This window comes from Crocuta crocuta, unplaced genomic scaffold, assembly GCF_008692635.1.
Source record: "Crocuta crocuta isolate KB4526 unplaced genomic scaffold, BGI_CrCroc_1.0 scaffold62, whole genome shotgun sequence".
Classification (NCBI taxonomy): domain Eukaryota; kingdom Metazoa; phylum Chordata; class Mammalia; order Carnivora; family Hyaenidae; genus Crocuta; species Crocuta crocuta.
This window is the reverse complement of record NW_027529173.1, coordinates 2078490-2217532: the sequence shown is the minus strand read 5'-3', so window position 1 is coordinate 2217532 and position 139043 is coordinate 2078490. Positions and strand designations below refer to the sequence as shown.

The window sequence follows — 139043 nt, the reverse complement described above, 5'->3', positions numbered from 1 at the left end:
CAGTTATCAAGGATGGAAAATGTGTGTTTTGTGTAAAGAACACTTACTAACTTTACACTATACTACAGGTAAATGTGATTTAGATAAAAGAATTCTCCACAATGTCAAAATTTATGGTACATAAATGTTATTAAGAATGTTGAATATTAAATATTTTAATTCTAAATTGTAAGAAAATATAAATTTGCACATAATATAGAAATTGAGTTTGTGTATATTTAATATGACTTTAAAGACTATTTTAAAGAACTATTTTACATTTACCAGCTACTACTTCATTAAATTTTTTAAACCTCTGCAAAAAAAAATTAGAAATATTTTTAAATTATCAGTAATAAAACCTTATGTTTCATTTAACAAATCCCACCTTTGTAAAAAATAATATAGAGTGTATTTTTAAATTAAAATGTTTGAATATAAAATAGCTCTTAAGAAAAACAAATTCTCATTAAACAAATTTCTTATTATTTCTGGCTTTATACATAAAGTTAAATTGCCTTAAATGACACAAAATTGGGGAATATGATAATTTCATAAAATATACTATGAAACTGTACATGTAATTCTGATTGACTACTAACTTCTGTTTTATGTATTTATTAAAGAGCTGACACTGTAGTTTGTTGTGAGATGTTTATTTTTCTAACAGAGCTTATAACAGTTATGACAAGGCATTTAATTAATGCATCATTCTGTTTAATATAGATATTAATCAATATGAAATTTTATGTTTTAAAATAAAAATGTAAAGATCTAAGAATGCACATAATGCTTCTTTGTTTACCATTGTGTGTTACCTAACCCTCAGAGTTGCCAGACAAAAGCACATCCTCACATGAAGAAATGTAGTAACATTCATACATTGTCACTGGTAGAGGACATTGTGTAATTCCAAAAAGCTACTTCTAGAAAGTTGTAGAGCCAATGATACTGAAAGATCTATGGCCATCCAAATTTCTCTATTCTCTATTGATAGCTGTCTAACCAACAGTGGGAGCAGAAAGAATATTCAAATTACAAAGAACTGAAAAATTAGCTAAAAGATATCTGCAGGCTTTCTTTACTAGCCAGAGACTTCCACTGCCACCTTAATACAAATGTAACATGTTTATAAACTTCAATTATACATTCTTTTTAAGAAAATTTTTTATACTTTATTTTTGAGACAGAGACAGAACATGTGTGGGGGAGGGGCACAGAAAGAGGGAGACAGAGAATCTGAAACAGGCTCCGGGCTCTGAGCTGCCAGCACAGAACCCGATGCGGGGCTCGAACCCACGAGTGGTGAGATCGTGATCTGAGTTCAGACACTTAACCGACTGAGCCACGCAGGTGCTCTTCAATTATACATTCTTGAGAGCCATATTTAACAACTGAAATTTATGGAATACCCTTGTGTTGTGATTTTCCTCTGTTTAACTGAAGGGCTAGAGTAAAGCACATGAAGGAACAAGTTAAAAGTTAAATAAGATTGTAGACAGATTGTTTGTCATTAAGAAATTTTAATAGTTTGAGGGAAAATGTATGTGTATCACATCTCTAAGTAGAAATTGCGCTGGAAGAATCAGATGGAAGCTATGAGGAAGTCTCACAAGGACTTTATTTTTGAGAATTCATCCCAGTTGGATTTGGACTAGGCTTTCAGTCTCAGAATCATGATTTTGTTGTGTTGTTTGGCCTCATTTTTTCCCTTCCATCTTCAATAATAGGACCTGAGTTTCAGTAGAGCACACAGCTAAGACTTAACTACGTAGACAGACTCCTTTGTAGCTAAATGTGACTACAGGACTAAATGTTGCCAGTGAAATGTGCAACCTTGGATCTCACTTCTTCTTCCCCTCTTTTTATTGTCTGGAACAACTAGAGCAGCTGTCTTGGCAAAGGAAGCCCTATTTCTCTGACAGGAAACTTTCAGCCATCAACTGCTCACCTCAAGACTGACACCTGGTGGGGAAACAATCTGTATAGCTAAACCACTGCATTTGATGTTATGGCAGATAATCTGCACTCTAACAATGTATTCTTTATATAATTGTTTCACTGCGTCTTCAGCAATACTAATACCACTTCCCTCAATTTTTCAAACAAGAAAAACAAGGCATAGAGATATTAAGGACCTTGTATAAATACACACAGCCAGCAACTTACCAAGGCAGAATTCATACCCTCATCTGTTTTACCCTCCATAAATAATTGATCATATGTTTTGTGAGGATAGATTTTACTAGTTTAACTAGTTTTACTAATTTAACTATGTCTCCATACCCCCCCCCCCAAAATGTACAATAAATTAAGCTGGAGAGTTAATGTAGGTGCAAAAGTACTACACAGGGAGGAGTGAATGGACTTTAAAAATGAAAAAAAAAAAATTGCTAATGCACTCAGATGCTGGAGTTATACCAGAGACCAGAGCAGGTCCAAAGAGGAGAACATTTGGCATAGATTTTGAAGGAAAGGTGAGTGTGGACATGCAGAAAAGCAATGTTGGGAGAGTCAGGGGAATGGTAAAGCAGACAAGAGTGGGAATTCCATGTAAGAACATTGAAATCTTGTTGAGATACAGCATTAGATAATGAAAGGCAGTAACCTACATGTCCTAAGTTATGGAGAAATTGATTCCCAGGGTTAGAAGTTTGAATTTTGGCTAGGAAAAAGCCAAGCTCTAAAGCTTTAGAAAAGTGATGTTATTGAAATTATATATAGTTTGTCACATGCTTATATAAAATAAATATACTTTTAAAATTAAACATTAATATCATACTCTTTAATACTAAATTTCAATATTCAATTCTATTAAGGTTGAATCACTATGTTGTACACCTGAAACTAATGTAACATGTGTCAACTATACTCAGTTAAAAGTTTCTTTTTAAGTATTAAGTATTAATGCTATTAAATGCCTTTTATACCAAATTTAAATATTATTTATTACTAATTTAAAAAATGGAAGTATACAAAAGCAGAAAAAAAGTCAAAATCTAACTTCCTAATATCAATCACTTTCACATCTAGGCATATTTTTATTTTATGTTTCTCTGTACTTTATCACTCTTATTGTGCAGATAATGGATATTTATTAGAAAACATCCAAAAATACCTAGACACTACAACTTAAATAAATATTTCTCTAGTCTAACCACCCAGCATTAACCATTGCCATATATTTTCTAGACAGATATACCTGTTTATACCTAAGCTAGAAATATACTATGAATAGTCTAGTATAAAAATATTTTTATCAAAAACATTTCAAACATTTTCCAGGTCAAGACTGAAACAATCAATTTAATAGGTATATGTTATCCCATCCATATATGTGCCATTATCTCTTATAGTCACTGAATAAAGAATGAACAGGATATAATACTAAGTGTAAAATATTGGTTAACAACATCAGTATTCAACAAGAGGAGATTGGTTAAATAGGTTGCTTTTGAATAGGAGAGATCGGCATATTTATAATGGCAGAGAAGAAGAAACAAATGTAGAGAGAAATATTTATGTTGGGAAGGTTTGGATTGGTCTAGGGTATAATAGGGAAGCATTTCAAACTGTGACAAAGAGGAGTCAGTGAAATGAGCTTAAAATTTTTTAAGAAGTAAAAATCTAGACAAAAGTCCAAAGGAAGCTGAATATGAGCTACTATTGCAAAGAATATTTGAGAGAATTTGGAGACTGGCTAGATAATCAGTGATAAGAAAAGAAGTTAGTGGAAGAGAAGTCCAATGCCAACTCTGAAAGTCACTACAGATTTCTATCCAAATTGGATAAACCTTCCAATCTGGTCTCACAGACCACATTGTTCTTGCCAATCCATGACTTTTAGACTAAATTCTAACTTCATCAAAATATTTGGCCAGACAAAACTAAAGCTGTGAATTTTTAAACCATGTCAATGATCATGCTTTCAAAATGATCAAAATAGTCCTAACTGCAAGATAGGCAGGATCTCCTTTAAGCAGTTATTTATATATGAAAAATTTGATCAGAATTAGAAGTAATGGTAGGCTGCACAAGAAAAATAAATGATACCTTGGCTTTCAACTTGGCAGTCCTTTAGCTCTTATTTGGACTGTGGATTATTTAGTGCTTAGGACTGGTACTGTTTAGATTTCTCCCAGTGAATTGCTTTAAGCTTTAAACACTCCTCAGACTATAGTAGCGAAAGGAAAACTCTTTATTAGGCTTTTTCATATTCTGTGCTGTTTTTTCCATTGTTATGACTACAAACTACATTCTAACCATCATTAAGGTCATGAAAGATGATTATCCACATGAGAAAACCTTAATTTGACATTAGAAACAATTATTTTTTACATTTTCCTCTATTAAATTATAATCTATAGGTCCACGGTTCTCAAAGGGCAGTCACCAGACAAGCAGCATCAATGTCACACGAAAACTTAATAGAAACTCAGATTGTTGGTTTCCACCCTAAATATTCTGAACCAGAAACATGGAATGGGGCCCAATGATCTGTGTTTTAACATACTCTCTAAGTAATTCTAATGTGTGCCAAAGTTTGAGAACCATTTCCATAAAGAGTGAAAACTAGCATCAAGAGACCATAAGCTATGGGTTATGCTTACTAATCAGTACCTGATAATCAATACTTAGTACAGACACTCAGTAAATAAGTGCTGAGAGAGTCAATGATGTTCTGTTTTCTCTGAGCTCTTGAGACATGTCCCTGAGAAAAACCTGTGCTCAAAATTCCCTGTCATTTGTTATAGTTAAAAATCAAAGTAATAAAACGATGGTCTGGGGGCGCCTGGGTGGCTTAGTCGGTTAAGCGTCCGACTTTCGCTTAGGTCATGATCTCGCAGTTCGTGGGTTCGAGCCCCGCGTCGGGCTCTGTGCTGACTGCCAGCTCAGAGCCTGGAGCCTGTTTCAGTCTGTGACTCCCTCTCTCTCTGACCCTCCCCTGCTCACGCTGTCTCTCTCTCTCTCCTAAAAATAAATAAAACATTAAAAAAAAATTTAAAAAAAAAAAAACAAAAAACGATGGTCTGGCATGTTATTTTTAAAAATAAGGTTGACTTCAATTACTTTTTATAGGAAGTCTAACATATCCAGTGCTTGTAGAGGCCCACATTAAATATTTTTATTATCTATAGCCAGTTTTCATTTTTCTGACACTGAAAACCTCTCCGTTTTTTCCAAAAGCTAAATGCATTTATATTTGTGCACATGCTAAACAGTGGAGGATCTCCATCATTACCCAAATTAATAGGGAAAATTCCTACGATGGCCTTCGGAATTCCATTTTGGTCAGAGAACTAACTCAAATCTTCCCTTCATACCTTCATCCCCACCAAAGTATACAACATATCTCATTCTTCTCTGTTTAGTGACAGTAGTATCCAGGTCTGTTTGTTGTCTTCAAATATACAAGGAGGGCAGCCACACCAAAGACAGCTGGGCACAGCATCCCTTCCGTTCCACTCCCTGGTCACTGGAGTAGAAAATGCTTATGTTCCCTCTTAACTTCTCTCAGGTCTAACTCAGCCTATCCCTAGACATAGTGTAGCAGGATTCTCACACAGAGTCATGACACTGAGGCTTTTCTTTCCAGTAAGCTACTTTATTTATGTGGCACTGCTCAACTGGGTTTGTATCCCCCCAAAAAATGAGCCTGGAATGTCACGTGGCATATTTTTTATACATTTTCTATGTCATTATTTCCCATATATGGTAACACACTAACATGCAGTCTGATTAAGTGGTCTCATCATGAGGGATGTTGTCAAGTACACATATAGCCAGGTTGCCTTGAGTTTTTTTTAATTTTGTTTTGTTTTGTTTCTCTCCTTAGGGAGGGGACCCTACCACATTAGGTTTATATAGTCCTGGAAAAAAAAAAAGTAGATCTACAGACATATATCCACATTTGTCTCTAGTCCACTAAACTTTGCACTTGTTTTGGTAGTATTTCTGCTTTTGTGTAGGCTTGCACACGAGGGGAAAACAAGGCTTATATTGCCAATGAATAGTAAAACAGAAAGGAAATATAGATGTATGTGTATTTAACAGGCAGACCCCAAGAATAAAAAAATGGTACTGAGAACTGGTTCTGGGACTCTGGATCCTGTGGGCCAAAGAGAGGGCAGAGATGGTAGAGAAAAAAAGATTGTTTAAAACAATTTTTTATAGATCTCTGCTTTGAGTCTCTATTTCACCTCCCTCCAGGGATAGGGTGAAAAATATTCCCTCTAACTGCCAGCCTAGTGGGACTTCAAGGGACCCACTAGAGGCTCTGAAATGTGTTTCTACATCTGGGAGACAGAGAGGTATGATGTCTGCCTGGTTCATGACAGCAAACAAGGCTTCATCAGGGACACCAGGGTGGCTCAGTCAGTTCAGAATCTGACTTTTGATTTCAGGTCACATCATGTCTCACAGTTCTTGAATTTGAGCCCCGTGTCAGAGCAGAGCTTGCTTGGGATTCTGTCTCCTCTGTCTCTGCCTCTCCCTCTCTCCCCCTCCTCTCAAAATAAATAAATATTTTAAAATTAAAAAAAAAAGAGGCTTCATCATAGATCGGTGCTGATAACATATTAGGCTATGTTCTGCATCCTATCTTCTTCTAGGATGAATGGCTAGCACTGGGTATGTCTACCCTTATTTTAACTGTCTATTCTTAATCTACAGGTTAGAATATAATTTGAAACAGAATAAGAAGTGCCATTTTCCTTCCTTTCAAATATCAAAACAAAATGTCAGACTCTTCTCAAGAATGATTTTAGATATAATTTATCACCCCCTCTCCTCTGACCACAGAATCTGAAAACAACAAATAACATGTATTGAAAATTTTTCCAAAAACACTGTTTATTATGTTTTTTAAAAGGAATTAGAGGAGGGGGTCCAAGATGTCAGCACAGAAAGATCCTGAACCCGCCTCCTCCCACAGACACATCAAATCTACAACTACAAATGGATCAATTCCCTCTGAAAAAGATCTGAAAACTAGATGAACTTCTCTGTACAACAAAGAACAAAAGGAACACATTGAGAGGGGTAGGAGAGGCAAACACACAGTCTCATAAAAACAAAAAAACAAAAAACAAAAACCACCTACCCCTGGTAGAGGGACACACCATAAAAAGGGACCTCACCCAAGGGGCAGTTCTCTTAGAGGAGCAAGGGGTTGATGCCCTACACTGGGATCCCTACTCCTGGGATCTGCACCAGAAAGACAGGCCCTGGATATCTGGCCTAGAAAATGAATAGGGCTGATATCTGGAAGGGCCAAAGTGCTGTAGGAAATTGAATTCCCCCTTGTGGATGGCTTATATTCAGTCTTGCTCATTCTGAGTCAGTGAAAAAATAACAGTTTGAAAAGCACTTAGACTACATGAGAAAGAGATTCACTTCCTGAATTGATGGCATCAGCTAAAGGGGCTGAATCAGTTGAGACAGTTCCAGGAGGGGGAAGCTCTGCTGGATGCCATTGCTGCCGTCTCCACACAGCCTCCTAGCACAGGTGGGTGAACTTGGATGGAGCACCATCCTACTGCTTTGTTGGAATAGATGAGACAAGCAATCATATTTGCTGAGACCAGAGAGTGTGGGTGGTTGCAGCACTCCCCTACTCCTAACTAGGGCAGGTCAGAGAGTTCTTCTGCTCCCCAGCTGAAGTCTGCAGGTGCAGCCAACTGCAACACTACCTCTCCCTTGGCTGGGGCTGGCCAATATGAGAGCTCACAGATTCTCTTGCTCTCCACCTAAAGCTGGTGCATGTACAATCAAGGAACTTCCCTGCTGCACTGCTGAAGCCCATGGAAGGGTGCATTCAAGACATTATTCCCCTGCCTTTCAGAAGCCAGCAAGCATGCCCCACCCCATACACTCTCCAGCTGCCTTGCTAAAGCCAGCAGGCACATGCAGTCCACACAAGGGATATTCCTTGATTGCCTGGCCCTGGTGGCAAAGAGGGCCAGCATTCCAGAGCTCCATGGGACTGTAACAATTGGAAAGACAGTTCTTGGCAGGCCACCACACCCAGGGCACTGCACAGACAGCAGACTGAAACACAAGCCCAGTCTTCCTGTAAAAAAGGCCTATTTACTTAGCGTGGAGTTTCAGTCTGAGGGATAGGCTTCAGATTTTCCACACATCTAGAGACTAAGGAGGCACTCCCAGGGAACATAAGTGGGAAAAAGCCATCTTTGCACACCCATTAACCTCACTACAGCTCAAGGACACTTCCCAGAAAGTAGCTTATACACAACTGCCATACAGAGGAGGCCTCCAGATCTAGCCGGCAGGCCGGCAGAGATTACAATTGTTGCCATACAGAATTGTATATGTGTGCATACTTTAAAAGCTGCTGCGTGGCTTCCGATCAGTAATGAAAATAGGTGCTAAATGGGATTCTTTCTTTCGGATCACTAACAAGTGTTGGCACACCCTCAACAATGGGGACATATCAGGAATAAATCAGGTGGTTCAGACAAATACAAAGGTTCCTAAGACAACCAAGAGCTAGAGCAAGGTTAAAGAAGGATCATCACCTACAACAGGCCACTCTTTCAAGACTGAGAGACGTAGCTGTTTCACCTAATACATAAAAACAAATATAGAGAATCAAATAAAATGAGGACCTGGAGAAATATGTTCCAAATGAAAGAATAAGATAAATTCTCAGAAAAGGACCTTAATGATATGGAGAGAAGTACTCTACCTGATAAAGAATTCAAAGTAATACTTATAAAGGTGGTTGCTAAACTCAGGAAAATAATAGATGAACATAGGAGAACATTAACAAAGAGACAGCAAACATAAGTACTAAATAGAAGTCACAAAGCTGAAGAATACAAAGCACTGAATGAAAAATATACTAGAGAGAATCAATAGACTGGATGAAGTAAAAAAAAAGAAAAGAAAAGAAAGGATCAGTGAGCTATAAGATAAAGCACTGGAATTCACCCAGACAAAGCAGAAAACAAAAAGAATTTTTTAAAGATAATTTAAGGGATATCTAGGCTATCAAGTAGAATAATATTCACATTACTGGGGTCCCAGAAGGTGAAGAGAGAGAGAAGAGGGGCAGAAAACTTACTTAAAGAAATAATGGCTGAAAATTTCCCCAATCTAGGAGGGAAAAAAAAGCAAATATCCAAGTCCAGGAATCCAGAAGAGTTTTAAATAAGATGAACCCAAAGAGAGCTACATTAAGATACATTATAATTAAAATGTAAAAAGTTATGTTCATCTGTTTAGTTTCTTAAATTTCACATATGAATGAAATCATATGGTATTTGTCTTTCACTGACTGACTTATTTTGCTTAGCGTAATATTCTCCAACTCTATCGTTGCAAATGGCAAGATTTCATTCTTTTTTATTGTTGAGTAATATTCCATGTTTTCTTTATGCATTCATCAGTTGATGGGCATTTGGGTTCTTCCCATAATTTAGCTATTGTTGATAATACTGTTATAAACACTGGGGTTCATATATCTCTTCCAATCAGGACTTTTGTATCCTTTTGCTAAATACCTAGTACTGCAATTGCTGAATCACAGGTGAACATGGGGGATAGGGGGAGAGAGGCAAAGCAGGAAACATATTATTAACTATAGAGAAAAAAGCTGAGGGTTACTGGATGGGAAGTGGGCAGGGGTACGGGTTAAATAGGTGATGGGTTTTAAGAAGGACATTTGTTGTGATGAGCACTGGGTTTTGTATGTGGTTGATGAGTCACTAAATTCTACCCCTAGAGCTAATATTATGCTGTATGTTAACTAACTGGAATTTAAATTTAAAAACTTAGGAAAATAAAAAAAAGCATGTCAAAAGTTAAAGATAAACAGAATCTTTTTTTTCCCTTCTCGCTTTTTTTTTTTTTTACAAATAGTTTATTGTCAAATTAGTTTCCACATAACACCCAGTGCTCATCCCCACAAGTGTCCTCCTCCATGCCTATCCCTCCCTCCCCCCCACATCCATCAGTCCTCAGTTTTTATCAGCATTCAAGAGTCTCTCATGGTTTGCCACAGAGAATCTTAATTTTAAGAGAGAGAGAGAGAGAGAGAGAGAGAATCATAAGCAGGCTCCAAACCCACAATGGAGCCTGACACAGGGCTTGACACAGGACTCAACCTCAGGAACCATGAGATCATGACCTGAGTCGAAATCAGGAGTCAGACACTTAACCAACTGAACCACCCAGGTGCCCCTAAAGAGAGAATCTTAAAAGCAACAAGAGAAAAACAAACTGTTATGTACAAGGTAAACCCAATGAGGCTATTAGCAGATTTCTCAGCAGAAATTTGGCAAGCCAGAAGAGAATGGCATGACATATTCAAAGTGCTAAAAAGAAAAAATTTCCAAACAAGAATACTCTACATGATAAGGATATCATTCAGATTTGAAGAAGAGATAAAATTACCAGATAAGCAAAAGCTAAAGGTGTTCACCACTACTAAACTAGCCATATAGTCAATATTATAGGGACCTCTTTAACCTGAAAAGAAAAGGCACTATTAATAACAAGAAGATACACAAAGGTAAAAATCTCACTGGAAAAGGTAAATATTTGGTAAAGGCAGTGGGTTAATCACTTATAAAGCTACTAAGAACACTAAAAGTCAAAGGTAGTAAAATTAACTAAATATACAGCAATTAGCTAAGGGATACACAAAATAGAAAAATGTAAAAAGTGATAGCAAAAACAGAATGTGGTAGGGGAGTAAAAATGTAGAGTTTTGGAAAGTGTTCAAATTTAAGTTGTTATCAACTTAAAATATACCGTTATATTCACAGGATCATACATGTGAACTGCATGATAACCACAGAACAAAAAATTATAGTAAATATATAAAAAGAAAATAAGGAATCTAAACATAATAGTAAAGAAAGTCATCAAATCAGAAAGGAAGAGAGAAAAGAAAAAAAAAAGAATAGAGAGTGACTACAAAAACAGCCAGAAAACAATTAACAACATGGCAGTAAGTATATACCTATCAATAATTACTTTAAATATAAATGTGCTAGGGCGCCTGGGTGGCTCAGTTGGTTAAGCGTCCAACTTCAGCTCAGGTCATGATCTCAGCTTGTGGGTTTGAGCCCCGCATCGGGCTCTGTGCTGACAGCTAGCTCACAGCCTGGAGCTTGCTTCGGATTCTATGTCTCCCTCTCTCTCTCTGCCCTTCCCCCGCTCATACTCTATCTCTCTCTGTCTCAAAAATAAATAGAAAACGTTAAAAATTTTTGAAAAAAATAAATAAATATAAATGTGCTAAATTTTCTCATCAAAAGACATAGAGCGTTTAACTATGTTAAAAGCCAAAACCAAAAACAAACACACAAACAAAAAAACAAGACACATGTATATACTGACTACAAGAGACATATTTTAAAAAACTTTTTTTTTTTTTTCTTTGAGAAAGACAGACAGCGTGAGCAGGGGAGGGTCAGAGAGAGGGAGACACAGAATCAAAGGCAGGCTCCAGGCTCTGGAGCTAGGTGTCAGCACAGAGCCCGACGTGGGGCTTGACCCTCGAACCGTGAGATCATGACCTGAGCTGATGTCAGATGCTTAACCAACTGAGCCACCCACGTGCCCCTATAAGAGATACATTTTATAAGACTCACAGACACTGAAAGTGAAGAGATGGAAAAACATATTCCATGCAAATTGAAATAAAAAGAAACCTGGTATATTTATACTCAGACAAAATAGACTTTAAAACAAAGAATGCAATAAAAGACAAAGGGAGCACTACATAATGATAACCCAGGAACACCAAAATATATAAAGCAAATATTAGCAGATCTAAGGGGAGAAAGTGACAGCAGTACAATAATAGTCAGAGATTTTAACACCCATCTTATATCAACAGATAGATCATCCAGATAGAAAACAAATAAGGAAACACTGACCTTAAGCAACATATTAGACCAAATAAACTTATAGATATATACAGAATATTTTATACAAAATCAGCAAAACAAACATGCTTCTCTAGCAGCATATGGAACATTGTCCAAGAGAGATCACATATTACACCACAAAAGAAATTTCAATAAGTTCAAGAAAACTGAAATCATCTCAAACATCTTTTCTAACCACAGTAATCTAAAATTGAAAAAATTAATTTTTTATTAATTTAAAAATTTTTTTAAAATTAATGTTTTATTTATTTCTGAGAGATAGAGAGAGAGAGACAGCATGAGGAGGGGAGAGTCAGAGAGAGAGGGAGACACAGAACCCGAAACAGACTTCAGACTCTGAGCTAGCTGTCGGCACAGAGCCCAGCACAGCACACAGCATTAATGTGTTAATATTTAATAAAACATTTAAAAAAATTTTTAAAAGAACATCCTACTAAAGAATGAATGGGTTAACTAGGAAACTAAAGAAGAAATAAAAGAAAATAATGGAAGTCAATGAAAATGAAAATATGACAGCTCAAACCCTTTGGGATGAAGCAAAGTCAGTCCTAAGAGGGAAGTATACTGCAATTCAGACCTACCTCAAGAATCAAGAAAGGTCCCAAATATGCAATCTAACCTTATACCTAAAAATGAAAGATAAAAATGATATGGTCATCTCAGTAGATACATAAAAAGCATTTGACAAAACTCAATATCCAATTATGATAAAAACTCTCAACAAAGTGAATATAGAAAGAATATAGATCAACCTAATAAAAGCCATATATAACAAACCCACAGAAAATCTTACTCAACAGAGAAAACCTGCAAGCTTTTACTCTAAGATTAGGAAAAAGGCAAGGATGGCCTCTATTCCCAGTTTTGTTCAACATAGTATTGGAAGTTCTAGCCACAGCCATTAGGTAAGATAAAGAAATAAAAGACATACAAATTGAAAAGAGAGTAAAACTGTTGCTATTTGCAGATGACATGATAAAACCCTCAGTATTACACACATGCACGCGCGCACACACACACACACACACACACACACACAATCTGTTAGAACAAGTAAATTCAAGGAAGTTATAGGATATAAAATTAATATACAGAAATCTGTGGCATTTCTATACATTCATAATTGACTATCAGAAAGATAAATCAAGAAAACAATCTCATGTACATTCACACCATAAAGAGTAATATACCTAGGAATAAATTTAACCAAAGACATTAAAGACCTGTACACTGAAAACTATGAGACATTAATGAATGACACTGAAGACACAAATAAATAGAAAGAAAGTCTATGCTGATGGAATGGAAAAACACATATTGTCTATATTATACAAAGCAATTTACAGAAATAATGCAATCTTTATCAAGCTTCCAATGACATTTTTCACAGAACTAAAAGAAATAATTCTAAAATTTGTATGGAACCACCTAAGACCCTGGAAAGCCAAAACAATCTTGAGAAAGAGGTAATACACTCCCTGGTTTCAAACTATAATACAAAGCTATGTTATGTTATTAACNAAAAAAAAAAAAAAAATGAAAAAAAAAAAAAAAAAAAAGAATGAATGGGCCAATCAGGCAATGAGAGATGAAATTAAAAAATATATGGAAGCAGACACACAAATCAATGGTACAGAACACAAAGCCCAATAAACAATGGCTATATGGTTAATTAATTTATAGCAAAGAAGACAAGAACATATAATGGAGAAACAAAAGTCTCTTCATTAAAAGCTGTTGGGAAAAATGGACAGCTGCAAAAAGAATGAAACTGGACCACTGTCTTACACCCTACACAAAGATTATCTCAAAATGTATTAAGAACATTAGCGTAAGACCCAAACCATAAACCTCATAAAGAAAACGTAGATGGTAAGCTTCTTGACGTTCATCTTAACAATGATTTGGGATTAGATGCCAATGAAAGACAAAAGCAAAAATCAGTAAATGAGACTGCATCAAATTAAGAAGCAAAGGAAGTCATCAACAAAACAAAAAGGCAACCTACTGGAGAAGGTATATGCAAGATAAGGAATTAATATCCAAATTATATAAATAACTCACATGCCTCAATAACAAAAAGGCAAGAATCAATCTGAATAAAAAATGGGCAGAAGATCTAAGTAGACATTTTCCCAACAAAGACTTATACATGGCCAACAGGCACATGAAAAGGTGCTCAATCTCACTAATTATTAGGGAAATGCAAATTGAAATGACAATGAGATATCACCTTATGCCTGTCAAAATGGCTATTATCAAAACACAGGAAAAAACAAATGCTGGTGAGGATGTGGAGAAAAGAGAAAGAACCCTCATGTACTGTTGATGAGAACATAAGTCACTATGGAAATTTCTATGGAAGTTCCTCAAAAATTTTTAAAAAGTGGTACCATATGATCCAGCAATTCCACTACTGGGTATCAAACTGAAGAAAACAAAAACACAAATTGAAAAAGATATATGCAACCCCATATTCACTGCAGCATTATTTACAATAGCCAAGATATGGAAAAAAAACTAAGCATGAATGCATGGATAAAATGAATGGATGGGTTAAAAAGAATGCATGGGTTAAATATATATATCAGTGCAATGACAGGAATGCACCTTGACAATACCATGCTAAGTGAAATAATTCACAAAGAGGAAGACAAGTATCTCATGATTTCACGTGCATGTAGAAACTAAAAATCAAAACAAACAAAACAAAACAAAATGTGGATTCATAGACACAGAGAACAGATTGGTGATAGCCAGAGGAGAGGGAAGTTGAGGGCAAGAAATAGGTGAAGAGGATTGAGAAGTATAAAGTTCCAGTTATAAAATACGTACTTATATGGGGATGCAAGGTACAGCATGGGGAATAAGGCCAATATTTTATTAATAGTTGTAGGGTAACAAATGGCAACCAGACTTAGTGTGGTAGCTGTTTCATAATGTATATAAATGTCAAATAATGATGTTGTACATCTGGAACTAATATAATACTGCATGTCAATTACAACTCAATAAATTAAAAAATTAATTAAAGTTTATATTTCAATGCATTAGAATATATGAGATTAATTTGCATTAAAATATTAACTTTAATCTGCATATTGATTTTGCAAATATTGGTAACTTTTCATTAGGCAATTTCCTAGCTTCCTGTTATTTGACCCCTTTATCCTTGGATAAATTGTGAAAAGACCAATTATTAAACTTCAAGGTTTCATTTCATTGTCTCATGATTACATGGAGTCTATTTGGGTTAAAAATATATATATATAGAGAGAGAGAGAGAGAAAGAGAGAGAAGTCTTTGAGTCACAATTGGATTACTAGAATGGTAACTATATGTATCATTTAAATTTCCTCTATTAATAAAAGATAAGTATGCAATTTAAGTTTCTTCCCAGCTCCTTAGTCATTCAGTAAGAATAAACATACACCTTAACTCTATTCTGGTAATGGATAGATAATGGCCTAATTACTCAGTAATCATTTGAAAACAGGAGCAGAATAGAAGAAGAAACCTACACACTTCCAAAGAATTAGGGATAAAGTAAATGCATTCTTAAAAATAATAGTGAGTGATGGTGTCAGTTGAGTGTTTATGATGAGTGTGGGTGGCTCAAAAATAAAGGAGAGAAATGAAGAAAGAAATGTCACATCAGGGACAATTTCTATCACTTATCTGCCAGCACCCCTCGCCAATGCATACACATTCTCATATACACACATACACACTCATATACATATACCTTGTATGAGTATTAACAGTCACGACACAGTTGCCCAAGGGCCCTTTTGGATGTTTTCCTCCTTTTTTTTTTTTAACAACTTTAATTTTTTTTGGTATGTTTTATTTATTTCTGAGAGAGAAAGAGAGAGAGAGAGAGAGCAGGGGAGGGTCAGAGAGAGGGGGAGACACAGAATCTGTAGCAGGCTCCAGGCTCTGAGCTAGCTGTCAGCACAGAGCCCGATGCAGGGCTCGAACCCACAAACTATGAGATCATGACCTGAGCCGAAATTCGACGCTTAACCGACTGAGCCACCCAGGTGCCCTATGTATAATTACATATAATATAATGCATGGATCTTAAGTTTACAACTTGATGAGTTTCGACAAATGTATACATCTATGGAACCACCAACCCAATTAAGATACAGAACATTTCTCACTTCAGAAAGTCCTTTATTCCTTTTCCCAGTCAATCAGTCTCTCCTGTGATGGTTAATTTTAAGTGTCAACTTGACTGGGATAAAGTGTCCAGATATTTGGTCAAACATTATTCTGGATATTTCTGTAAGGGTGTTTTGGGGTGAAATTTACATTTAAATTAGTGGACTTTGAGTAAAGTAGATTGTCCTCCATAATGTGACTGGGCCTCATTCAATTAGCTGAAGTTGAAGTTGAATCAGTTTGTTCTATCACTGAATAGAACCAAGGACTGACCTCCCTCAAGCACGAGAGTTTTCTCCAGCAGACTGCCTTTGGAGCAAAATCAGAACTTCAGACTTCATCTGCAAATCACCTCTTCCTGGTTCTCCAGAAGACTGCATTCAGACTCCAACTGCAGCTCCTTCTGGAGACTCTGGCTTGCTGGCCTCCTCCATTAGAGTTTACATGAGCCAATTCCAATAAACAAACAATGAAATAAATGTAAACATAAAATATATATTCATCCTATTGGATTTTTTAAATTATTATTATTGTTTACAAATAGTTTATTGTCAAGTTGGTTTCCATATAATACCCAGTGCTCATCCCCACAAGTGCCCTCCTCCATGCCCATCTCCCCCTGCCCCCAACACCCATCAGTCCTCAGTTTGTTCTCAGTATTCAAGAGTCTTTCATAGTTTGCCTCTCTCCCTCTCCCCCACTATTTCCCCCCTTCTTCTCCCCCTTGTTCCTCCGTCAAGTTCCTCCTAATCCTCCTATACGTGCAAACATATGATATTTGTCCTTCTCTACCTGACTTAGTTTGCTCAGCATAACTTCCTCAAGGTCCATCCATGTTGCTACACATGGCGAGATTTCATTTTTGTGGTATTTCCATCCTATTGTTTCTGTTCCTATGGAGAATCCAGTACATCCCTTTCATGCAATAACCAATTTCTCTTATAACCAAACAACATTCTTACTTATAATTTTCCTCAGTATTAATAGCTTCTCTCCTGACATTTACCCAAACACAATCTTCTCATAGCAATACTAAAGAATGGAAGTTAGCATACTATTTAAATAAATTATTTTTTGCTTTTTTAAAAGTTAGGTTCATTATAGTATAATTTCCCTATAGGAAAATTCACTCTTTTCAGATGGATCTTGATAAATACATGCATATAGATGTATAACCACTATAACAATCAAGATACAGGGTATTTCCATCATGCCCCAAAGTTTCTAATGCTCCTTAATAGTCAATTCTCTCTTCCTATCCCCAGGTGCCAACAACCACTAATCTAATTCCTATCCCTATAGTCTTCTTTTTCCAGAATGTCATACAAACGAAATTATACCATATAATAGCCTTTTGTGTATTTTTTTTCACTTAGCATAATTCAACCATGTTGACCTGTGTGAGTAATTTCTTTTTATTGCTGAATTCCACTGTGTGGATGTACCACAACTTGATGATCCATTCATTGGTTTGTGAGCATTTGGACTATTTCTAGTTTTTAGTGATTATAAAACTGCCGTATGCATTCTCACAAAGGCCTTCATACAAATACATATTTTTATTTCTTGTTTAAATACCTAGGCATAGAATTTCTAGGTCAAATGGCAAATGTGTGGTTAACTTTGTCAGAAACTACCAAACTATTCTGCAAAGTCGCTGTACCATTTTACATTCCCAGCTGCAATACACAAGTGTTCTGGCTGCTCTGCATCCTTGCTGGGACTTTGCAGTGTCAGGTTTCTAAGAGCCATTGTAATAGGTGTGTACTGCTCACTGCTCTATCTTTGTGGTTTTAATTTGCACTTCCTTAATAACTAAAGATGTGGAGCATCTTTTCATGTGTTTCTTTGCTATCTGTAGTAGCTAGCATCTATGATTTCCCCTCCCACCCCTACCATATGATCCGGAGATACTGGTATTCACATCTCTATGTCGTACTCTCCCAAATTTAATAGACCTGTGTAACAAGTAGTATATTCTGGAACTGATAGTGTGTAACTTCTAATGCTACATCATAATAGCCTCACTTTGAGGTAAGCCAGCTGCCATGTAATAAGGGAATTCAAAAATACCTATGGAGAGATCCACATAGTGAAGAACTCGGGTATCCTGATAATAGCCAACACCAACTTGCCACCCATGGGACTCAATCATATTGAAGGCAGATCTGCTAGCCCTCAGGTAAGGCTTCAGATGAATGCAGCCCCAGCCAACATCTTGGCTACAACTTCAACGAAAACCACAACTCTAGCTAAGCTGCTTCTGATTTTTTGACCTACAAACACTGTAAGATAAATGTTTATTTTTTAAGCCAGTAAGTTGTTTAGTAAATTGTTAAGCAGTAATAATTAACACACCATCAATATATTTTCTTCGGTACTTTCCAAACCTTTAGTCTATTTTTAAAAATGGGTTGTCTTCCTATTGAGTTAAAAGAGTTCTTCATATACTTTGGTATAAATTGTTTATAAGGTGTTCTTCAAATATTTTCTTCCAGATTTTGTTTAATTTTCTTAACAGAATCTTTCAAGAGAATAAATTTTATATTTTGATGAGGTATAATTTGTGTGAGTGTGAGACAGAGAGAGACAGAGAGGGAAAGTTTCATGCTTTTAGTGTTATAGCTAAGAAATCTTGGCCTAATGTAAACTCACACGTGTTTTTATTTCCATGTTTCCTTTTAGAAGTTTTATAAATTTAGATTTTACTTTTAGATGTGTAATTCATTTTTGATTTTTTTAAATATATGATGTGAATTCATTTTTTGAAAGTCTAATTTTTCCAGCACCATTTCTTAGAAAGACCTTTCTTTCTCTATATATATGCTAGGAAGCTTTGTAAAAACAAATCAATTGATTAATACTCTATTGTATATATAAATCAATTTAGAGAGAATTGACATTTTAACAGTTTTGATTCCACTGGTGCATGAACATGATATATCTCCCCATATATTGAAATGTTCTTTGAATTCTCTTATTAACAATTTATAACTTTCAACATAAAAATTTTACACATATTTTATTAGATTTATTCTTATGCATTTTATATTTTGGTGCAATATTAGTGGCAGTGTTTATTAATTTCAAATTTTAATTTTCCATTGTCAATGTAGACAAATGCAGTTGAGTTTTATGTTTTGACCTTTTATCTTGTGACCTTAATAAAGTCACTTATAAGTTTTAGTAGCTTGGGTGCCTGGGTAGCTCTGACTTTGTTCAGGTTACGACCTTGTTGTTTTGTAGGTTCAAGACCTGCCTCAGGCTCTGTGCTGACAGCTCAGGCCATGGAGCCTGTCTTGGATTCTGTGTGCATGTCTCTCTGCCTCTCTCTCAAAAATAAACAAACATTAAAAAAAATTTTAATATATGTTTTAGTAGCTTTTGTTGTAGATTTTTGGGCATTTTCTATTTAGATAATTATGTCACCTATAAATAAAAATAATATTTCTTCCTTTCTAATCTATGTGGCATTTATTTCTCTTTTTTAGTTAAAATTTTTTTAATGTTTCCTTATTTTGAGATAGAGAGTGTGAGTGGGGAAGGGGCAGAGAGAGTGGGAGACACAAAATCCAAAGCAGGATCCAGGCTCTGAGCTATCAGCACAGAGCCTGACCTGGGGCTACAACTGTAAGAACACGACCTGAGCCAAAGTTGGACGCTTAACGGACTGAGCCACCCAGGCACACCTGTATGGCATTTATTTCTTTATCTTACCCTATTGTATCAGCTAGGACTGCCAGTACAATGTTATATAGGAATGATGAGAGCAGACACTTTCGAACTCTTGGGTGAAGATATTCAGTCTTTTAACATTAGGTAAACTACAAGCAGTAGACTTTTATATTTATACCCATTATGAAGGTGAGGAAATCTCTTTCTGTTTCTCATTTGCTGAGAGTTCTTTAATGATGGATGTTAAATTTTTCCAAATGTTTTTACTGCATCTACTAAATGATCAAGTTTTTTTCTTTGTTGATATTGTAATTTACATTTATTTTTTTCAATGCTGAACTAATCCAGCTGCTTTTAAACACCCTACACAGTATAACCTCACATATTCTACCATATTTTGCACAAGGTGCAATCATAAACCCTAATCTGTGGTACCTCACTATCCTTCTTAACTGATGCACATCCTTTGACCCACATTGCTCTTTTTCCTTTACCTATCTGGATACCTGTTTTCCTTCAAGGTCAAGTCTAATTTCACCTCCTCCATGATTCTGTCTCTAGTTATCTAAATTCCTTTCCAGGGGCCAATCATTGGATGTGAGCACTCTTCCAATTCATTTTTCATTAGCAGAAGCCATGTCCAGAAGAGGAAGAAACTGCTAGGGATGAGGGGATAGAGATTAGAGTCAGTGGAAGAAAGTAGTGATGAGGCAAGGTGGCATAATATTTGAGTATCACAATTGGTATTTTTCTCCTAGTACAATAATACAGGGAATTTCTTGTTCTAGTTCTGGGGAGATTCCAGTAATGTTATGCTCATAGATAATCCTCCTCCCACCCTTACTGCTCTTGGAACAATTCTGGAAGACTGTGCTCCTTTATTTCTGGTGGAAATGCAAAGATAAAAAGAACCTCCTGTTTCTCTGAAAATCCTTTGTAAAAATATGTATAAATGAGTAAGATAAAATGTTAGATTTATTCACTCAGTAAATGCTCAGCAGTACCTTGTGTGAAACAGTGTGTTAAGCTTTGTAGGAGATATAAAAATAAACTCTATTTGACATATCTAAATTTAAATTACATATAAAATCTGTATATACTTATACTTTCTAGTATTGATATCTCTATTTCTTTGTAGTCCACCACCTCACACACTCTCAGCTTCCTTCTACCCATGGAAAACGTGCTATCCAATATACAAATATTAAAATATATGGTCACATAGATATTATTAACATCAATTTAACAGTATTTTGAATAGTTTTACCCAACTAGTTCCATTATCAAACAACTGAGAAATATAATCTTTAATTTGTAAAAGTAATTTTGAATATTTTCTCATAATTTCTGAATAGAAAAGCCATTTGAAATGTAGCCAACTGGAGTTCATTAAAAATTAAAAATGAAAAGCATCTTGGTTAAAGCTGGCTTTTTGAATTAAAACCATATGGGAGCTCTGAACAGTGCAACTTTTGGCACTGTCAAGATTTCTTGTGATGAAACTGGCACCTGTTTTCATGGAAGTATTTTGCCACCTATGCATTTGGACATTATCAGCTTCAGCCTTAATAACAGTCTCCAGATGATTATTAAATTATGTAGGTAAGGAACTTCAAGTTGTTAAATATTCCTTTTTAAAATGTATTTGTCTTAGGATGGCAGGCATAGTACAGTGTAATTGCCTGGGAAAACAGAAATCACCAAATATTGGACTATTACCACCCCCACTAAGATCAGAATCTTAAGAGACAACAGTAAAACTTTGGTGATTTCCATGCTCCAAGATGAAAAACAAAGAAGATAGTCTTATACTGTAAATGATAGTGGGGATTTTTCTCCCTTATATTAGAACTCAACTGATCAAAATAAAGCTGGAATTTATAGTACTCTATGGTCAAAATAAAATGTATGCCTTGAACTACAAACACAAGTTGAATGCAATAGGAATTATAGAGTAGAATACTTGATGAATCCCAGTTTTATGTTACTCACAATCAAATTCTGTGTGCAAGTCTTAATTTTATCTTGAATAATTTAGGAGCCATCTGCATGAGAATGCCTGTGTATTCCCCTTTCTTCTATCCTCTGATACTCTGGGTTTTGGTATGTTTTTCTAGTTAAGCCTTGTCAGCATTAAGTAAACAATTTATTAGTTTTAGTAAAGATGTGATGGTAGAAGAATAAACAGCATAAAACACTTTATGAAAGGAATGTTTTCAAAGTATACTGCTATATGAAGACTTTTCTTCAGTGCCTGTTTATAAATCATCCATGAAAAAGTACACTACTGCCCCCTCCTTACCCACAGGTCATGAAGACCCCAAGTAGGTGCCTGTAACAGGAGATAGATAGTACTGAACCTGTGCATACATTGTTTTCCCTATACATCTATACATACATACATATCTACGATAAAGTTTAATTTATAAATTCTAGCACAGTAATGAATTAACCACCATTATTAATAATAAAATATAAGAATATATTCTAATAATAACAATATATTCTAATATGTGAATGTGGTATCTCTCTTTCTCTCTCTCAAAATCTCTTATTGTACTGTGCCCACTCTTCTTCTTGTGATGTCGCCATAAAATAAAATACCTACATGATGAGATGAAGTGAAATGAATGATGTAGGCATTGTGATGTAGCTTTAGGTCCTACTGACATTCTGAGAAGTCAGAAGGAGGGTCATCTGCTTCCAGACTGTGGCTGACCACGGGTGACGGAAAGTACGGAAAGCAAAACCAGATAAGGGAGGACTCCTGTATAAACAGTCCAGAGTACTGGAGCTAAAAGGGAATGCAGGAAATACCCAGACAGAAGAAGAGTATCTTGTTCACCTTTTGCCAGGTCCCACAGACTATACCAAGGAACTGCCTCTATAGACACACAGAAGTCTTTCCTCTGTATAACCCCTGATCCTTCTTTGTCCCTCTTCATACAAAGACATTGCAAGATGTGTTTGCTGTCTATTTTGAGAATATTCATATCTCCTATAGAAGACAGGAAAAGCAAATGGAATCAATAAAACTCAAGAGAAACATTAAACATAGTAAGTATAAGAGTAGCTTGTGAGACACAAGAAAAACTCATATGTTAAGCATAGACACTAAGTTGATAACACGTGAAATTTGGTAAACATAAATAAAAAAAGACCACTAGTGACAAACATGGGTGGAGATGGAAAGATCAAAGACATCAAATACTGGTGTGGCACATGAGATACCAAATCTTAATGTTCTACTAATGTTTTACATATGTCCATAAGATTTTTAATTACCCTCCATCTCTTGGTGACACCAATTCTGGCTCATGTGTCTTCTGCCTGAGAACATGCAGATAAGAGTCTACAACTACTTAGGCAAGCCAGTGGACAAGCTATAGCTGTGGTCAGAGATATTTGTCCCTGTGTCTCCCATACACAAGCATTTACTGACTTCAAGAACTTTCCATTTGCTGAGTTCCTTGCTCAGTCCCAATACTGGTCCTTTTAATCACACTAACAGTGGGAAAGCTGACAAGGTAGAGAGAAGGATAAGACAGAAGGATAAGATAGAAATCACATCTTGTGGTCCTTCTAACCCTCTACCCCTTCCTATGTTAACCTATCCCATCTTTTTTCCCTGCTTCTTATTCTTTGCTTTATGTTGATTCAATAAATGATGAGCTTTGATAATTTTAGTTTAGTCTCTAAGTATTTCTGTTCTGTGGCCTTTAGGAGAGCTTCTCTGATTGTATACATGTAGACTTCTATTAAATCAAAGCAATTTTCCAAGTGACACCCCATTCCCAATCACCTCCAAGTTTGACTCTCAACTTTGCTGTACTGGCAGGTATTCAAGGATATCAGAAGTCTCTCAATGCTTTTGAGCTCCCCAGACTAAAACCTTTTGCTGTCTTCTACACCTAAACAAGTGCTTCCCTATACTTGAGACATCTGTGAGTAGATTAATTTTCATTACATAAACTCTCATTTTTGTCTGACCTTCAGGTTGTCATTTTTCTCTTTTATTTCATCAGGAATAATTTCTCTAGGCTATTACTTGAAAATTTTGTATTGTAATTGAGAGTGTTCCTCCACCTCCTGTCCCAGTCACCCAGTTCTCTCTTCCACAGACATCAGATATTTTCAGCTTTTTTAGTAGGAGAAAGTAGACAAAATAGATTGACTCAAGTCACTCAGCCAAATTTAATTTTTACACTGCACAAGTCTGGTGAGGACAAAAGGAAATAACCAATTTCCATTGAAAAATATTTAATATATTATTAAGAATAAAGTAATTATAAAAATAGTTAAAAGTTGTTTGGAACTCTGAATTAGGTAATTTTCAAACTATGTTTTGTTGATAATCACTGAAACTCCTTGAGAAATAAATATCATACTAGATGTGTGGCCACTGACAAGTTCCTCAACCCCTCTGTGCCTTAGTTTCCTCATCTCATAAAAATAAAAAATAACAAAAGTGCCTATCTCATAGGGTTGTTGTAAAGTATTAAAACAACAAACACGTGAAAAGTGCTTGGAATAAATCCCTACCTAGCACTTAACCATTTCAATCTCTATATTGTAAATTGTGCATATCTTTTTATTTATTTCTGTCATGTTCATCTTTAGAAAAGAATAAATAGCACTGTACATATTCACTATTTATAAAAAATGTAGACCAGTTTTAAAGACAATAATACTTAGTATTAGACTTCATTGAACTCTTGTTATATTTCAGGCATTCTACAAAGTACTTTATCTAGATAATCTCTTTTAATGCTCAAAACAACCTTATGTTGTTGTGATACATTATTATGATATATTTGATATACTATTATCTCCTTTTAGCAGATAAGAACATAGAGACTTATCATGATTAATTAGTTTGCCCAAGGTCACACAGTTAGCAAATATAGCCAAGACTTACACTAGTGAGTTTATACATTTGTCTCTCTGGATTCCACAGTGTTAATATTGGATTTTAGCACCCTGTGCCAAACTTCTTAAAATATGTCCCCACTCTATAATTTGCCTCTTAGTTTCATTTATATAACTTGCAACACAGAAATATTTCATTTTTATGTAGCAATATCTAACAATGTTTTACAGTTTCCTTCACTGTTTTTATGGTTAGAAAAGTCATTCCCCACCCCCAAGATAACATAGTCTGCAGTGCTTTCTAGTTGTTTTAGAGTATTTCTTTATTTACATATTTAACTTATTGATGAACTTGGTATTTCTTTCTTTTGTTTTAAGTTTATTTATTTATTTTGAGAGAGCATATGCACACACAAATGTACACAGGAGCAGAGGAAGAGCATAGAGAGGGTGAGAGAAAACCCCAAGCTAGCTCTGGACTATCAGTGCCACTATTTTTGTTTTTATTATTAGGTTAGGAATAACTTGTTTTTATCCCCATTAAATTAACTAATTGTCCTTTCTATTACAATATGTGAATTCATCATAATCACACAAATTGAAGATGTATTTTTTGCTTATAAATTTAAATTACAGCAATTTAAAAACATACTCTACTATGATAATGTTATTAAAGCATCATTTTTGTACAGAAAATTTTATATCTGCGCTTTAAATTAAAAATCTCTCAAGAATATGTTAATTCCAAGGAGCTCCTGGGTAGCTCAGTTGGCTGGGCATCTGATTCTTGATTTTGTATCAAGTCATTATCTTGAGGTTTGTGATTATCAAGCCCTGTATAAGGTTCTGCAATAACTACATGAACCCGGCTTGGGATTCTCTCTATCCCTCTCACTCTGCCCTTCTACCCCCAAATAAACAAACAAACAAACATTAAAAAAGAATATGCTAATTCCCAAAAAAAGGTAAGAAAAATAATAAACCATCCATGTCCCTGTGTTATGCAATATGATGGTGGCACCTACAGCATAGTACTATGTATTCTAGAAAAATATACCCTTGGTCTGTGCAGCTCTGGTCTGTGAGGCTCTATAAGAAGCTGTAACCTTTGCTGATGGGACAATTTGGACTCTTGCAGAAGCTGCCTCCTCCATCTCTGAAGATTCAAGTAGACATAGTTTATTTGGGAGGTGATCTGAAAAAATAAACACTGATAGGGAAATGGGGAAGAGAAAAAGAAATGGTAAATGACCAATAAAGAATGTCCTGTCAAACTCTTTACCACTGTGGGCAAGTGGAATTAAGTCTGAATCAGTGTAGACCTCATTCCTCTAAGGTGTCCACACTAGGGAGAAGAGAACTGGAGGTTTTAGGCAGCAACTCCAGTCAGTCTACAGTTGAAAGGTACTAGCTGTGGGGCTAATTCTCTAGCATTTCCAGAACCCTCAGGAGGCAGGCCTGGCTTCAGCAGCCAGAGGAGGGGCACAGGTTTGGGTGGGGGTATTGCAATAGGGAGGCCCAGAGGATTAGGATGGAGACTGATGACTTCTAGTTGGTAAATAAATGCTTTTAGTCAGGGTTCATCTTGAATAAGTTGCTGAATTAAGGGAACTCTTGGGGCATCTGTGTGGCTCAGTTGGTTAAGCATCTGATTTCCCTCAGGTCATGATCTCACAATTCATGGATTCAAGCCCCACATCAGGCTCTGCTTCGGTTTCTGTGTCCTCCCTCTCTCTCTGCCCCTCTCCTACTCAGGCTCTGTCTTTCTCTCTCTCTCAAAAATAAATAAACATTAAAAGAAATTAAGAAAAGGGGAAATATTCAGGCATGACTCCTTTTTGATCACTGTGAATAAATTGTGAATAGTTATTGGGATTTCTATCCATCTATCTATTCTGATCTTTTACTGCAATGTTTTAATCACAATAGTTATGTATTTCAAAGAAAATCCCTCCTTTTAATATTTTACATCAGAACATTTTTAGCTAATCTCATTGGTCCAAATGAAATATAGAATTTTGCATCAAGTCCCATATCCACCCAAGAAAAATAAATCCTATTAGTAATTATATTATGATTTCAAAAAATAATTTAGTAAAACTGACCTCTTTATAAAGACAATGTGATATATATACATGTATATGTATGCATATCATTTACATATATATGTACACATATACACATGTATGTGTGTGTATATATGCACACACACACATGCATACATGCACACAATGGAATATTAGTCAGCCATTAAAAAGAATGAAAATTTGGCATTTGGGACAATGTGGATGGACCTAGAGGGTATTATGTTAAGTGAAATAAGTCAGACAGAGAAAGGGAAATATCATACGATTTTACTTACAAGTGAAATCTAAAAAACAAAACAAATAAAACAAACAGAACAAAATAGAAAAAGACTAATAAGTACAAGGAACAAACCAGTGGTTGCCAGAGAAGAGAGGAGCATCGGGAAGGGTAAAGTAGATGAGGGAAATTAAGAGGCACAAACTTCTAGTTATATAGTAAATAAGTCACAGGGGTGATAAACATAGCACAGGGAATATAGTCAATAGGATAATAATAACTTTGTATGATAACAGATGGTAATGATACTTATTAGGGTAAACATTTCCTAATGTATATAATTGTTGAATCACTAGATTCTGGATTTCAGTTCAGGTCATGACCTCATGGTTTATGGGTTTGAGTCTCACATTAGGCTCTGCACTGACAACAGAGAGCCTGCTTGGTATTCTCTCTCTCTCTGCTCCTCCCCAACTCTCTCCCCGCCCCCTCTCTCTCAAAATAAATAAAATAAACTTGAAAAAATTTTTTTTAAATTGACCTCTTTAGAAACAAAAACAGTATTCCTATATAAAACTATAAATTCAACTCTTCTTTTACATTTTTCAATACATTATTATAGTTTTATTCATAAGCTACACAAATGTTTTAGAGAGTTATTCCTTGATATGTTATAAGGCTTTCTTTTTGGTTATTCAATAAAGAATATCCCATATTCTTTCTTCATTATATATTTTAGATAGATGTAAGTTTCATATAAGAAAGTTACTGACTTTTATAAATTTCTCTTATTATATGCCATCTATTTTTCTTAATTCTAAGCACTTTTCATAATTTTCTTGTGTAAGTTAGGTTATACCTAAATTATCTGCAAAAATTATCATGATCTCTTAAGACTTCATAAAATTCTATCATTAAACACTTGTTCCTTTGAACCAAAGCATCATCTCGAAGGTGCAATATCCTTCTAAGAGACTAAGAACATACTTGGCTGTTAGCAATTAATTTATCAGTGTTAATTCACTAATCAGATCCTGTATACTTAATTGAGATAATGTTATTAACAGAGAAAAAGAGAACATACTGGTAGAAAGAAAAGGCTTGGGATTGTTTCTAGACCTGGGGAGGTAGGGGGGGTAGGGGAGGTAGGATACGAACAAAGTTATTAATCCTGGCTGGGGAAATACGAAAGAAGGCTGCTCTGTCTTCAGCAATGATGCTTAGAGAAGGCCTGATCTCCAGTGGCCTTCCCACTTATCAGCCTGGCCCTTTTCCAGGTCTCATTATAGCTACTGCTTCCACTCTACTTGATGACAACAAAGAAAAGAGTGAGAAATGCTTTCACAAGAAGTTTGGCTCAATACCCACACATTTTCTGAATTGTCTAGGGCTGCATGCTTGGGATATGAGCAGTAGAATATTCTGGACTTGATTATTAAACGGATGGATTATGAAATATTTTGCTAAGTTTCCAGAAGTATGTTACCATCCACACAAAAATAAAGAGCTTTATTACCTTTTACTCTAGGATTCTAAGATATTAATGATTTTTTTTCCAAAAAATACCTTAATTTAATATTTTAAGGAGACAACCTTGGGTAAAATCTTAAAAGCATTTTAAATATGCTAAAAAGGAAGAAAGTCTCAATCTGCAAATTCTAAATTTCTCTCTCCACAAGCACCATATGATTGAAAATTCTAGGGAAGAAAGAAAAGGAGGCTGGGGAGGAGGGAAGAAGAACAAGTGGAAGAAACTTTTATGCAGCTAGAAATTCAAGCAATTTGTCCAATGAAAGAATCAGATCAAACTGTCATTTCTGCATTTTATTTTTTTTTTAATTAGTAGGCCTTTCTACAAACCGTCTTCCTGAATATTTTTGAGAAAATTATTTTGGGGGTTCTCCAGATGGAAGTACCTTTCTGAAAATTAGAAAACCCTAAGAAAATTACCGTTAGAAAATATAAAACCTTTGGATGTGAAATGACTGATTTTCAAAACTTGTTTTTAGATCCAATGAGCTAAGACTTTACAAAATTACCTAGGAATAGCTTTCCTTATTATACCTCTGGTAAATAGAATAAGATTAATATAGTCCAATGGTTTGGAAATTATTAAGTAGAAAATGAAAAATCCTTAAATGTGAAGCTAGAAGCACATATTTGTTCATCAGAACCAAGTGAATACCATCTGTTCTTTTCTTATCCAGCAACGTCAAACCCTTAAAATATCATCTTTTATAGGATGGGGTTATTAGAAAAAATAAATTAATTGGCATTGCACAAATATTTAATTAAAATATTTAAATACAAAATTCAGCGAATAAATATCATTAAGTCTTATTCATAAGTTTGAATATATTAGCTTTTGAGTAATTTTCCTAGAACTGTGGTTCTTTATTTTGTTTTTAACTTTTTATTAAAGTAGCTTCTACACCCACCGTGGGGCTCAAACTCACAACCCTGAGATCAAGAGTCACATGCTCTTCCAACTAAGTCAGCCAGGCATCCTGAACCATGATTTTTATGAAAAATGTTAACTAACACAAAATACATCAGAATTTTAATCTTGACTTGCTTTGAAAAAGTCAGATTAGGGGCACCTGGGTAGCTCAGTCAGTTAAGTGTCTGACTTTGGCTGAAGTCTTGATCTCATGACTCATGAGTTCAAGCCATGCATCGGGCTCTGTGTTGGCAGCTCAGAGCCTAGACCCTGCTTCAGGTTCTATGTCTCCCGCTCTCTCATAGCCCCCTCCCGATCTTTCTCTCTCTCTCTCTCTCTCTCAAAACATATATAAACCTAAAAAAGATTGTAAGTCAGATTAGCTTACAAAATAAGGCGTATTGTAAATAAAAATGAAAGCCTTTTGTATATTTTAACAAAACATTGCCATATTCTCTTTCACATAAAATCATCTGACACCTTCAATATTTTGGGCTGCCCCAGTAATTCATGTTACTTTTTGCATACTGAAAATGGACATTGGATAGTTAAAATTTACAGAGCTCTTAAAAATGCTTTTTGCTACCATTAAGTACAATAAATACCTGGCAATACCTTCACCTTGTAGCTGGTCTCATTAAGCACAAATAGCATTTGTGCTGCAGAAGAGATGTAATAGCAATTACACAAATAATCCCAAAATTCAATTTTATCTTCTTGCCTTTATAATTACTCTTCTATAATATTTTGGTTCCCTTTTGTTTAATAATGAATTTGTCTGGTATTCTCTAAGCCCTTGTTATTTCCAGAGTGATAAATGTGTCTTTGCTAGGAACCACACTTGATTTTATACTAACTTCGTGACTGAAATAAGACGAACACCATAGGCCCTTTGAAGATTTATGCTAACAAGATAATTCAGGATGGTGGCTAGCCATGCCTAAAAGACCAAGAACGTGATTAGACAGTTAGGGCTTTGAGCAAGATGGGAACAGCTCAACTTCTGAGGAGGAGAGGACTGGAGATTGAGTTTAATTACATGGACAATGCATCAATCATGCCCACATAACAAAACCCCATGGAAAACTCTGGACATTGAAACTAGGATAAACTCCCAGATTAACAACACATATACCATCATACACTGATGTGCTGGTAAGGTAATCCATCCTGATTCTATGGGGAGGGGACAACTGAAGCTGTGTGTTTGGAACCCTCCAGACCGCGCCCGTGTGTCTCTCCCTTTGACTGGATGTGATTTGTATCTTTGGCTATATTAAAACTATAATCGGGGCGCCTGGGTGGCTTAGTCAGTTAAGCGTCCGACTTTCGCTTAGGTCATGATCTCGCGGTTCGTGGGTTCGAGCCCCGCGTCGGGCTCTGTGCTGACTGCCAGCTCAGAGCCTGGAGCCAATTTCAGAGTCTGTATCTCCCCCTCTCTCTCTGACCCTCCCCTGCTCACGCTGTCTCTCTCTTTCCTAGAAATAAATAAAAAATTTTAAAAAAAAACTATAATCATGAGTCATTTTCGCGAGTTCTGTGAGTCATCATAGCAAATTATCACACCTGATGAGGTAATGGGACTTCCTAAATTGGTAGCTAACTGGTCAGAATTGAGGGTGGCTGAGGGTCTCCTGGCAGTTGATTCTGAAATGAGGGCAGTCTTCTGGATGCCTGTGCTCCTAATCTCTGAAGTCAGGCCTAGTTGGGGTCAGAATCTACTGCATTCCTTTTTTTAACTGAAGTCACACCACATCCTAATGACATTCTTCTAAGTTTTTCTAATCTTTTCTTTTTTGCTTTCCATCCTCTATTACTGAGTCCACTTAGTGATTTTATAGCCAAACTGTGAGACTGAGATAGTGGTGTTTTAAGTATAAATAGGTTAAGGAGATCACAACTTTTACTGTCACTTTTTTCCTGTTATCTTCCTGGGGGGTGGGATGATGTTCTTACATCAGAATTCATTTCTTCAAGCCATGTTTCTGAACATCATTTTAACTTTGCTAAGTAACTGTCTTAATCTCCCAAAAGTTTATTTCTTTTTCATAACTCCTTGACTTCTAAGAGAAGCCACATTTATTAGGATGATTATCAGAATAAACTATTAGGCAACTGATAGATGGGAAAAGATAGTTGCAAATGACATATCAGATAAAGGGTTAGTATCCAAAATCTATAAGGAACTCACCAAACTCCACACCTGAAAAACTAATAATTCAGTGAAGAAATGGGCAGAAGACATGAACAGACAGTTCTCTAAAGAGGACATCCAGATGGCCAACAGACACAGGAAATGATGCTCAGCGTTCCTCCTCATCAGGGAAATACAAATCAAAACCACACTGATATACATCCTCATGCCAGTCAGAGTAGCTAAAATGAACAAATTAGGAGACTTTAGATGCTGGCGAGGATGTGGAGAAACAGGCACCCTCCTACACTGTTGGTGGGAATATAAATTGGTGCAGCCCCTATGGAACACAGTGTGGAGGTTCCTCATAAAATTAACAATAGAACTCCCCTATGACCCAGCAGTAGCACTGCTAGGAGTTTACCCAAGGAATACAGGAGTGCTGATGCATAGGAGCACATGTACCCTAATGTTCACAGCAGCACTCTCAACAATAGCCAAATCATAGAAAGAGCCTAAGTGTCCATCAGCTGATGAATGGATAAAGAAGATGTGGTATATTTATACAATGGAATACTACATGGCAATGAGAAAGAATGAAATCGCCCATGTGTAGCAACATGGATGGACCTTGAGGATGTTATGCTTAGCGAAATAAGTCAGGCAGAGGACAGCTACCATATGTTTGCACATAGAGGTGGATTAGGAGGAACTTAACGGAGGACCATGAGGGAGAAGAAGGGGAAAAATAGTTGGGGAGAGGGAGGGAGGCAAACCATGAGAGACTCTTGAATGCTGAGAACAAACTGAGGGCTGACGGGGGTGGGGGATAGGGGAAGGAGATTGATGGGGCATGGGGGAGGGCACTTGTAGGGATGAGCACTGGGTGTTATATGGAAACCAACTTGACAATAGACTATTTAAGGGAAAAAATAAAATAAAATTGCAAAGAAAAAAAACAGAATAAACTGATTTGAAAAGCAGATTTTTCTTATGACTTAGCACTCTTTTGCTAACTTATTACATCAGTTCTATTTTAAAGGAAGAATCATTCTTTAGCTGCCTGACAGTTTTCACTATATTTTTAGTTACATTTTCTATTACTTTTATAAGCAGATCTCAATTGGAATTCACAATATAGTATAAACAAACAAGTTAGCAAATAGTCCAACAAACCTTGAGAATTTACTCCATCTCATTCGTCTGCTAGGACACTCAGATATTACCAAGGTTAGTAATCAAGTTACAATGGGCTCTGAGATCTATATTAAACATCATATATAGACTCCTGACTGTATGAAGTAATTTGCCCTTAATGGGAAATGCCTTAGATTCAATGTTCCTTAGGTTATGTAAAGTGTTTCTTTATCAAGGGATGCAGTGTTCTCAAGGAGGACCTTGAAGATAAAAAAGAGAGCCTTGCATTTCCCCTGCTGTTATCAAGGAAGCTCATGTTTCTGATTTTGTTTTTTGAGATAAGTTTCAAATAAGGAAATAAAATCAGAAAAATTTATTTGGAAATAGGATCAGAAAAGGTAAATGTCTTTGATATGGGTACAAGGAGTAGTCTTTCAGGAATGTTAGCAAAGCACCACAGTTTACTCACCCAAGCCAAAACACAAGGCCAAAACTTTGCTTTCTACTCTCTAAAAACAATGAATCTATGAGATTCAAGTAAATGAATTGAATGACTCTATCAGGAAGTGTTTCTGTTATTTAATTCTCATGCTATTTCTGTGTTTGGTAACTTTGGTTACAAAAGTTAGAAAAATGAGGAACTGAGAAGCAGAGTCATACCCACTTTATAGGAGAGATTTAACATTGCACGTTGTTTAATCTCCCAGGAGATAAATGGCTGGGAGTTGTGCAGAATCAAGACATCATGATAAAGGTTATTTAAGGACAACTGTCTAAAAGGAGAAAACTGCAGAAGATTGACTGAACCAGGGGCTATTTAATGACTGACTTCCCTCCCCATTTTGTTTTCTCCCAGTTTGCTTCTTAGGCAGAAACTAAATTTTAAGGAAAAGGCAAGTATATTCACACCTCCTTTTTCCTTCCAGCTAATTTTTACTTCAAATGGTTATAACTGTATCCTAATGGAAGAACACTGACAGGAAAACAATCAAGATGTCCAATATTTGGGCATATCTATCTCCGCTTAGTTCAAGAAATTCAACTTGTCCCAGGTAAACCTAAATCTCTGTGCTTAGTGTTTACTTTATCTCCTCAAAAGACTATTATTCCTATATATTTGGTTTGTTATTCATTGAAATCCTGCCTTATTTGCCACTTTAAAGTTGGGACACTTTAGGGTCATCTGGGTGTTTCAGTTGGTTAGCATCCAACTCTTGATTTAGACTCTGGTCACAATTTTGTTGTTAATGGAATTAAGCCCCAGGTAGGCTCTGTGCTGATAGCCCAGAGCCAGCTTGGGAGTCTCTCTCCCTCTCTCTCTCTGCCCTTCCCCTGCTCACTGCACAGATACACACATGCCTTCTCTTTCTCTCTCTTTCTATCTCTCTCTCTCTCAAAATAAATAACCATTTAAAAAATACATAAAATAGGAAACTTTAAAATCAGAGTAGCATATAATAAAAATAATTATATAATATGAATAAAAAGAGACAGTGTACAGACAGGCATGCAAATAGACAACATAGGCCAAATCTGTTAATTTGTAGATTATATAAGAACTTTAGCTATTTTAGTTGGGTTTCTGAGTCTCCAAAGGTTAAGTAAAATCACTCAGTTCTCCTTGTGGAGAAAGAGAAGGTCATGAGTTAGGTTTCTAGAAAGGAGACTTCTAGGAAGATTCATATTCAGGAAGTTTATTGGGGAGGGCTCTTGAGATTAGCACTTGGTATTAAGGAAAATCCAATGGGAAGAGAGGGTAGTTGAACTATGAAGCCATCAAACAAAGTTTCCCCTTTGAGGAGAACTGAAACTGAGGCAGCTCTGCAGAGTTGTTCCAGTTGGATAATATAGCACTTATACCTCTCAGCCCCTGGGAGGTAGAGTAATGTTGGGACAGGTGGCTCTCTTCAGCAGAGGGCATTTGAGGGTGAATGGGAAAGGCCTTAGCTGCAAGTCATCAGCTGTCAATTCTCCCAGGAGCTTTATTATGTGTGCTGCAATCCTGAAGGTCATGCATTTAAGCTGCACCCCTACTGTTCACTTATAAAAGAAAGAAAACAGATTACTTACTCTCTCTGGGAAAGCAAAGTTATTCCAAAAACAGGATGAAAAATAAATTATTTTCATATTTGGTTTATAAAAAACTGAGTAATAGGATGGAAAAAAATCCTCACCAATGGCCCTATAGGAAATAGAGTTAACAGATTTCATGGAGCTTTTTTCAACCGTATCCTTGATAAGAAGTTAATATTAATACACCTCTCCATGAGAATGATTCTGTAAGGGGTTATCACAAACAACCTGGGACCCAGTTTCCTTGTAGTCCAATTTCCCTCATTCATCCATTCCCTTATTCTACAAATATATACTGAATGCCTACTGTGTGCCAGGCATTATGCTAGGCATAAGTATTTATTATGACAAGGGTTTCTGGGTGGCTCAGTCAGCTAAGCATCTGACTCTTGGTTTAAGCTCAGGTCATGATCTTACAGTTCATGAGTTTGAGCCCTGCATCAGGCTCTGTGCTAACAGTGTGGAGCCTGCTTGGGATTCTCTCTCCCTCTCCCTCTGCCCCTCCCTCACTCATTCTCTCTCTGCCTCAAAATAAACTTTAAAAAAAAAAAAAGGAAAAATTATGACATGACAGGACAGACCTCACAGAAATTGCATATTTTAATCAAAGAATCACATAAACAAAGGCAAAATCACACTTTTGATCATTGCACATCAGAAGCTCACTCTTAATAGTAAAATTGACCTCATTATAGAGGTAAGAGGTGCTTCTTGAGGAGCAATTATTTTTCTGAGGGCTGAAGGGAGAGTAGGAGCTGGCCAACTGAAGGAGACAGGAGCAACGGAACTGGTGTTAAAAGGGACCATCTGAAGCCAAGAAGGCCAGTGTGGCTAGAGTTAGGCAAAACTTGGGATGAGGCCATAGTGTTAAGGATAGCCAGCCCAGGCAAGGCCTTATAGAATACTTTAAGAAACACGGTCTTCATCTTAAGACAAATAGGAAAATTATTCAAGTGTTTTACACAAGACTCTGAGTGAGTAAGTACCGCTGTTGAGATTTACTTGGAGGATGTATGAGTTCTCTAGGGCTGAAATAACAAATTACTACAAATTTAGTAACTTAAACCAGGCAAATTTATTATCTTAAAGTCCTGTTGTTCTGAAGTCTATACTGGGTCTCACTGCGGTAAAAACAATTGCTCACAGTTGCTGATGAGGGTACATTCCTTTCTGAATGTATCTAGGAAACAGACAGAATCTGTTTCCTTGCCTTTTCCAGCCTAGAAGCCTGTAGAAAAGCTACCCACTCTCTTTGGCTCATGGCCCCCTTCCATCTTCAAAGCTATCAAAACAAGTCTTTCTCAAATCACAACCTTCTGGGGGTGCCTGGGTGGCTCAGTTGGTTAAAGCATCCAGCTTCGGCTCAGGTCATGATCTCACGATTCATGGGTTCGAGCCCCACATCAGGCTCTGTACTGACAGCTAGCTCAGAGCCTGGAGCCTGCTTCTGATTCTGTGTCTCTCCCTCTCTGACCCTCCCCTGCTCATGCTGTCTCTCTCTCTCTCTCTGAGAAATAAATAAAAAAACATTAAATAGTAATCACAACCCTCTGATACTGACTCTTGTGTAACCCTCTTCCACACTTAAAGATCTTTTGATTAAAGTGGGCCCACCCCGATCATCCAGGATCCTTGAGTCTCCTTTATCTCAAGGTCAGCTAATGAGCCACCATAATTCCTTTTTTATTTTTATTTTTTTGCATTCCCCCCCACCAAGATTTTATTTAAATTCAAGTTAGTTAACATATAGTGTAGATTCATTTCAGGAATTGAGTTTAGTAGTGACTCATCATTTACATATAACATAATAATTGCCCTCCTTAAGGTCCATCACCAACTTAGCACATTCCCCTCCACCGGCTTCTCCTTTAGCAACCCACAGTTTGTTCTCTGTATTTATTTTTTTAAATTTGCATGTTTTAATACATCTAGCAATTTTATTTTTACTTTTTTAAATATAATTTATTGTCAAACTGGTTAACATACAGTGTGTACAGTGTGCTCTTGGTTTTGGGGGAGGATTTCCGTGGTTCATCTCTTACATACAACATCCAGTGCTCAACCTAACAAGTGCCCTCCTCAATTCTAATCACACATTTTCCCCTCTCCCCTACCACCCCATCAACCCTCATTTTGTGCTCTGTATTTAAAAGTCTCATGGTTTGCCTCCTTCCCTCTCTGTTTTTAACTATTTTTCCCCTTTCCTTACCCATGGTCTTCTGTTAAGTTTCTCAATATCCATATGAGTGAAAACATATATCTATCTTTCTCTGACTGACTTATTTCACTCAGCATTAATACCTTCTAGTTTCATCCATGTTGCTGCAAATGGCATGATTTCATTCTTTCTCACTGTCAAGTAGTATTCCATTGTATGTATAAACCACATCTTCTTTAGCAATTTATCAGTTGAACATTTAGACTCTTTCCATAATTGGGCTGAAAGTGCTGCCTTAAAAATTGGGGTACAGGTGCCCCTATGAATCAGCACTCTGGTATTCTTTGGATAAATTCCTAGTAGTGCTACTGCTGGGTCATTGGGTAGTTTTATTTTTAGTTTTCTGAGGAACCTCCACACTTTTCCAGAGCGGCTATACCAGTTTGCATTCCCACCAACAGTGCAAGAGGATTCCTGTTTCTCCACATTCTCGCCAGCATCTGTTGCTTCCTGAGTTGTTAATTTTAGCCATTCTGATCCCTGTGAGATGGTATCTCAATGTGGTTTCGATTTATATTTCCCTGATGATGAGTGACGGTGAGCATCTTTTCATGTGTCTGTTCTCTAGTTGTCTTTGGAAAAGTGCCTATGCATGTCTTCTGCCCATTTTTTCCACTAGATTATTTATTTTTTGGATGTTGAGTTTAGTAAGTTCTTTATAGATTTTGGTACTAACCCTCTATCCGATATGACATTTGCAAATATCTTTTCCCATTCTGTCAGTTGTCTTTTACTTTTGTTGATTGTTTCCTTTGCAGTGCAGAAGATTTTTTATCTCAATGAGGTCCCAATAGTTCATTTTTGCTTTTAATTCCCTTGCCTTTGAAGATGTGTTGAGCAAGAGACTGCTGCACCTGAGGTCATAGAGGTTGTTGCCTGCTTTCTCCTCTAGGGTTTTGATGGTTTCCTTTCTCACATTTGGGTCTTTCGTCCATTTTGAGTTCATTTTTGTGTATGGCGTAAGGAAGTGGTCTAGTGGTCTTCATTCTTCTGCATGTTGCTGTCCAATTCTCCCAGCATCATTTGCTAAAGTGATTTTCCCCCCACAGGATACTCTTTCTTGCTTTGTCCAAGATTAGTTGGTCATACATTTGTGGGTCCAATTCTGGGTTCTCTCTTCTATTCCATTCGTCTATGTGTCTGTTTTTTGCCAATACCATTCTGTCCTAATGATTACAGCTCTGAAGTAGAGGCCTCCTGCTCTGGTTTTCTTCTTAAATACTACTTTGGTTGTTCAGAGTCTTTTGTGATTCCATACAAATTTTAGGATTGTTTGTTCTAGCTTTGAGAAGAATTCAGGTGCAATTTTGATTGAGATTACATTGAATGTGTAGGTTGCTTTGGATAGTATTGACATTTTAACTATATTTATTTCTCCAATCCATGAGCATGGAATGTTTTTCCATTTCTTTGTGTCTTCTTCAATTTCCTTCATAAGTTTTCCATAGTTTTCAGCATACAGGTCTTTTACATCTTTGGTTAGGTTTATTCCTAGGTATTTCATGGTTCTTGCTGCAATTGTAAGACAACAATCATGTCGTCTGCAAAAAGTGAAAGTTTGACTTCTTTGCCAATTTTGATGCCTTTTATTTCATTTTGTTGTCTGACTGCTGATGCTAGGACTTCCACCACTATGTTCAACAACAGTGGTGAGAGTGAACATCCTGACCTGATCTCAGGGGAAAAGCTCTCAGTTTTTCCCCAATGAGGATGATATTAGCTGTGGGATTTTCATATATTGCTTTTATGTTGTTTAGGTATGTACCTTCTATCCCAACTTTCTTGAGGGTTTTTGTTAAGAAAGGATGCTGTATTTTGTCAAATGCTTTTTCTTCATCTATTGACAAGATCATATGGTTCTTATCCTTTCTTTTATTAATGTGAGGTATCACATTGATTGATTTTTGAATACTGAACCAGACCTGTGGCCAAGAATGAATCACATTTGATCATGAATCTTTTTATATGCTGTTGAATTCATTCGGTAGTATCTGTTGAGAATTTTTGCATCCATGTTCATCAGGGATCTTTGCCTGTAATTCTGCTTTTTTGTGGGGTCTATGTCTGGTTTAGGAATAAAAATAATGCTGGTTTCATGGGATGTGTCCAGAAGTTTTCCTTCCATTTCTATTTTTTGGAACAGCTTGAGAAAGACAGGTATTAACTCTGCTTTAAATGTCTGGCAGAATTCCGCTGGGAAGCTATCTGGCCCAAGACTCTTATTTGTTGAGAGATTTCTGATAACTAATTCAGATCCTTCACTAGTTATGGGTCTATTCAAATTTTCGGTTTCTTCACATTTGAGTTTTGATAGTGTGTTGGTGTCTAGGAATTTGTCCGTTTCTTCCAGGTTGTCCAGTTTATTGGCATATAATTTTTCATAGTATTCCCTGATAATTTCTTATATTTATGAGGGATTGATTGTAATAAATCCATTTTCATTTGTGATTTTAACTATTTGGGTCCTCTCTCTTTTATTTTTGAGAAGTCTGGTTAGGGGTTTATCAATTTTGTTTATTTTTTCAAAAAACCAGCTCTTAGCTTCATTGATCTGTTCTACTGTTTGTTTGTTAATTCTATATTGTTTATTTCTGCTCTGATATTTATTGTTTCTCTTCTTCTCTTGGCCTTGGAGTTTCTTTGTTGTTCTGCTTCTAGGTTCCTTTAGGTGTGCTATTAGATTTTGTATTTGGGATTTTTCTTGTTTCGTGAGACAGGCCTGGGTTGCAATGTATTTTCCTCTTAGGACTGCCTTTGTTGAATCCCAAAGGGTTTGGACTGTTGTGTTTTCATTTTCACTTGTTTCCATATATTTTTAAATTTATTCTTTAATTGCCTGGTTGACCCATTCATTCTTCAGTAGGATGTTCTTTAACCTCCACACATTTGGAGGTTTTCCAAACTTTTTTCCTGTAGCAACCATAATTTCTTCTGAAGTCTTAATTCTCCTTTGCCTTTGCCTATAACCTAATATAGTCACAAGTTACAGAACTTAGGACATAGACATCTTTGGGCTCTGGCTACCACAGTGGGAAGCAGAATAAAGGCAAAAGCACATAAGTAGGCTATTGAAGTTGGCAGTTGTCAATATGAAGAGCTGTGGACAGATTTGAGAGTCACTTAGGAACTAAAACTGAAAAGACTAGATCATAGTTGTTCTGGGAGTGATATCTATACAGGGAGCTATATAGGACCCTTGAATGTATTCATTTATTCACTATTTCTTAATGTTCAGATACTATATGAAACTAGAACTGTGATAGACAGTCTTAAATATTTGTCCCTTTACATAATCGGAGCAGCGTTCTCTTCTGGAATCTTGCAACTAGTGAGGAATCTATAAGAATGGTTGTCCATGCATATGTAAAGAGCAATACAGATGCTGTTCAAATCCCATACCTGCTTCACCTTAAAAGTTATCAATGTACCATGAAGTACAGAGAGGCATGGGTAGGATGAGACTGTGGTATGGGAAGAACCAATATTTTCATAAGAATGGGAAAAATCCTTTCCATGGAGGAAAGAGAAGAGGGAGGAATTAAAGAAGATTTTATATATGACTGCATTATAGCAGCACTATTCACAATAGCCAAGAGGAAGAAGCAACCCAAGTGTCTATCAATAGATGAACAGATAAGCAAAATGTGGTATATACAAAGAATGGATATCATTCAGTCTACAAATGGAAATTCTGTCATATGCTTACAACATTGATGAACCTTGAAGATATTATGCTAAGGAAAATAAGTCTGTTACAAAAACACAAATATTGTAAGATTCCACATATATTAAGTATCTACAGTAGTCTAATTCATAGAAACAGAAAGTAAAATTGTTGTTGCCAGAGAAAAGGGGGAGTAGAAAATGAGAAGTTATTTAATGGGTATAGAATTTTAGTTTTGTAAGATGAAAAAGTCCTGGAGATTGTTGTTTCATAGCACTGTGAATATACTTATCACTGCTGAACTGTACACTCAGAAATGATTAATACAATAAATTTCATGTTAAGTGATTTTTACCACAATTTCCAAAGAGTAGGATTTAAAGAGAAAGATCATTTTAACTGAACAATAACATGAATGATGCATGACCAATAAGTTGGCAGGTGTTGGGGACATTATTAGGAAATCTTAAACCAAGAGAAAACCTTAGGAAAAGGGAGAGATGCAGAATAGTCACAGATCAGCAACTAGTTCGGGATGGGTCATACACCACTGAGTCATAGGCCACACAATGAGGCTGGGAATACAGATTTGAGCGTAGAGTGGACATATATTTGCCTGCACAATACCAATTCCCAACTGCAAATGACTTTCCCCCACTTTTCCATTTAATCTTCCTCAATCCATATGGTTTGGGTAGAATTAACTCCAGATTTCAATAATCAAAGCATCCCCTCTGCTAAACATATATACATATACAGGAATAGGATAGTTAGATTCCTCTCTAGCAATTTGATGGTACTATCAGAGAAAGAAACTCTCTCTTCCATTGACATTTAAGGTTGAAGGACCATGTAGACCTGGAGATGCCTCTGTACATCTTCTCCCACGTGGAGAATCCTACTGAAAATACAAAGGAAATTAGCATTGAAATAGAAGAAAAAAAAAAGAAACAGAAGAGGGGAAAGAAATAAAGACAGGAAGGGAAAGAGAAAGAGACAGAAGAGAAAGGAAGAGAGGGAGGGAAGAAGGAAGAAAGAGAGGGAGACAGGAAAGGAGGAAGAGGGAGGGAAGAAATTTTGTTACCGGATAATATAGTTTAAACATTTGAGTCCAACTACACCTAAAATCAAAACAACCCTAGACTGCTTTGTTAACCCCCAAAATTCCCTTTTCTGGCATAAGCTGGTTTAAGATGAGTTTTTGTCACGTGAAATCACAAGAGCTCTGACTAATCCAGGGCTAGATTGTGGGGACCCTAGAATTAGGTAATTGGAAAATATTTTATGAGTATTCACTTTGTCAGACACTGTGCTAAATTATTTAGCTATTGCAAGGAACAAAAAAAACCTTTGGTTCCTGCCCTTGTGGGAGTAACAATTTCTTAGGCCCCTAACAGATACTTGGGCCTAATTTCCAGTTACAGACACCTCTTTGTTTTTTTAACAAGCCCTATTGTGAGAGAAAGCAGAGCCAATTTAGTAGCTACTGATCTAGAACAGTATATCCAAACTTTCCTGATGATAACTGACCTGGGTTGCTTATTTAAAAAAAGCTTAGGTTATCCTCCAGAGCTGTCTAATTAGAATCTCTAAGGGTGGAGCCTGAAAGCATTTTTAAACATTAGCCGCCTACATGATTCTTAAAATCAGATAAGTTTGTGAAGTGCTGATGTTGCTATCCACTGTGGATCCTGGACCAGTTCTAGTAACATCATCTGGGAACTTACTTAAAATGTAGCATCCCAACCCCCTCCCCAGATTCAACAAATCAGGATCTCCCTATAATATTTTAATATGAATAACTTGTATTTTATGGAATCCTAATCTGAAAATCAAAAGCAAGGAGAAAAAAATCTAAGAGTTCAATCAGAAGGGCTTTCCAACAAAATCCTTTTATTTCAAAGTCAAGACAGCATTAACTAAAAATTATATATTACTTACATTGTTTTGTCTTCTTTAAGCCCACTGTTAGTGAGGCCCCTCTATGTGGACTGCCTCAAAGTTCACACAACTATATCTCACACCACTCTAGAAGAGACCATTCATATTGTATGCATGTCAATGGCACCTTCAAGAATTATATAATACAGCAACCTTGAATCCAAGCACAACTGGAGATTCATTCAGAGTCAAGCTCTGAAAACTCAACCTAGTGACTGCCTTGAAGTCATAAAGAGACTCACCTCCATATTTGATAATCAGGATAACTGACAGTGATGAGATCCAAACATAACTTTTCCTTGTTTCTTTGAGAAGCACTACTTTTAGTCACTAACAGAGGTATTACAAATGGCAACCATATAATAATATAATACAAAATATAAAGGTGATAGAAAAGTTTCTACTTTTATCCCAAACCCTTGCTTTTACAGTTAGTTTACCTTATAGGAATAGAAGGACCCTATGATTTGTTTTTCAAGGCTCTCATGGTGACAATTTGCCACATTTACACACTTGCAGATGAAGAAGCACCACCATATGGCAACTCTTTAGAAACCCCAATTCTGCGGGATTGTTGACCACATGGTGCAGTTGGTAGATATTTGAACTCCCAAAGTACCTAGTTTCAGCTGCTATAAAGTAATGGTATACGGTAGTAATTAAGAGCCTGGACACTGGAGCTTATCTGCCAGGTTTCACATTCAATTTCACCGACTACCAGCTACATAAACTCAAGCCAACTGCTTAACCTCTCCTCTTCCCTCATCTATATAATGGGAATAATAATGCAGTTTTATCAAGAAATGTAAAAAGTCTGAGATCTTACCTTACTTACAGCTAACAACTTAACTTGCCACAGTTTCATGTATACTGACAAAAGACATAAGATTTCTGGGTCAGAGAAAAAAGACTTTATTACTCACAGTAAAGGCAGTAGCCAGAGTGTCAGCACTGTTGGATCAGTTGCCTGAATCCAAGTCCCCAGTGACTGCAGATTTGCCTAGATGGATGCCTGCACACACAGTGTATTGTGTTACAGAAGAGAAATGCTGGCCTGGGGGAGTTGTTGCTTTATGTAAGGTTGTATAAACAAGCCTATTCTTTGTCCCAGAGCAAGATATTACCTCATTCCCAAGGCTGTCACAGCAAACACAATCCTGAAAAGTGACCCAGGTAAAGAGCTGTCAGGGGCTTGCATTCTTGGCATTCCCAGCAAGATGGGTAGCAGTACAGAGACCCATGGAGGACTGTCTTCAACAGATTGTTGATTTAACACTTCAAGATGCTAACAAAAGTAATAACTCTGTGTAAGTGTTAGTAGTAGTAGTAATATGTGGATGTGAGCTGCCTGTTTGTTTAAAGTACATATATGTATATCTCAGAATACATATGTTGGACAGAATACAGTAAATATATAATATATATTAGGAAATTTGGAAATGAAAATAAAGAAATTTCCAGTAATACCACCATCAAGTATTATCCACTTTTTGCTTTGATTTTTTTTGTTTTTCTATGTATATAAATTGATATCCAAGTCCATACACTATTTGTGTTTTATTTTTTCCACATTTTATTTCATCATGAGCATTTCTACTTAGTAAATATTCATCTAAAACTAATCAGTTTTAATAATATTCCATCATAGGCAAGCATCATAAATTATCATAAATGTTACTTGTCTCTTTTTAGCCTCTACATATTGGGAAACATTTATTAACATTGGAGAGACAACTAAGGAGAAAGAGAAGATCTATGAAAAGCAGACCTGAGTTCTAAAACCCTAATCATGATGAAGGAGTCAAAGGCAAGCTGAGGGCAAAGCACAAACTAACACCCCATAGACCACAGACCCTACCAACCCCTCCTTACCCCTTCCCCTTGCCCCCAGGTAGGATATGTGTGACATTCCTCAGGCACTCCTGGGTACCCAAGAAGATAGGAAAGGAAAAAACAAATGGTTAACAGAGAGATCACAGTCATGCAGGACAGGAGTCTCTATCAGTTTACAAAAGTCTTAGTGAATTACATGAGAAAGGCCATTTAATCAATAGCTTAACCTCCAGAAACCCACAGACATAGACATCACCCTCCCCTCCATAGTGATATGAGAAACAAAGACAAGAAGAAAATGTAGATAAAATTAAAATTACATTTCTTTATAACCTGCAGCCCATTGACAAATACTTGAGCTAGGCAAAGTAAAACATTCTTCCAAGAAACTCTCAACTGTCTTGTCTTAATGTTAATGCTTTACTAGAGGGAAAAATAATTCTAGCTCAACAATAACAAGGCCTCCAGTAGCCTATGAATCCTCTTTAGCATATGAAAGTCCTTTTGGAAACCTCCCTTTCTCCTTACCCATCTCCAACTCCATAGTATATAATCAGTCACCCCTCACATTTCTAACACAGCTCTTTCTGTCCACAGATCTTGTCCCTGTGCTTTGATAAAAATCACCTTTTTGCACCAAACATGTCTCAAGAATTCTTTCTTGGGGCCATTGGCTCAGGATCCCCACTCTCACTCCAAAACCTCATCAGTGGCTACCCTAGAGTATGATCTAAAGAGAAACTCAGGTTCATAAATATTCCCTTGAGTTATCAAGAAAACAGTTCATTGAAGTTTACACTGTGAAAGAGATGAATTTAAGATATATTTAACAAATATTCTGAATAATGTGCTTAAAATAGCTCTCTTCATTTTTTGAAGAATGTATTTATGTGAAACCAACTGTTTCCTGACATTAAATATGAGGAACTGTTAGTTATTCGTTTGCTAAATAGGCCACATATGTCATTCTTTTCCATTTTGCTTTCATTTCATCTCATGATTAGTTTCCTTCACTGGAATTTTTACCATAAAGGGAAGACACAGTGTTAGCTAATCAAATAAAATTTAAAAAAAAAACAAAAAACAAAAAACAAGGAAGAATGAAAACATAGATCACAAATGATATTCTAACCAGAGGATGCAGAAATGGAAAAAGTGTGTGCTATGAGATATTAACGTACATTTCTTTTGTTTATAAGCCAGATAGGATTGAGCTAGCCTTCCAGGATTTTTGGAAAGAAAATCAAAATAATGGAATTTTGTTTATCTGATTAGTGTCTTGTTTTTTGGTGCTTTCTCTTCTGCTTTATCACAGTTTACATTGGTGCTTCAAGAATTATGTTTGTGTAAGTTCCCTGTGCATGTAAAAAAGCCAGTTAATTCAACTTTATTGTGATCCAAATGTGTTAAGACAAAAGAAGCTTAACCTTCTTTGGGTTCTATTAAACTTTTGTTTATCCAGTTCTTCCTAAAAAAGGTAATTAATTTAAGTCAAACAAGTTTGTAACAGGGATCAAAGCAGAACAGCAGCTGTGAAGGGCATGACACAATGACCAAACTGTGATACAAAACCTGAGCAGGGCTTAGAGGAGGTGAGGAGAGTATAAATTCCTTCCAAAGAAGAGTAACTTTTCTTTCCTCAAGTCTTAAAACTGTAGCAAGATGAAGAGGACAGCAAGTGTGCTGACTAGTGTACAAAATCTCTAGGAGCCCCCACAGTTAGGAGAGGGAAGGCAGAAAAAGGATGCTGTTGATGACGAATCAACCAAACCTTTTTGTGAGGAGACTCCAGGGATCACCCTCCCATGGAAGGTCCTGAGGAACTATGGAGAGGGCAAAGGAACAGTAGCGATGATAGGCTCAGGCTGGCCTCCAAAAACCACTTAAATTCTAATGGATCTAAATGCTATAATTTTTCCAGTTAAAAGAAATCTTCATCATAAACACCAATTTGCAAAGAGAAGGTACAAATACCAAAACATGTACTCATCTGTTCTAATATAAAGAACCCTCTATTATACAATTACTTATCAGGGGAAAGTCCTTAGTTTTGATAAATAACACCTCACTCAACAAAGAGTAGCCTAATGGATTCTTTTAGCATACTATTTTAATGTTTAGCCAAGAAAAACAACAAAACAAAACACAAAAGCAAAAAAACAAATACTCTGAGAATCCTTGGTTTAGTTTTACGGTATATCAATATGTTTGTTTAATATAATTGCTCAGTTCTGTGGTTACATATATAACTAAAAAGATGCAGAAATCATAGATGCCTTAAGGAGAAAAAAAAAACAAACTATGACTGTGCCCATTTGTGTCAGGCACTTTGTAAAGGAGATCTCATTTGATTTTCACAACAAATCAGCAAAACTGGGCAACTTAGCACTTGCCCAGCTTGATATAGCTTACAGGAAGAGAAGCTAGGATCTGATTTTAAAATGGTATGGCTTCAGAATCTATGTTCTGTCCATTATACTACACTACCTTCTATCACTTCCTCATATAGGAAAGTGAAGGACTGACTCTTCAATGGGTAAAGTCATGAACCATAGATTATTTTCCCAGTTGAGCCAAAAAACGCATTGTCATGCTACAGAGATATTAGGAAGTGCTTTAAAGGAAGTGAGAAAAGGCCCTATCCACTGGAAAACTTTCTTGATATTCTAAATATTTCCAAAATCCTGGGGATTCCTCTGCCAGTCAGCAGGGACCAGCCACCAAAGAATTGATTGTACATATGACTGGGGATTCCCCAGTCATCACCTTTATTTTCCCCATCACAGCATGAAGAAATATTACACCATAGAAGAGATACTTGCTACCTCCTGCATTAGCCATCCCCAACACAATCTTTAAAATGTGTACATATAGAATAATTAAAGCCTACAAAATGTGTGTAAAATAATACAACATATAGCCTAGGTACCTGCATACCAACTTGTGAAATACCTTACTAGTCACATCAGATTTTAAGACATAAATATAACGAGGTGAAAAGAAAAACTCAAAAGGAAAAGAATTTCTTAATAAGTGTTATTACATATAGTGTAAGGGGAACCCATTAGAAAGCCAGATACATTTTTTGTCCCAAAACACATTAAATAATTTATATGGAATGCTTAACATGTCTAAAAAACATACCTCTAACAGAAAATATACAACAAAAGAAAAGAGATGCTTCTGTGTAGAACTGAGTAGTATCAGAGATACAACCATGAAACTCTGGGCTGTGAACTCTCAAAGTAGACAGCAGGCACAATGACATGTTAAATTGCCTACATAATGTATAGTTTAATAAACCCCCTTGTGGGTAGAACACACTTGGCATCAATCAAGAGCCATGAACAGATTCCTTTATTTTCTCAATATTCATCTAATAAATTGAAACTTCAATTAACCTTGGACAGCAACTTTAGTAGCAAGAGACAACTGTTGATACCTTCTAGGATACACAGTCATTAAACATAATAAACACACATCATGAATTTTTTCATTTGAAATTAGAATTGTTATGCTTAACAACTATTTGCATAAAATATGCTGAAGACACTGGGATGCGTAACGTTTGGCATTTATCTGAAGTCTAGATTTGCCATGCTATATTATAAAGTGCTAATATCATATTCATGGAAAAAAAGAAATAGCATATTACCAAAACTTTAGAATCCTCTAAGAACTGATCTCTGATCACACATCCCACGCTCCCTCATAGCCTAACTACTACTCTGAATTGTATGCTTATTCCCATATATGTTTTATACTTTTACTCCATCTGTATGTATACAACATATATCATAGTCTCTTTATGTTTGCAAAACTAAAGATAAATAATTTTACACAGTATGCACACTTCTGCAACTTGCTTTTTCTTTCTCTCTCTCCTTTTTTTCATGATCATTATATTTGTAAGATTCACCCATGTTGATATAGAAGGCTAATAACATTTGCATAATTCTTTTGTATCATTATACAACCATGTAGCCATTTTCCTATTGACAAACAGAATTGCTTCAACATTACAAGTAATATTTTTCAAAATGTTTTTATACCTGTGCTAACACATGAGAATTTCCCTAGACAACATTTAGAAGCAAAACTTCTGGAATAAAAGGTATATACATCTTCAACTAAACTAGATATTGAAAAATTGTTGTGAAATAGGTCAGACAAATTCACAACCCCTCTGACCTTTCAACTCTTTAAACAGATATTGCCAAACAGAAATTTCAACTCCAAGCATGCTTTGAATCTGGATGGATCCTCATTCCAACAGGTATTTTATTTATTTATTTTATTTTTTTAATTTTTTTTCATTTTTGAGAAAGACAGAAGGCAAGCATGGGAGGGGCAGAGAGAGATGGAGACACAGAATATGAAGCAGGCTCCAGGCTCTGAACTGTCAGTACAGAGCCCGATGTGGGGCTGGAACTCATGAACTGTGTGAGATCATGACCTGGGCCAAAGTCAGACAATTAACTGACTGAGCCACCCAGATGCCCTCTAGCAAACATTTAAAAAAGTTTGTTTGTTTATTCACAATAAGTTCTACCTCCTCAATCCGTGTAATTTATAAGGTAATCAGATCACAGTCTAAACTGATTGTCAGTAATTAAATGTGGCTTTTCTCATGTTCAGTATACCCATTCTGAAAAATAAAGATATCTCACCTCTTCTTGAGAACTATTTGGCAAAATCTATCAATGGCCTTAAAAACAGACTAGTCTTTGAATCAGAGTATCTAGGAATTTACTCTAAGAACATATTCAGAGGTATACATGAAAAGTTGTATATCAAGATATTTGCCTTAGTGTTAAATGTGATGTCCATTGCAATATTGTCCATTATAGACAAGCAAAAAGTCTATCAAGTAGGAACTGAATAAATGATTGTATATTCACATAATTGAATATTAAGTGGAAGTGGAAAAAGATGAGGTGGATGAAAATGAACTGACATATTATTTCAGTTATTGATTGCTACCTAAAAACCACTCAAATACAAAGTTTTTACTTATTATTTTTCAATATGCTGTGGATTGACTGGAAGTATTCTCCTGTTTCTTCTGGTGTTAGCTGGCCCCATTTAGTGGGTCTATTGAATGTCTGCTCCATTCAGCTGGCAAGAAGACCTCCCTCACACATCTGTCATTTGCTGCTGGTTGGCACCAATTCCCTTCCATAAAGCTTGTTTGTTCATAAGGCCAGACCATCTTCCTTACAACATGGCTGCTGGGTTCCAGGAGGGAGTAATCTAAGAGGTCAAGCCCCACTGTGGAAGTTCTTAGTAAGTCTCTGCTTGTTTCAGGCTTGCTAATGTCTCATTGGCCAAAGCCAGACACATGGCCAAGCCAAGACACAGTGTGTGAGAGACAAAGGTGTGGATTCCAGAAAGCATGGTTCATTGGGGGTTACCAACGTAACAGTCTGCCACAATTATTACGTAAACAAATGAAAAACAGAAGAGCAGAATAGAGAAACCATTGTTTTTAAAAGGTTTGCATAGGGGCGCCTGGGTGGCTCAGTCATTTGAGTGTTTGACTTCAGCTCAGGTCATGATCTCACTGTTTGTGGATTCAAGCCCCATTGGCCCTTGTTGCTGACAGCACGGAGCTAGCTTTGGATTCTCTATCTCCATCTCTTTCTGCCCCTCTCCTGCTCACACACACACACACACACACACACACACACACACACACCCTCTCTCTCTCTCTCTTAAAAATGAGTAAACATTACAAAAAATTTTTAATTAAAAAAATAAAAAGGTTTGCATAGAATGTATCTGGAAGTATATACTAACACTGTCTCAAACAGTGTTTGAAACAGTGGAATGAAAGTTACACGGGAAGTGGTAGTCAAGAGCAGACTTTTTTTTTTTTTTTGNNNNGAGAGATAGGGAGGGCACAAGTGAGCGAGGAGCAGAGAGTGAGAGAGAGAATCCCAGGAAGGGAAGAGGAGACAGAGAGAGAAGCAGGGCTCAAGTTCACCTAAAGCAGGGCTCAAACTCACAAACCATGAGATTATGACCTGAGCCAAAGCCAGATGCTTAAACAACTGAGCCAATCAGGCATCTATGAACAGATTTTTTTAAATATTTATTTTTGAGAGACAGAGAGAGAGAGCATGAGCGGGGTAAGGGCAGAGAGAGAGCCAGACACTGAATCTGAAGCAGGATCCAGGCTCTGAGCTGTCAGCACAGAGCCTGATGCAAGGCTTGAACCCACGAGCTGTGGGATCATGACCTGAGTCAAAGTTGGACACTTAACCGACTGAGCCACCCAGGCACCCCTAAGAACAGACTTTTTAATGCAAGTATGTGTGTGTTGTGAATTTTTTATAATAATCGTATATTTTATAATTTTAAAATTATGATAGAAGATGAGGTTATACAAGAATAATTACATAAGTAAATGCTCGTAATATGTCAACTGAAAAAAATGTTAATGGTGATTATTTCAGAATGAAAGAATTGTGGCAATTTATTTACTCTTCATGGTTTTCCATGTCTGCTACATTTTGTATGAGAAATATACACACAAGATTTTTAAATTTAAAAAAATGAAGAGGAAACAATGAACTCAAACCATTTGCTGTCTTTTTTTTTTTTAGTGTTTATTTTTGAGAGAAAGAGAGTGTGTGCACGTTGGGGAGGGGCAGAGAGAGAGGGAGATAGAGGACCCAAAGCAGGCTCCACACTGTCGATGCAGAGTCCAATGCTGGGCTGGAACTCATGAACCGTGAGACCATGACCTGAGCTAAAGTGGGAAGCCCTGTTTTCTAGTCTTTCTTATTCTGCATACAAGTATTTCTAAATTATTGCAGCATGACTTTATCTGCATTTTACATTACAAAAATGCTCATATATCTAATAGTAATAAAATTTTCCTAGTGGCAAAGTAGACTACGTGTTACTCTACTCTGTTTCATGCTTTGCAGTCTAATAAGATCATGAAGCAACTGTAAAGTGCTCCAGAATGATAGGTTTTTCCAAATATGCATTTTGGATTTCTCAAACCTAAATCCATATTGCTGTCTTACAAGGAAGTTTCTTATGAAGCACTTTCCCAATTGTTTAGAGCGGTCTTCAGGTCTTAATCATTTCATCAGTTCTTTGACAGCAAGGAAAAGCATACTTCTTTACTGTTGTTTAAGAATCGATTTTCCCCTTGCATTCAATTATTTTTAAATATACAAATAAATATAATATTGGATGTGATTTAATTTGTTTCAAAAATGGGCATTGTTACTATTTTCTTGTCCCATTTAACTGAAGCAACAACATTCTATATGATGAAAAAATCAAGACTATTCTGCTTCTTTTAATAAGAAGAACACTTTTTAATTAAACCTATGCTTTAAAAATATATTAATTATAATTCACGGAGATCTCATTAAATTTAACCCCATTTAAGATACAAAACAGATATTATTTATTAGAATACATAACACCCATAATGAAAATAATAAACATGCCTATTCACAGCATTTTGGGGATAGTGACTCTTGCTGGGACTGAGGGAATGGAAAGGGTTTAAGGAGGAGGTTTCCTTAGGTGTATCTATAATTTTTTCATCAAAAAAGAGGACAGACTGAAAGAACTGTTATACCTGGGTGCTGGAAAAATAATCATCTATTATATCGTCTTCTGTAATTGTAATTAAAATATTTTTAATTAGAAAAATAAAAACTAATTACGTGCAGCTGGTGCCATCATCAAGCTGGCTAAGACACAGCCACAGACAGCTGATGAGGTGATTCCTGAAAGAAACCAGGCCCAGAAAGGAATCAGATGCTCCATAACCCAGTCATGCCAGGGTTATTTTTAGGCCAAGAATGTGTTCCAAGACATATATGCAACAGGACTGCACTTTCTTAATTCAATGTCTCTGGGCAAAAAATAAAGCCCTGGTTTTGGCAGTGTGTGCCTGCTTTTTAGGCTTTTGTCTGGCTCTCTCCTGCTTTAGGAACTAGAACCTGAGGAGAGGTGAGACTCATTAGAATACACATAAATTTCCAGTATATGGAATTTGCTTGACAAAGAGAAGGTATCAAGGGGTACAAACTTTTCTTCCTTTGGCCAGAGTTGACCTTTCTCAAAGCTAGGGAAGAAATACCAACTGGAGACTTAAAGGAAAAATCTTTAAGAACTTACATTCTAGCAAATGCAGAAATGTGCAATTTACATAATATCACAATCTCTGGAATTCCTACGCGGTACTATATGTAAGATTTTCCAGGGCCTTCAGTGAAAAAAGGACACTTACTTCCACTATAGCTCCTGTGAATATGGTCTAGGGAATACAGACAAGATTCTGTACTTGGGCAAGCAATTGTAATTATAACTGAAATATGGGTCATGATGGGTAAAGCAGTACAATTATGGAGAGATGGGATATCAAGCGGGCATATCTTCCCATGCCTTATAGATTACTACAGAGAACATGGTCACCATCCCTCTAAACAAGTTGTCTAAATTCCCAATCAATTGATCTTTCTACTGAATTAGAGTTCAAATCCGATAGATGATTAAGCTTTCTAGTCACTTTTGTAATGTAACAGATTCCCTGCCTCCCTCCTAACCTGACCCCAGTTCTAATGCTCCCTTTTGAAATTTCAGCAGTATGGGTGGCCCCTGTATAGGGGAGAAGGGGAGATGGAGTGGAGTAGGAGTGGTATGTGTGTGTCTTTGTGTATACATCTGTGTGTGGGGTGTGCATATGGTATATGCTGTGTGCATGCTTGTAAGTTCCCAAGTGGATCTGAAACATTCTCTCCTTGGAGCTTGGATTAGACATACTTTACTTGGGCTTAATTACATACCTATGACACAATTCAGAGATTTACCTCAAACATTCTTCATTATTAATGTATCAATGCACCATTTTCTTTTCCTAGAGATGGTACCTGGACCTGAGCAGAGGACTTAAGAAATTGCTGTTAAGAGGATAGTAAGTAGCTTCGGCATTTTGGAGTAGAAACTGGTCTTGATTCTTGGGGGAACTCTCTCACTTGTCTATAAGGAATTACTGTGTTCAGACTTTTAATTGTAAGAATGCGAGTTCTGCGAAAACAGGAGCTGTATCTATTATTTACCACTGTATCCCAAATACTTGGTAAAGTGTTTGGCACATGGTACAAACTCAGTAAATATTTGTTCAGGGCAAAGGACAATAAATGCAGAGGTAAACTTTGTTCTCAGAAAGCCCAGTAGCAATGAAGCACATAAATGCAGATGGTCAAGACTAAATCCATAATCCATCTGTGTCATGATATAAATAAAAGGCAGTCATCTTTGAGGCCTAAGGGCCTGAGGATAACTGTGAGGTTGTTTGTTATAGTGTGTTTGGCTATTCGTGTTAATGTTTTCCTTCCTTCAGATTAGGCTTTCAATAGAAAGTTTTGGAGCTCTGATGTGGCCCACAGAAAAAGGGAAAGAAAAGGAAATCTGAAGGGGAAGTCTAGGGAAAAGAAGCTGCCCCCAGCCTTGCTCCTCACCACCGCTGCCACCTCCCCACCCTACAGCCCTCTTTCCCTCCAAGCAACCTACAGGGCCTCAGGGGAAGTGTGGCCAGTAAGGAACACTCTCTAAGAAGCCTGACCTAGAATAGTGACTACTGAGGTAGTGTTAAGTTCTTGTCTACATTGTAATTCCTTAGGTGTCCTAAGCCTTAGTGAAAGCTGAGTTTGGGATTCAGAATTAGGTCTTACATGAACAGATATTTCTTCAAAGAAGACATACAGATGGCCAGCAGATACATGAAAAGATGTTCATCATCACTTACCATCAGGGAAATGCAAATCAAAACTACAATGAGATATCACTTCACACTGTCAGAATGGCCAAAATCAACAACACAAGAAACAACAGGTGTTAGCAAAGATGTGGAGAAAAAGGAGCACTCATGCACTGTTGGTAGGAATGCAAACTGATGCAGAAACTGTGGAAAACAGTACAGATATTCCTCAAAAAATTAAAATAGAATTACCCTACAACTTAGCAATCATGCTACTGGCTATTTACCCAAAGAATACAAAAATACTAAATCACAGGGATATATGCACCCCTATGTTTACAGCAGCATTATCTACAATAGCAAAATTATAGAAGCACCCCAAGTGCCCACCAACTAATGAATGGATAAGAAGAGGTGATATATAATGGAATGTTATTCAGCCATTAAAAAAGAATAAAATCTGCCATTTTCAATGACATGGATGGAGCTAGAGAGTATTATGCAAAGTGAAATAAGTCAGTCAGAAAAGACAAATACCATATGATTTCATTCATATATGGAATTTAAGAAATAAAACAATCAAATAGCAAAAAAAAAAAAAGAAAAGAAAAACAAAGAAAAGAAAAGAAATAAAGAGGTAAACCAAGAAACAGACTCTTAACTATAGAGAACTGATGGTTACCAAAGGGAAGGTGGATGGGAAGATGGGTTAAATAAGTGATGGGGATTAAGGAGTACCCTTGTGATGTGCTGCTGTTATATTGAAGTTTTGAATCACTACAATACACACCTGAAACTAATATAACACTGTACGTTAACAAACTGGAATTAAAATAAAAGCTTTTACAAAAGAAAACTGAAGGCTGAGAATGGGGAGCCACAGAAGCATGTAGGGGTTATATTCAGAGGCAGCAGAATAAAGAAAGCAAACAAAGGAGTCTAAAGCCATCACTAGAAATGGCCCTGCTAAACACCAATCTCAATGGATTCAAAAAATGAGCAACTTCTTCCTAAAGTACTTAATGAACACTAGCAGAGAGAAGAAAACTAAAATAACAGCTTTGAGCAGGAATTTGGAAAGAGGCCTTGGAATAAATATTTAGGGTCTTAAAGGAAAAGGTGTTATTTGGCAGTCTGAACAACTTGAAATTTGGAGTGAGCCCAATGATTGATATGAGGATCTGAGCCTATTCTCCTTCTTAGGTGAAGACTCTAAGCTATTAATTTAGTGTTTAATCATTCCATTAGCATTCAAGTATTTGCTAGTAGCAAAGCAGTGTATTGACTGAAAAGGGATAAAGATATATGTGCATATGCATATTTCTCTGTGTACATACGCACCTATCCTAGACAGGTACTAAATGTATTTACACAGACACACACACACACACACACACACATATATATACATATACATAGTAAACATCATTTTATAACTATGATTCACCCTTATTAATGACTATATATTATGTCATAGTAATGTTTTCTTATTCATTCAGCCAATTTATGAATACGTATTGAATGCCTATAAATCAGTAAGAATGCATTCAGCTACAAGTAATAGAAAAGCTCAGTACAAAATGAGGCTTGCCTAAAAATGACTGAGAGCTCACTCTAAACAACAAGGTATCTGAGACTCGGGACCTCCTTTCTCTCAGTGGAAGGAGCTATACCCCCACCTTGGACCCCACAGGACTCATGGTTTGCTCCATCTCATAGACCTTAAGGCAGCTCTGTTCCCAGAAGACTCCTGTGACACCTGATAACCCCAAAGCTAAACAGCCTATGTATTATTATCCCATTGACAAGGCTGTTATCAGTGATTGCACTCTGAGGAGAGGAAGAATGGAGACACACAGTGCATGTTGCAAAGAGTGCCAAGCCCCTGCATGTTTGCCAGCATGATGGGAAGATGGGGACGAGTCCTTCGCTTCTTTTACCAAGTTTGGGTGTGTGGGTGTGGCTTCTGACAATGGTTCAGTGACGAGACTACACCAGGGCAAATGTTTCTGCTATTTTCTTGGCCTTTTCCTCATCCCTGTTGCCCTGTGATTACAAGACACCTGTTACTTGCTATTTTGATTTGTAATTTTTTAAATGTAGATATAGTGCATAGGCTGCAAATAGTACTCTTGTTGTGGAGACTGCAAAGGTTAAGTGCAAGCCCCTTTTTCCCTCCACTTGAAACAATTCATCAAGCCAACCAATGATTTTCACATTGCTGAATCAAATAATTCACAGTCCTCATTCCCGCTGACCACCAACATTTGACAGTTGATCTCACTCTGCTTTTTGAAACATTTTTTTTTTCATTTGGTATCTAGGATAAAACTCTTCCTTGATTCTTCTCCTTCCTCATTGACTACTTCTTCCCAATCTCCTTTAGGGGCCCCTCCTAATCATTCCAGCTTCTGAATGCTGGAGGGCCCAAAGACCCAATCCTAGAACTTTTCTCATTCTTTGGGTGATCTCATTCAGTTTCATAGCTTATTTCACTGACAGTTTTAAATTTCTCTCTCAAGTTCTTGAAACCCAGATTTATTTATCCATTTACCTTTTAACTTCCTAGTTAATACTTTAATAACAATCTCAAATTAATATGAATAAAACTGAACTCCTTATTCCTCAAACCTTACCTTTAAAACACTGCTCCTCCACAGACTTCCCCATAATAGTGGCAACATCCTTTGTAGAGTTATTCAAAGAAGAAATCTGTAGTTACTCTTGATTTTTCTTTTAATCTCTTCTATTCACTCTATCAAGAATCCTACTGGGTCTAGCTTTTGTTTATTATTATTACTCAAGTATGATTAACATGCAGTGCTATATTAATTTCAGATGTATAATATAATGATTCAACAATTCTTTATATTTCTCAGTGCTTATCAAGAAACGTATATTCTTAATCCCTATTTTCTATTTCACCCACCCCACTACCCACTGCCCTTCTGGTGACCACCAGTTTTTTCTCCATATTTAAGAGTTTTATTTTTTATTTGTCTTTATTTATTTGCTTTATTTCTTAAATTCCACATATGAGTGATATCATATGGTATTTGTCTTTCTCTAACTGATTTATTTCATTATACCCTTAGCATTTTACCCTCTAGGTCCATCCATGTTGTTGCAAATGGCAAAATTTCATGCTTTTTTATGGCTAAGTAACACTCCATTGTGTGTGTGTATATATATATATATATATATATATATATATATATATATATACCACATCTTCTTTATCCATTCATCTATTGATGGACACTTAGGTTGCTTCCACATCTTAGTTATTATAAATAGTGCTGCAATAAATATAGGGGTGCATATGTCTTTTAAAAACTAGTGTTCTAGTTTTCCTTGGGTAAATAAATACCCAGTAGTGGAATTACTAGATCATATGGTGATTCTACCTTCAATTTTTTGANTCTTAAATTCCACATATGAGTGATATCATATGGTATTTGTCTTTCTCTAACTGATTTATTTCATTATACCCTTAGCATTTTACCCTCTAGGTCCATCCATGTTGTTGCAAATGGCAAAATTTCATGCTTTTTTATGGCTANTTTTTTGAGGAACCTCTATACTGTTTTCCACAGTGGCTATACCAATTTGCATTCCCACAAACAGTGCAAAACAATTCCATTTTCTCCACATCCTCACCAACATTTGTTATTTTTTATTATTGATTTTAGCCATTCTGACAGATATAAATTAATATCTGCATTTCTGTGATGATTGGTGATTTGAGTATCTCTTCATGTTCTTTTGGGCACCTACTGGCTCTATTTCAACATAAATTCAGGATCTTTTACAACCTCAAATGCCACTACCCTGGTCTAAGGACTTATCATGCTCACCTGATTATTATAAGAGCCTCCTAACTATATTGCCAACTTCAGTTCTTGCTTCCTATATTCTATTCTCAACAGTGCCCAAAATGACTATTTTAAAATGTGTCAGATTATGAGCAAAAGATAAAGCCATCAAAATAGCTTAAAACTGCTACATGCTCTTATCTGCCCTCCTTGCCGTTCCTTCTAAAACAGAAGATTTTAAAGAGCTAGAAACCATCTATGACAACAGTTCAAGTTCAGTGGTTCTCAATATATGATACACATTTCACTAATGGTAACAATTTACCCTATATTCCTAACCAAATATATCAGATGTACCTCCTTCCCTCTGGCCTACTCTCTTATCTGCATGTGCAGAATTTTAAGTATCAGGTCACTGGCAAAGTTCCCAATTCCAAAAGTGGTTCTCCAATTCCAGAAATGGGTTACTATTATTGCTATAAATATTTAACGATCTTCTACTGCCAATAAAAACAAGCTTTTAAGGTTTGAATATAAACAGCTTGGTCTATTCAATATTGATGTAAGGTCCATGTAATTTATTCCTCCTAACTACTTAAAAGGAATATACCTATTGATATGCCTATATTCTAATGCATATTGAAAAGCATAGTATGGCCAAATTAAGGTAAAAACCTCTCCAACTGGATGCATAGTTCTGTCTTTCTAATTCTATATGAATATTGTTCTTAATTTCTAAGGCTTCTTACTGTTGTTTCATTGCTAGAAGTTATGGCTTTAATCTAGGAACTATAACATCAGTTTACTATATTCAGGCATAACTAACCGCTGATCCGAATACTCATCTACTCTTTATAGCACTTAACTCCATATTTTAAAGTTTGCTGATGATTTCCACCATATTTCTACAGCCTTTAAGTCATGTGGTCCTGTATTCAAATTACTAATTAAATAATACTAACCTACACTTGACATAATGTATCTAATTCTAATTCATAGTCACTTTTCTCTGGTACTGCATAGGAAGCATGGTTCCAGTAGTATTCCACCCCAAAAGACTCCCTCACCTATTTATTGAACTACAAGGATGGTGCCATTTAGAAACTCACCTTCTCATTTCTTTTTCATACATCCTTTCTGAAAGTTCTCATATCTTAAGAAAACTGTCCATTTTGAGCACTTATAAGCTAACATGACAGTAAAGCAATCTTTCAGGTTCTTTGTAAACTGTTATCCAGCTTCTGCAGAGCTAAGAAAGAAGAAAGAAGTTTCCTTAAAGGGTCAGTGAGAGGGCACCAAAGACAAAGTTCTCTTACATCACAATTTTGCTTCACTTCCCCTTTACCCAGTAGCCTTTAAAATGGATCTCAATTGTGGTGTCGTGATCTGTTTACCCTCCATCATGGCTTTACTCTTGAATAAAGAGCAATTCAACTTCAACCAAATTAGGTTGCCTAACAGCATATGATTCTGAATCATTTTCCCATCTCTGACACTGAAATAATCTGGCTTTATTGCTTTTTCTCAAAACTTTGCAATGAAAAGTCATTTAACCACGGGGTATTTACTACCCAACAACCACACCCTAGGCCATACCATAAGCAGCTTCAAGGGGATCCTGGGGCTTCCCAAGAGGGGGCTGAGGGGGTGGATGGCCACCGTGGTATAACAAAGATCACTGGCTTGGAAGTCAAAAAACCCTTAGCTTGAATCACAGCTCTGCCATTTACCATCTCTCTGAATCAGGGCAACTCACTTAACCTCTCTGAACTTCAGTTGTTCCATCTAAAACCTGGACATAATATAGTCCATCTCACCAAACTTTTTCCAAGAATGACATGTGAGAATACTTAGCAGAAGGAACACTAATAAAGGGAAGGCACTCCATAAAATTGTTTATTTTTAAGTTAGACACAGCCTGTTTTTCCTCTTTGGTGGTAGGATAAAGAGCCTTGAATAATTTAGAGTAATCTCTTTTCCTTATGACCCAAGATTTTCCCAAGATTCTGGAGCCTAAACCCCAGGTTTACATGTGCATGCTTCTGAGGCTACAGCACTCAAACACCAAATGCTTAATTTCAAGAAAACAAAGCAATTTCTACTTCTAAAACCACCTCCAATAACAACTCAAATTCTAAAATTCCACAATTTGAAATTAATTTTTTAATTATTTATTTTGGTGCTACCTATGGACAGCATAAATGTTCCTGATGGAAATAACAACTTAATTTTATCTGTCATTTACATTTCAGTAGGAATGACTTCATGTGATAATATTTTATGAGACCAAATATATCCAAGAAAAAAAGAGCCATGCAAATACAGTCTCTGCATGGCTCCTACAAGAAAAAAAGTCACGTAGAGAGGGAATCTGTTGGTTCTCTAAGCGCTCACTCCCTGTGTGGAGGAAGCAAAACTCCCAAACAGGAATAGGATGCTGAACTTGGAGATGAGTTTCCAGATCAGACAAAGCCCTCCTAGTCCTAAATAGGAAATGGCTTTACACTAGGGTTACCAGCTTCAGCAAATAAAAAGGCCAGACACTCAGTGACATTTGAATTTCAGATAAATGACCAATATTTTTTTATTTAAATGAAATATAACTATACTTCCTAGTATACTTATTCATTGTTTTTCTGAAAACCCAGTTATACTAGGTATCCTGTATTTTAAGGCAACCCTACTTTATTCCCTTGAAAGGTCATCGGACAGTAGAATCTTCAGATTTTCCAGAACTCGGCTATTAAATAACACACAGAAAGATGTGATAGCTGACACTGTCACTGTGAAAGAAAGGTTGTAAAATGAGATTTACTATCCATAGAGAACAGGCACTTTTTGGGCCCTTCCTTCTCAGAGACAGACAGTACACTGAAGCTGTGTTTCTTTATTCATTCATGTATTCAGTTATGGCAGATTGTATACTTACTGGGAAGCCAACATACACCAGCATTGTGCTTGTCCTGGAAATAAGTGATGAACTAGTTAAACACCATGCATGCCCCAACAAAGCTTCCAGTCTACTGGAGGGCTTAGGCACTAAGGAGTAATCCTCAAATTTAATAACAATAATTATAACTGTTACTAGTGCTATGAGCTAAGACCTGAGAAAGAAAATGCATGACTTCAGCTTATTCATTCATCTCATTTGTATGTGGTTCTGTACCAGGTAATGTCAGACACATAAAGATGAGGAAATAGTATGCCTTACTTTAAAGATCTAGTAGGGAAGACTTACACAGACATAATATTAAATATGGCCAATTATGGTAGGCTATAATATAGACACTCCTGTGTCTGTAGCAAGAAATGTAGCTGCTTCTTTATACCAGAGTACTTTATTTGCCCCTTGGGAGGAAAATGGAAGTTCACATTCCTTTTAGTATTTATTCAACAGGTATCAAAAACACTCTTCAAACAAGATTAATATTTGCACTACTGATAATTCCATTATTTAAATGTCTATGTCAAAAGCAATTTCTAAAAACTGAGGTTATGTCATTGCTTCCTTCCTATTTGACAACCTTGCAGTCTTAGCTTGGGCTGCTATAACAAACATACTATAGACTGAGTAGCTTCAACAAAAGACATTTATTTCTCACAATTTGGGAACTGACACCAGAGTGTCAGGATGGTTGGGTTCTCACTGAAGAAGTCCCTCTTACTGGTTTACAGATGGTCATCTTTTCATTGTATCCCCTCGCATGGTGGAGTGAGTGAGAAAATGGGGGAAAAAACATTGCTCTCTCTTCTTTTAAGGTCACTATTCCCATTCATGACCTAATTACCTCCCAAAGGCCCCACTTCCTAATACCATCATACTGCGGATTAGGATTTCAACATATGAATTCTGAGGGACACAAATACTTAGTCTATAGAACTGACCAATAGACAATTATTTCATTATTTTCTCTTAATTTTTATCTTTGTCCCCTCTTTGGAGGAGTTTCCATATAAATTTAGTTTGGAGGGAAGCTGCACAAAAGCTTTGGATTCATTTTGAATTTTGTTTGTTATGTCATGTGGTCAAGGATAATCTATTAATCTGTTATAAGCCATTTCTATGAATTTTGCTGCCAATAAAAGGATGAAATATCCTTCTCTGTATCTAAAATAAATGACTACAACTATGTAACAACTAATATTAATTAGATAAAATTTCTGGGGAAAAATTAACATATTTGGCAAAGACTTTTTCCCCCCACTCATTTACGACCTAATATGGTAACTATAACTCAGAAAAACACACAGGTCTTTCTCACATACAAAATATATGATAGTAACTCTAGAATGAATATATAGCTCCTAAGAATAAAGGCTACTTTATGAAAATCCAATCTTTTCTTTAAAATAATTTTTTTCATCCATCATGCAAAATAAACAGGATGACAAAACACAGTTCTGTGGACAGCTGCCTTTTATACAAGTGCGTAAAAGTTAACAAAAGCAAACTTTGTCTTCTCCCTAGGCCCCTCTGTTTCCATTTTTTCTCCTCTTAGTATTAGTCTCCCCATTCCTTTCTACTTATCGTTGTACCCTTTCTAGCCCTGTTGTTTTCCAACAACACAAAACAAAACATGAAAAAGATCTGATGAACATTTACAGTTACCTACTGATTAGTAATTACTCTTTAATTAAAAATACATTCAAACTAATAAGCTATCTCATTGAGAACTCAAGTTTTTCAAGTTCTAAAGGAAAAAACATATGTTCTCTTTAAATCTGGCCTTTCAACATTGATATCAAAATAAGTAGTAATTAAATTTTGCCCTCATCTAAGATAGCCAAAGACTTTCCCATCCTGATGCAGTTCTGAATTTCCTTGTTTTCAAGTTTTGCCTTTTAGCTAATGGCACCACATAGGCAGCCCATCATTTATGTGAGTGATCCAGAAATCATTCTTGAGTGGTAACTATCTCTTATTCTTATTGTTTCTGTTATCTACTCTTGTGTAAAAAAACTTCCCAAAAGGGGGTGCTTAGGTGGCTCAGTTAGTTAAGCTCAGGTTTTGGCTCTTGGTTTTGGCTCAGGTCATTATCTGACAATTTGTGAGTTTGAGCCCCACATCAGGCTCTGTGCTGACAGTGGAGAACCTGCTTAGGATTCTCTCTCTCTCCCTCTTTCTGCCCCTCCCCTTCTCATCCTCTCTAAATAAATAAATAAATACCTCCCCAAAAGTTAGTTGCTAGAAGTAACAAAGATCTGTAATTTCTCATGACTCCATGGGTAAGTTGGGCAGTTCCTCTAGTGATTTCTTCAGAGTTCACTGTTGAGACAGCTTCCAGTGGAAAGTTTCAGATAGAATGTTCCTTAATCCAATGGATAATGCTGGCTATCAGCGGGGTGCCCAGAATCTCCTTTTCCTCTGATCCTCCTATCTGCTAGACTGACTTCTTTACCTGGCCATCTCAGAAAGCCTTCCATAGGCCAAAAGCAGAAGCTTCAAGCTCAGAAGTCACATAACATCACTTCCAAAATGTGCTTTGTTTATTTTTCATAGCACTTAATATCACATTATGTAATTTAGAGATGTACATTTGCAGACTTATGTATTTCTGTCTCTTTGACTAGAATGCAACTTTGTGAGAACAGAATCCCAAGCATCTACAACACTGTCTGGCACAAAATAGGAGCTCTATGATTAATTACTGAATAAATATAAGAATGTATCTTCTTCCTTTGTCACCAGGTCCTGCCAATTCAGTATGCTAAGAGACAATTACCAGATTTCCATTCATTCACTCTCACAGGGATACTATAATGGCCTTCTAAACCATCTTCCCTGCTCAGGCAGTCTACCCTCCATGTAAATAGGAGGGTTAAATCTGAATAAGAGGTCTGATCATAGTATTTCTCTGCTTCACAACTTCAGTGGCTCCCTCACTGTTAATAGAATAACATCTCAAATGCTCACCATGAAATTCAGAGCCTATGTGACATGATCTGAATCTCCCTTTCCTGCCCCCATTCCTCAGCAACAACCCCCTCCAACCCACAAATCTTGCTTCCAATGTGCATTGATCTAATCCGTGTTTTCTCTTCGCTAAATTCTCCAGGTTTTTAAAATATAATTTGCACCTTACCTTTTCTGGCTGACAAACTCTTGCCCATCTTCAAGATGTAGCATTTTCATTACTTCTCCACTGGAAACTTATTCAACATTCCATTTACCCTACGTTTTCTAAAAATTCTGACCCAACCTAAATAAATTATTTTATTATAATTGTTTCTTTATATATCTGTCCCTCTCCCTCAAGAAACCATTATCTCCTGTGTCTTTTCTTTCTCAAAATGTCTATACTATATTCTAGGCATTGCTTAGCACAAAGCATGTGTTAAATAAATGTTGGTTGAATGAATAGTCCCAAAAATAGATTGGAAGGTAGCTTTAGAGCAGGATTAATGACTCGATGAAGCTCACTACATCCCAGGGTAACTTCAGACCCAAAACCAGACTAGACACAAGCATTATGAACAAAGAGGGCTGGAGAGATAACATATCCTAGGCTTCTGACATTTGGTTTGAAGCTTTAGGCTTCCTCTTTTTAGGCAGCCTCATTAGAAGGCCAGTTCACAAACACTAACTGCTAAGATGTGATTTGCTATAAACACAATCAAATAAGAAATTGCAGGAAAATCTGAAAGGTTTTGTTCCAGATGTGACAAGGTAATGAACTTGAAATGTCTGAAGGTGGGAACTGTAGCCAATGATTAACTGATCCTGCATCTGTTCACATTAAATTGTCTCTAGAACTGTTGGAAACAGGAGATTCCTGAAGTAAATAAACAATTCTCACCCAGAAAAATTTTTCCTAGCTAAGGACAATCAAATACCTGAAGAAGCAGTGTATATATTTTTTTGTTCAATGAAATACTGAAGTTTTTCTTCTTATACACTGATACTGAGAACATTTTTAGAAACATTAACATTAGTTCCCACCACACAATAACTTTTCTTATAACCCCCTATCTTGACATTTTTACTAGGGAGTGAGTCAAATATCCTGACCACCTAATCCATGATATTTCCACCATAGAGGTAGAAGCTTGCACTACATAAGATGCTCCAGCTGGTGGGCCTCAGGAAAGGCACTCCTATCGGGAATATTCTATCATATCCCTTATCTCAAGACTTCATGTTAGCAGGAGAGCTGAAAACAGATCATTCTACCCTTGAATATTTTTCCCTAGTCAAGGACTATCAGCTCCCAAGAGAGCAGTTTGTATATTTTTGCTCAATGAAACACTGAAACTTTTTTCTTGTACACTAATGTTGAGAACTATTTTGGAAACATATCAACTAGTATTGACCTTGTAAGTACTGAGTTCCTTTTTGGCTCTGATTACATCTTTGGAGTTATAAAAGAAGGAACATTCTTTCTTTCTTCAGCAAGCATATAATTAAATGTGGAAAGTTAAACATGGTTCATTTTTCTAAAGAAAATGTATTTAATCAGCATGTCTTTTGGCCTTTATTGATCAGAGTTGAGGGACTCCAAATAATATTGACTAATGCCAATAAAGCCCTTTCTGCTCTAAATTTACACTATCTCTCCTCCTTCTAGACTGATACTTAAGGTGACTAAAAATACCACTACTATCTGGAGATGTGATATGGGCACACTGCTAATCTGACCTCATTATTACTTTAGCCCTAAATATGGCAGAGATGAGGCTCATGTACACTTATCACCTCCTCTTGAATTCATGGCCTCATTGCTACTCCATCTCACCATTCTTCCACACTGAACCCAGATTAGACTCAAGAATCCCTTTTAATCAAATGCTTTTAGTACTCATAACCTAGTGAAGAGATCCAGCATGTGAGACTTTTAAAAATGGGGGCGCCAGGGTGGCTCAGTCAGTTGAGCTTCAGACTTCAGCTCAGGTCATGATCTCACACTTTGTGGGTTTGAACCCTGCATCAAGTTCTGTTCTGACAGTTTGGAGCCTGGAGCTTGCTTCAAATTCTGTGTCTCCTTCTCTATATGACTTTCCCCACTCACACTCACACTCTGTCTCTCTCTCTCTCTCAAAAATAAATAAACATTTAAAATTTTAAAAATAAAAACAACAAAACACAACAACCAACTATCAAAACACAAAAGCAGAAGGCAATAAGCTCTTTGACATTGGTCTTAACAATTATATATAAATATATGAGTTATATATATATTATATATATGAATTAATACCAGAAGCTAAAATAAATAAGCCATCAACAAAATTAAAAATGTAACCTATAGAATGAGGAAAAAAATGTGTGCAAACCACATATTTGATAAGGAAGTAATATCCAAAATATACAAGGAACTCATAAAACAAAACAGCAAAACCTCAAATAACCCAATTTAAAAATGGGCAAAGGATCAGAATAGACTTTTTACAAAGAAGACATACAAATAGCCAGCAGGTACTGAACATTACTAACCATCAAGAAAATGCAAATCAAGGCCACAATGAAACACCACCTCACATCTTTTAGGAAGTTTATTATCAAAAAGACAAGTAATAACAAATGCTAATAAAAATGTGGAGAAAAGGGCTGTATGCCATTGATGGAAATGTAAACTGGTATACCCACTATGGAAACAGTAATGAGGTTCCTCAACTTCCATATGATTCAGCAATCTCACTTATGTATGGGTCTATGGCTGAAGGAAATAAAATTATCTTAAAGAGATATTTGTACTCATATATTCATTACAGCATTATTCACAACAGTCAAGGAATGAAAACAACCTCAGTCTCTGTCAATAGATGAATAGATAAATAAACTGTGATATCTATCTATCTATCTATCTATCTATCTATCTATCTACCTACCTATCTCCCTATCTATCCACATATATACAATGAAATGTCATTCAGCCTTGGAAAAGAAAATCATACCATTTGCAACAGCATAGATGAAGTAGAAGGGAATAAGTGAAATAAGTCAGACAAACAAAGACTAATACTTCAAGGAAAAAAACAAAGAGTGAAACTCAGAATGAGAGAGGAGAATGGTGGCTGCCACGGGCTGGATAGGCTGTGGGGGTTGGGTGGGGGAAAAAGGAAATAGGAAGGGTACAAACTTTCAGTTGTAAGAAAAATAAGACTTCAGGACCCAATGCATAACTTCATGACTATAGTTGACAACAATGTATTGTATAATTAAAATATGCTAGGAGACTAGGATTTAAGTGTTCTTGCAAAACAAACCAAAAAAAAAGGTAAATTTGTGTTAATTTACTCAATAGTGGGAATCCTTTTATGATATATACATATATCAAATCTTCACATGTACATTAAATATATTACAATTTTATTTGTCAATTATACCTCAATAAATTGAAAACAAAAGCAGAAATAGAAAGTCTTGAATGAAGCCTCACCAAAGGTTTTAATAAACTTGAGGGAAACCTGACTAAAAAAGATGAGGCAGGTTGAGGAAGGGTAAAACAGAAGTCAGAAATATAAAATTTGCTGATGATTATTTACCATGATCTAACAAGGAGAGACCCTGAATCTGGCATTACTAGAGACATGTTCTCAAGTGGGATGCAAGGATAGTTCATTAAGCTCTATCAGAACATGGATGAAACAGTTCTCTAAATTATCCAACACCATTGATCTGATCTAGCTTGGCAACCACCAAGCAACTTTCTAATTACAGCTTCTCAGCTCAGACATGGGTAAGAGTGTTCTTTGGAAACCTAACACGAATAACCAAAAACTAAAAACAGATATTCCCAATTTTAAACAAATAAGATGACAATGGGGCAGATTTTTTCATAGGTGAATGTCAACATTCAATCAGATCCATTCTTTGATTTTTACAAATAAATATACTGGAAACTTGGTTTATACATCAGTCTCTTTTGGGCTTACTCATGGTGGTTCCCCAAATATCTCCAGTCCTCCACCTTCTGGGCAGAGAGCAAAACTGCATATCTTGGCTCCTTGTGGTTGGATGAGGTCATATGACAATGAGTGGAAGCAATGTGTCACTTCTGGGTTAGAGCATTTAATTGCCAGTATGAGGCTTTCCAGAGCTTATTTCCCTAGTGTTGGTGACTTGGCAACATTTGAGATATGGGCTGTCCTGTCATCTTGGGTCCTGGGAGGGCAACAGTGGACTCAGAATCCCCAGAGAACCAAAAAGAAAAATGGACCAAGTATGGACCATTCCATAGATGACTCCAATAATAATCATTCTGATTCATATTCCAACATGAAATACATATTGGCTTAAATTCTTAAGTAAAATATACTGGATATAACTTTAATATTCATAACAATCCAGTATCAGTCATTATTATGGATCATGAACTACCTTAGGATCTACTGAGTTGTGAAAGCTATGGAAGCATATACAGAGATGTGCTTTTGGGCCTCAGAATGATTAATCAGGCATTTTTCACACATTATTTCATTTAATCCCTGGACCACTCTACTAATTAGACTATATTATTTCATCTCATACTTGATAGAATGGACACTGAGATTTTAAACAGTAAACAATACAGATAGAGATTCTGTACACAGGACAGATTCTTTACATAGTGGGTAAAAACCACACTCTTTCTATACTGCTACCTCCTTGCCATTTGACATTAAATAATGTTACTTTTTAAAAATTTCTTCTTATGTCGAAGCCCTGTTTCTTGCTAACAGTTTGTATTTAGTAATATTCCAAGCCTTCCTTTTTAATTTGCTTGTTCTAACAAGTATTGAGCTAAGGAAAGCAAATAAGCAATTTGTTAGATGGGTTAGGAGGAAATATGCTCTGGCCAAGGACCTAGTGTACCTGCTCTGTGAGCACAGCAACTTTAACACATGGACTCTTAAGTCTCTGTTTGAAGCATAAGGCTTGTACTTGCGAACTCTGTGGTTTTTTTAGATAAGTTCTGAAGAGTGGAATTTACCAGAAAAGCAACTTTCAGATAACTAAAGTATGTCCATCCACATTTATATCACTCTGGATCTGCCTGGAATTTTTATGAATGTGTTGTTGTTTTTTATGATAATGGGCCTTTAAATATGATAAAAATGGTTTTAAAAGGTGATACATTTAGTATATATTTTTGAATGTTTCATTTATTTATTTTTGAAAGAGAGAGAGTGTGAGTGGGGGAGGGGCAGACACAAAGGGGCACAGAGGATCTCAAAGCAGGCTCTGCACTGGCAGCAATGAGCCCTATGTAGACCTTGAACTCATGAACTGTGAGATCAAGACCTGAACCTAAGTTGGACACTTAACCGACTAAGCCACCCAGGCACCCCAAAAAGGTGATACTTTTAAAGATATGTTGTGTGAATAAATGCACTGAGTTTAAATGGGTCACTTAATGATTGAATACAATTGCCTTTATAGGTTATTTGAATTTTTCCATTTTATGTTTCTTCCATTAAATTAAAATTGTTTTCCAACTCCCATTTTATTTAGTAACTTTTATAAAACCTCTACTAAACCAGCTAAAATACAATGTAATTGCCTTTATGTGGATACAAAACATAGAAGCCTAATGAGTTAAAGTTAAAGATAAAATACCAAATAAAGGATGGTCATTCAACCATCTACTACCATACAACAGCCTGATTCTTTTGCAAATAGTATTGAAGTACAAAATACCTGGTCAATGTCATAAACTATTGTTTTTACCAGAAGGAAGCAACAATGCTGTTTGTGATTTCTTTTTAGACCTTTTTCTTCTCTTTAGTTCTAAATGATAATAAATAATTATAAAAATTTCAAACGCTGCACTAAAGTAAGCACAACAAAGTAGGTTATTTCATCAATTTTAATTTTGTTCAGGCATTACACCAGGCTCTGAATATCTAAAAATGAATTAAGAGATAGTTCCTTTCATCTAGACAAAAGGAAATAAACGCAGGGCAGTTTGATGGTTATGATTTACAATCATGGAGTCAGACACATCTGACATAGGATTCTGACTCGGGCACTCAATGGCAGAGTGATATTAGATAAGACACTCATGAGTCTCAAATGAGTCTCAAATTCCCCTTGGTGCCTCTATCACCTGAGATATGGTAAGAAAGGGGCAATACGTCTGCATGGATAAATCTGTGGAGACTAGAATCTAGTTGCTGTGGTTTTCACCCAGGCACTTCTACTCATTAGCTCTTGAAAAATTAGCTTAACCTAAGATCCTTCATTTGCAAAGTAGGGATAATAATAGCATGTATTCCATAGGTTATAATGAAAACTAACAGAGAAAATGAACGTAAAACACTTAGCACAGTGTTTTCTTTATTAGTTTGCTAGGGTTGCCATAATAAAATTCCATAAACTGAGTGACTTAAACAACATACGTTTATTTTCTCACAATTCTGGAGGTGAGAGGTCCAAAATCAAGGTGTTGGTAGAGTCAGTTCCTTCTGCAGCCTCTCTCCTTGGCTTGTAGACAGCCATTTCCTCTCTGTGTCTTCATGCACTCTTCATGCACTTCATGCACAGAATGGCATCTGTGTCTCAATCTCTTCTTATTAGGACAGCGGTCATACTGAATTAGGGCTCACCCCATGCCTTCATTTAACTTCCATTACCTCTTTAAAGACTTTAAATACAGTGACATGATGAGATACCAGGAGTTAAGCTTTCAACATATGAATTTTGTTGAAATGGTGAGAGGTAGGAGACACAATTCAACCCATAACACTGGCCTAAAGAAACACTCAATAAGTGTTAGCTATCATTGCTGCTGCTGCTATTGTTATTATTATTGTTGTTATTATTATTAAAATAGTTAAGCAAATAATTTATTAACCTCACAAGAAAGTATGGCACCAATACTGATTTAACCATAGGCTGTTTTCTTATATTTTATTTCACAAAGAGGGGAATCTTAATCATAATGATGTTTAGTGTTATCTACTAGATCCTACAGCAGATACATGGAGAATTCCAAGTACAAGCTTCTGATAGTTTCCACATTGGTTAAAATACTATATGGTCAATGCCAAAGGTTCAGTCCATATTTATGCCAATGGCTTCATTTTATTCTGTGGTTGCAGAATGTACTCCAACCCTGGTTAGTTACATTACAAATAAAAGCCATTATTTCTTAACAGGAACAGGGCAAGAGGGTGCACATGAATCAGCAAAAATCTACTGGTGTGATGAGAAAAACAACCAAGGGTATATTCCCTCCTCTAAATCAATAAATGATTTATCAGATCTTTTTTTTTTTTTTACAGGGAAAGGAAAAAATGCTCAAGAAATGACAATTGTCTCCCAAAGGAGCAATGAGTGGAAAAAGAGATTTTATTTTGACCTTCCCTTTTTAAAGCACTTAAGCTAGTAAATGAAATTATTGGCATCTATAGAAACATTTAATANGAACCCACGAACCGCGAGATCATGACCTAAGCGAAAGTTGGACGCTTAACCGACTAAGCCACCCAGGTGCCCCACTTTACTCCTCACTCTTATAATTTCCCTGGAAGATACTGAAACAATGTACCCTGAGGGGATTTAGTAGGGGGAGGGGGAAAAGGCTCAATTATATTTTCAGATATGGATACACATTTAATTTTCTACTAATAAAAGTGGCAAGAATCCAGCTACATTTTGAAAATGATTTGCTCTAAAATAGATATAGATGATAGACTTATGTGTATTCAATACCTTCCCTTTAAGATTCTCAAGTGTCATATGTGTAATCACTGACATTTACAGGGAACTTTAGATGATAAAAGAAAGTTTTAAAGGAATGATTCTCTTCCTTTCCATCAAAAATAAACTAAATATTTAAATTCATCTCTTCTGTCCCCATACATGTTTTCATGAAGCCATATTAAATCAAAATAGAAGTACCACTTGTAAAATATGCCCTACTGAAATGTTTCTAACTTGGTGCTGTCACTAGCAGAAAGTAACTGAGGGAAATTTGTGCAGGCTACAGTTTTATTCAAAGTATTATTTTATATTTTTATGCTTCTTAATTCAACACTTAGAAATCTCCAGCAATTTAGATCATAATACAGAATTTCTTGAGGTATGCTTGTTCTTCTGTAGTTAAAACAAAAACAAAACAAGACACTAAAGTGGGTACTGGGCAAATACCCTAAGGACCTCTTGAACTCAAAATCTTTTCGGGCCACAGAGAAACTATCACCAGACCTCACTCCCATAGTGAACAGTAACCCGAGAGTTGGCTTCAAACATACACAGCACTGTAATACACCCAGACTCAAACAATCTTGAAATTTTCCCAGATGGACAAGTATATCAGAGATTAGGAAATATTTAACATATACCCCCTCTTCATATTAAGTGAGAGATGACTAGCAAGAGAGTGGAATTCTAAGGGCACCACACTGGTTCAATCGGTTGAGTGTCTGACTTCGGCTCAGGTCATGACCTCACAGTTTATGAGTTCAAGTCCCACATCAGACTCACTGCTGTCAGCACAGAGTCCACTTCAGATTCCCTGTCCTGCTCTCTTTCTGCCCCTCCCCCACTCATGTTCTCTCTCAAAAAGAAACATGGAAAAAAAGAGAGAGAGTTGAATTCCAGGCAAATTACATTTGCCTCTACATTGTTAAATAAACTTTTAAAGATGTATAATGAATTACAAGCTTCCATACCAAGAAAATGTATTTTTTATCTATTTTTTAAAATGTTTGTTTATTTATTTAGAGAAAGAGAAAGAGAGGTGGGGAGAACAGAGGAGGGGCAGAGAGACAGAGACAGAGCATCCCTAGCAGGCTCCACAGCTGTCAGCGCAGAGCCTGATGTGAGGCTTGAACACACGAACCATCAGGTCATGATCTGAGCCGAAGGCAGAGGCTTAATCGACTAAGCCACCCAGGCGCCCCTAGAAAATGTATTTTTTAAAGGCCATGAATAACTGTACAAACTCTACAAATAACCACAGTCCCTGCCCACTGACATATCTCCATATTTAGCATAAATACAGGTCTTAGGTTTTTGTATCGACCATAATAGATGTTCATTTTTAATTCTTATCATTTGTTAAATTCTTTAAGAAAATAATCTCTTTGTTATGCAAGCAGGTAAGGAAATGGAGGCTCAGAGAGAGGAGATAATTTGTCTATAGCACTACATTTAGTAATAGGCAGAGCAAGGATTCAAACTCCAGCCTGTGCAGTTTCTGCTGTGCCCAAATGACAATACTACTTTCATTTTCAAGTTTTTCAGGAGAAAACATGAATAAAAACCCAGAGGTTTGAAAAGTCAATGTGGTGACTAGGGTCCATTTTAGCACATATGTTGAATTGTGCCTACATTTCATAACTTTAAATACAGCTATAATTACAAAATACATATTTCTGAAAGACATTTTGTATTTGTAATGAATCTAGTATTTCACTGGTTCCATTTGATATTCTATTTCTTTCTAGTTTACTAATACCAGTTCATGATGTGAAAAGATGTTCTCTTTATAAGAAATTAAAGAAAATTTGAAGATATACTCCATAAATTTATGCCTTATTTCTTACTCAGAATGAAAAATTTCTTTCAGAACAGTTTTGTTTTCTTTTCTTCACTCCCGCATTTATTCAACTTTTTCTATTTTGATAGTTCTTTGATTATGTACTATCAGATATCAGAGAGGTAGAAGAAAAGGAACCTAATGCCATTTCATACCCAGCTATTGTTTGACATGGCTTGGATCTATTTTGAGTACATACAATTCTATTCTAGGTGGAGGAAAGCAGTAATTGTTTACAAACTAAAGGTAAACTAGAATTTACATATTGAAAAAGATGGAAGGACTAAAGAAATTCTTAAAACTTTAGGTAGACCTAATTTTAAAAAACATATGACGTACTTTCTATAATATTTAGAAATAAGACTAACATAAAAATAAGTCAAAATGGGGATTATGCTAGAACACAGTTAATATAGTTATTAAGTTTGAATAAATTAATCCAAAAATATTTTTGATAAAAATAAAGCAGAACTTATTATTCAGTAACAGGCACTCCTGAAAAGTAAACACATATATACATAGCAATGTTACCAAAAATGCCACTTTGAAATTAACCCAGCTACTATTTTCATAATATATATTTACCTGATATTTTAAAATTCCCAAGTAAACTTTTAGTCTTTTTTCAAATATAAAGAAGAGGTACTGAAATTTATAGTTACGATAATAAAGCAAAAATTCAACAAATGAGACATACAGACCAACGAAATAGAGAATCCAGACTTCCAGACTCCAAAGCTGTGACAAAATTAATTTCTGTTGTTTAAACCACTCATTCTATGGTATTTGGTTATGGCAGCCCAAGCTAACTAACATAGATACCCAAACCAAAGAGCAGTCTCTTCAGCAAAGAGTGATGGAAAAATTGGATAACCACATGCAAACAAATGAGATCACACCTTTATATTATACCATATACAAAACTAATGCAAAATGGATCAAAGACCTAAACTATATCCTAAAACTATAAAATTCTTGTAAGAAAATTTAAGGGAAAGCTTCATGACATTGGATTTCTCAACTATGTCCTGAATATGACAGCAAAAGCATAAGCAACAAAAGCAAAAATAGATAAATTATACTATATCAAATGTAAAAATTTCTGTTCATCAAAAGACTTAAATCTCTATAGTGGAATAGTAACCTACAGAATTAGAGAAACTATTTGGAAATCAAACATCTGATAAGGGATTACTATCTATAACATAAAGAACTGCTACAACCCAACAACAACAATATAACATCATTAAAAATTGGGCAAAGGGCTTAAATAGACATTTCTCCAAAGATAATATATTAATAGCTAACAAACACATGGAAAGGGGATATATTAATAGCTAACAAACACTAATCATTAGTTAAATGCACATCCAAACCATAATTTGACTTCACCTCATACCCATTTAAAAAGAAAAACAGAAAATAACAAGTATGGGCAAGATTGTGCAGACATTGGAACCCTTATGAATTGTCTGTGGAATGTATAATGGTACAGCTGCTATGGGAAACAGTATGTCAGCCTCAAAAGTTAAAATTAGAATTACCATACGGTCCAGCAATTCTACTTCTCAGGGTATATCCAAAATAAGTGAAAGCAGAATCTCACAGAGATATTTGCATGTCCATGTTCATAGCATCACTCTTCATAATAGACAATAAGTGAAAGTAACCCAAGTGTCCAGTGAATGAATGGATAACTAAAAAGTGGTATACAATGGAATACTATTTGTCCTTAAAAAGGAAGGAAATTCTGATGCTTGTTACAATAGGAATGGACCTTGAAGACTTTATGCCAGGTAAAATAAACAAGTCACAAAACAAAAATGCTGGGTCTTTCCATTTAAATGCGGTATCTAGAATAGTCAAATTCATAGAGATAGAAAGCAGAACAGTCATTACCAGGAGATGGGAGGGAGGAAAATGGTGAGTTGTTAATTAAGTTTTGCAAAATGAGAAAGTTCTGGAGGTTGACTCCATAACCACATAAAGATACTTGATATTACTGAGCTGTGCACTTAGAAATGGTTAGGATGGTAAATCTTATTACAATATTTTTTTACAATAATAGAAAAAGGGAAAGATTCACAAGGTCTTTTCTAAGAAGAAAGTTAACATCTACCCTAATAGTGCTCTAGAAAAAGCACATGAAAGAGAGGAAAATCTATAAAAGAAGCCCCTCCGTGGTGAAACAGTCAGTGGTTTATACTCCAAAGATCGATTGATCAATCCCATTTTATATAATAAGTTTAATATGCTGGGAAATGCTTCTTTGCCTTGGTTGGAAGTAGGGAGAGAGAGAGAGAGAAACTAAGCAAAAAACAAAAGTTCTTTCAGCACTTAGAGTCAGGAAGTGTTGGCCTCTCTTCCCTTCTTTTTTTCCCCCTAAAATATTTAACAAAAGTGTGATGTCACACAGATCTTACTGAGCTGAATAATTGTGGGATGCCACGGTGACCTTAGCATTTGAATTCACACTCCTACTCAATGGGTGGCTTTTTTCAGAATAAAGCCTTTTTAACATATTTGCTACAAAGCACAGCAAGATTTCAGGGAAAGAATATGTGGCAATTGAAGAGGAAGCCTACGCAAAAAAACTAATATGGCAACTTACATAAGAAATTCACACACAGGCTTCATTGCTGTAATATAATTCATGTATAACTAATTTCCAAAGAACAATGAATGATATACGATTTGCAACTGATAGGCTTTTTGTTTCATAAAACACCAAACAAATGTGTCACCATTTTGCTTGTGAAAATAGACATGTGATCATTTTTCCTTAGTCTGAAAGATAGTGCTGCTGGTAGGTCAAGGGAAAGGATTAAAAACAAAGATACACCCAAGGAAAATATAACTTTGAAAATGCACTCGTTCTTTTCTTTTTCAATTCTTTCTTACAAGAAAAAAGTATTACCACCATCACTTAGAGAGTTCAAAAGCTTCTATTGGATTTTTTTAAAGCTTACCATGTGCTGTGTCAAAGTAGCACCCTAATAAACTGACTGCTCACAGTATATTCTGGAATCTGAATCAGAGAATTTCTGATACCTAGGGAAGGAACAGGAATGTACATAACCATAAAATTAAAGTGTTGCAAACCAGTCAGCCTGCCTCTCTAACAAATGTCCACTTCATTTTGGAGACCTCTAATATTTAGATGTAGAAGTAGAGACAGTAGTTCCCACTCCTATGACTCTCTTCCACGGGATCTCTTCCAATAAAAGAAATCTCAAACCACCTTTTACCAAATGCAAAGGCCACTGTAACCTTTCTGAAGGTGCAGAGTTCCTTTCTCTGACCTAAAAAATATGCCTTTTGCATACAATGCCCACTTCAAAGGGGACTCAGTGTTGGCTCCAGTAGTCTGATCCAAATTACTGGGAAGAAGAGACTGCAGGCCCACCAGAATGCAAACCTGGAGTTGTGCTTCACTGACACACACGGCTAGGCTGGGTGTCTTCTCTGATATATTAGTTCAGGCCAAGGTGCTATTGAGTCCTGTATCACCATTCTAACCAACCTCATAATCTAAATACCACTGATTTCAAAATTTTATTAATTAACTAACCCTAAGTCATTTGTGTAGAATAAGGAACTCTACTAATTAACTCTCCCTAAGGTATCTACTATAGGTAACTTGTATTCATCCTATAGTAGAGTATTTAGGGTAAATTCTCTCACAGACAGTAATAACCAGAGGAGGTAGCGCTGGAGCTGGGGCTTGAATTAAAACTTAATTGAAGACTTTCTAATTGCTGAATCCTCAAACTTAAATAAGAAAAGGAGAGGAAAGGAGGGGAGGGGAGGGGATGAAATGGGGAAAAGCATGGTACCTACGCTCCATGATTTCACTATTCATGAATGAGAACTAGGATGACTGTTTTATTTGGGTAAATGGGCAGAATGGGTGCAAATAGGGAACTACTTTAAGCTAAGAATAACAAATTTCTATGAAAGCCTTGAGTGACTTCTTTGAAAGTAATAAACATATTTGGTGAATAAACAAAAATAGCTGAAAATTTTAGGGAAATTTTTTCTTTCCTTCTGTCTCTTCCTATCTCCATCCCTTTCTCCCTCCCTTCCTTCAACTTTTAGTTAGAAAAGTAGCCATAGCCATTAACACAGATGTTCAAGTAAAAGCTGAGACCAGAAAGCAGTAGAATCTCAGACTGCTCTGAAAGAATCCGATCTATGACTCTATGTGGACAGAAATTGTTTCTCACAGACTCATTTCTATACAGTGGCCAGATCTAGTGTTTTTTCATCAAATCTTGAAATGGTTTCCAAATTTGGTATTCAGTGACAAGTCAGAAAAACAATGGGAAACAATAAGCCATATCTGATAGGAAGGGAGACCTGATCACTTCCCAGCCAAAATACTGACAATGCTTAAAAAAAAAACTAAGAAAAAATTAGAACTAGAATGTTACCACAGCTAACACTCTGCTTGTAAAATATAGGAATAGAATTTTTTGTTAAGTCAGGAGATGAAACTATCTACTTTAAACCCTAAGCAACAAGCAGATGGAAATATAATACTTCTTTTAACCCAAAAATAGCTGACTCATTGCCAGAAGGGTATAGTGATGTCAGTTTGCAATAGAGCCATCCACTAACACAGAAATTGGTAAGTAATAATGACTTGTAAAGGAAGTGAAATTACAGATAAAAAAGACTAGGTCTAAACTTTCATTTCTAGCATCAGATACTCTGAGCTACTTATTCTCTAGGCAAAATCAACTAAAATGGTGAATAAATATATATATGTATCATTTTGATTGTAAGTGATTTGCTGGGTTAAAACCAACAAAAGGATCTGTGGAGTCCCCCACAGCTGCGTAGGAAACTCGGGAGACAAGCCAGGGCCAAAAGTAGCTTTTCTCTCTGAGAGTTTCTACCCAATCCTGGACACCTGAGTTCTCTCTAAAGCCTGCAGAGGATACAGGGACAGGTGATAATGTTTAGTACTTGCTCAAACTGATAAATCTAGTAAGATTTCTTATTAGTAGTATAAAGGTGAAGAAGAAATAAAACCTGCTACCCATAAGGAGGTAACAAGGAAATTCACCTGTCTCAAGCCAGGAGACATAGATGAGGAAAGAGTGAAGGTGGGAGGGAGCAGAGAATCTCTCCAGAGAATTCATAACCACATAGTCCTCCTAATGGATTTACAGTTGAATTTTTAACACCTCTGTTGTGAAAAATCTTAGAGAATAAAATTTAAAGAACTTATTAAATGCCGAAGTGACTGACAGAAGCAAATGAAAATCTAAGGGGAGAATTGGTAAAATGAAGGACAATTTCAAAGAAATTATCCTGAATGTAGTAAAGAGAAAGAAAACTATGGTGAATAAAAATGAGAAGTTAAGATGGTACATATCTAAGCGCTCCAAAGGAAATCATAGAAAGAATTAGGACAAGACAATTTTAAAGGAGGTTAAGATGAAGAATTTTCCAGAAGTGTTAAAACACACTAATTATGAAAATGAGAAACAGCAATTACGAATTCAAAATCCAGATGCAATTCCAAAAATTATTAACTGTAATCAATAAAAATTAAAAACTTCTGCAGAGACAAAAAAAAAGGAAAGTGAAAAAGCACTAAATAGAAAGAAAGAACGTAGGGAGAAAGAGAAAAGCTGAGACAAAAAGAGAGTCATAATAAAATGATAAAACCAACCAAAAGATTATCAGTGACCATTATAAACATAGACGAATCTTTATTAAAAACAATATTCCTGGGGCACCTAGATGGCTCAGTCAGTTAAGCGTCCGACTTTGGCTGAGGTCCTGATCTCATGGCTCTTTCTGTCTCCATCTCTCTCTGCCCCTCCCCCACTCACACCCTGTCTCTCTCTCTCTCAAAATATAAATAAACATTAAAAACAAATTTAAAAACAATGCTCACTGTAATAAATTTTATTTTTTGTGTGTGTTTATTTATTTCTGAGAGAGAGAGAGAGAAAGAGAGAGAGAGACAGTGTGAACGGGGAGGGTCAGAGAGAAAGGGAGACACAGAATCTGAAGCAGGCTCCAGGCTCTGAGCTAGCTGTCAGCACAGAGCCTGATGCCAGGCTCAAACTCACAAACCATGAGATCATGACCTGAGCAGAAGTTGGACGCTTAACTGACTGAGCCACTCAGGCACCCCCACTGTAATAAATTTTTAAAAAGTTTAAAGTCCTGTTAAATTATGTTTATGTGACCAATATATCATAAAGAAACAAAATAAAGGCCAAAAGAATAGAAAAGACATACCAAATACTAAGGAAAATAAAACTGGAGTAACTATATATTAAAACCAGATAAAATAAATATAAATGCAAAAAATATATATATTAAACATAAAGATGGTCACTATAAAAGTGAACACTGAATTTGAAAAGTGTGACAATTTTTAACTTAAATGCACCTTATGCACCTAGTGACATAACTTTAAAGAAAAATTAACAGAAATATAAGAATAAATTGACAAATTATACATTTCTATGAGATATGTTAATATATCTCTCTCAGATATAGAGAGATCTGAGAACAAAAATAACAAAATGATCTAATGATATTACATATATATGAAGAAAGAGTCATGGAGGAGGGTGCCTGGGTGGCTCAGTCAGTTAAGAGTCCAACTCTTGATTTTGGCTCAGGTCATGGTCTCACAGGATTAAGCTGACATGAGGCTCTGCCCTGACAGTGTGGAGCCTGCTTGGGATTCTCTCTCTCCCTCTCTCTCTGACCCTCCTCTGCTCATTCTAAATAATTAATTAATTAATTAATACATATTTTTTTAAAGTTGGATGCTCAACCAACTGAGCCACTCCAGCACCTCTAAAATACTACATATCTAAAATAAGACATGTTGAAGACTCTGCTTTTGGAAAAACGGAATAGATGTACTTTTCCCTAATCCTCCCACCTATCACAATGAAAACACAGGACATTATATATGAAATAAACCTAAGAATCTGAAGGCAGTCTGGCCAGCAACCCCAGAACACAAGAAACAATACTATGAGCTACCTAGGTTTTCTTTTTGCCACATATATTCCAGGCTAAACACTGGGTAACTGACAACTAGGAAATGTCAATGGGCACAGACCAAAAAAGGTCCAACCTTCTCTCTTAAGTTAAAAGACCAGGAAAAAGAAAAGATACCCCTAGACACCTACCAAGCACCTGAAGTCCCTCTTCCACCCATCCCATACTGAGTTGGTATCAAAGAAGACCAAGCAGAGAACCAGAATGTTAATCCTCCCCCCAAGGCTGTCACTGAACTTAATGGAAGAGAAAATACATCATATCTAGATTTGTATGCAGGATGCAACTAATACATGCTGAGAGGGAAATTTATACAATTAAGTTCTATATTAGAATGAGGAAGTCTTAAATTAACCATCTAAACTCCCACCTTAAGAATCTAAGAAGAATAAAATAAACCCAAAACAAATAGAATAAAGAAAATAACATATAATAACAGAAATCGATGAAATTGAAAACAGAAAAAAATAAAGGAGTTCAATGAAACAAAAATGCAATTCTTGGGGCGCCTGGGTGGTTCAGTCAGTTACGCATCTGACTTCGGTTCAGGTCATGATCTCACGGCTTGAGAGTTGGAGCCCTGTGTCACGCTCTGTTGCTGACAGCTCAGAGCCTGAGCCTACGTTGGATTCTTTGTCTCCCTCTCTCTCTGCCCCTCCCCGACTCATGTTCTTTCTCTCTCAAATAAACATTTAAAAAATGCAATTTTTGAAAAGATTAATAAAACTGACAAGCTTCCAGCAAGACTGACCGTGTGGAGAAAGACAGAGAGAGAGACAGAGAGACAGAGAGAGAGAGAAACATACAACTTACTACTATTAGGAATGAAACAGAGTATACCACTACAGATCTTGTAGACATCAGAAGGGTAATAAGGGAATATGATGAACAATTCTACACATATAACTTTGATAACACAGATGAAACGGACCAACCCCTTGAAAAGTACAAAGTACTATAATTCACCTAATATAAAAATAGATCATTTAAATAGATGTATAACTATTAGGAAAATTGAATTTGTAATTAAAAATCTCCCAAAAAAGAAATCACAGTTAGTTTCATTGAAGAACCTACCAAATGCTTAAGAGAATTAACATAAATTCAACACAACATTCTCCAGAAAATAACAGAGGAAGAACTAATTCCATGAAGCAAATGGTATATTGATATCAAAACCAGACAAAATAGTACCAAAAAATGCAGATCAATATCCACTATGAGCATAAATGTGAAAATTCTTTTTTTTAATGTTTATTTACTTTTCAGAGAGAGAGAGAGAGAGATAGAGAGCGCACAGTGGAAGGATGGGCGGCGGGGTGGGTCAGAGGATCCAAAGCAGGTTCGGTGCTAATAGCAGAGAGTCCCATGCAGGGCTCTAAGTCACAAACCATGAGACCATGACCTAAGCTAAAGACAGACACTTAAAAGAGTGAGTCACCCAGGTGCTCCTAAATGTGAAAATTCTTAACAAAACATTACCAAATAAAACTCACCAAAATATAAAAAGAATTATATACCATAACCAGGGGAGATTTATTTTTGAGACACAAGACTGGTTCAGTACTCAAAAATCAATAAGTGTAATTTACCATACCAACAAGATGGAGAAGAAAAACCATATGATCACAGAAACTGATGCACGAGAAGAATTTGACAAAATTTAGCTTCTATTCATGATAAAAATTCTCAATCACAAATTGAAGTTCTCACAGGCATAGAAGTTTTTTTGTAATTTCAGTCTTATACAATTCAAGATTAAAATCCACTCCTCAATTTGCTTTATGACACTAACACAACCTTGACTGCAAGCCACACACACAACAGAAACTTATAGGCAAATTTCAGACATAACCATAAATGTACTTTAACCAAACTATCCACAAATCACATCTAGTAATGTACACGAAAAATTTAAATATTATGTCTAAGTTGGATTTATCACTTGTACCTTAAGAGACTAAAAGAAGAACATTCGATCTTCCTGATAAATATGGGAAAACTTCATAACTTGACAGGCAGCCTCTAAGATAATACCCAGGGATTCCTCCATCATGGTATTCAGGTTTTATGCAACATCTTCCCCTTGAGTGTGGGCTAACCTTAATAGCCCCTTCTAACTAACAGAATATGGTGAATGTGATATAACTCCAGACATTAGATTACAAAAACAAACAAACAAAAAAAACACAAAACACAAAATAAACCCTGTGACTTCTGGTTTCGGAACTCTTAGGGTTTCTCCCTTTCTCACTCCAAGACAAGTCAGCTTCCATGCTGTGATCTCCCCAATGGAGAGAGTTAGAGACTGAAAGATTACACCTCACGAATCTTAGTTGTGCAAAAGATCAGATACCTTAATGTTGTATATCTCCAAGACAATTCTTCCTGTTTTACTCCCACATAGTACCATGAACTTCCCTTTCTTAACACTTACCATGCTGCAACTATAAATTTGTCTGTGTATTTTGTATATAAATAACCACCTTTCTGAGTACTTTTAGTTCTGAGAGAATAAAGACGATCTCTCTCTCTCTCTATTTCATTTCATTTATTTTCTAATTAGCACCTGCACATGATCCACACAGGCTCTAAATAAACTTTAGTTAAATAAATGAATGAGATTTCTACTGTAAATATTTTAGAAAACATTTTTTTTTAAATATCTCAGTAATATTTTTAAGGTGACCATATAACTTACTATTCAAATCAAAATAGTATTGAACAGGTAGAAGGAGTGTTTATAATAACTGTGGCAGGGGGTGTCTATGTGGCTTAGTTGGTTAAGCATACAACTCTTGGTTTTGGCTCAGGTCATGATCTCATGGTTCATGGGACTGTGCCCCGCATCAGGCTCTGCACTGACAGCACTGAAAGTGAAGATTCTCCCTCACTCTCTGTCTCTGTCTCTCTCTCTCTCTCTCTGCCCCTTACCCACTTGTGCTCTCACTCTCTCAAAAAAATACATAAACATTAAGAAAAAATAACTGTCAGGACAATATACATAATCTGATATGATGTGTCACCAAACATATCACTATAATAAGAATCTTTAAAAATAAACTACAGAATACATTTTCATATTAATGTTAATTATTTTAATATCATTAGTATTTTCATTATATTAAACCAAGTAGCTGTGATGCATGATGCATTCTATATGTAATTATAGTTACATTTTATACAGCATCTATTATCAAAATGTGATAACAGATTTTATTTTTAGTAGATTTCATCTCTATTCAATATAAAATCCAGTAGTAATTAGTAAATGAAAGACTTAAGCTATACCAATTCAAACATACTGTTTTTTCTCTAATGAAAATTTGCACAGAAGCTACATTTTCTTATTTCATTCTGAATTAACTGACAGAAGCCACCCCAAGCAGATCAGTCTAACTTATTTTATAGATTTCTAAAAATGTCACAAAATTTTGCTACTATATAACTTTGTAAGATGTACTTGATTAAAAATAAATTTAGAATTAAAAATACAATGTTTCATATGTACAAACTTCTGACATTTTTCTTAATGTTTTGTCATTTTTTGTTTTTATTGACTTATTTCCCACTTTAATACAATTACGCCTATTATTATGAAATACCCACAGAGATTTCATTCCTCTGTATAAAAAATAATTCTTTTTCCTTTAAAGAAATTCATATTATTTCTTTTTTTTTAATGTTTTTTATTTATTTCTGAGAGAGAGAGAGAGGCAGCGTGAGCAGGGAAGAGCCAGAGAGAGAGGGAGATATAGAATCCGAAGCAGGCTCCAGGCTCTGAGCAGCTGTCAGCACAGAGCCTGACACGAGGCTCGAACCCACAAACCGTGAGATCCTGACCTGGTCAGACACTTAACCGACTGAGCCACCCAGGTGCGCCAATATTATTTCTTTATCAATTCACTTTCCTAGATTCTTCACCAAAGCAAGCCATAGTACCATAAAAGTGATTACATAGTAGCATTAGCTAAGATGTCTAATGTTACAGAGAATAATGAAGTTGTTTGTGGCTGTTATGGACTGAATGTCTGTGTCCCCATCTCCCTCACTCCCACACAAATTCATATGTTGAAGCTCTAACTTCCCATGTAATGGTATAAGGAGGTAGAGCCCTTTGAGAGGTAATTACACCATGAAGGTTGAGCCCTCATTAATGGGATTATTGCCTTTATAAAAATAAACACAAGAGCTTGCTCCTGCTCTCTGCCAGGTGAATGTACAACGAGAAAGTGGTACTGAATATGGTGGCACCTTTATCTTGGATTTCCCGGCCTCCAGAACTATGAGAAATAAATGTCTGTCATTTAGACCATCCATCCAGTCTATGGCATTTTGTCATAACAACCTAAACTGATTGCGACAGTAACCACAGAACACAAGGAGAAGTTATATGCTATTTATAATAGTTGTTCCTAAGAGAATACCAACAATGTGCTAGGCCCTTGATTAAGTTAACACATTTAATTCTTACAGCAACCCTATTTTAAGGACAGTTGATGTTTTGCCCATCTTATCACTGAGAAACTCATTGACATTTACCTTTCTTAAGGTAAAATGTAATTGAAGGGACAGAATTTGATTTCATATTTACCTGACAACAAAGCGTTTTACACTTTACTACAGGAAGTCATGATTATTCTCCCCCTCACCCAAACCAGGTTTTCTCAACCAATGCCCTCATCTAAGAAACAAAGATCTCATTTCCTACTTGACTATACATTAAATACCATCCATGACTAAAACAAAGTCATGGCAATGAGAAACACACTGCAGGTGTTTTCACACTAAGCCACACACCCATATACCCCTAACATTCTTATACATGCTCTTTTGCTTCCATCCTTTCAACTCTATCCCTTGCATGGAAAACACAGCCTGAAACTGTACCTTCCATTATGCTTTTGCATGGTCAGTTTATAATCATACATATGTAATTGCATATTCTTAGGTTTATTACAGTAAAACTGACTTTAAGAAACCTATATCTCTAGGACTTTTCAGATCATTTCATCAAGTTCCTTGAAAGTTCTTGTGAATTTTTAAACAAACATGAGTCCACTGAAATAGTTCAAAAGAGTTTCTATTTGTTGGGCTTTAAATTTATCCAGAAATGTGAGAAACATTCTAAAAGTCAACGGACCTTCAATCCTGAATAACTGCATTTAGTATGCTATCAAAGGGTAAATGTGTTTATTTCTAGAATTAGAAAGCAGCATTTATTTCTAGAATTCTGACAGTCCCAACTGTTACAAAACTGTCTGCTCATGCCAAAGCACAAGTGAAAGTTAAAGCAGTTTTTAGCTACTCTGAAGAAAGTTATTGCATGTAATTGTTGGTGAAAGCCATCAAAAGAAGGCATGAATAGAACTAAATAGTATTTATAAAGTTTTGAAAGTTGAAATGGTTTTCTTGATAAATTTGAAACATACCTTTAAAACTGAGAAATGTCAGGGTTCCAATAATATCATTTCCATGATCCTAGGCAATAGGATCCTAAATTATTATTAGAATTAAGATTTATTTAACACTTCACAGGGGCTAAACACTGTGCTAAATGCTTTACAATTATTTCATTTGAAACACACAGTAATCCTATGAAGGAGGTACTGTTATTCCCTTCATTTTGTAGTTGAAGAAGCCAAGGTTTAGAAAGGTTAAATATTTTATCCCAAGTCACACTGTTAAGAAGCAGCCAAGAATGATTCAAACCCAGTCTGGTCTGATTCCAGAGTTTAAACTCTTAATAAACATATTTTCATGGACTTCACATTCTTCACACAGAAAATCGAGGAATCTGAAGGAGATTACCTGTAATATTAATTCCTGCTTTAATGAGCTATGAATTTCAAGATCTCACTCGACATTTTTCTAAGTGATCTGATCATTTTATGCATCCAATTAATTTAATCCTTTCAAATTGGAAGTTAGGGGTATAGTTAAGGAAGTGAGGGGAAGAGGAACATATCTTCTAAAACAATAATAAAATTTAAACGAAGAATTTATCAGTTAAAAATGTAACTTCACTTTCCTTAGGACCACAGAATTTATTGTTTATAAGGATTTCAACTCATGTATTATGAGTCTTAGCTTCTTTATTTTAACATTTAAACAAGGTATCTTGGGAAACATAAAACATACCAAATAGAAACCATTAACACATGAGCTATTCATATATTCATGTAACATAATTATTCAAAGGCACTAGACCTTTTCAGAGCATAAGCAGTTAAAGGAATTTTTGTTCCAACAATATATTCCACTTAAACTATAATATATTCCCAGAATTTTCCTCAAGTAGTTGAGACGTTGTCTCATCACTGCTTTCAAATTTTTGTGCTACAGGATTTAGCTTCACTCATCCTTGCAAATAAAATTCCTCCTTCCAGGTGTTATGGGCTGAATTGTGCTCCCTCAAAATTCATATGTTGAAGTCTTAGCCCCCAGTACCTCAGAATGTGACTGTATTTGGAGATAGGATCTTTAGAGGTAATTAAAGTTAAATGAGATCATTTCACAAGAGGTAATTTCAGGAGAAATTACCATGATCTTGGGCTTTTAGCTTCCAAAACTGTGAGAAATACAATTCTGTTGTTTAAGCCACTCAGTCCATAGTATTTTGTTACGGCAGCCCTAGAAAACTAATATACAATGTTTTCAGAGGTAGCTCTCCGATCATTCTATTTCTCCAAGAAGATAAAACATATGGTACCATCACTGTGCCTGTATCATCTCTGCCTGTCTCCAAATCAGATCCCAATTCATCTCCAGGCAAACTTTCTAATTTATGCCATGATGATAACCCCATATAGGATGCATAAATAATAAATACATCAATTAATACTTAATGTATATCTAAAACAAAGTAATTTTAGACGGGTACAGATATGATAACTTGGAGAATATGAAAATCTTTGTACTTAAGATATTAATTAGTGCAATTGTTTTATTACATTAGAGAGCTATATGCTGATATTTTGATAGAAGACAGAGCTAATTATAGGTAATTCTGAAACATAAATTGAGATAAAGATATTCAAATAAATAACTATCATAGAGAAATAAACTTTCATAAACAATTGGTTGGATATTTGAAGATTCTAAATTATTTTATTCAAATGCAGTCAAATTGAAATCATCTTTTTGATAATATTATCTTTTATATGAAATATTTATAGGAACTCAGACTCTCAAAAACACCCTCACCTTCTTCACATTACTTAAATACAACCAGAAATAAGTCCCAAGACAAGAAAAAATTAGCCCTCTTCAGGAAAAAGGAATAGATGTGTGATTTTTACTAATTTCAAAAGGTAGCTTTAAATCTTTTCACAGTAACTGCCTCATGCTAACTACTTCCTTATCCTCTCTTTATTGCAGTTGACCTAAAGTTCACCATATATACAGCGACCATGTAATTTATCATTCAACCTAGGAGACTTTTGAGTATGAATAAAGAAGCTATTAATAATTATGCTAGAACCCCACATGAAAATCAGATCTATCCTTGGAAAACTAGGAAATACAGTCATATATATATATATATATATGTATATATATATATGTATATATATATTCCAAAAGTAATAATATAATATAATATGATATAATATAATATCATCACTTTTGGAAGTTGAATATATAGTGACTATGCAGCAGCCAGGTGTCAACCCTATCAACAAAATAGGTATCTATATATACATGTATGCATCTACATATACATCTAATCACCTACAGGTAAAGGAGTCATGGGGAGAAAAAGAAAACCAAAGGCATTCATCTTTTGTCAAAAGTAAATGTTGGAAAAACATAATATGTTTTAAAATTTATGATTACATTTTCTTTAAAAATGAATTATTTTAGGGATTATATTTGCATTTGTACTAGAATAAGACCTAACATGTTTTTCTTACCACCCAAACATTTATAAGGGGTTGGGCAAAAAATCAGAAAACTGGAAATTTCTCTAGATCATAAGGGTTCTCATGGACAATGCTACCACATGAATCAAGGTTTCACTTGTTTAAGTACACATGAGAAGAAGTTGAAGTTCTCACCTATTTTAAGGCTTTTTTTTTACACTGCATAAATGTACAAAATTTTTAAATATGGTATTAAGTCACCACAGGTTTTTCATGGCCTTAGTAGCCTAAAGCCACCACTGGCTACCCTTTTCTGAATGCTCCCACTAACTTACTGAGCATTCCTGACTCTGCATTGCCTTGTTCCTTCTTTGCTGTCCTGACTGGATGTTTAGTCCACAGAGGTCAGAGGCTCCCTCTTGTTAAGCACTGGCATTTTAACATTGAGAATACTGGCTTGGAATAAAATCCTTCCTCAATGGGTTTTTGCCAAATAAACTGGAAGGAAGAAGCCTGCTCTTCTTGATCTTGCTTAAGAGAAACATCTTCAGATTTTCTTTCACTATTTTAAATTATGGCAAAACTTCAAAGAGACTCAAGAAAATAAACAGGAAAATAGATTCTACAAAGAAAGTGTAAAGAAGTCTAATGAAAGATAGTGACCAATAAGCACCTGCCTAAAAATGAAAAGAAATTGGGCTTAATTTTCAATGAAGGGGCCAAAGAGTGTTCAGACTCTTAAGAATGACTATCATGTCCACTCTAAGGGTGATTAAGTACTTCACTCAGGCAAGGCTGTGACCCCTGTTTTCTCAGAGAAGATTCAAATAAGAATGTCAATTTAGATAACTTTGGCTTGTGCATTTCTAGGCAAAGTAGAAACAATGATCCTACAAAGTCCCTTCTAGCTTTTTGATTCATAACTAACTCTTAGAGAATAAATTTGAAACCACAAACTAAACATTGAAAAATTATAGTAACTTTGAACTTGACAGTACATTTAGATTTTTACTGGGCCTTAGTGAAATCATGGTTCTTTCTGGTTAATGAAAGTATTTCAAAAAAATGATTTGTAAAAAGATTAGTTGGAAAAAATATGTAGGGTTACATTTACTCCCAAGCTGCCTGTCCAAGCTGCAATTGTAATGAAAAAAATTGTGGCATGAAAAGCAAATGGTTGTAGATAGAATTTGTCAGTATTTTTAGACACAATCTCAAAGAGAAATAATTAAGTTCCTTTCTTTGAGAAATAATTAAGTTCTTAAACAACATAACTCATTATTTCCAAAAGCATACTAGAACATTTGTACATACACACTTGAATATGCTAAATAGTTCTTTATACTACTTATAAACAAACACATTTATATTCATAATGTTATATAATAAATATATATTTATGAGTGAACAAAGAATTTGCTGTTTCTTATCCATTTTAGTCAAGATTTTTTAATTCTTTTAATTGAAGTATAGTTGACATAAAATGCTACATTAATTTCAGGTGTAAACACAGTAATTTGTCAAGTTTATTCACTATGCTATGCTCACCACAAGTGTAACTACCAGCTGTCATCATATAATGCTATTATAATACCACTGACCATATTCCCTATATTATACCTTTTATTCTCATGACTTATTCATTCCATAACTGGAAGCCTGTATCTCCTACTCCTCTTTACCCATTTTGCCCATCCTCATTTTGTCCCTCTCCCCTCTGGCAACCATCAGTTTGTTCTTTGTATTTATGGGTCTGCTTCTGCTTTTTGTTTGATTATTCATTCTGTTTCTTTAGATTTCACACATAAGTGAAATTATATGGCATCTGCCTTTCTTAGTCTGGCTTATTTCACTTACATTATATCCTCTAGCTCCAACCCTGTTGCCAAAAAATAGGAAGATCTCATCCTTCTTTTTTATGGCTGAGTAACACTGCACTGTACATATATACCACATCTTTATTCATTCATCTATCAATGGGCACTTAGGTTGCTTCCATATCTTGGCCACTGTATATAAATGCTGCAATAAACATAGGGGTGCATAAAGATAAAGTGCAAAGAGGTCTAATGAAAGATAGTGATAAATAAGCACCTGCCTACATGTACCCCAATGTTCACAGCAGCACTTTCAACAGTAGCCATAGCATGGAAAGAGTCTAAATGTCCATCAACTGAATAATGGATCAAGAAGATGTGATTTATATACACAATGGAATACTACTTGGCTATGAGAAAGAATGAAATCTGGCCATTTGTAGCAATGTGGATGGAACTCGAGGGTGTTATGCTAAGTGAAATAAGTCAGGCAGTGAAGGACAGATACCATATGTTTTCACTCATACGTGGAACAGGAGAAACTTAACAGAGGATCATGGGGGAGGAGAAGGGGAAAAACAGTTAAGGGGAGTGAGGGAGGCAAACCATAAGAGACTTAAATACTGAGAACAAACTGAGGGTTGATAGGGGTGGGGAAGAGGGGGAAAAGGGTCATGGGCGTGGAGGAGGGCACTTGTTGGGATGAGCACCGGGTGTTATACGGAAACCAACTTGACAATAAACTATAAAAAATAATAAATAAAAATTTGTAATCTTAAAGTTAAAAAGAAATTAAAAAAACAACAAAATACAAACAGACAAACCAAAAAAAAGCACCTGTCTAAAAGTGAAAAGAAACTGGGCTTAATTTTCAATGAAGTGTTTCTGTTTCCTTTGGGTAAATACCTAGTAGTGGAATTATTGGAACATATGGTATTTCTATTTCTAATTTTTTGAGGAACCTCCATAATGTTTTCCACAATGGCTGCACAAATTTGCCATCCCATCAACAGTACACAAGGATTCCCTCTTCTCCACGTCCTGGCAAACACTTGCTATTTCCTATCTTTTTGATACTAGTAGTCCTCACAGCTGTAAAGTGACATCTCACTGTGTTTTCATTTGCATTTCCCTGATGATGAGTGATGTTGAGCATCTTTCCTGTGTCTTTTGGCCAGCTATGTGTCTTCTTTGGGAAAATGTCTATTCAGATCCTCCACCCATGTTTTAATTGGACTATTTGGGACTTCTGGTGCTGAGTTGTATTAGTCAGTATTTTAATTGTTCCGTGGCCGATGCCAGTGAACACTCAGAAAAAAATAAAATTAAAATTGACATTCAATACATCTCATTTGTGATTTCTAAATTGTTTTGAGAATTTCTAGGACTATTTATAAACAAAACATTTGAAATCTTATTATTTTTTTAATGTTTACTTATTATTGAGAGAGAGAGAACACAAGTAGAGAAGAGCAGAGAAAGAGAGGGAGACAGAGAATCCTAAGTAGACTCCACAATGTCAGCCCAGAGCCTGATGCAGGGCTTGAACTCATGAACTGTGAGATCATGACCTGAGCTGAAATCAAAAGTTGGATGCTAACTGACTGAGCTGCCTCGGTACCCAAAACATTTGAAATTTTAAAACACATTTTAAAAATGAAAAGGCTTGGACCAAAATGAAACTCTTGAAATAGTCTTTCCTTTAAATAATAAAGCCTAATTTCAAAGCCTGAAAAATTAGCAGCAATTGATATATTTGTTTTCTTTATAAGAAGCCAGCCTTACTCCTGTGCTATACATTTACAAACACATCTATATCTTAGACTCAAAATAGGATCAATCCCTACATTTTTAAAATATTCATCTCCTAGTAGACCATATTCCTTGATGAAAGAGTCTTTACCTCTATATTCAGTATCTGGCACATATTAGATATTCAATAAAAGTTCACTGAATAACTGAATAATAAGTTAAACAAGTTGCCTTATAAATGAAGAGACCAGAATCTAAGTAATTTCAGTATAATTCTCATTAATACTATTTCTTGAAAGACCAAATGGTGGAAGGGATTAAATGTGGTCTGGAATATGCCAAGAATTAGCCATTAAGCTGTCTTGTAGATAAGCACAGAAATACAAGCTTTCAAAGGACTACTTAGCTCTTCCATCACTAAACAAAGTCACAGAAAGCACATGGTAACTACTGCCATCAAGATGTGGATACAGAATCTTTGGGTGAGATAGGAGATGTCAAGTGATAAGCTAAAATAGATAGAATGGTAGAAAGGATTTACATAGTTCATACTTAAAAAGAACTCTTTATGTCAAGCTAAGGAGTAAGCAAAGAGAAGCTTAAGGTACAATAAATATTTTTGAGCAAAAGTAATATAAATCTTGTTTTGGTAGGTAACTATCCCTTCCCAGAAGACAGACCGTGATGACAAGGGAAAATGGGGCAAGAAGATCACAGAAAACTATTATATTAGGATAGTAAGAAAATGACCAGTAAAATAGCAATGGAGAGAAAATGCTGTAAATGGTTAATGGAACATTTTGGAATTAAATTTGAAAGGACTTTGTGGCTGGTTAGATTTGGAAAGAGAAGTCAAAAAATGAATCCAAGATACAGGGTTTGGGAAACTACATAAGTGGTGATCCATTAACTGAGATTGAAAACACAAGAAGATTAACAGGAAGGGTGGTGGGAGAGAAAGGAAAAGGGAACTTGGGAATGCAGAACTCGAGCAAAAGAGATGACCTGGGGCTGGTATAAAGACTTAGAGTCATGAGCAGTTTATCCTTGAACACCTGGGTTTAGACTGCTTGAATCCATTTCTTTGCAGGCTTTTTTTTTTAACTAAATAGATTATAGTAAGTATATTTTCTCCTCCTTAAGATCTTCTTAATAATATTTTCACTTCTCTAGCTTACTTTACTGTAAGAATATGTTATATATATACATATATACATATAATACATATAACATAGAAAATATATGTTGATCAACTCTTTATATTATCAGTAAAGCTTCTGGTCAATAGCAGGCTATTAGTAGTTAAGTTGTTGAGGAGTCAAAAATTATGTGCAAAAAAAGTCACATGCAGATTTTCAACTTGTGGGGATTCAGTACCCCAATCCCTGTTTGGTTCAAGAATCATAGACAGACAGACAGACAGGCAGGCAGACAAAAGAGGAAGGAAGGAAGGAAGGAAGGAAGGAAGGAAGGAAGGAAGGAAGGAAGGAAAGAAAGAAAGAAAGAAAGAAAGAAAGAAAGAAAGAAAGAAAGAAAGAAAGAAAGAAAGAAAGAAAAAAGCAGCCATGGGAGCAGATAAGGCTAGCCCCAACTATGGCAAATAAGAAAAGAAAAGGTCCAGGAAAAGAAGTCTGAGGAGCCCCAATATTCAAGGGATTTAACAGATTCATCCTTTGGCTATTTTATTTGCAATGTGGGGATATTAACACATGTACTTTGGGGTGAAACTAAGAGAATTATTTCACTATTGTACTTTAAATGGCTATCAAATGGGACAATTATTACCTACAACAGATTTAGCAGGAGAACAATAATCGTGTTTAATGTTTGCACACCATATAAAATATTAAAATTCTTGCCTGATGCACTCACTCTGTTGCAAAGTAACTCATTTTCAACATACTTCTAGCCCATAAAACCCTCCCTTTCTTCACCTAATTTGTAAGTGCAAATAATCTTCTGGGGCAGATGATGGACATGGATATTCCGAGGCGAGGGATGAATCAGAATGGCTTAAAGATCCTCTGCTACACACTGAGAGGGGATGCCCATAACATGATAATGAGGAATTGGGAAAGGTACAATAAGGACATCTAAAATACATTCATTCTATTGCAATTCTGTTCTTGTAAATACTAAACTCACAAGCACTCTGCTACACTTTGGCTTTACAAAAAGTAATCATCCAGTCTATCCTAAAAGGCAGGAAAGAAGTATGGTATTAAATGCAACTTGTCTTCTTTTTGTGTATTCAGTCCCCTATATAAATAGAACACTGTAGTAACAGATACAACCAAAGAAAGCCAGTTCAAGATTACTTTTACTCCATGCTATTTCATATGTGGTTTTGTATTAAGTTAAATAGGAATATATGAATTTTTTGGATTTTGGATGAACTATGAAAAATATTTATTCATTCACTTGTTCATTCTTTCAATCGTTTAATGTTTACTGGCTGCCTACTATATGCAAAATACTGAGCAAGGCCCTGGGAAATCAGTGGCGAACAAGATAAACAAAAATTTAAAAATCTTTGTGTTCGTACCAGGAATACAAATATCATCTTGGGGCGCCTGGGTGGCTCAGCTGGTTAAGCATCTGACTTTGGCTCAGGTAATGATCTCATGGTTCATGGGTTCGAGCCCTGCGTCAGGCTCTGTGCTGACTGCCAGCTCAGAGCCTGGAGCCTGTTTCAGATTTTGTATCTCCCTCTCTCTCTGACCTTTCTCTGCCCATGCTGTCTCTCTCTCTCTCTCTCTTTCTCTCTCTCTCAGAAATAAAACATTAAAAAAAACAAATATCATCTTAATTAATAAATAAATATTTAACTACAATGATAGGTGCTACCAAGAAGAGAGCAGGATGCAATCAGACATTTTTCACAAGAATCTGACATAGTCTGGAGAATCACTTAAGGGTTTCTTAAGGAAGTGTCTTTTAGGCTGAGCTCTGCAAGACAATTAAGTTTTAACTGAAAGTGAAAAGTTAGGCAAGAACTCATCAGAGGGAACAGCTGTGTAAAGACACTGAGGTGGGAGTAAGCATAGTACATGCAAGAAAATGAAAAATCCCAAGATTGCTGAAGCTCAGTGAAATAGTAGCTAAGAATGTGCCTGATGAGGTAGGAAAGGGTCAGATCTTGCAGGGTTCTGCAAGTCAGATTAAGGATTTGGTGCTATGGTGCACTGGTTAATCCTCATCATATCTGTCCAGCTCTGTTCTCCCTCAGGCTGACCCCCTGGATTAAATTATGCTGGCTCTCTGCACTCTAGTTTCTAGTTAAATTTGGCCCAAAAAAGGCAATGACAAAAAGCTGAGACTGGAGAAATGAAGATCAAGGTAATTCCTTCTTGTTTCACTGCAGTATCATTGGTAGTGGCTGGTCTCTCCACAATTATAGTCTTTGCTGTATGGACCCTCTCAGTGAGCTCTGGTAATACAACTGATTTCAGTTGCTCTTTCAACCTAAGACAGTAATCAACTTCCACTTTTGTCTACTTTTATGTTCCTCAGGATTTCCTACTATTTAACCATAAGCATACTGCAAAGTGGGTCTTTCATTTTAATCTCTGCATTTAAACTATTTGAACTGAAGACTGTTTCTTGTCTGAAATATGACCGATACTCAACAGAACAGCCAAAGTCTATTTGCATTTTTCAGTTGATCACTGTAGCTCCTTTGAGGAAAATCATTGTATTGGGATGAGCAAGAGTGTCATGTGGATCTATCAGAAGGTTACCGTAGAGGTTCGAGGATGCAATTCTGGACAGGTTTAACTAGAGTACTGATGAGAGAGATGGAGAGACATGACAGATCTGAGAGCTATTTGAAAGGGAAAAACCAAGATTTGGCCATTGATGGCATTTAGGATCAAGAAACAGGAAGGATTTAATGATTACTTGGTAAACAAAAGAAAACGCTGATTGAAAGAAATCAAGCAATGCAGTACTAGCAAGCACATATGCCAAAAAATTGCTTATGATACTGATAAAGATAACTAGAAACATCTTGAAACCCACATCTACCCATATCTGTAAACTGTCAAAATCTTGAATCCTACAAAAATTTTCAAAACTAGACAAAAGAAAATAGCCAAAAATAGTATTTTAGCATCAATCAACATTTACAGAGTATCTATGTGCAAAAAAGGTGCTAAGAAAAGTCAGCGTAGAATAGTCTGGAATTTGGGCTCTGAAATTAGACTACTTAGGTTTACTTCATAACCATGGATTTACAGGACAGAAATAGGGAAAGAAGGAAAGGAGAAAAGGGAAGTAATAAGGAGAAAGAGAGTGGTCAATCAACATAAAATTTTCCTCTTCCTTTCCTACTAGCCTAATATATCATTGGGATATATTTATTGTAAAGTTGTAGTCCAGATAGTAAACGATTTGCAAGTATTTTTTAGATAATAGGATAAGAAGAAGAAACAAGTTTTGGGATTTGAAACCTATGAAGTGTTCTGAAATGATTTTCTAATTTCTAAAATTAATTAACTTAAGCTCTCATTTTGTATATTAAGTACTATCAAGGAGCTTTACAAGTATGAATATTATCTAATATTACTATCGATGCTTCCAGTAAGTCTATTTCCGGAATTCTACAGATTCCAAAGTATCTGAAATGTTTTTGGTTTGGTCCTAATGAAAGGGAGGTTTCTGCTATACTTTAATGTGCACAAGACACTTAAAGACTTCCGTTATTCTGATGTGTCTTTTAAACCTTTTAGAATTAGAAAGGGTGTTAGAAATTATTTCAAATTTGCAATCCGCTCCATATTTTACAGCTATGGAAACTGAGTCACAGAATACTAAGTAACTTACTAAAAGCTAAACAACTGGAAAGTATGTGAGGTTGCTCTTGAATTGAATACCCTACCATCCCTTTAAACTTTCAGTAATACATTTAATATCTGTTAAGCAGTGTTGTGTTATCTTTCCTCAACTTTCCGGCATCATGTTTGGAAATTTTAATAATAACCAAACATAAGTCAAATTATATTTTGTTAAATAATTTTTGCTTCCATCAACATTCTTTTTTGAGATTACCTAGATGGCTATGATATTTGAACATTTAATATAAAACAGCTACAGAAAATATTATAAGCCACCAGCCTATATTATTTGTTATGTCAACAACAGATAATATTTTACTTGGAAAAGTAAATACAGCTAAAGCTGAAATTAAGCAAGCTTCTAGAAAAACCAATGCATTTATTTTATACCAAAGTGACTACAGATAAATTCATAATCTTTTATAAACTTCAGTTACAACTGTCCTTTTAATTTTATTAAAATTATTCATCTTTGCTTTAAGGATAGAGTTGAAATAAATCATTTTTAACCATATGTTTCTTGTATCTGTGTGGTAGAGACAGCTGCATATTAACTAAATTACCTTTCTTTTTCCTTGTAGGCAAAGAACTCCCAAGGAAATTTTTCCCAGCCTCTCTTGCAGCTGGGCTAGGGCACAAGTAACAGTTCCAATTAAAGAATGTGGGAAATTTTCAGTCTTGAATCTCTCATTTTCCTGCTTCCAAATTATATTTAGGCCATGAACAGAGAGTGCTAGAGGCAGAAGGTCCTAGTTTTTGAAGGATAATTTGCTACTACTTCTTTTCTCTTGGCTATTGTAAATAGCTCCGAACATTCTTCTTTATATTCTTTTTCTTCTCTGATCTCTTCCTCCCTTCACTTTTTCTACTGTTTTTGAGCAGCTTCATTATCCATCTCCATGGTAATGGGCATTAAGGCTGGCCCAGAGCCAAATGAGAGAAGAAATAGCTTTTATTTTTGGTGTCTCTGCAATTCTATTTTGTTTGTCTCACCTATCTATATTATACCACCTCCCTTCTCTCTCAAATTATCAAAACCACCCACACCTTTTTCCTCACTTCCAGAGGTCCCATCATGGATCTTCCTTCTTTCTCAGGGAGATTTGAAATCATATGGATCAATTATTGTCTGGTGTCCGGTTTAAGGTTTTGATATGTTGTTTTCAGAAAGATAATGAAGTAAATTTATCTCTGCCATCGTTTTAATGTTTGCTTATGTTTTTCCTCTCTCTCAAGGGGTTATCCTCCAACACTAAACTCTCAGATTTGAACCCAAATAATGAATCAATAATACTAGAACTCTAGTGTGGTTGGCTGAGATGAGAATTGGGGGGATTTAATCATATTTCCACCCAATTCTTTTGACTAACTGTATGGCCAGTAGGCAGCATTACTTTGTTTTACATTACCGCTTACATTTTACTTCTGATGTATTCTATTCTATTCTATTCCAGTCCTTCTCAACCTTTAGTATGCATCAAAATTTCATAAAGAACTTGTCAAAACCTGGATTACTGGGACAAGTACACAGATTCTGATTCATTAGTTCTGGGGTGAATAAAGTCCATTAATATGTACAGTAATTCCCCCTGCAGGGAATAAGATTCCAGACACCCAGAAGGTTTCTGAGACTGCAGAAGTACCAAATCCTATATATATTATAGTTTTTCCTATATATGCACACTTATGATAAAGTTTAATTTATAAATTAGGCACAGTAAGAAATTAACAATAAATGATAAATAAGAACAATTGTAACAATAGGACAATAGAACAATAATAACAACATGCTATAATAAAAGTTATGTGAGGGGTGCCTAGGTGGCTCAGTCAGTTAAGTGTCTGACTTTGGCTCAGGTCATGATCTCATGGCTCGTGAGTTCAAACCCCACATGGAGCTCTGTGCTGACAGCTGAGAGTCTGGAGACCGCTTTGGATTCTGTGTCTCTTTCTGTTTCTCTCTCTCTCTCTCTCAAAAATAAACATTCAAAAAAATTTTTTTAAAAGTTATGTGAATGTGGTCTCTCTTTCTCTCAAAATATCTTTCTATATACTATTCCCCTTCTTCTTCTTCTTCTTCTTCTTCTTCTTCTTTCTCTTCCTCTTCCTCTTCTCCTTCTCCTCCCCCTCCTCCTCCTCCTCGTTCTTCTTGTGATTATGTAACATGATTAAATGCCTACATGATGAGATGAAGTGAGGTGAATGATACAGGCACTGTGATGTAGTGTTCGGCTACTACTGACAATCTGATCATCCTCCTCCTTCAGAAAGAGGATCATCACCTCTGGACCATAGTCGACTGCAAGTAATTGAAACTAGACAAAGCAAAACCAAAGACAGAGGGGGATTGCTGTATTTCTAAAACAAAGCCCCCAGAATACATTAATAATGGTGCTGTGAAGAGCACATTTTGAGTACCACTAGTTTACAAAAGCATTTTGAAGCTCAAAGAAAAGTTTGGTTTCAGTTGAAATAAAGACATGATAAAAGCTGGTTCCATTTTCAATAATGAACCTTTTTAACAAAAACATTATTTCATCATATAGTCCTACAGCTCCAAGGAAATCAGTGCATATCATATTTAATACTAACATTATAAAGATGAGAACATTGAAACTCATGAAAAATGTTTCACATCTAATAAGAAGAGACATAAATAAAGATGCAGCAGGGATTGTTTTCAAAATGGTAGCAACAGTATTTCCCATCCCTTTATTAAAATGAGACTTTATCACTATACACTTAAGAAGTGATACCTATTTATATCCTCCTTGAATCTGGGCTAACAAAAAGACTTGTTTTGATTGGTAAAGTGAAGGGCAAGTAGGCTGTACAACTTCCTAGACAGTCTTAAGAGATCATCAGTGTTTATTATCATCTTTTGCCCAGGTAAAACCCAACACCAACAGACAGCCATGTGACTGAAGTTATTTTGGGTCTTCCAGCTATTTCAGAGGCCCAACTAACAACAATGAAACAGTAATGTCCATCAACCTACAGAATTATGAGAAATAATCAGTTGTTTTAAGTCATTAAATTTGGAGTTGGTTTGTTTTACAGTGGTGGTAATTGCAACTATCAGTCTTCACACTCCTCAATAATCTCTGTAGTTCTTTATGCTGTCCTCCTCAAATTTTGCTTCCCCTACTCCCTCATCTGTTCAGTTCACCCAACACTTCTTAAACATCTACAATATTCTAGATACTATAGATACAGAGATTATAATAAAAACATAATTCTTACCTCAATGACCTCATGATCAAGAATGAAAGACTGGCTAAAGAAATAATTGTCACATATTTTGATCAAAGTATTAATGTAATTATGTACAGAATTGGTATATAGGAATGTTGTGTGTGCGTGTCTGCATGTGTATGTGTATGTGTGTGGGGGGGTGGGTATTGTGTATGTGTGTGGTGGTTACAGAGGCAAGCATGAGAGGAGCAGAGAAGGCTTTACAAAAGAACTGGCATCTGAACATCATCATAAATTACATATTAGACGTATAAAAATGATGAGGGGATATAAATTTACTATCACATCTTATTTAAATGTATTACTTTTGGATTATTTGCAGCATTAATTCCCCTCAGTATTACAGATAATGTATGAGTCTATGAATGTACATGTGTATGTCTACCTTTGACCATATCACTGAATAAAGTTATTATTTATATAAAAAGAACATTAGAAGAAAAGAACACATATTTTACCCTCACATCCTCAATATTTCTATAGTCAAAAACCTATTCAGAAAGCAGAGCCTGGGGCACTTCAGCTCAGGTCATGATCTCATGGCTCGTGGGTTCGAGCCCTGTATCAGGATCTGTGCTGACAGCTAGCTCAGAGCCTGAAGCCTTTTTCAGATTCTGTATCTCCCTCTCTCTGACCCTCCCCTGCTCATGCTGTCTCTCTCTCAAAAAATAAATTTAAAAAATTTTTAAAAAAAAAGAGCCTTATTTGCTAGTAATTTTCACCTAAATCATGGGTCAAATGACAATGGAAACATGGAACATCTACTCATTCCATCATCAGAAGTGGGTAATCAAAATTCCTTTGAATAGTTTAAAATCTAGGAAGGTTCGTCAGTGTTAAGAGCTCCATTACAGAGCACACAAACCTGCTAAACAGAAAGGGACATATTACTAGCTGCTCTGTGGCTTAAAAACTGGTGGATGATCTGGAGAATTAAGCTCTAGGTACAATGCCTAAGAAAGTTCCTAGCCCCAAGAATTGTCCTACTGCTACTGTGTTTGGGGATGTTGCACCTGACACTAAAGAAAGTTTCTGAATCAAGAAGCTGGTGACTTGGACCCATGTTGTCACTGACATCATCTGAACATCAGAATTGTGGTCTCTATCCCAAACAACTTCATTCCAAATTCACGTCTCTCATGAGTTTACCAGACTGGAGGAACACAAACCACACCTAGAAACTTAGCAAAAAGGACATATGTAATATGTTTTGTTCTGCAATTACTGCAATACTGGAAGTCACAGGAGTAAGAAGGTGGAGTTCATGTTTAAGAAAATAATCCATAGGATCTACCACAAAGACTTATTATGGTTTTACCAAATAAATAAATCAAAGTATCAAACTAAAGAAGTTATACTTTCCTCACTCAATCATGAACATTGAGAAGATCACATTGATTTATCTGCTCTGTTAGTGAAGATCATATGTAGGAACCATATCCAAAACTATTAGAACCAAGGGAGACATACATTTAATTCAAAATATACACTTAAAAGGAGTATGGTGGTTTAGTCAGTTAAGTGCCTGACTTCAGCTCGGGTCATGACCTCGCAGTTAGAGCTTGGGTCCTGCATCGGGCTCTGTACCAACGGCTCACAGCATGGAGCCTGCTTCATATTCTGCTTCATATTCATATTCTCCCTCTCTCTCTGCCTCTCCTCCACTCATGCTCTCTCTCTCTAAAATAAATAAACATAAAAAAATGTCAAAATACACCTTTAATACAAAATTATTTGTTAAAAAACTATGAACATAATTCTTGAAAGTACTAGCACAAACAACATATTATCCTTCTTTAAAGCTAATGCAATGCTTCAATAATTTCCTCATCTATGTTTATTTACCAAATTTCTTTTTGTTATAAAATTTGAGTCAATTCCAATATATGTTTTCCAGAGAAATATTAAAATTCTTGTTTCCCGATGTTATTTTGCAGTCTATAATTTTAATCAATATATACATATAACATGTAATACATGTATATATGTTACATATTTTGATAAAATAAGCTTATTTTAAATAGAACATTTCAGAGATATTAATCAGAATATTTTAGTTACCTTACTTCTTGGTTTGAACCAACTGTCATTTTCTCTCATATCGTGCTCATATAACATAACGCAAATTGGGTAAATGCAAGATGAAATAATACCCATAAGTACTCCCAAAATAGGAAAGTCAATTTTGGCTGATGTAGAGAAAAAATTCTAGAATAGGACATATTGGGGAAGTTCTGTTCTGCATGAGAAATTATTTTAAACATGAACACTTCTCTGAAAATATGAAAAAAGTATTTTCCCAGGGAAAGTATATAATATTTCCTGAATGTTAATCTTAGCAAACATTAAAAACAGTTAATTTTTTACAATCTCGTCTTTTCTAAATAATGTTTTTTTAAGTCCATGAATTTTGTTAATTTTCAAATGTTCATCCAGAAAACTGAAAAGTTGAAATTTTATCAAAAGATTAGCTGAGAGTAAAAGAAGCTCTGTGGTTCAATGAAAAGTCAGATGTTATTAACGAGCGTGGACTGCAGCTGTAACACATGAATCATTATAAGGATCTGAAAGTCTCACTGTTCGGTGCACAAAACTATTAGTCTAATTCAGCCTCAGTTAAGTGGTAAAGACTTGGCAATGAACCAGATGGATAGCTGAATGCAGTTATAGTGATAAATTGAATTTTTCCTTTATAAAATGTAGGCAGCTAGTCTCATTCCCACAAGGACAGACTAATCATACTTAAGACCAAAAACATAGGATTAGAAATGTCTAAATTAAAATTTTGCAGACATTTTCTACTGTCTTCAAAAAACAAATCCAAAAAGTCAAAGTTAAAAAAATCAAAAACCCTCCATGATGTTTACATGACACCAACATGGAAAATAGGTTTCATACACCCCAACCCCAAATACCACCTTAAGTAAACTCATGACTTATTATTATTTCTGAATAGTGGAGCTATAAATAATTTTTAGTAAACCTTTTTCTTATCTATATTTTCCAGAAGTGAATAGTATTTTATAAAGAGTAATCTATAAAGTAGAAAAAAGTTATTTGCAATCACTTTTATAAAAAAATATCTGTGATAACTTTGAACAAAGATGTTTAAGAAATAATGTTTTTCTAATTTAAATTGTAAAAAGACATTTAAATATAAACTCAAAAGATGTGCCCTTAGAAATAAAATATTACAATCTATGGAATATTTTTATTCTCAGTATGTCATCTAGCCATCCTGTCAAATAGGTGAAGTGTTACTTTTTTCACTTTACAAAGGTGATCATAAAAACTAGAGAAAGAATATTTTGTCCAAGGGTATAACAATTTATAAATGGCAAAAACTGATTCCAAAGTCCCTGCTCTATGTCATATATGCATTTTCTTTTTTTTTTTTAAGTTTATTTATTTTGACAGAAAAAGTGAGAAAACTTGAGTGGGGCAGGTGCAGAGAGAGAGAGATAGACAGAGAAAGTGAAAGAATTGCAAGCAGGCACTACACTGTCAGCACGGAGCCATACCTGGGATTCGATCCCATGAACTGTGAGATTATGATCTGAGCCGAAATTAAGAGTCAGATGCTTAATGGACTGAGCCACCCAGGGACTTCTCATTTATGCATTTTCTAAACAAATACTAAATAAAAAGCAATTTTAATCCCCTCTCTTACAAAACAAAAAATGTAAAAAAGTATTTTAATTTTTTAAATCACATAATATAATGGAAAATGTTTTATCGGCTATCTGAAACATTCTGGAATTGTTTCTAAAAGACAGAGTACTCCCAAAAGATGATATAACAATCTAGGTAATGATAAGGGGGAAGAGGGGAGATTTCTCAGTACTGTCCTCCTTTCCCAGGTAAACAATGAATTTACTTGACCAGGATGTTGGGCACAGATGATCTCTGCTTTGGTTCTACCCAATGCAGTGAGTTTAAAGGAGGAAATCTGGCCAAGTAAGAGAAGATCTGAAGAACTAAGGGGTGTGAATTTTGGCTGACTGGCCTCTTCAATCTTTCTTAGTGCTCTGACTGGCCTGGACTAATGTGGAAGAACAACTAATCACAGTACCATATGCTGACTTAATCCTAGCTGGTTGATAAAAATCCAAAATATTAAAAACCTCAAATAATATTTAAAATGAACAGACATGAGTTTATAGAAAACTTCCTAGTGTGCTCTATAACTGTTTCAAAAGAGAGAACTTTTCTAAAAAAAAGTACAAAATAGATGAAGTATATTAATACTAGAAATTACAGTATACATCTAAGTGTTAAAGTTGAACACTTAGTAAGGTTTTAATATTTTTTCTCTAATAAAACAACTCACTGAATTGTGCCACATCCTGAATAATACTATCCTATGCTCAAGTGAAATTACAAATGAATTCTTTTTAGGATATCACTGCTTCTAACCTTAAGACAAAGCTGACTTTAAATTAAATTCTGAAATGAAAAATCTGGGGCATCTGGGTCACAGCTCCTAACCTTAAGAGAAACCTGACTTTAAATTATATTTTAAAATGAAAACTCTGGGGCCTCTGGGTGGCTCAGTCAGTTGAGCATCCAACCAGCTCAGGTCATGATCTCATGGCCCGTGGGTTCTAGCCCCATGTCCAGCTCTATGCTAACAGCTCAGAACCTGGAGCCTTCTTTGGATTCTGTGTGTGTGTCTCTCTCTGCCCCTTGCCCACTCATGCTCTGTCTCTCTTTCTCTAAAAACTAAACATTAAAAAATAAAAATACAATGAAAATGAAAAATCCATTTCTACAATGGCCAAAAGGTTTCATGTAAGTAAAATATATTTTCTATCAACAGTTAAGCACCGTCAAAAAACAGCATCCATGTCAAGAAGGCTAACTTAACATTTATTTCAGGAAAGAGCATATTTTACTTTGTTGTGTTTTTGAATTCTAAGTAATTGAAAATTTCAAATAATGTGTATTATATGTAGCTTCTGAAAATGGGTTTGTTCTCAATAAAATAAACAAGAGCAAACAAGTTATTAATGATGGAGGAAAAAGTGTGTGATGCTCTACACATTCAATGCAATTCCNTGGGGGAAAGGGAGAGAGGCAAACCATGAGAGACTCTTGAATGCTGACAAAAACTGAGGACTGATGGATGTGGGGGGGAGGAGGGATGGGCATGGAGAAGGACACTTGTGGGAATGAGCACTGCGTGTTATGTGGAAACTAATTTAACAATAAACTATTTGTAAAAAAAAAATAAATGAAAAGAAAAGAAAAAGTGTGTGATGGGCACTTGGGATGTGCACTGGGTGCTATATGGAAGTTAATTTGAGAATAAATTCTATTTAAAAAACAAAAAATGTAGGAATTAAAAAAAGAAGTTATTAAAAATTATTAATGCAATAGAAATACAAATTGCTATGGGCAGAATGAATTAAGATATTTTAAACCTCAAATTAGCAGAAACAAAAAAAATCAGGTAATTTCCAATCCTAGTGACATGACAAAACAATTGTTGTCATATAGGAAAATTTAATTTGGTCCAATCTTCTTGTAAAATAAAATTGGCAATAATCACCAAGAGCCTCAAAAAGCTTTATGTACTTTGATCATGAATTCTCAAAATTAGAAATAAAACTTAGACATTTTATACATGAAGATGATCATTGTGGAGCTATTAAGAAAAAGAGATGAAAAGGAAAGAATAGGGAAGGGAAGGGAAGAGATTCCCAAAAATAGATAAAATATAACCATTAAAGACATAATGAGTATGAAAACAATGAAATAATAATATTGGGAAAATACTTCATAAACAAACATAAACTTAAACATCAGGATCCAAAATTACATGTGTGCACACACACATACACACACACGATTACAACTTTATTTTAAAAATACAAAGGAATATGTCAGAATCTTAACAATGATTGCCTTTGGATAGTGGTAAGGCTATAGATAAATTTTATTCTATTACTTATAGTTATATTTTCTGTATTTGATAAAAACATGTTAACCTTGAGTTTAAAAAATAAAAAACAAAAAATAAATAAAATAAAGGAAGTAGAATCATGGAACCTAAGTTTCAATGCAGTTATAAATTCAATTTCTTTTCTCTTATAGAAGCAGTATCACTATTGATTCTTAGGTCTTATATACCATATTTAGAAACTCTTAACATTGATTCACTTTATAGAATTGATCAGTAATTAAAAAGAAAGACAAAATAAAATGAAAAGTCACACAAGGTCTAATGCATTATTAGAAAAGGGGTGACTAATTTTGTTTTGCATTTCATGCATTACATTGAAAAGTACTGAATATCTGATAAATTCAGTTGATAAAATACAACTTGAAAAAAGTCAGCATATGGTATTTCTAACAAGAATGTTTACTTGTTTACTCTTCAAATACTGACCAAGCTCTGTTCCTTTTAAACTCTGAGATTTCTTGACATTGCTTTAAAAAACAGCCTAAATACATATTTTAAAAATATAATGGTATTAAAAAGAAAGTTATTTGATTCATTTCAAGTCCACAATTGATTTATTTTTTTTCTAAGTTTTTATTTACATTCCAGTTAGTTAACATTACAGTGTAATATTAGTTTCAGGTGTAGAATTCTGTGATTGATTCATCACTTCCTTACAACACCCAGTGTGCATCACAAGTACACTACTTAATACCCATATCCTATTTAAACCATGCCCTCACCCAGTGACTATCAATTTGTTTTCTATAGTTAACAGTCTGTTTCCTGGTTTGCCTCTCTTTTTTTCCCCATTATGTTCATTTGTTTTGTTTTTTAAATTCCACATATGAGTGAAATCATATGGTATTTGTCTTTCTCTGCCTGACTTATTTCACTTAGCATAATACACTCTAGCTCCATCCACATCGTTGTAAATGGCAGGATTTCATTCTCTTTGATGGCTGAGTAATATTCCATTGCATATATATATCACATCTTATCCATTCATTAGTCAATGCACATTTGGGCTTCTTCCATAATTTAGCTATTGTCAAGTGTGCTGCTATAAACATTGGGGTGCATATATCCCTTCCACTCAGTATTTTTGTATCCTTTGAGTAAATACCTACTAGTGCAATTGTAGGGTAGTTCTATTTTTAATTTTTTCAGAAATCTCCATGCTGTTTTCCAGAGTGGCTGCACCAGTTTGCATTCCCACCAGCAGTTTAAGAGGGTTACCCTTTCTCCACATCTTCACCAACACCTGTTGTTTCCTGTGTTGTTAATTTTAGCCATTCTGACTGGTGTGAAGTGATATCTCATTGTGGTTTTAATTTGTATTTTCCCGATGATGAGTGATGTTAAACATCTGTTCATGTGTCTGTTAGCCATCTGGATGTCTTCTTTGCAAAAATGTCTGTTATGTATTCTGCCCATTTCTTAACCAGATTATTTGTTTTTTGGATATTGAGTTTGATAAGTTTTTAACAGATTTTAGATACTAACTCTTATCTGATATGTCATTTGCTAATATCCTCTCCTATTCCATAGGTTGCCTTTTAGTTTTGTTGACTACTGCCTTCACTGTGTAGAAGCTTTTTATCTTGATAAAGTCCTGTAGCTACAGCCCATGTCAAAGAGGTTGCTGCCCATGTTCTCTTCTACAATTTTGATTATTTCAGGTCTCACATTCAGGTCTTTAATCCATTTTGAATTTATTTTTGTGTATGGTGTAAGAAAGTAGTCCAATTTCATTCTTCTACATGTTGCTGTCCAGCTTTCCCAAAATCATTTGCTTTTATAAATTTATTTATTTAAATTCAGGAGTAGAACCCAGTGATTTATCACTTACATATAACCAGTGTTCATCCCAACAAGTACCCTCCTTAATGGCCATCACCCATCTAGCCCATCCCCCTGGCCACTTCTCCTCTAGCAACCATCATTTTGTATCTCTGTAAAGGATAAGGAGCCTCTTATAATTTGTCTCCCTCTGTTTTTATCTTACTTTTCCTTATCTTCCCCCATTTACCTGTTTTGTTTCTTAAATTCCACATATGAGTGAAATCATATGATACTTGTCTTTCTCTGACTGACTTATTTTGCTTAACATCCAATACCATTTTTAAAGAGACTGTCTTTCTCCATGGGATATTCTTTCCAGCTTTGTTGAAAATTAATTGACCATAAAACTATGGGTTTATTTCCAGGTTTCCTATTCTCTTTCATTGATTTACGTGGCTGTTTTTGTGCCAGTACCATACTGTCTTGATCACTACATTTTTTATCACCTCAGCTTTTTAATATATATACACAGAAATGTGATGCCTCCAGCTTTGCTTTTCTTTTTCAATATTGCTTTGGCTATTTGAGATATTTTGTGGTTCCATAGAAATTTTAGGACTGTTTGTTCTAGCTCTGTTTGTTCTAGCTCTGAAAAATGCTATTGGTATTTTGTAGGGATTGCATTAAATATGTAAATTGTTTTGGGTAGCATGGACACTTTAACAATGTTTGTTTTTCCAATCCATGAACATGGAATGTCTTTTCATTACTTTCTGTCCTCTTCACTTTCTTTCATCAGCATTTTCAGAGTCAAAATTGATTTACATCAATTAGAAATTTCTGTAGATTAATATAGATATCTAATAATAAGTATTTTCTCTATGCTTTTTATTTTCTTTAATTATATATGTACTAAATTGATATTACACTTATGTTTTTGTCAGGAAATCAAGAAAGAACCCTTTAGAATATGATTAACAATTATTTCTCCTGAAGACTGAAAATACTAAGCATTGTAATAATAATTATGGCATAAGATAAGAATCTTCCAATAAAATTGAATAGAGAGTTAAAGAGTTAAATTTTCTAGATTATAAAATTAAGTTGATTTAGAATCTAATGTTTGTATCTATTAGAAACTCTTGCTAATTTAAAAATCTCCTTCCAGACTTTGCTTGCTTATTATTAAGGAATTAATCTAATGTATATAATTCTTTATGGCAATCCTTATCTCTACCTCTATTACTCCCTCATACCCTAATTTGGACTCTTTTTCATTATTTTATGACCTTTTTAAGTTTATTTATTTATTTTGAGAGGGACAGCATGAATAGGGGAAGGGCAGAGAGAGGGAAAGAGAGAATCCCAAGCAGGCTCTGTACCATTAGCACACAGCCTGATGTAGGGCTCAAACCCACAAAACTGCAAGATCATGACCTGAGCCAAAACCAAGAGTTGGACACTTAGCCGACTAAGCCACCCAGGCACTTTTTATAAGGACATTTAAGTAATATTTTAAGGCTGAATTTTCCTGTGTATAAAAAAGTAAGATTTTATTCCTTGATTTGATTAAGTCTTTACAACTTCTTAAGGTATCACTTACATTCCTCTGCTAGATGGCGTTTTTAAATATTTTGTATATCTAACTAAAACTTGGGATTTATTTAACATAAATCCAATAGTTTTCCGAATTGACCAACAATGATAATGAGGTTGGTAAAAATGATTTTCAACACATAAGCAAGTCACTGAGGTCCTGAAACCCAAAAGAGTGAAACACTGCTCTGGGAACAGGGGCAAGTTCCACAAATAAGGTCAAATTGCCTTGGTAAGGGATATGGAAAGGTAGGGACACTATCAAGAGAGAAACTTTTGTGGGTCTTGAGAGGATACCTTAGTGCAGTGTTGAAGGAACATACTAGACTGTGACAGACAGGGGGGTTCTGACATAACCAAGTATTGAGTGAGTGGTCCATTATCTGTGTAAAATATATTTCAATACATAGTCTATGAGCCCCATGAAAGGAGAGGCTCTGCTGCTTTTTGGTACAGACCCTTGAGTCACAGTATGACCTCCTGAGGTGGCCTCTACTCTACTAGAACTCAATAATATTACTGAGCAAATTGATTCCACTTCATCTTTAACATTTTGCCATTACATTTGCTTTAAAATCTAGAATGTTAACTTTGGTTCATATCTATTTGTGCATTCCTATTCCCAGGATGGCTATATGTGGCATTCATCTAAAAATGGCACCTGCAAACAAATACATTTACCTCACCACACATACCTCTAAAATAGCCTTGTCAAACTCCCAGCCCAATACAGCAATCAAATTAAAAATCACTTTAAAAACTGCTAAAGGAAAATAGAAGAGATCTTGTTTTCAAGTTAATCAATCAATGCTTTCTGTATTACACAGTCATGTATTTATATTCAAATTTTACTTGTTTGTAATAGTGATTTCAAATTGGCCTAAATTCTTAGCTATTCTCAATTTTCACATACTAAGGATTAACTCTGAGTGCCTAGAGGTGGTAAGAATTTATCCAAAAGTAGGATCCTAGGATTTTTAACCAGAGTCTGGGTAAGGGCAATTGCAATTTGCCATATAATCCTACATATAACTACACTTGCCTTTTTCTCATTTGAATGTTAAATTTCTGGGAAAAAAAAAATATATATATATATATATAAATGTTTAAACAAGGTATTTAATATGCAAACGAATGATGAAACAAAGTAATACACTTATTTCAATATTACCTTTAATGTAGGTTCACAACCAAAAATGTAATTCTAGTGTTTTCATAAATAGTACTGACCTTAGGAAAACCTATTTGAGGATAAAGAAATGTCTATAATTTTAAATACAAGAAAAGATCACTGGAGGTTGAAATATCTAAAGTATTACAGAACTGACTACATTAGTCAGGGTAGGCTAATGGTTGTAACAAATAGCACCAATATCTCTGAGACTTAACATAATTTATTTCTTGTCTATGTCACATTATTTTGCAGTCATTCAAGGACTTATATTTCTTCCAGTTAGTGACTCCACCATTCCCAATTGCTTTAAAGGTCTTTATTTGATCCACTGTCTCCCCGTGCTAAATGATCAAAGAGAGCAAATATGGAAATATAAATCAGAATATCAGAAGATATTTTTAATGTACTTTGAATTCTAATTCAAAATACATTTTTTATTAAGATGTGGCCAGGGGCACCTGGGTGGCTCAGTCAGTTAAGTATCTGACTTCAGCTCAGGTCATGATCTCATGGCTTGTGAGGTTTAGCCCCATGTCAGGTTCTGTGCTGACAGCTCAGAGCCTGGACCCTGCTTCAGATTCTGTCTCCCTCACTCTCTGCTCCTCCTCTGCTAATGCTCTGTCTCTCTCCCAAAAATAAACATTAATAAATAATGTTTTACTAAAATGTGACCAAATCTGAATGCTTTTTTATAGAGTAAGTCAATGTAAAAAGAGACATCAAATAATTAATACCAGCACTGAATTTCACTGATATGGTAAGAACAAATTGGAAGCAGGTCTGTGAATGACTGAAGTGTGACACCTAAGGTCCTTTCCAAGTTAAAATTCTATCACTTTATGACATGAGCCTGATTTCCCTAAAGTTCCTCAGTTTCAGGTAAGCCATTTATAGTTCAGTCACTGCGTATGACCCATGTTTTTGCTGAGGAAAAAGTTATGGGTATGTTGAAAGAAAGATCCCCTGAGGCTTCAATTGTCACAAGCATCTATAACATGGATATCAGTGTGTAGAACCAATATTGCCATTTCCTACACATGCTTGGACCTGAAAATATGAGAAATACTAAGATCAGTATACAAACAATCCTTAGACCTTCTTTTTTTTTTTTAACAATATGTTACAGTACAGCTCACATTTCCCTTTTTTATAGGTCATCATATTTGCAAAACTCTAGAGAAATTCACTGAAAAGTGAGGCTTAAACATCATTTATAAATATACATAGGCCATAAAATTTTGCAATATTTTTGTTATGAAATTTTGCTGGTCTCTGAGCCAGTCTCTTAAAATGTTTGACCCAATGGAATACACTCAGAAGACTACAGGTCAAGAGCTATTCATTGTTATGAACTAAACTGACTCCTCCAATTTCTATGCTAAATATGAATGTGACTTTCATTACATTTGAAGACCTCCAAAGAGGCTAAATTAAAGAGGCTAAGTTATGAGGTCATTAAGGTGGGGTCTAATTTCATATAACTGGTGTCCTTATAACAGATTAAGATGCAGATATGCAAAAAGGAACAACCATGTGAAGATATAAATACAGCCATTTACATGCCAAGGAGAGAGGACTCAGAAGAAATAAAGCCTGCCAAAACACTGATCACAGACTTTTAGCCTCCAGAACTGTGAGAAAATAAATCTTTGTTGTTTAAGGCACCCAGTCTGTGCTGTTTTATTATGGCAGCCCTTAGCAAACTAATACACACCATGTTTACTAAAATCTTGACTCTCAGTGTTTTCAAATACATTCTCTCCCAATTCCTGAGCAAATTTTGGTTTTCTATAAAATGGACTGAGAAAATTCATTGTAAGCCAAGACTGTCAACCTATCCAAGGGGACTTTTTTTTTTTCCCAGTGGTTAAGAGATCACTCAAGATTATAAATAATTTATGGTGGGGCCTACAATTTCCCAGTTAAGATGACACTCTTCTAGTATCAATGTAGAATCCATCCTCTAGGGCAAACTCTAAAACACAAGACAAAATTCTTACTTAGTCTTTGTACTGGTAACCCCTTCTCTTGAGGAGAACCCTTTTGAGGAACTTGATTTCAGAGTACATTTGGGTCCATATATAGTTATAGGTAGGATTATAACTCCGTACTGCTGGGACCCCACTCATTTGCAGAGTTCCCCTAAGCTAAGAGGCTGCTTCTCAAAGAGGCCAAGTTTCCAAAGCACAATTTAATAAACCACACTATTCACAATGAACAGAGAAAGAGATGGAGCAGGTGCCTGGGAAAGTCTGAATCTACACCCCATAGGAGGGATAATTTGTCTTATTGCTATTTGAAAATCCTAAAGAAGGAATGAACCTTGAATGAGAGACACTTTAGTGTGTTCTTGTAGACCACAGCAGTGTTTTCCAGAATGATCTTTGGAACACTAGCTTTCGTAGATTTTCCTCATTAGAAGAATTTCATGACCAAATGGATTTTGAAAATCCTGCACTCTCTGTCATATACTGAGGAATCCAAAGTTTACATAAATATATAAAAGTCCTAAGAAATACAGGCAAAAAGAATTAAAAAACACAACTATTTCATTCTGTCAAATTCACCACTTCTCAAACCTATCTGACCACGAAACCCTTTTCAGAATTATTAGCAAGTATGCTATGATATAAAGTTTGGGACTATAATTTTGAATAGGGACTCATGAAGAAATCCTGCTACATAGTGATGAAACAGATATATATACTGCAATTACAATGCCAAAAGAATTGAAATTCCCTTCTCTTAATGACATTTTGTTGTTTTGAGCAAAACAGTATATTTAGTCATTTTAATATACCACCTCTCTCTTCTTAGAACTTAATTGATTATATTGTTGTGCCCGATTCGCGAGTCCCCAGAGACCACCAAGGAGCCGGCACCGATGCGAGTACAAAAGGGTCTTTATTACAAGCTCCAGCAGGGGCTCACCCATCTACCAGCGCAGTGGCAGCAGGGTGAAGCCCCGAACAATAGCGAGCAGGGTTTTTATGGAGTAAGGGACGAGGGTGTGACAGTGCACACATTGTACGTATAGCATCATCACATAAGCACCAATTACAATTGTACAGCACCCATGGTAACAGCTTTGACCATTCAGTATCTGTGAGGTGTTCATTACTTTTGGTGGGACCCAATCATGACTTTTGAGAATCCTTTGAAAATGACCAATTATGGGGCGCCTGGGTGGCTTAGTCGGTTAAGCGTCCGACTTTCGCTTAGGTCATGATCTCCTGGTTCGTGGGTTCGAGCCCCGCGTCGGGCTCTGTGCTGACTGCCAGCTCAGAGCCTGGAGGCTGTTTCAGAGTCTGTGACTCCCTCTCTTTCTGTCCCTCCCCTGCTCACACTGTCTCTCTCTCTCTCTCTCTCTCTCTCTCTCCTAGAAATAAATAAACATTTAAAAAAAAAGAAAATGACCAATTATGAGGTGAGTTCAAAGGGCCTACATAGGGTTCAAGCAAGCAGTGAGAAATTGGCTAGTTTGTATAAAATAACTGTCTATAATCTTTAGTCCCTGACTCAGATCACAGGAATGTTTTTAACTTCTTTTGATTGGCTGATCTGAGGGTGGTCCGAGGGTGGCTTCAGCCTTGAGCAATCTGAGGCTTTTCCTGGAACTGGGGCTACATGCAGCCTGAGGTTGCTCTTAATGGAGGCCTTAATCTCATAATGACGTTACTTAGGCCCTTCAATATATTTTTCTCACTGCATGCACCATACTGAATGCTATAGCACATACACCAATACACAATTCAGCCTTACTGTTAATTTCCAAAGAATGTTTGGCATTCATCTGTAATGGAGTAAAGGCTCTTCTGAACTAGGTTAAGAGGCAGCATGAAGAACAAAAAAAAAAGGAACTTCTGTCAGCATCACTTGACTCCAATTACTCCTCACTGAGAAAGCTGAGTAGTTCATCAAAGAGATGACCAACTCAGAGAGGTCTGGCCCCTACTCCTTGGCAACCATTTTAGGCCTTTGTAACTGTTTATGCCAAAAACCAATTAGCACAAACTATACACATTTCAGAAAAAAAAAAAAAAAGTTACCCAAAATTGTATGAAGTCAAGTGAGGAGTTTATCCCTTCAAATAAATTGATAGTTTTATAGTTTTATATAGTTTATTTTCCTGCCAGCCTTCACTCTAAAGTATAGCTGAGCAAGATATGTGAGATATGAAGTTAATACTGAGTTGATTTTGAAGTGCCTGGTTGTCTCAGTAGGTGAAATGCCTGACTGTTGATTTTGGTTCAGGTCATTATCTCAGAGTTCTTGAGCTTGAACCCCGCATTGAGCTTCTTGCTGACAGTATGGAACCTGCTTGGGATCCTCTCTCCCTCTCTCTTTGCCCCTTCTCCACTTAATCTCTCACTCTTGTTCTCTCAAATATAAATAAAATAAATAAACTTTTTAAAAAATTAAAAATGGAACACTATTAAATAAAATAAAAACCCTTCTTTGGCTCNCTGGGTTGATTTTGTTTAATTTAAAAATATTTAAAAATAAATAAATAAATAAAATTTAAAAATATTTAACCTGGATTTTTTAAAAGAAACTTGCCTTCAGATGTTTATTTAAATTTGTCTAAAAAAATAGGTATTGTCAAAGCTGGAAAATATACCCAGAGTGATTCATCACAATGTAGTAGGTGAATGCTAACAGTTTCTGCCTGGCAGAGACCAAATTGTTTCAATGATTCAATTAACTTCAAAGATTCACAGGCAAATGAGCCATCTACCACTGTTGGTTACATGAAGTTTCCAAAGGGTTCTGGGACAAACAGTCCTATTTCATGAGGACTGAAATATCAAGGCCTATTTCTTGATACATATGTCCCAATTCTACCCCACCACTAATAACCAAATCAAAGGAATTCTCCCATATCTATCATTGCTGAGAATGAATATTAATTAATATTAATAGACCTAATTAATAGGTCTAATTAATTCTAATTATTAAATACATTATAATTTTTACTTGTTTTAGAAATTGTGCCACTTATAAAATGAACATGATCATTTAATATATTCCTTTTTCTCACCAGGAAATCTTATAACTGATGACATCTTAAAATCAAAGAAATAGGATTCCATTAATATTTTTTTCTCATTAGGGGCAACTGTGTGGCTTAGACAGTTGAGCATCTGACTTCATCTCGGGTCATCATCTCACAGTTGATCAAGCCCCACGTCAGCCTCTGTGCTAACAGCTCAGAGCCTAGAGATGGCTTCTGATTCTGTGTCTTCCTCTCTCTGCCCTGCCCCTACTGGTGTGCGTGTGGGTGCATGCATGTGCGCGCTCTCTCTCTCTCTCAAAAAGAAATAAAAACATTTAAAAGTTAAGTGTGTGTGTGTGTTTGTGTGTACATATATATATACACACATATATATATATACATATTTCTCTTTAAAAATGTTTTGAACAGAATTAGATTAATGTTACGTGTTGGTTCATGACACAAAGTCATTAGTCTATATATATGCACCTTAAATAATAAAGCACCAAAATACATTAAGCAAAATTGATAGCAATGAAGGGCAAAGATGACAGCCAATAATAATATCCCACTATTAATACTGGATAGAACAGCTAGACAGAAGATCAACAAAGAAACAGAAGATTTGAATAAAACTACAAATTTACTAGATCTAACAGAATCTATAAAACATTCAACACAACAACAGAATATACATTCTTCTTGAGTATACATGGAACATTCATTAGGACAGACCATATGTTAAGCCATTAAGCAAACCTCAGCAAATATGAAAAGATAAAAACAGGGGTGCCTGGGTGGCTCAGTCGGTTAAGCATCCGACTTCGGCTCAGGTCAGATCTCACAGATCGTGGGTTCGAGCCCTGCATCAGGCTCTATGCTGACAGCTCAGAGCCTGGAGCCTGTTTCAGATTCTGTGTCTCCCTCTCTCTCTGCCCCTCCCCCACTCACGCTCTGTCTCTCTCTGTCTCAAAATAAATAAACTATAAAAAAATTTAAAAAAAAAAAGAAAAGATAAAAACAATACAAAGTGTGTTCTTTGACTACAATGAAATGAAATTAAAATCCTTTAACAGGAATGTATTTGGGAAAATCACAAATATGTGGAAATTAAACAAAGCAGTCTTGAAAACCCAATAGGTCAAATGAGAAATCAAAAGAGAAATCAGAAAATATAGTGAGATGAAAAAAAATGGAAAATATACCAAAACTGATTGGATGCTAAAGCAGAGCTTAGAGGGAAATCTCTAACAGTGTATGTCTATATTAAGAAATAACAGAGAATTCAAATGAAAACCTAGCCTTCCTCCTTAAGATACTGGAAAAGGACAAACAAAGCCTAAAGAAGGAAGAATGAAAGAAATAATAAAGATGATAAGAGAAACAAATGAAATAGAAATCAGAAAACAATAGAGTATCAATGAAACCAAAATGTGGTTCTTCGAAAATAACATAATTGGAAAATGTTTAACTAAGTAGACCTGGAAAAAAAGACATAATCTCAAATTACTAGAATGAGTAGTGAACGAGGGGACATTACTGCTGACCTAAGACAACTAAAAAGGATAATAAAGGAATATTACAATTATACACCTAACAAAATAGGTAACAAGAGGAAATGGACAAATTACTAGAAAGATACAAAGAAACAAAACTAACTCAAGAAGAATGCATTGAAAAGCACAAGACATTCCTGAAAGAAATTAAAAACAATAAAAATAAATGGGAAAACACCCCATGTTCATGAATCAGAAGATTTAACACTGTTAAAATGGCAACACTCCCCAAACTGATCTATCAATTCAACACAACTGAAATCCCAGCTGACTTCTTTGAACAACTTGAAAAGCTGACTTTGAAATATATATGGAATTGGAAGGGACCTAAAATAGTCTCCCCCCCCCCAACACACACACACACAAAAATCTGAAAGACAAAAAGTGGAGGGAATCACCCTTCCTGATTTCAAATTTTAACTACAAAGTAACCAAGACAAAGTGGTACTATAACAAATGTAGACATAGAAATCAATGGAATAAAATGGAGAATGCTGCAATAAACCTATGCACCTATAGTCAACTGATTTTTGACAAGAGTGCCAAGATCATTAAATAAGGAAAGAACAGTCTTCTTATCAAACGGTGCTGGGACAAGTGGATAGTCACATGCAAAAATATGAAGTTAGACCTTTACCTCACATATTCACAAAACTTACTTCAAGATGAATCAAACACCTAAATATAAGAGCTAACACTATAAACTATTAAAAAGATAAGGGCTAAATATTCATGGCCTTCAATTTGGCTATGGTTTCTTAGATTTGAAATCAAAAGCATAAGCTTAAAAAGAAATTGAAAAATGTAGCTGTGTGCAAGCAATCCCAACAGAGGTCAAAACCACCCCAAAGTAAATTCTGCCCTGGGGAGAAGGGAAGAAAACCACACATACTAGTTGGACTACAGGCTGTGGGCAGACATCTGGTCTGACCATAGTCCTCGCTCACCAAAAAAAGCTTCTCAGGAGACAATTTAAGGAGAGTGCCCTGCAGTTTGGTGTGACCACAATATGGCAAATGCCTGGTCTGACCCAACTCAAGTCCAAGGTGGCCCCGGACTAGTCCACTGACAACACAGAAAGAAAACTCTGCCCACAAGAGGCAAAGAGAGCAACTGCAGATGACTGGAATGAAGGTAAATGTGACTCAGCCACAGAAGTAGTAGTGTGCATGTAACACACACAGGAGACATTCCTGAAGTGCCATGTTCTAGTGAACAGGGGATATTGCACTACAGTGTACCACAGGACCTCTTATTTATAAGATCATTACTTTCAAGAGCAGGAGACATAGCTGATATTCCTAACCCAGAGAAATAGAGAGTTAGACAAACTAAGGAGACAGAGGAATATTTCTCAAATAAAAGAATCAGGAAAAGTCACAGCAAGGGACCTAAATGAAATGATGATAAGTAGTATGCCTGATAGATATTTTAAAGTAATGGTTATATCTCAACATGATACTAGCAAATCAAATCCAACAGTACATTAAAAGAATTATTCACCATGAACAAGTGGGATTTCTTCTTGGGCTGCAAAGGGGTTTAATGTTCACAAATCAATCGATGTGATATAATACATTAATAAAAGGAAGGAAAACAACCATATGACCCTCTCAATAGATGCAGAAAAAGCATGTGACAAAATACTGCATTCATTCTTGATAAAAAATTCTCAACAAAGGAGAGATAGATGAAACATAACTTAACATCAGAAAAGTCATATATGAAAGACCCACAGCTAATAGCATCCTCAATGGCAAAAAACTGAGAGCTTTCCCTCTATGGCCAGGAACAAGACAAGGATGTCCATTCTCACAATTACCATTTAATATAGTACTGGAAGTACTAGCTTCAACATTCAGACAACAAACATAAATAAAAAGCATCCAAATCAGCAAGGAAAAAGTCAAACTTCCACTATTTGCAGCCAACATGATACTCTATGTAGAAAATCTGAAACCAAAAATTTGCTAGAACTAATACATGAATTCAGTAAAGTCGCAGGATATATCAACAAGCAGAAATCTCTTGCACTTCTATACAACAGTAATGAGGCAACAGAAAAAGAAATCAAGGAATCACTCCCTCTTACAACTGTACCAAAAACCATAAGATACCTAGGAATAAATCTAATCAAAGAGGTAAAAGATTTGTAATTTGAAAACTATAGAACACTTATGAAAGAAATTCTTGAAGAAGACACAAAGAAATGGAAAAACATCCCATGCTCATGGATTGGAATAAAAAACATTGTTAAAATGTCCACACTACCCAAAGCAATATGTACAATGAAGGCAATTCCTATCAAAATACGACCAGCATTTTTCAGAGAGCTAGGAAAAACAATCCTCATATTTGTATGGAACCACAAAAGACCCCAAGGAGCTGAAACAATCTTGGAAAAGAAAAGGAAACCTGGAGGCATTACGATTCCGGACTGTAAGTTCTATTATAAACCTATAATGATCAAGACAGTATGGTACTGGTATAAAAACAGACACATACATCAATGGAACAGAACAGAAAACCCAGAAGTAGACCCACAACTATATGGTCAACTAATCTTTGACAAAGCAGGAAAGAATATCCAGTGGGAAAAAAAAGACAGTCTCTTCAACAAATGGTGTTAAGAAAATTGGACAGCAACATGTAAAGAATGAAACTGGACCATACACAAGAAACTGGACTTTCTTACACCATACACAAAAATAAATTCAAAATGGATTAAAGATCTAAATGTGACACCTAAAACCATCAAAATCCTAAAAGATAACACAGGAAGCAACCTCTTTGACACTGGCTATAGGAACTTCTTACTAAATACGACTCTGGAGTCAAGGGAAACAAAAGCAAACATGAACTATTGGGACTTCATCAAAATAAAGAGCTTCTGCACACTGAAGGAAACAATTAGCAAAACTAAAAGGCAACCTGTGGAATGGAAGAAGATATTTGCAAATGACATTTCAGATAAAGGGTTAATATCCAAAATCTATAAAGAACTTATCAAATTCAGTATCTAAAAAACAATTTGGCTAAGAAATGGGCAAAAAACATGAATAGACATCTTTCCAAAGAAGACATAAAGATGGCTAAAAGATGCTCAACATCACTCATCATCAGAGAAATACAAATCAAAACTATGATGACTTATCACCTCACACCTGTCAGAATGGCTAAAATTAACAACACAGGAAACAACAGATATTGGTGAGGATGCAGAGAAAGGGGAATCCTCTTACACTGTTGGTGGGAATGCAAACTGGTGCAGCCACTCTGGAAAACAGCATGGAGGTTTCTCACTAAGTTAAAAATACCACTACCATATGACTCAGCAATTGCACCAGAGGTATTTACCCAAAATATACAAAAATACTGTCAAAGGAATACATGCACCCTGATGTTTATAACAGCATTAACAATAGTCAAATTATGGAAAGAGCCCAAATGTGCATCAATTGTAGTGCCTGGGTGTCTCAGTCAACTAAGTGTCTGGCTCTTGATTTCAACTCAGGTCATGATATCACCATTAGTGAGTTCAAGCCCCAAAGGGGGTTCCGCACTGACAGCACGGTGCCTGCCTGGGATTCTCTCTCCCCTCTCTGCCTCTCCCCCCTCAAAATAAATAATTAAAATAAATTTTTAAAAAGGTACATCAACTGATGAATGGATAAAGAAGTTGTGATATATAGATATTTATATAGATATGAAATGGAATACACACATATGTGTAAAACAGAGTATTACTCAGCCATCAAAAAAATGAAATCTTGCATGTGGAATGTCGTGGATGGAACTAGAGTGAATTACACCAAGCAAATAAGTCAGTCAGAGAAAAACTCATATGTGGAATTTTTTAAAAAATGAACCTGGGGGGAAAGAGAAGCAAACCAGGAAACAGACTCTTAACTATAGAGAATAAACTGATGGCCACTGGAGGGAGGTGGGCAGGTAGATGGGTTAAATCAGTGATGAGTATTAAGGAGTACACTTTTTGTAATGAGCACTGAGTGTTGTATGGAAGTGATGAATTACTAAATTCTGCACCTAACACTAATAGTACACTGTACTAATAGTACACTAACTGCACTTTATTTAAAAACTTGAAATGTTAAAAAATAATCAGTTATAATCACCATGTTAGTGTCTACTCATATCTGGAATTTTGCATAAATTGTTTGATAGTTTAAACCTATTTAAATTTATTATTTATTTATTTATCATCTCATTCAGGAAATATTTATTAAGCCCCACTAGGTGTCAGGCATTGGAAAAGTAACAGTAAGCAAAACAAACAACAAAATGAGTTTCAAAAAAAATTGGCTAATAAGCACATGAAAAGATGCTCAACATCATTAGTCAACAGAAAAATGCAAATAAAAGGCACAATGAGATGCCATTTCACGTCTACCATTTTAGGATACTAAAATCAAAAAGTTATATATTAACAAGTGTTGGTAAAGATTTTTAAAAACTGGAACCTCCATATACTGATAGAGAGAATGTGAAATGGTGCAACCATTTTGGAAAACAACCTGGCATTTACTCACAAAGGCACCATATGTCTCAGCAATTTCATTCCTAGACAAATACCCAAGAAATGAAAACATATATCCACACAAAAAATGTGTACATGCAGCATTATTCATAAAAGCTGAAAGGTAGAAACAATCCAAATCTTCATAAGTGAACAAATGGGTAAGCAAATATGATTTCACTTACATGAAAGTTCAGAATAGGAAATCCCACAGAAATAAAAAACAAATTAATGGCTGCTTATACTAGGATTGAGGGATTGATGGGTAGACAGGCTGTTGATAGCTAAACAGTACGGAGTTTCTTTCTGAGATGAAAATGTTCTAAAACTGACAGTGGTGATGCTTGTATTTATTTGTAAATATACTAAAAACCATTGAACTGTACATTTTAAATAGGCAGATTGTATGTGAACTGTATTTCAAGAAATCTATTTAAAAATTGATAATATAGCAAAAATGTTGATAATATAGCAAATAGATAGAAATTGATAATACAGAAAAAAGTACCAGTGGAGGAATTAGACCACTTTGTCAACATAATAGGAGATTTTAACATTTCCTCCAACTACTGACAGATAATGCAGATAAAAAGTCAACTACTATAGAAATTTCAATGACATAACTAGTACTGAATGAATGGAACAAATATTAGAGTCTATATTTTTCTCAAGTACACATGGAACATTTATAAAATAAAACATGTATAAAGCTATAACACAACTCCCCAAGGCTGAATGTGTCACACAAAACCCCATTCTGTGACTAAAAAGGAATTAAGTTAGAAATTAATAACAAAAAGAAATTTTAATCTCATGTATTTAGAAACTAACTCATTGGTCAAAGAATAAGTCATAAATTTAAAACATATTTTCACCTATTTTTACCCACTTTTAAGATTTGAAATGTGATAGAGGGATAGTAAATGCTACCTATAACATAATAAAAATGGTCACAATTAAGTAGATTGAAGCCTTGAAGTTTCTCAAGGATTGTTGGGCTTATATAATCAGTATCAAAGTAATGAATAAAAAGAAATTTCTAGCTGACAAAATAAGAGACATTACTCAGCTATACACAAAAATTTGGATTTTGCAGAAGCCTATCAAAGGGCTTTATGGGTAAAAAGCTAACAAAGCCAGACTTATTAACCTCTTCTCCTATAAATACACAATTTCCATAATCCATTTTCATGGGAGAAGTGTCAAGAGAGTTCCTGATTTTTGCCATTACTCACAAAGCAACAATTATTCCAACTAAAAAGATAGTTGGCTATAAAGAACCTGAATAAACAGGGCTTTTATAAACAAGGATTTTTCCTAAGGTTTTCCTTTCCCCACCTAAATCAAAGTTTAAGAACATCCATTTTTTTTAATTTCTTTATTTATTTACTTATTTTTACAAATGGTTTATTGTCAAGTTGGTTTACATATAACACCCAGTGCTCATCCTCACAAGTGCCCTCCTCCATGCACATCTCCCCCCTCCTCCCCCCCACACCCATCAGTTCTCAGTTTGTTCTCAGTATTCAAGAGTCTTTCATGTTTTGCCTCTCTCCCTCTCCCCCACTATTTCCCCCCTTCTTCTCCCCCTTGGTCCTCCGTTAAGTTCCTCCTAATCCTCCTATATGTGCAATCATATGGTATTTGTCTTTCTCTGCCTGACTTATTTCACTCAGCATAACACCCTCAAGGTCCATCCATGTTGCTACACATGGCCAGATTTCATTGTTTCTCATTGCCATGTAGTATTCCATCGTATAGATAAACCACATCTTCTTGATCCATTCATCTGTTGATGGACACTTGGGCTCTTTCCATATTTTGGCTATCGTTGAGAGTGCTGCTATGAACATTGGGGTACATGTGCCCCTATGCCTCAGCACTCCTGTGACCCTCGGGTAAATTCCTAGCAGTGCTATTGGTGGGTCATAGGGAAGTTCTATTGTTAACTTTTTGAGGAACCTCCACACTGTTTTCCAGAGGGGCTGTACCAGTTTGCATTCCCACCAACAGTGTAGAAGGGTGCCCGTTTCTCCACATCCTTGCCAGCATATAAAGTTCTCTGATTTGCTCATTTCAGCCACTCTGATTGGCGTGAGGTGGTATCTCAGTGTGGTTTTGATTTGTATTTCCCTAATGAGGAGGGACGCTGAGCATCGTTTCATGTGTCTGTTGGCCATCTGGATGTCCTCTTTGGAGAAGTGTCTTCTGCCCATTTCTTCACTGGGTTGTTTGTTTTCTGGGTGTGGAATTTGGTGAGTTCTTTATAGGTTTNCTTTGTAGAAGAGGTTAAAGTCTGGAATGGTGATACCTCCCGTTTTGGTTTTATTCTTTAGTATTACCTTGGCTATTCGGGGTCTTTTGTGGTTCCATACAAATCTTAGGATAGTTTGTTCTAGTTTTGAGAAGTATGCTGGTGCAATTTTGATTGGGATTGCATTGAATGTGTAGACTGCTTTGGGTAGTAATGACGTTTTAACCGTATTTATTCTTCCAATCCATGNTCACTAGTTATGGGTCTGTTCAGATTTTCTATTTCTTCCCGTGTGAATTTTTGTAGTAAGTGTGTGTTTAGGAATTTGTCCATTTCTTCTAAGTTGTCCAATTTGTTGCATATAATTTTTCATAGTATTCCCTGATAATTGCTTGTATTTCTGAGGCATTGGTAGTAATAAGTCCATTTTCATTCATGATTTTGTCTATTTGGGTGCTCTCTTTTCTTTTTAGAAGCCTGGCTAGAGGTTTGCCAATTTTGTTTATTTTTTCAGAAACCAATTCTTGGTTTCATTGATCCATTCAATTGTTTCCTTGGTCTCTATGTTGTTTATTTCTGCTCTGACTTTTACTATTTCTCTACTTCTACTGGATTTGGAGTGCTCTTGCTCTGCCTCTAGTTCCTTTAGGCGAGTTGTTAGAATTTGCACTTGCGCTTTCTCTAATTACTTGAAATAGGGCTGGAGTGCAATGTACTTTCCACTTAGGACTGCCTTTGCCGCATCCCATAGAGTTTGGATTCTTGTATTTTCATTTTCATTTGTTTCCATATATTTTTTAATTTCTTCTCTAATTGCCTGATTGGCCCATTCATTCTTTAGTAGGGTATTTTTTAACCTCCATGTTTTTGGAGGCTTTCCAGACTTCTTCCTGTGATTGATTTCAAGTTTCAAAGCATTAGGATCTGAAAGTGTGCATGGTATGATCTCAATTCTTTTACATTTATTGAGGGCTGCTTTGTGCCCCAATATGTGAACTATCTTGGAGAATGTGCCATGCACACTTAAGAAAGTGAATTCCTTGGCCTCAGGATGCAGAGTTCTAAATATATCTGTCAGATCCATCTGGTACATTGTGCCATTCAAGTCCATCGTTTCTTTAGTGATTTTGTCTGGTTGATCTATCCATTGCTGTNTATAGCTCCTCCAGCTTTCTTTTGACTTCCCATAGCATGATAGATATTTCTCCATCCCCTTACTTTTAATCTGAAGGTATCTTCCAATCTAAAATGCGTTTCTTGTAGACAGCATATAGATGGATTTTGTTTTTTTATCCATTTTGCTATGGATTGGAGCATTCAGCCATTTACATTCAGTGTTATTATTGAGATATGTGGGCTTAGAGTCTTCGTGTCCTTTGTGNCCCAGTTTGGGGAAGTTCTCAGCTATAATTTGTTCCAGGACTCCTTCAGCACCTTTCCGTCTCTCTTCCTCTTCTGGGATTCCTATGATATGGATATTGTAGCGTTTGACAGTATCACTAAGGTCTTAAACTCTTCTTTCATGTTCCTGGATCAGTTTGTCTCTTTTTTTGTCAGCTTCTTGTTTTTCTATAATGGTGTCTTCTAAATCACTTATTCTCTTTTCTGCCTCTTCAATCCGTGCATTGGACACCTCCAGTTTATTATGTATTTCATTTATCACATTTTTTAATTCACCATGCCTATTTTTGTTCTCCATGTTGGTTGTAGCCATAGTTTCTTTGAGGTCCTCTATGCTTTTTGCAAGCCCAGTAATTAATTTTATGATTACTGTTCTAAAATCTTGTTCAGTTATGCTGCTTATATCTGTTTTGAGCAGTTCATTAGCTGTCAATTCTTCTTGGAGTTTCTTTGGAGGGGAGCTCTTTCATTTCGTCATTTTGGTTAGCTTTGTGTCTCTTGTTAGTTTTAAAGACTTGTTATGTACTCTGCACCTGTGAGCGGTGTTGTACCCAAGAAGACTCTTTGTCCAGGCCTTATCCTTTCAGAAAGTGTTCTTTGAATGGTATCTCTTGGTCTCTCTTGTTGAGACCTTGGTTATTTTATTTTCCTACTCATAGTGGTATTTGGGACTCTCCACCATGTGTACTTTGGCTTGTTTCTTGAGGTAGCCCTGGAGGAGAAAACATACAGACAAACACACAGGTAACAGAGGGACACAAACGTACAAACAAATCCAATAATCACGCTAATCAAGAGGGAAAACTAAAAAGTAATGAGAAAAGACGGAGGAGGGAAGGTGAATGATAGAAAATAAAAATACATAAAAAAGTCAAAAAGAAGAAAAGAAAAGGAAGAATGAAGAAAATCGATACACAAAGATCGGTTTAAAGCATATAACCAGATTTCCCAGCTACAGTTAAATAGCCGGCTGTATGCAGTCCTTTTTGAAGAGCTAGAGAAAGAGAGAGATGATAGGGTGGAGATGAGGCAAAATTGGAGATAGAATGAACAGGCAGAAGGGATAAGAAGCTTTTTTCAAAGAGCTAAAGGGTGGAATAAGGTTGGAGAGGTGAGAGAAAGAAGGTGGTGTTATCTAGAGAAACTATCTAGTCTGATTACTCCTGAGAGTCTTTGTTATACCGCCATTAACAGTTCCACAGGTGCTGCTTCCCTGTTGCCGGGGGTTGAGTGGAGGGTGGGGGAAGTGCCGCAGCCTCAGATCCGCAGGGGTCAAGCAGCAATACAACCCGAGTGCGTCTGGGGATCATAGCAACTTCAGGTCCGCAGTCCGCGTCGCCTCACCCCGCTGCAACCGCTTTACCGGCCGCTGCCCTCTCAGCAGGCAACTTTTCACTCACGCAGCCGCCGTTTCACCGGGCGCCAGCGGCACTTCACCGGGTCGCCGCCACTGCCGCTTCAGTGGGCCCATGTCGCGCACGCCACTGCCGCCTCACCCGGCGCCAGGACCGCCGCCGCAGGCGTTGCTGCTGCTTCACCGGCCGCCGCTGCTTCAGCAGGCAACTTTTCGCTCACGCAGCCACCACTTGACCTGGCACTGGCGCCACTTCACCGGGTCGACGCCACTGCCGCTTTAGTGGGCTGATGTCGCACGTGCCACGACCGCTTCACCCCGCGCCGAGACCACCTCCGCAGGCGTTGCTGCTGATTCAGCGGGCCGCCGCCGCCATGGATGGTGACGGGCGCAGGGCAGTTCAGTTTTTCCTGGCGCCTTCTGGGACCAGGACACCTAGTTTAAAGTCAGCACCTGAGCCAGAGCTAAAAAACACGGTCTTTCCAAGCCGAGGTTTTTTTCTATTCTCCAGGGACGATTCTATGAGCAATCTCAGCTTTTCTTTCCTTTCTCCTGGACTCAAGGCAGCTTGCCACCACTCGCCAGTTTATCACTCACGGCAGCTGCACGCAAGCTGGGTTCCCTCCCCTCCCTCCATGTCTCTGGTCCCGTCCTACTTTTATCTTCCCCATGTCTCTGGTCCCGTCCTACTTTTATCTTCCCCAGTTCGCATTCACGCACTTAGGAGATTTCCTTCCCAGTGTACTCTGTCTCTCTCTTCCCAAATTCCTGTGGCTCAGTGTCCTATGACTTCAGGCCTTCTCTGTTTGAGAGATGGGTGCAGGCGAAATGTACGGTACTTCCTACTTCTCTGCCTTCTTGCCTCTCTCCCTATCTAAGAACATCCATTTTAATAGGCCTCTCAGAAATAGCATCACAGCTTCAACAAGCAAAAACATACCCACAATTTTATTTCATGGGGCACTGGTTGATAGGATAATTGCACAAATGCTATAGATATTTTATTGACCCAACTTAGAATGGATTTTTCCTAGGGGAAAAAATGGTATGTTCTATACCAGACAAATTGTACAGAACAAATAATTTAAGTACAGGTATTTAGGATTACCATCAAGTTAAAATATTCTATTTTTTTTAACTTATACACCTATAACTTACAAGTTGTTTTTAGAACAGGAGTGACTGGCTAAAATATGTCACTCATATATCTGATAGATACAACTTCTTAAGCTACCAAACTAAGACTTCTAGAGTCTAAATTGTCTTTTGACATTTAGAACAAAACTTTAAAAGCTAGATGCTAAAACTTAGCCAAGGAGCATTGTAGGATTTTTATTCTCTACGTGTATCAGAAATATGAAGTATTATATGGAATAAAGATTTAAGAAAAGTTTCAACAATATTAACCTACAATTTCAAGATTCTCAGTAATGTTTCAAGACATACAATGAAGAATAAAATTATTTATAGAATGTATTGGCTTCTTCTGGACAATTTTCAAGACTAGGTATATCCCTCTATTGAACAGGTTTACCATCATATACTCTAGAGCTGATTCTCTCAAAGATCACACAGACATGTATGCAATGAACACATTTCACTTCTATTTACTCTATCTATAACAAATGTCTCTAATGATGATGATGACATAGGTTATAATTAACTATTTTCTTTGTACCAGACTCGGTGTCATGTGCTTTACATGTTTTATCTCTAATCCTCATGGAAACATAATAAGGTTCTAGTTACTATTATTATTTCATTTTAAAGATAACAAATCTGAGGCCACAAATTTTAATTAGGTCATGCACCCAGTAAACATTCAATTCCAAGTCTGTGGTTCTCAATTATCCAGAATCTTTCCTCTATTTCATGATTCCATTTGTATCTCCTTGTTGATCAGTTAGGTTTTAAAAAAATTCAAATAGATATGTCTATACACCATATAGTGTAAAAATATAATATATAGTTGACAGTCTTTCAGACAACAAGAAATGTGTTGATCTTGAGCAAAAGATTTCTGGTCTGGCATTTGGCTGACTGTACCTACCAGCAAATATCCGTATATTCCCTCAGGCTTCCTTTATGATGTTGGGGCTGTTGGTTGATTTTCAAATTGCTTCCCAGTTGCAAGAACCTGTGTGTTACACTTGGTTTTGAATAACTTTAACAGATGAAACTGTTCAATTACCATTTACAATTTACATTCTTGCAGTCTTCCATACCCTCTTCTAGAGCAGCAGCTCACAGATTTTAATATGCACGATAAAGCACAGCATAGGACTTGGTATAATTGCCACATCGCAGGCCCTTCTCCAAGATTTTGGTTCCATAGGTCTGGAATGTGACTGGGGATTTCCAAATGATTTTGATGCAGGTGACACTCAGATGACACTGAGAAAAAAGAAAGGATGTGTCCTTCTCCATGATAAATTGATTATAATTACGTTTAAATAAGAAGAGGTGGAAGATGAGCTCCAGCTTTGGATTAACATATAGCCATATTCTACTTCTGCTGCTTTCTAGCTCTGATCTAGGACAAATCTACTAATCTCTTTGGGTCCCTGTGTTATGAGGATTTAGTGAGATAAAACGTGAACACACTTAACCCAGTGACTACTGCTTACCAAAGTCCTCAAAAAACATTTGCTCCCTTTCCCTCTTCCATTTTAAAGCTCATATCTTTGTACTCCAAATCCATTTTTCTTTCTCCTCCACTTACTAAGAAAGAGCAAAATGCTGCCTGCTAGCAATGCTGTAGATGAAAACTTCTGCAGCTCAAAAATGCTGTCTTCTTAAACTCCTATGCATTAAACCAACTCTACTCATTTCCTTGATGATTAATCTTCTATTCATCACTAGTTGAATTTTCCACTGGCACCAGTTCATTTTGGCATTTCAAATCTTCTTTGGGCAATAAGGCAATTTATTTAGAGAAAGTAGAATAAGGATAGAAATTCAGCACTTTACAAAACAATTTATAAGGTAGGGTGTTCCAGGGCAGCAAGAATTCACCTGAACCTTGTCATGGAGACTTACTATTTTTCTGGTTCCTTTGAATGTGGCTGGCAGGTAGTTTGAGCTATCCTGGCCTGATTGGCTTTTAGTCTGGCTTCAAACAGAAGTAAATTACCTTCTATTACTGGACACACTTCAGGAGACATAAGTGCTTTGGAAGAGGCTAAAAGAGTACATTCTCTACACTGGGTAATAGCTGTGCAATGGAAGAGGACAGAAAAGAAATGTAAAAAGTTCGATAATTTATACTTTAATCTTCATAGATAGATAGGTAGATAGATAGATCCTTTAGATAGATAGATAGATAGATCCTTTACATATATATATATATGTATATACATACATATATATATATCAAGATTCAGATTGGTGAAATACAAAAGAATATTCTCTCATTTATTAGCTTCTTACAGCCTATGGGCTTTTCATCTTAAAGGGGCTCTTAATTTAAAATGATTTTCTAATGGAAAGCAAATGGTAGTAAACTTTAAGAAAGGATAGAATGGTATAGACATTAAAACATTATTGAAGGAATATGAAATACTTATTTGAACTGACTACTGGAGTAGCCAGAAAAAATCTTTAACTTTTAAGTATCTTTACAGCTCTGATTCTTGTTTCCAAATTTAGATTTGGAAATCTAAATTTCCACCACCAACAACAACAACAAAAATAGAACAGTAGCCTTACTGCAGGTTTGGTATAGATATAGGATTCATTTTGCCACCTTTCACTTACAGTTTTTGTACAAACAAAACATAAATATATGGAAACAAAAATGAGATGAAATTATATTTATTACTGCTTTATTTTGTAGTTTACTTCTTTCAGAGAAGAGCCTACCCTAATGAATCTACTTCATAGTACTTATTTCATCTAGAACTAAGTCTGAAATTTAGCTAGCTTTGTTATTTCTAGGCTGTGTGACATTGCTGTTGTTATTCAACTTCCTTGAACCTCCATTGTCTTATGTGTAATACAGGAAATAACATTAATTCCTGCACAGAATTATTATGAGGATTAAACTAACTAAGAATCTAGGACGGATCCTAGAACATAGTGGACACTCAACAAATAAGAATTTTTTAACATGCTATGTATACTTTAAAATAAATAACAATACAGATCCATAGATCTACAAAGAAAGATAGGCAGGGTATTTCACAGGATGTCTAACTGTGTGAGGCATAAAATCATAAAAACCTAGTTGCCACAGAAAACTTAGGAAGTCAAAATGTTTGCATTTCTTTAGAATCAAATGGTTGAGCTTTTGCTATTTTAAGGTTGGGATCATCACATTAATCTTCAGTTTTAATGAATTTATTAGTGTTTCTTACTATAACCATTGTGTCTGAAACTCTCCCCTATGGTTTAGCTGTGGAAAATGGAGAGTAACTACCACCTTATTTAGAATATAGCCTACTACATAGGATTTGACGGCAAATTTCTTTAAGAAGAATTTATTATAATTATAATAAACTAAGAATATCTCTTCCAAAATTTTAATTGTCTATAGGCAAAATTACTGAAGTCACAAAATATGCAACAGCTTGGAGTTTAATTGCAACTGGAAAACTATCTTTTGGAAAGTGTATGTGGATGGAAATATTTATGAGTTGGCACAGAGAGCTGGCACAGTACATTTGCTATGGAATAATTTTAACTGTTACCTTGTTTTACAAGCTGGATTTTATCTGGTGCCTTTATGAGAAGGCTGAACAAGTCTATACATTCACTCTACATGCTGAGGTTGCTGTTTTAGTTTCAATGCCAGATATGCTTGAGAAGGTTTTAATAAACTTTTTATAGGAAAAATGATCAAATGAAACAAACTAGAGACATTTTCCATATAAGAGCAACATTTTTCACATGCTCTATTGTTTCATATATCATCGATTTTGCAGCAGATTTTTTTGGGGGGAAAAAAAGGTCCTGCCTCAAGAATTTTCATTTTTTGGACCATAAACAAACAAAAATCTAAAAGCAAACAAAGACCAAACCAAAGAAGGCATAAAACAATAAAAATCAGAACCATGATTTGCATTTTAAATGGAAAAACAGCCATATAATATGTTTTCTACTCATTCCAATTATAAAATAAAACTTTGTCCCAAGGTGGCCTTGCCCACAAAAGATTTAAAATCCCTAAGTTTATACTTAAATATGAAAATAGCTGCAGTTTGGAAATATTATTAATGCTCTGTGTCCACCTCTGAATGCATATCTAAAAATATTAAAGTTTAGGAATATATCTTATAGAAATATGCTGGGCCCACAAAATACACATACACATACACACACACACACACACACACACACATACATAAAGCAAATAATGTCACCCTATTTTTATTTAAAAATTTGTGCTTATGCACTGAAAAACTGGTTTTTAGTTCTATTCACCAGTGTTTCTCTATTTGATAAAGATTTACAGGAGTTTTTTGCTTTAAAACTTAATGCATTTTCTAAAACTTCTAACAATGTGTATATTTATTACCTTTGTGATAAGAAAATATTTATTATAATAATAATAATGGAAAAACTATATATTAATAATAGCAACTGCCTTTTTACAAATAAGTAGACTACTTCTCTATTGACATTCCTGCTTCTAAAGTCAGGTCAGAATATTCAGTTAGGTCCAACCAGATCAAATCACCAGAAGAGACAAGTCTTGAGTCAAGGAAAAAACCTTAACAAAGGCCAAAAGTAAGTTAAGAACTAGAGCACCGGAGCAAAGTCATAATACAGGGGATCCTGCGAACATTACACAGGTCATCCCAGGGATTAAAGGGCCAGAAGCTGAAACCCAAGCAGTGAAAGACAATTGTTTCTTGCCCAGCTCCACCCTTCATGATAATGTGTGTGTGTGTGTGTGTGTGTGTGTGTGTGATTGTCTGTCTCTCTGTCTGTCAAATTTTAAGAGAATTCTAGGCAACTCAAATTTCCCTAAAATTATACCAGGAAAGTATATATTGCCAATATACTAATTGACAAGTGGTTTTGTTTGGTTTTCACCTATGAATTTGTCCAATTTTTCTGCAAATTTTTCTGCAAATCAGATATTCAAAAATAAACCTAACACTAATATATTCATATCACAAGGAGTCCATTCCTTGCACTTTCAAAATAATTAGTCTCAGATTATGAATAGGCAAAACCTTTTAAAATAACCTGTGTTGTAGTTACAAAACTAAGATAAAACATGTGAATCAGTTAAGAATCAGATTCTTAACTAAGAATATCGTTATTTATTGAGTTGGTAATCTAATGACATAGTTTTATTTCACTACACCTGTGATAAAGACATGACCCAAGGGCTGGCTCTCCAAACAGAAGTTTTCCAGTTGGTTTCCTACATATCTCCAGATTTCCAAAGTCCTATCATCTCCTACTAGCAACACCAAAGTGCTTTCTCAAGCACCTTACCCTTGGTCCTAAGAGTCTTTCTTTGCACTTCTTAGGATACCTCTCCTTCACAGTTCATTTCAGCAGAGTTAACCAAAACAAGTAGAGAGCAGAAGCCACTTCTCTCCATGCATGGAGAACTCAGGGTACAGAATACCTAAGTACAGTCTGGCTTTTCAACTTACCTTAGCATACCTGGCTTAACATATAAATCCAGGATTTACAGACATCTCCAAGTCTACATCCTAGTTCACTTAGTATAACATGTGAGCACTTTATATACTGATACTTAACCAAGCACCTACTGAGCCAACCTGACAGATTTCATATAGTGCACCGAGGGAGCAGAGATGTTTACAGGGAAATGAAGATGAACAATGCCTAAGTCTCCTTAATGAGTTCAGCAAGTGGGAAATGAACTGGAACCTAAATAAAGTAACATATGGCATTTATAAGTTACCTAATAATATGTATTAAGCTGTGAAACCAAACATACATAAACACAAGTTTGAATTTTAACAAGATATTAAAGCCCACCACAAATACCAATAGCTACCTGACTCAGCCAACACTATTTTTTGAATAAAATTTGCCTCTCTCTCTCTCTCTCTCTCTCTCTTTTTTTTTTTTTTTTTTTTTTTCATTCTTATGGGAGATTGAACTTGAAAGGAAATCCTAGAGCTGCCTGGGTGGCTCAGTCGGTTAAACATACAACTTCCACTCAGGTCATGATCTCAGTTTGTGAGTTCGAGCCACACACTGGGCTTTGTGCTAACAGCTTTGGATCCTCTGTCCCCTTTCTATCAGCCCCTCCCCTGCTCAAACACTCTCTCTCTCAAAAATAAATAAGCATTAAAAAAACACTTAATAAATAAAGGAAATCCTAGATTAATGGTATTTCACCAACACAAGTAATTTTATTTCCAGCCAGTACACTCACAAGCTTTGGGTCTCTTCCTGTTGTCTAATGTATGTCAAAATTTGTTATTTAATCAGAGTTAATATATCTCTTTTAGCCATGCAACTCAACTCTAGAGTTGATTTGGCCAAAGTTTTCAGGAAACTGTTTCTCTGTTCTCATCTTAACAGTCTTGTTTAAACTACCTTATGAATTATGCTCTTGGCTTAACAGTAACTTCATCTCTATATATGGTCTATATGATAAAAAGAAATAAGGCCTGGTGGAAAGAAATTGAGATTTTTAAACCAAAGACCTACACTTGAATCCTGTTTTTACCACTTATTAACTACATGACCCTGGACAAGTTTCCACATAACTTCCTTGTTAATAAAATGGGACAAAACAGCTATACTCACAGGATCATCATGAGCATCAAATGAGAGTATTTGGAGAGCATTTTACAGTATTTCACAAAAATAAATGATTAAATACATGTGGACATATATAAACATATATGTAAATACATGTTATCTTCATTTGGAATTAACAGACCAAATTTGAAAGAAACATAGGACTTAAAAATATCAATGTAAAGACTAGTTGTAAAAGTTATTCAAGGCCCAACTTTCAAGTTTCTAGAGAAAAAATACTTGTGTTAGCAGAAGGCCATGATTATGACAAGGGCACATCGATATGGCTGCTGAAGAAATCTAATGAATCTTGACAGGACAACATGAGAAAACAAATGATTCAGATCCTCTTCTCTAAAAGTATAAACTATTTATAAATAGAACATTTACTGTTTCTGTTTCCCTTGATGGAAATGTAGTGGCATATTCTCTAGAACTTCAAACTTAATTACTTTCTTTTGGATTCTTGTCAATTTAATTGAATCCTTTAAAACACATGTTTAATTGATTGATTCTCCATTACACAGCTTTCTTTATTTTTAATCTAGACACAAAAATCAGAGTATACTTGAAGTTATTTAAAAAGACTGCACATAAGGTCTTCATGTAAAATGTATATTTCAAAGTGAAAAGATTAGGGTATTCTATAAAACCTCGTTACTCAAAATATAGCCCATGGTCCAGCAGCAACCAGAGTCACTTTAGAGCTTGTTAGAAATGCAGCATCCCAGGCTCTACTCTCAGCCCACTGAATCAGAATCTGCATTTTTAATGATTCCCAAGTGATCTGTATACACTTGATATTTTGAAAAGCATCATTGAATTATGTTAAATTCAACTGTTATGTCATTTGATCTATCCAAAATATTGACTTCCTCTATAATTCCATTTGATGTTATGAGGTTTTTCTTTTTACCATTTACACTTTATTTTAAACCTCCATGGAACATAGTATGTGAGGCTCTTTGTGATTCAGCTCCCACACTCCTTCATCAAGTCTCTGTTCTCTTCCCCTTCTTCATTTTCCTCCCTCTCAAGGTATGTTTTAGAAGTGCCACAATACTTGAAATGGACATTATGAGGCTAAATGTGTACTACATAGGTTCCTAGTTGGGCATTCACTTTGACTACCGTATTACTTGAAAAAATAAATATGGGGATGCCAGAAGAATTATTAGACAGGAAAAGGTTGAAGAGGCAGATTAAACCTGAAAATACTGATGGTTTCATTGAGATTGACCCAAGTCACCAAGGAAACTTCTCCTTCTTAATGTTTTTCATTATATAGCTTTTTTCAAAATTCCCAATTCTGTGTGACCTGTTATTGTGGGGAAATAATAGAAAATATACTCACAGTGAACTGGGACTCTGCTTATGGAGATAAAGACGGAAACCATTTTAAAACCCATTTTAAAAGAAGGATGAAATAAGGTGAGGAGAAATAGGGTTCCATACAGTAGAATAGTGGCGACTCAGAGGACTCAGGAGGGCACAGTAGAGAAACTATAGATTTCAACACTCAGAAGGTTTGGGGTAGCCAGTAGTAAGGAAACAGTCACAAATATATGGCAAGATTGAACCCTGCAGACCTGCATCCAGAGAGATATGAGGAACCAAATTCTTTCTTAGCACACAAAGTAGGACTTCCGAAGCTTCTTGCAACATGGAATGAGAGTACCACTATTAAGTGAGTATCATACTTTGATTTTAGAAGTCAATCGATTTAAAGCATTTGTTTTAAAGCATTTCTAAATGGGAAGACACTCAGAACCATTTTGCTAAAATCAAAAACATAACATGTAAGATATCATAACAATTAAAATATCACAATAATGCTAGGGCTTCACAATATGACTTCAAAATATTTTACTCCTGGCAATTACAAAGCAGCCTGGATTCTGTAGCTTTCCATTGCAAAAATATTGGATCCTTTAAATTGCAGTTTGGTATAAAAAAATGGGACCAAAGATGACAATATAATGTCTAATTACAAACTCATTATAATTAAGGGAATTCATAAGCCTTATAAAGAATTCTATTACTTGATGCCATAAATTATAGTATAAACTCAAGAACTGATTATTTTACTTTGAAAAAGTTATTTCAGTCCTCTGCATCTCATTTTTCCCCATTTGTCTAATGCTGATTACTAACCCTCGAATTACCTGGCTTACTTCATAGGAGCTAATGACACAATGGTCCTATTTACCAACACACCGTCTGATGGGGATTTTTTCCCCCAATTTTGAAAGGTTTTTAAAGGCATAAATATTAAATATATTCATCAAAGCATGTAAGAAATTTTTTTATTTAAAAGAATAAAACTACATGAAATAAAGGTTAGCAAAACCTGAGATAGTTAATCACAGTTAATCCTATCTTTTAAGTCAAATAATTGATGTTTAACTGACTAAAAGTGTTTGATATCATTATGTGCAAAACCCTGATTTAAATGCAAAGCTTTTATATTTTATTAGAAAAAAATAAAGATTTTTGAGTATTCAGAAGAGTATGAGATGTTTAAGGCGTTCCACTTATTTATTTCTTAGGATTACAATTTGTATGAAGGAATTTGATTAGCACATTCACATAACTGATATCTTACTAGAAGGAAGAAACTAGAAATAAATAAAACTCCTACCTTCCTTGCAGTATTGAGTTGAAGAGGCAGCTCTTCAGGGTGCTTGTTTTCAGTACTGACAGGAAGGAAGAGCTCATGGAATCCATTTCCTGCAGCTACTATCATCAGTCTCCACAGCCATAATGGAAGTCTTTCACCTCTCTTTGCTTTCAAATGTCCTAAAAAGTCATAGATACAGTTTCTCGTTGTTTTCAAATACAAAAATAAAATGTACAGATTAGAAAGAAGGGAGTATGGTCCTTTGGTGACAGAAACATACATTCTTTTTGCTTAAATGTTAATGTGAAATCACATTTATCTTTATGTTCTACAGTAATTTCACACTTACAGAAATTCTACAAGAAATATATACAAAACACTCATGTATCCTTCATCCCAATGGATTGGTAGCTTTTTGCCACATTTGCCTTATTCTTCTATTGTCTATATGCATGTGTTATGTATATGAAAAAATTTTCCAGAACCACTTGAGAGTGAATCAGACATTGCACCTATTACTCCTTTTAATACTTTAATGTGTACTTCTTCAGAAATGGACATTCTCTTTTATAGCTCCAATATGATGAACAATTTATTGGAAATTTAACACTAATGCTATCACCTAATCTGGAGTTCATATTCAAATTTCAGCAATTATTCAGCCAGCCACAAGACCTCTTAATAAGCAATCTCAATAAACTGGAGGGGCTCCTGGGTGGCTCAGTCAATTGAATATCCAACTTCAGCTTAGGTCTTGATCTCATGGTTCATGAATTCAAGCCCCGTATGGGGCTGTGTTGCTGACAGCTCAGAGGCTGGAGCCTGCCTCAAGCTGTATCTCCCTCTCTCTCTCTGCCCCTCCCCTGCTCACACTTTGCCTTTCTCAAAAACAAATAAACATTTTAAAAATTAAAAAATAAAAATAAAATTGACATCTTCTATATCTATCTTCTTTAAAGGAAATAAACAATCAGAAGTTACAAAAAGTTATTTCATTTCCCAGAATGCACTAGGTATCAACATAGATATGTAATTGATTTGTTGAACAAATGTAATAAAATGTGATTTGCTGTCCACACAGAAAAAAGAAAAAAGACAAAAATCCCTGTACTATGGTAACACAGCCTAGCAACCTGCTTGAAATGGGTAAGTAGGAGAATATATAAATAACATATGCATTAATATTTAATGAATTCTTTTTACTGTATTATAATCATGGAGAAAACATGGAAAGAAAGGTCCTTTTTTTATCTTTTGCAGTCTCATTGAATGAATTTAAACATATTTAGAGTCTATAGATTCTGACCTTCTACAAGGTCAGAATTCATTCACCTATTGCTATTTTTCAAAATTTAACAGCATTAACATCTGCCAGCACATCAAATGCTAAAGAACCAAGTATTTTCTTAAAGTGTGAGTGCAGTACTTAGGGGAAAAGAAAATTTCTTTCTCCTAAAGTTTTCTTAGTGTTTAGCCTAAAACCTATCCTTCATAGCCTTCAGAGTTTACAATGATATCAACCAATGTGGGAGAAACTAGATTAACAATTCAGTCAAGGGAATTGCTGGGAGTAATCTGAAAAACCACAATATTCTCTGCATAGCTGAACAGACTGTTCAGAAAAACTTGGAATATGTCCCAAGAGATAAAAGTACTCATGTTAAGACTGATTCCTGGACAACTATACAAAATACAAACATCATAGGCACTTCTCTGAATAGAAGACTGGTAGAACAGGAAATTCCAGCAGCTTTCAGTAAAATACAGTTAATATTTGACTTTGTAAATGCATAAAAAGTACTTGATAAATACTTTCAATAAAGTTAGAGTATTCTAGTCAAATAAAAATAATACTACAATAAAGTTTAACTTAAAGTATAATAGTATTAGAGCACCTGGGTGCCTCAGTTAGTTAAGTATCCAACTTCAGCTCAGGTCATGATGTCACATTTTGTGAATCTGAGCCCCGCATTAGGCTCTGTGCTAACAGCTCAGAGCCTAAAGCCTGCTTCAAATTTTATGTCTCCCTCTCCCTCTTCCCATCCCCACTAATGCTCTGTCTCTTTCTCTCTCAAAAATGAAATAAAACATTTAAAAAAGTTTAGTAAATAAATACATAAATTAAGATAAAGTATAATAGTATTAAGAAGAGCATGGGCC

General features: G+C 35.7%; 1 protein-coding gene and 1 long non-coding RNA gene across 6 annotated transcripts in view; both read left to right on the top strand.

Annotated features, from left to right (window-relative positions):
• The first annotated feature begins 18149 nt into the window (after positions 1-18149).
• On the top strand, positions 18150-97349 carry LOC144226291 (uncharacterized). 5 transcript variants are annotated; one of them, XR_013333587.1, is made up of 6 exons: positions 18150-18249; positions 33553-33678; positions 48566-48631; positions 49431-49641; positions 53250-53302; positions 97256-97349. It is a non-coding gene; the product is annotated as an uncharacterized LOC144226291 (long non-coding RNA). The 5 variants fall into 5 exon arrangements; XR_013333585.1 differs by lacking the exon at positions 49431-49641 and adding an exon at positions 44215-44329; XR_013333586.1 differs by lacking the exon at positions 49431-49641 and adding an exon at positions 23581-23686.
• A 40615-nt stretch (positions 97350-137964) lies between these two features.
• The window catches only part of ABCB5 (ATP binding cassette subfamily B member 5), a 178747-nt gene continuing 177668 nt past the window's right edge, over positions 137965-139043 (top strand). Inside the window, exon 1 of the mRNA XM_077757610.1 lies at positions 137965-138029. The gene's annotated coding sequence lies outside the window, so the exon portion shown is untranslated. The remainder of the gene's footprint in view (positions 138030-139043) is intronic.